We start from the raw sequence: 144,179 nt of genomic DNA on the forward strand, positions 1-144,179 counted from the left end.
TCCTCCTTCAAGATATACAATTTTAGAGATCCTTTAGGGGTCAGTTTGCACCACAATATCTTTGAGGGTCTCAGAGACCTCATATTTGATAGGATTCTTTACTATCCCTAAAGTGTGGTAATGTCAAGCTAGGCCCCACCTTAACTTTACTTGTTGCAAATGATCATCTTCCTTCCCCGCTTTGATAGTAGAAAACCTTACAGAAGATGTGGTCTTAAACTCATAAAATGCTTCAGAATATTTTTTTGGAGACACATCCTCCTTCAATCTTGAAACTTTAGGCTGCGAAATGATCTCAAGAAGGGGTTACTAGAAGCTCCACATGTTTCCTCGTGATACATTTGGTTCCAAAATTACTCCATTTCTCACATGAAGACACACGAATGGCATCCCATCTAAAGATATGTGTTCGCCTCTCAACCTGAGCACCAAGACCTGGCCCTTCGGTTTATTAAATGTATCCTTAGCCTGAAGGCCCAGCCAATTGCATAATTCTGAGTGCTTGCCCTGGCTCCAAGGGTAGCGGCTTAATCACAGGATGAGGAATGCCCAATGCCAATGGTAAACAAGAAGAAAGGATAGCGCCATTGATTATTTTTATAACGGGAAATAGGTACTGTACGCGTAACAGGCTGTGTTGCTCGCTGTATTGCTTTACCGTTACGAAAGCGTTGTTCCAACTGTCGTTTCTTCATGATCGAAGATTTGTAATTAAGGAGGCAAACAACTCCATTGCATTAAAACTTGAAACGCAACTCACAGCACATTCAAAGTCTTGAAATTGCTATTCTTCCTTGTAGCAATCCTCGAAGAGGCAAGGAATTTGAGACGATTTCCATGTGCTCCCTATGACCTCTCTACTCTTCAGAGAAAGAAAAGGATTTAGAGCCCTTGGATCATACATGCACACATGAGGCAACCGTCGTAACTAGTGCTCTCTTCCTAAGACGTGGATGGGTGTGCATGGGGAGGAAGCCGGAAGGAAGAAGGAATGGGTGGATGTTCTACTGTGTGGCTCCCTTCCAACCATTTTACAACAAGGTTCATGTTGGGCCTCAGCTTTGGATCCTCTTGAATGCACCACAACGCCACCTTGATCATTCTCTCCACTTCATCCTCTTTGAAGAGAGATTCGCCGAGACGTTTGTCCACAACCTCCGTCAGTCTCCCCTTTTCTATCATCCAACACACCCACATTGGAAAATACCATTCATCAGATTCCAGATCAGCCAGCTCGATATTCCTTCTGCCTCCTACAATCTCCAAGAGCACCATCCCGAAGCTGTACACATCACATTTTTTTGTGGCTATGGATTGCAACATCCACTCTGGTGCTATATATCCGGGCGTCCCTCTCACACCAGTCTGCACGCGGGAACGACCTCTGTCCACCTGCCTGGAAAAACCAAAATCAGACACTTTGGCTCTAAAATCTGCATCCAGCAATATATTTTGAGGCTTGATGTCAAAGTGCAATATGGGATGCGTGCACTCCTCGTGGAGATAAGCGATTGCCAGAGCAGTTCCCTTGGCCACATTTACCCGGGTGTCCCAGTCCAGGGAAGTGGTGGCATCTTCCCCGAACAGCCAATGATCCAGCGAGCTGTTGGGCATATATTCGTACACGAGCAATCGCTCAGAGCGTTCCGAACAGAAGCCGAGCAGTCGAACTATATTGAGATGATTGATTCCGCCAATGGTGGCAACTTCCGCCAGAAATTGCTTCTTTCCCCGAACGAGAACGTCCAATTTTTTCACGGCCACTCTTCTTCCTTCTGAGAGCACTCCATCGTAGACCGATCCAAACCCACCGTTTCCCAATTTTTTCGAGAAGCCAGCAGTTGCCAGCCGCAGCTCATCGAAGGTGAACCTGTGAGGTAAGGACGGCAAAGCGCTGAGGAACTCCTCATCAGCCGCTTCCGAGTCACCGTCAGAAGGTAAGGTCCGAATTCTTTTAGACACAGCCCATGCTCTTAGAGCAGTGAATACGACAAGCAAAGTGCTAGCCCCAGAAGAGAGAATCCCCACAAGGAAAGCTGGGGACATGGGAGGACTCGGAGGACTCGGAGGAGATGGCTGCAATTTTATGAAAGCAGAGTAATCAGATGCATTGGAAAAGGATTGAAAGAATGAGACATCCAGTTGGAAGATTGTAAGTGCTTTTCCCACGGGAAGACAGGCAGAGGTGCTATGCTGAAAGAAAAGGGCGTCACAAGAGCAGTTAGAGAGGCACTGCGCCTTGCATTCGTCAATTGGCACCTGTGTACCAATAACGTCCCATCCCGGCAGTAGCATGGGAATGATTGTCACATTCTTGTATTCAGCAAGAAATTGCTGGGATCTGAGGTGCGTATCATGACACGGTGCGAGAGAAACTGAACGATTGCAGCCTTGCAGCCCCGAAGGTCTTGATTCAAATGCGCGCGCTGGAGCTCCAGGACAACTGCAATTTACGCCAATATCGAAGATAGTAGCTATCGCGTATGTCCCGCAATAGCTGGGAGTAATATCATACCTTGGAGACGAAAACGCATTCTCGATGAGTGTTTCTAAAGGAACGAGACTTCCGTCAGTGAGTTGATACGCTCGAAAGTTTCCGTCGTCATCTAGCCTGATGAGATCTTGGTTTCCTGACTGAGAAGAATATGTAGAGTAGATCGGGTAAGTGCAATTTAGTGCTACACATAAACAACCGCATCTCGCAGAATAGCGTAAGCGTTGCCGTTGGGACAGGCAGGCTGCAGTGCTACACTGTAGTTGAGATGGAATTGAGTGCCGGTGGACGAAGCACCAGTGGCCGTGATGAGAAGGTATGGCAAAGGTTGTGGAACATTAACGTACAGCACGATGCCACCGGGTTGCATGACAGCAGAATACAGTGATGAATTGCTTACTAAGCGCATGCTGGGAAGGAAGAACTGGTTGGCCAAGAGGGTATCAGTGGGATGCCAGAAACTCTGCCATACGGTTTGATTCTTGCTGTTGTAAAGCACCCAGTTACCGGAGCTCTGAAGCTCGTGACGCACAGCACCGCTCACTTGCCACACCACATCCCCGGTGATATCATCTCTAAGCATCAGGCGGCTCCCTCCGCTACCAGCGAAGCTCAGCGATGCATTGAAGCTCACCGGGTGCTCTAAATTTGCGCTCCACACGGGCACGAACGGAATACCGTCCCCAGGTAGTCCGTAATTACCACTTAGAAAAATTGACAACACGAAGGTATTCCCAATCGTTCCGCTTACGCTGATTCCGTAGAATCCGAGCCAGAAAGGGGGGGATTGCAAGATCATGACTTCATTATGAGCAGAAGAGGTAAGGGTTGAGGAGGATGACCAAAGCGAGAGGTTGCTGCTGCTGGCGGAGGGGAGGGAGCTATCGAAAAACGTCAAAGGTGCGGGAGGAGAAGCTGGTAAGGTAAATTGCGATGGTGCCGGTGCTGTAAAGATAAATGGCGATGGTGCCGGTGCTGAAATTGGAGGAAAAGGAGATGGAGATGGAGCTGGCGAAGGTGGTGCTGCGAGCAACAAGGAGGCGGCTGCAGCAAGAAGGGAGGTGCATAGTAATTGTAGTCTCACAATCTCCATCTGTGTGTGAGATTTCAACAAAGCGCGCGCGTGTGTGTGTACACTATAGGGCCTATCGATGCTTGTGAAGCTCCTTGTGGTCGATTCACTTAATAAGAGTCTCACATCGATCCCTCCATAGCCTCAACCTGTGGGTGGGTGAGTTCAAAACAAAAAAAACAAGGTGAATGATATTTAATCATTCATAAGGGTTGCCCAAGATTAAAAAAGCAAGCAAAAAGGAATCCACTCCAAATGGTGTAGAGTAAGACTCCATGAGATAAAGGGGAGAGAGCGAGAGAGAGGAAGGGGGGAGGGGAGGGGTGTTGGGGGGAGGGAGAAAAGGTGGAGATGGTGTGTAGGAAGACTTGAGGAGATAAAGAAGGGGAGAGACTAGATAAAGGGGAGAGAGGGGAGGGGAGGGGTGTTCTGTGCCGTCGGACGGACAAAAGGTGGAGATGTTGTGGAGGAAGACTTGAGGAGATAAAGAAGGGGGGAGAGAGAGAGAGAGAGAGAGAGAGAGAGAGAGTCAACCACTTTAAAGTCTCCATTCAAGTCCAATGAAAAGAGAAGCCACATATCAACGTACTATCCAATACGAAAAATGCACTCCCAAAAATTCTAAAAATGCCTAATTTTTGCTTTGCCCAAATTGCATTGTTGCCAAGGCTATCCTAGGGGGCCCTCCAAAAAGTCTCACATCAGCACAAGATGGTTTCATTAATTTAATATATTTAGGACTACCACCATGCCTCTTTTCAAATCCTAGAATTTTGATTTGATGATCAAAGGTGATTTCATTAGTGGAAGATTCCATTGGAATTTTGATTTAATCTTGTGAAAGCTTTAGGTCTATGTCTTTTTGCCTTTTTTGCCTCCTCATAGTGCCCGCCTATGATGCTAGAGCCACACTGTGTGGGGACACTACTAGAGGACACATTTCACCAAGAGAAAAAGGTGGAGCTATGGATGCTGCAAGCCATCTTTACCCAAGGGGACAGGTGGACTTCATCATCATTAAATGCTCAGAGAGGCTACGCTAACCATCTAACACCTCAGATTACAGGTTTGCAAGCAATGGCTATCTGACATTTACTGTGGTCCTCAAACTGCGATTATGAAAGGTCCTTGAGCTAATGGTTCAATCTATTTTCAGCCAACCTAAACACGAAAGAAGAAATGAAACAATGGCTCGTCAACCTCCCCCTTGACTTTCACTACACCTCTCAATTAACAACTTTTTCTTTGTCCCCCTTGACCCCCAACCCATGAGCCCCACAAGTTTTTCTTTCCAATGTTTTCTTTGTCCCCCTTGACCCACAACCCATGAGCCCCACAATTTTTTCTTTCCAATGTTTTCTTTGTCCCCTTGACCAGTAAGAGAAAATCCCCATGGACAGGAGTTTCACACTATTAATACGAATGGCAATGACCTCCCTCCCTCTCCTCTCTTTTTATAAAGCAAGTCCTCCTTTGAGTTTTATTACTTTCAATATACATCTTGCAACACCTTCAATTACCAACAACTTTTTCTTTAGCCCCCTTACTTGCATATCCTTCTCTTTGTACATCTTGCAACGTCTTCCATTTTCAGATTTTCAATGTACTACTTTTAATGTATACATCGTGCAGCACCTTCAATTGTCAACAACTTTTTCTCTACCCCACTTACTTGCATTTCCTTCTCTTTGTCCATCTCAAAAGTGCCAAATAAAGTCAAAAGTGGATGTTATGAGAGGTGAGTGAGATGATGGACATACTCAAAGATCTTCATACCCCCATTACCTAAGAGCTCTCACCTAACTCCATTAGCTTGCTCATCTATATTTTACCAACTACCTATTCTAAAGTCTCTTAATCTCAACAAATTAGTCCATTGGAAAACATGATATCTAAAAAGGACTCTAGTTTTTAATAAATTTATTTCTTAAGTAAAGCATCCTAATTAAGCTAAGGTTAAAGGGATAACTTCAAAACTTCATGCAAAGGGTGGTCTTGAAATCAAGTCATCCGCTATCCACTCTCAAGGTCTCACCATTTGGATAAAGGAATATTTTTTTGAAAGAAGTAGAGTATGTCTAAGGTAAGGGGGGAGAGGACCCCGTCCCTCATAAATAGAGAGACTTCCTCATTAATCACTCGATCCCCTTGCCTTTTCACCCCTTCTTCCTCATTTTTCATTGAGATTAATGCATTTTTGAATTCTTTTCATTTTGGGGGACCTATTAGGGATGAGCGACATTGATAGGAATGCTTAAAGATCTTCCAAAGCACATCCCCCCATTGTGTGCCATGCTCATCTTGCTTTATGGCCATTGATCTAACATAGTGTTTTCATGGATGTTTTAACCCCTTGCTCCTCTCTTGGTTAGTTAAGTGTCTAGCTGCAAAATGCGGGTGGCACATGGCATCTCTTTACCTCCCTTCATTTCTACTCCTTTAACTGTGGCTACCATTCTCAACAACGTCTTCTTTACTCTCTCTCTCTCTCTCTCTCTCTCTCTCTCTCTCTCTCTCTCTTCATATAAACATGTTCAAGCTCCCCTATAGCTTTCTAAAATGTTGATACTTCCAAAGTCCTCATGCCCAAATCATGATTATGGTTGGTCTTCCCAAAGCATAATCTTAGTAGGCAAACAATCTACACAAGGACATTTTTTGGCCAATTTTTATAAATTGCCACACCTACAAAGATAAACTAATATAATTCATGCAAAATCAAACCACAAAGTTTAAAATTACATGCCACCCAAGGTGTTACTCTCCTTGAAAAGAAAATATAACAATGAACATAGTTCAAGTAGAACGATCAAAAAGCGATCTACTTATAAGAGAGGGATGGCTTGTTGTATAGACAACACCTTATGCATGTAAGAAGTGGAAGTTTCCAACAAAGAAATCATGTTATTAATGTTAACAAGGGAAAAAAGTTGCCTAGTAGCATTGCCTTATGTTTTTTTAAATTAAAAACTGGAGTAAGTGGTGATTCAAAACCCTATGTTCTACCATAAATGTCTGATATGCCAATGCATTTTAAAGTTATAAGGCACCTAAATTGAACTATTTTAAAGTTGATGCATAAGCACAAGTATGTGAATACAAAATCATTGCTATGGATAATTGTGGATACTTCATAGGTGCATATGCATGTGTCACTGCCATGAGTATATCTAAATATATATTAATACATTGTCTTTGAAATAGCATGTGCTTTCAATAGCACTTTGGGGCTACTTAACAAAGGTGTGCTATTTTGTGAGGTGCAAATCCCAAAATCATGCTCCACCATTAAAGTGCATTCATTTTCTTTCATATAGATAAGTCTATTTTTGAAAATATTGAAGATATTATAGATAGATCCGAATCATAAAAGTGCAACTTTATCCTCTAGGCCCTGAATGCAGTACTTTGATGCTGCGTACCTTGCACGAGCAAGATGTAGTGTTGTAAGAAGCTCACCAAGGGCTGTCCAAAGTGTGTCTAGAGGGAAAGTGTTACAAGTAAGTCTCTCGTGGTCAAGAATAGTCGGTTATGCTTACCGGCATGCCACATCGTATGACGTCTGTTAGAGGTTTCAAGCCCACCATGCAACATCAAATGCCACACAATCCAGTTCTCCCCCTCAAACCATTCCAGAAGTGGAGACTAGACTTTGTTGGACCCTTCAAGCTAGCCAACCACCCTACCTAAAACAAGTACATACTTGTGGCAACAATAGATTATTATACCAAGTGGGTTGAGATGTGAGTGATGCGTGACAACTCCACGGACTTAGTGGCAAAGTCCCTCTACAAGATATTTGATCATGACTAGGTTTAGGTGCCCCATAGAGTTGATCAGCAACAACCAAGGTAGCCATTTCCTTATGAAGTAATCCAAGTGCTCGCTGCCTAACACATTTTCATCCATAAGAAGTCCACAGTCTATTACCCTCAAGCAAAATTATCCAACAAAATCTTACAGACGATCATGAAGAAAGTGGTCAATGAGAATCAGATAGACTAGAACAAAAACTCTATTCTGCCTTATGAGCCTTCTGAATGGCATACAAGGTTGCCACATGAGTGAGTCCATAGGATGGAGCAACTCCAAAGATTGGGTGAGGACCGATACATCAGTTTGTATATCTCCAACTCTGTTCACCAACATGAAGAAGTGGGTTGACTAACACTTGAACACCCAGATCTTTACAGAGAAGGATGTTGTGTTACTCTTTGCATCTTGCCTTAGCCTCCACCCCAACGAGTTAAAGCTCTGATGGGATCGTTAAGAGATTTTATGATGGCACATTTTTATTGGTAAGAAGTTCAAAAACCTATCAGTGGCTATCACCTCAAGCCCTATCATGGCCTAATGCTAATGTTCTCCTTCCATGACGATGTATCTAGACTACCAACTATCACCTCGACAAATATGGGCATAGTTCACGCCAAAGAAAGATCCTTCATTAGGGTGAATGCACGCTAGGGTGTATGTACTATTGGCAAAAATGTAGTCCTATATATTAGTACTATTTCAAAAAACTTGAGTTAATGCATGCACACATTATCATGCACACATGTGAAATAGACTTAAGATACGTTCAAAAGTAAAATCTTTTTGAATGATTATGGGTTTTAGCTTTTGCTTTTGGGTGCGCATATGTTGAGGATTTTGTCCACCACCTCTTTCTCATTGTGACCTCCAGCCACATCATTCTCACTGTGACCTCCAGCCACCTCATTCTCACTGTGACCTCCAGCCACCTCATTCTCACTGTGACCTCCTCACTAGTTTAGGATTTCATCAAACACCTCTGCACATCAGCCAGTTGGTTGAACTGTTGAAGCTTTCATTTCTTTCGAACAAAGAAAAAGCACACCTATGCTAGAGAGTGCACGTCGATTGAAGGGATTCTAAACCAAAAGGTAACCTTTTTTACTCTCTCTCTCTCTCTCTCTCTCTCTCTCTCTCTCTCTCCTTCTTTTTGGACTTTTACATATGACTGAACCATTACTCTGCTTGTAAATAGCTAGTACTACATCAGTTTTAAATCATGACAAAATTAGTACTAAATCAATGACAAAACAAGTATCAAAGTGAAAATATTTGATGTTCAAGTTGCATTTCCATCTAGTTCTCTTAAAAATCATACAGACCTTACAACGAAATGTTTGCCAAGACTTCTTCATGCACCTCCGATGAGACCCGATACAGACTTCTTTGGCCTTTAACCTTGTGCTTTACTTGCAGCATCTAGAACTTGATGGTTGACACTGCATCAGCATGCACTATAGCAAGTGGTGCCTCATTGCATAGGAAATAACTGCTTCTTCTAGTAGGGAGTTTTGAATAGAAGATTCCATAGACCACCTCATCTCCAATGTTGAACACATTATCCTAGCCATCCTTGACGTGCTTTGATGGGACTATTTTGGGTTGCTTGCATAGCACCAGGTAATAATCCTCATCATCATCTTTTAGAGGGAACATGAACACTGCAAAATAGTCACCCATCTCAAGCAGATCAACAAATCCAAGAAAGAGGCCTTAAATCCTCTCTTCGGCTAAGAGAACTATAACAAAGGAAAAAGGGAAGTGCAAGGCACATCAAACCCTTTCAATTCCAACCATGGTGAAGCCTGGATGGAAGTTTCTCCTTAAAGCTAGTCTAGAGGAAGAGTGGATGTAAGACACCTAGGGCACCCGGGACAAGGCAAGCTGACGAGGCTATCACATTGGAAACCTCAAGAAAGAATCCTATGAAGACTTTATTTTTGTATATAGAAGGATATACCAGACCGACATAGTCATGAACAATGATGTGGGCACTATATTCGCTTGAGCATATGTTGCATCTATTCATGGCACTGAGGTAAATTGGGACAATTTTGACCACTGTCGAGAAACCAATGTGAGGAGTGCTAGTCATCATAGCACCTATATCAAACAAGAGCATGCTACGAGAACCCCATTGAAAGGCCTTACGAAGGAACATCCTATGAAGACGTACCTGAGTACTATGTTGTGTGAGACACTGATAATCTATTGCCAAAAGCACATACTTGTGGCAATAGATTATTATACCAAGCGGTTTGATATGCGAGTGATGCGTGACAACTCCACAAAGTTAGTGGCCAAGTCCTGCTACAAGATATCTGGTCATGACCAAGTTCGGGTGCCCCATAGAGTTGATCATCAACCCAGGCAGCCATTTCCTTAATGAAGTAATCCAAATGCTCACTGTCTGACACATGATCATCCATAAGAAGTCCACAATCTATTACCCTTAGGCAAATTCATCCAACAAAATCTTGCAGATAATCATGAAAAAGGTGGTCAATGAGAATCATGCAGACTAGACCAAAAACTCTATTCTACCTTATGGGCCTTCTGAATTGTATACAAGGTTGCCATGCAAGTCACACCGTTCAAAAGGGTGTATGGCGTAGAACAAATGGTCCCCATGGAGTTCTTGGTTTTAAGCCTCTAGATCGCAATATCCAAATGCCTTGAGAAACTCCAGAGATTGGGTGATGACCAATACATCAATTTGTATATCTCCAATCTATCCACCAACATCAAAGGAGTGGGTTGAATGATGCTTAAAGACCAAGATCTTTATAGAGAAGGATGTTGCGTTACTCTTTCCATCTTGCCTCAGGCTCCACCCCAACGAATTAAAACTCTAATGGAATTATTAATAGATTTTATGATGGCACATTTTAATTGGGCATATTGTAGGGTAATAAGTTCAAAAACCTATCAATGGCCATTGCCTCAAGCCATATCATGGTCCAATGCCAATGTCTTCCTTCCATGATGATGCATCTAGACTACCAACTATCACCTTGGCACATATGGGCATAGTTTGGCCAAAGCAAGACCCTTCATTAAATGTAGTCGTATATATTAGTACTACTTTAAAAGAACTCAAGTTAATGCATGCACATGTGCGAGACTGACTTAAGATACGTTCGAAAGTAAAATCTTTTTGAATCGTTATGGGTTCTAGATTTTGTTTTTGTGTGCACATAGGTTGAGGATTTCGTCAACCAACTCATTCTCACTATGACCTCTAGCCACCTCATTCTCACTGTGACCTCTAGCCACCTCATTCTCACTGTGACATCCTCAATCGTTCAGGATTTTGTCAAGCACCTCTTAATATCGACCAGTCACTTGAACTGTTGAAGCTTTCATTTCTTCTGGACAAAGAAGAAGCACGCCTGGGCTAGAAAGTGCACATCGATTGAAGGGATTCTAAACCAAAAGGTGACTATTTGAGTCTCTCTCTCTCTCTCTCTCTCTCTCTCTCTCTTCTTCTTTTTGGACTTCTACCTCTGCATACGACTTTTGCAAACTGAAAAAGGTGAGTGTTTGACTCTCTCTCTCTCTCTCTCTCTCTCTCCTTCCTTCTTCTTTTATGACTTTTGCCTCTGCATACGACTTTTACATATGACTGACCCATAACATTGTTTGTAAACAACCAGTAGTAAATCAGCACTAAATCATGATGAAATCAATACTAAATCCGTGATGAAATAAGTGCTAAAACAAAAGTGTTTATGCAAGTTGCCTTTGCATATAGTTCGCTTCACTATCATGCAGACCTCACAATGAAATGTTTGCCAAGATTTCTTCATGCACCTTCGAGGGGAAAGGATACACTATTCTATGGCCTTTAACCTTGTGCTTTACTTGTAGCATCCAGAACTTGATTGCCAACACTACATCAACATGCACCATAGCAAAACAACTGGTAAGTCTACTTTGCAATATGTATGTTAGAATTCCACTTTTTAAAGTAATGTTTACAATCTGGTGATATAGAAGAATACCAAGGTAGCATTAAAAATATTCTTTTATAAAGCTTAAAAAGTAGTATGTTAGCATTATAGGCTGATGAGCGTACTCTTTAGTATGCCTTCTACTAATCGTACTAACATAATGCTATGTTAGCATTATAGATTGATTGTATCATTCAATACTATATATGCTGATTGAATTCAGTAGCCTTATATTGATTATACTAGTTTTAGTACTATCCTAATGGTGATGCATTAGATCTAAATTTGGCACTAATATACTATTATTCCAGTATTCATATAGTAGACTATAATTCCTACTATTATACTACTACATTGTACTATTACAGTACTAACATAGCACTATTCGTTTCTATTCTAGTACTAATATATTTAGAGCACTAATATAATATTCATGTAGTACTATATTAATACTAATATAATACTATTTGTTTTTATTCAATACTAATATAGTAGACTATAATGCCTACTAACATAGCACTATTTGTTTCTATTCCAATACTAATAGATTAGAGCACTGATATAGTACAAATATAGTACTTTTTTTTTCTATATATTACTGATATAGTCCTAATATAACACAATTCCATTATTAATATAGTAGACTACTAATTCCTACTAATATACTACTAACACAAAACTATTACAGTATTAACATAGCACTATTTGTTTCTATTATATTAGAGCACTAATATAGTACTCATATAGTACTATATTTAATTTTAATACTAATATAGCACTATCTGTTCCTTCACAATACTAATGTAGTAGAGTGCTAATAGTACTAATCTAGTGTCTAGAGTAGAGTAGTAATGTACTATTAATATAGTGCAATCTGCTACTACTATTGTAGTACTATCTGTTTCTCTGTTACAACTAGTCTAATTGTTAGAACTAAGGTGGTGTAGCTATTTCCCTATAATATTGAAATGGAATGCAGATGGATTTCATGGTACTGAAGCTTCGGAGAAGTATAAGAATGTACCTATCCAAGATGAAATTTTTGAAACTCCTAGAAATGCAAATTTGAATCCCAACATGAAGAAAGAGCAGCATGGATCCGCATGGGACTCAATGTGGTAAACCCCACCTATGATCTCATGGTAGATGGAAATCTCATGGACTCTGGTAAAAACCCTATAGAGGATGATCCCATGGAGATGTAAATACTTTGGATACTACCTTGGTTGCTACAAGAGGGGAGAGGAGGATAGTGATGATGATGTGTTGGAAAGGGTAAGAGGGCAAAAGGAAGCAATTGAGAGAAAGCCTGCAAAGGGGGTTTGGACCCAAAAGATGGAGCGGGAGGGGATAAAGGTATGATGTTTCTTTGGCATTCTTCCTTTTTTTCAGTGCTTTTCCTATTGCATTACATATGGACTAAACGTGTTGAGTTCATTGTATTTTGTTTTTTGTTTCACAAGGAAAAATCACATCAAAAGATGCAACTACTAGTTCAATAAAGGGAGGAGCAGAACTAAAAAAAGATGCAGCTGTTGCTAGTTCAATGAAGGGAGGAGTAGAACTTTTTTAAAAAAGTGTTGTAAGATCCTTGTATAGTAGCAAGAAGATAAAAGATAACAAGGGCATGTAGTTATATTTGTATGTGCTTAATTTTAATTGTAGCCTTGATGTATGCTAACTGGATTTTAATTGACATTGCAAACATGGGAAATCAAGACTCAAATAGTTTTGAAGAGGATGTACAGAAGTTGGATGCCATTGCAGACCAAGCTGTGAAGCTTCTGGGCAAGGATGTTTTGGTAGAGGACATCCCAGAAGGGATGATGGACAACCCAAAGGACAGCTAGAAGGACATCCTAGAAGGGATAAAGGACAATGAGAAGGATAGCAGAAGCGAAAAGGTGGTAGAGGCTGCTAAAACTATTTTCGCTATTTTAGGCTCGACCTATGAAGATGAAGACATGCTAGACGACACACCACTCGATAGCTTTCTCACAGCTGGCTCAATCAAACAAAAATCTAGTTTCCTAAAGAATCTTAGAGATTGAATACCAAATTCCCAACCCCATTGTGTAGGACAAGATCCTCAAAGCACTGATACATTGTATTTGAGCTGCTTCTTCTATTTGTGAATGAAATACTCTTTGAGCTGGTTTTGCGCTTATTGTGCACATCCCATTTTTTTCTACATACCTCTCTTATTGTTTTTTGTTACTTCTCATGTATTTAGACTTGTTACCTTTCATGTATTTAAACTTGTTGATTTTCATGAATTTATTTTCACTTGTTGATTTTCATGAATCTAGACTTGTTACCTTTCATGTATTTAAACTTGTTGATTTTCATGAATTTATCTACACCACAATATATTTTTTTACAGTTTGCCATGTATTTAGCTTTATGTTTCTGTCCTTCCTTATAGGTTCTACTAAAAATGTCACCCCTCCAAAGAAGCTAATTATTTTTTATATGAATAGCATCTTGCTAAAGAGGTGGTGGAAGAATTCTTCTCTAGTGGCCGAAGGGGGTGACATTCACCAATTTGGATCACACATTGTGTCTTTGTAGCCTAGGTTGACAAAGTTTTTGGCAGGTTTGTGGACCTACTTTGAGATCACTGCATGGAGTAGCATGACCAAGAGGAATGTAGAGCCCTTAGTGGCTTTGATAGAGAGAAACATGGTGTGGGATAGTGGATTGAGTTTTTCAAGTTTAAGTTCAATTTTTGGCGAGAAAAATGCAACACTTCTGAAGAATACTGCCATCCAACACAATCACATGACTTGTTACTTGAAGCCCTTTATTGCAAGATGTAGGCATGGTATTTAGTTTGATCCACAGCACATAGTGCTCATAGATGACATGCCTCTAAAGGCAATGCTGAACCCACTTGGAGCATGCATGACTCCCTCCCAATATGATGGAGATCCTAATGATGAGGAGCTATGTAATTTCTTGTTGCCATACTTGGGGCAGATATTAGATTCCAGGGAAACTATCTTAGAGTTTATTTTAAGGTTTCCCTATGGGGCCATGTCTTTGATACCATAGCATATGATTCTGATCAGCACCCATTCTGGCTGTTCATTGGAGAATTTTCTAGAATCTATGGTGAAATTGTTGATGCTGAAAATATTTTTAGATTTATGCTGGTTGATCTAGTGCCTATAAACGGGCAGGATGTGATGCAAAGAATCACAGAGCTTCCAATAGATGTGTTGATAGAAATAATTGCACTAACCCGTTTGCTAAACACTATCCCCATTCTATGGGACTTGAAGATAGCTTGTACATGGATATATTATTACATGGTGTAATGACCTCGGTTCAATTATTCATGTTGTTTCTTGTAATCTCTCTCTCTCTCTCTCTCTCTCTCTCTCTCTCTCTCTCTCTCTCTCTCTCTCTATCTCTCTCTCTCTCTCTCTCTCTCTCTCTCTCTATCTCTCTCTCTCTCTCTCTCTCTCTCTCTCTCTCTCTCTCGACAATCTTTTTATAGTATTGCAGTATTAAGTACCTCTCTCTCCCGGCAATCTTTTTATAGTATTGCAATATTAAGTACAAGTTTTCTTCTTTATCTATTAGTATTGCAGTAGCCTCGCAGTAGCACTATTGTTTGATTCTGGTGAGAGCTTTGGACAAGGGTTGTAAATAGTTTGTGATGTGTTTGCAAAGCTCTTTAGGTGTTATGTGGGTTGTGCTTTGTTATGATGGAAATGATATCTTGTATAGCCAAACCAAACTATTTCTAAGAATGGTGAGGTTGTATATAATTTTATAGTTCTTTTAGAGTGTGCTATGTTGTTCTGCTTGTCCCTTTGGACTGAAGAAACCCAAAAAAGGAGAGAGAAAAGGAGGGGGGTCCTACGAAAACAACTACTTACATATTCAAGGGTGAAAAGAGGAACCATTAAGGCAGTATAGTGACTTCATAAGTTAAGGAAGAGAAACAATCCAAGTAGTAATGCAAAGCACCCAAGAACTTGTCATAGCCTTCAACGGAATTGATGCACAATACCTTTTTTTTGCTTACACAAAGCCATTTTCTCAAAAAACAGAGATTAAAACTGTGCAATGTTTGTCAAAAAGGGAAATTTTACTCAAGAGTCCTCATCAGTAGACAGCAGGTCCCTCTACTACCACAAGGTGCATGCACCAAAGGGCAAAGCAAAAAATATGCTTTTGCCCTGCATGCAAGCGTGGTTCAATTCCAAAGCTAGCGATAGAGAATTCCGACATTCCTTTGGTGGAACATATGATCAAGATGATGGAAGGGATGGGGGGGGTCTACCAGGTACCAACACATCTCTCATGAATGATAGTAATTGGGCTTGGATATCCCACTTGCTCTATTCACAGACCTCGTTATGTTTGCCTCTATGTTGTGTTTTCTTGCTATTCATATCATGTCTTTTGAATGATAGTAATTGAGCTCCGATCTCCCATGTGCTCTATTCCCATACCTCGTTGTGTTTGCCTCTACACCGATTTCTGGTCTTAGCATAAGAGTTTGGTTTCATTGCTCTTTAAAGGTAAATTAGTTGATGCAACTATTCGTGGTTGATGTATACAGGCCCAAAAGTTTTATATCAAAGTAGTAGATGCCTTTATTGATAAGGTCCATGACAACCTCAGGAAGGATGTTACTCTTGCGAGTGAGCATTTGGCTATTACACATAAAAATTGAAATGTGTTGCATGCTACTGTGCCCCCCTCTTAGGATGGAGCAAAGGAGGGGATGAAGAATTTGGTTTACTTACCTCGGTTTACTTACCTCGAGCTGCATGTTAATGTGTCCCCCTCTAGAATCTGGTTTATTACCCTGGTTCTATAATAAAATAGCTCTGTTTTTATCTGTTAGCCCTCTTTTTGGTTTAGAAAATCATGAGAAAATCATTGACCTTTCTAGCCATTTTCTAGAATGGAGATCTATAGATTAAAACTTTGAATTGGTGTTAGGGGACATGATATGCTTTGATACCACGTTGGGAATTGGGGAGAGTGTTGTGGTTTGCTTTCTTTTTCTAAACACGGAATGAATACCGATAATGAGCTTAGAACAAATCCTCATGATAAAAGCCTCTCTTTGCTCCTACAATTGACTAGTATCCAAATTTTGAAATGATTACACATAGATATGAATGCAGCAACTCTCTAATGGGTTAACTGAAAGGATTGCATCTTTCTCAAAATCAAGAACAGACATTGTTATAACTTGATCGCCTCTTTTGTATAAAACACTAGCAATCAACTGTAAAATGTCTGCCACCTGGTCTCTATCCATTGACTATGCTATATCATCCTCTATGGCTCTTGCATTTAGTCCATTGATGGGCTACAGCCTGTGCAAGGTCCACATACCTGCATGAGATAAATTGTTGCACTGGTCCCATGTTTCATCCATGCAGAATGAACAAAAGCATGATAACCTCTTATCATGGCTTGTGTAGGATCTTTGCGACTAAAACCCCACATGCAATGTCTTGACCCAGTTCCTTTGATGGTCTGGAAATCCCATGCTTTAGTCTTGTCAACATCACCCACCTTTAATTCCACAAAGATTCTTTTCTTTACATCATCTCCGATCTTCCAAGTCAACCAGTCCACAACCGCATGAGCATTATGAAGCTTCACACCATTTGCATCCAATTGTTCAGTGGTTAGTGCACACTTTATTACTACACCAAGAGCGTCATGTTCTCCCTTGTCATGCCCCACTACCAAAAAAGCTCCACATCATCTGAATACAAGTCAAAGAGTAGTACCTAGCATAAACAAAAGAGGAAGTAGTTTGTTATATAGCACTTCAAAATGTGCAACATCTTCACAATGATGTAGAAAACAATGGGAACCTATCGTGAATGCCTTACCTTGCAACAAAGTAAATGGGTGTGCTGCCTTGAAGTGCAATGTTGTCCCATCTAACCAATCCCAATGTCTTTTCAACTTCAGGCCTTTGGACAATAGCCATTATTAGTGGAGCATAAAGTAATGCTGCACGAATACTATGTCATGTTATTTGTCATCTAAAATGTAAAAGATGGATTGCTTTATAATCTCTCCCCATCTCCCAATAATAGCAAATATGAAACATGATGGTGCATTTGTCATTATGCCAATACATTGATTGGATTTCATTCTACACTTTAAAATATAGTTCTCTACAAAATCAAGCTAACTCCACCACATCCTCTGGAAATTTTTGATACACTTTAAATTGAGAGTTCTGCTAGTAACTACAGAAGTTGTGCGTGATAAAGACTTTTAAGTGGTGCTCTTTCTTTTGAGTCTCAATGACATACTCATGCGTCTTCCACCTTCTCAATGCACCATTTGCATCATTCGACTCATGTGGGCAAAAGAAAGATTTTGGGCATTGTTCACATTTGCGATGCAAGTAGTCAAGATTATTCCATTCAGCATCCTCTTTCTTTGGACATACTACTATCCTCCACATTTCAGATACAGAAGAGTAGGTGGTAGTGTAGGCATTGGGCAACACATGTTTCTTCTCACACTGGCCTACAAACCTTGCATAAGCAATCACACATAGGCCCATGCAAAGTCGTCGTATCTTGTCTCATGGCGTTCACTGCTACTTGCAAAAAATCTATTCTTGTATGATACATTATGTAGCATCAAGTATTTATTTCCTTTAGTTTTTTAACATAGTACGGCTTAAGATTCTGAAATGTGCAGAAACCAATGTTTACCTCTAAATCAATCTCTCTGAAATTCATGAAGAATTATGCCTATGCATTCAATCATCAAGAAAGGGTTGTGTAGTGAAGAGAACAAGTATTTATGACTCTTAAATAGTACTATATATAGTACTATTTAGTACTAGTAAAAAAACTATAGATATACATATTTAGAAGTGATACTATGTAGCTATTTAGTGGCTGGATTGCATTGGCCTTTACAAATATCACCCATTATAGTTTGGAGACATAAAATTTCTTTGAATTTCCTCTTTTTGATCGTGATCCTGTTACAATGGACGTGGTATTCTTGTATTGGGAAATATTGATAATTTTATTAAAGGCCAATGTGCACCACAAGCAAATGCCTTATATATAAAAGTGGTACTTAACTAAATAGTACTAAATAGTGGTGTGACAATACTACCTAAATATGACAGTGGTGCCCGAATAGTACTAAATAGTACAAAGTAGCATATGACAATGGTACTTTGCATCTACGAGTATGACAATATTACCTAAATAGTACTAAGTACCATATGACAATGGTACTTAGCAGCTGAGAGTATGATAGTAGTACCTAAATAGTACTGAGTAGCATATGATAGTGGTACTCAGCATTTGAGACAATATGAGAGTAGGACCTAAATAGTACTAAATAGCATATGATAGTAATACTTAGGCTTAGTGCACACGAGGCCTAAAATGCACCACTAGTGGTGAGTTTTGAAGACTGGCTCAAAATTCGAGGCAGAGTTGGAGTGCCACTGGTGCTCATTTTTGGGACCTCGAATTCGGAGGTTGCAATTTGAGCACCAAAGCTCAATTTCTCCTCCAACCAATAGGCAGCTTGCATTTTTGCTGTACACTGGGTTGAAGTTCTTTCAATGCTCTATCCCAGCTCATGAAAACCTGCCAACTACAAGCTATGCAGCTCTGTGCAGCTCTCTGGAGCTAGTCAGATGGCATTTTGTAGCTCCTTGCAGCCTCCAACAGTTTGTCAGATGCATTTAATGCTCACAACCTTTCGTTCACACGCCTATATTCTAGATGCAACGTTAGAGTCGCACCAAATCTCCCATGTGCACTAACTCTTAGCATCTCAAAAAATACATAGTACTAGATGGTACTAAATAGCATGTGAAAATGGTTGAGATTATGACAAAAGTACTTAAATAGTACTAAATCGTACCTAAATAGTACTAAATAGTATCGAGTAGCATATGACAGTGGTACATAGCATGAGAGTATGAGAATAGTACCTAGAGAGTACGAATTGTATTGAGTAGCATATGACAGTGGTACATAGCATTAGAGAGTATGAGAATAGTATTGAGTAGCATATGACAGTGCTAAATAGCATCTAAGAGTATAACCGTAGTAGTACCTGAATAGTATGAAACATTGTTGAGTAGCATATGAAAGTAGTACTCAGCATATCTGATAGAATATAACAGTAGTACCTAAATAATACTAAATAGCATATGATAGTAATACTTAGGACCAGTGCACACAGGAACCAGAATGCGTGGCTGGTTTGTGAATTTTTATGTCCACATGAATTTTGATGTCCACACGAGAAGTGCCTCCATACTCGCACTAGTGCGCTAAATGGCACCTTCATTTTTGAAGGTGCCATTTTGAGCACCGATGCATGACTCTAGCCCTTAGCCAATCATAGCTCTCTGCACTTTCCTCTGCCATATTTGAGAACCTTGAAAATCTGACAAAGACTCACAAGACCCAATCTGTAATTGCCAACTCAGGCTTCACTGAGGCAGGTACAAACTCTAAGGCTCTACTATATCCCTCTAAGGCTCCTCTGACAAGTCCTTGACTGGCAGGCAAAGTGTTGTCACATTTTTTATGTTGATTCACATGATTAATTGGCTTCATAGCACTAACTGCGCACAGATTGCACATTCTTTTCATCTTGTGCACTAGCCCTTAGCATCTTAGAGAAAATTACAATATTAACGTAAATAGTAGTAATTCGTACTAAATATCATATGACAACGGTCATTAGTACCTTAATAGAGTTAAATAGTACTAAATAAAACTAGCATATGACAATCATACTTAGCATATAACAATTGGGTATTAAACAATACTAAATAGTACTAGTACTCATCAAATGTATCAAATAGTAGTAAGTAGTGGTACTAGCATATATAATAGTGACAGTTTAACGTTGTTAGTACTAATTAGTGTTCAATAAGACTAAATAGTTAAAATAGTACTAATAGCGCTAGTACTCGTCAAGTATAGGATGATGCACCTTAGCAAAAGAAGGCTATTAGCACTATGTAAATAGTTTAAATAGTACTAATAGTGCTAGTACTCATCAAGTATAGGATGATGCACCTCAGCAAAAGAAGGCTGATGCACCTCTGTAAGCTCCAAGAATTGGGTGGGGTGTCATGCATACTGATTTGGGCTAAGCCTCCGCTTACAAACATCCTTCTTGTTAAGAGACACCCGAGTGTTGTCTCTCTAGAAGTCGATGACAAAATTAACCACCTTAGAACTCAGGCAATCTCGCTTGTGCCTTCGATTTCCATCAGCCCGTTTAAAATTTAAAGCTTTTATGCCGACACGATGCATCTTAAAAATTGTGTGGTTGAATACCAAGGGCTTTAGCCAATTTGATATCACTAAACTATTTTGTTGCTGATTTAATGGCAATCATGTGGAGAGCTTCTCTCTTTGCAACTAACTTATCAGGACTTTGCACTCCTTTGACAACACCCAGTGCTGTCTTCATGTTATCAACAATCGCCATTGATATTGACTCCTTTCAAAACTCTGTCTCATTCACAGCTTGTTTCATGTCTGGATGTCATATAATCCTAGTCAAAATGTTTACCTTTGGACTAAAGTCAAGTTTTCTGATAACTTATTTGAAATGTCGTGCAATTGTCAATGTCATGTGTCGAAGAGATGAGCAAGATTCGTCTTCACTTGGCAGAACTATATTAGATGGCCAAGCTAAGGGGATGACATCGACGATAGACTCCACTGCAATTGAAGTTGAATCATCCATCTTGCACACAATCTTTCAATGGCTACACTTCAATGATCTATCCTGGACACAATGAGGGACTCAGAGACTAATCTCGAATGAATGGTGACACCAAGTATTGATGAACTAATACAAGCATGCTTGGCCAAGAAGTATTACATATAGAAAAGAGAATATTGCGTCTGTTGAACCTTCTGGCGCTACTTTCGGATCACATCAAACAATAAGAATGAGTGTCATTTACCTGTGTGTGAGAGAGAGCTTAAGAGAGGGAGAGGATCAAGGGAGGGACCTATACAAGATAATGAGAGAGGGATTGGAAGCTTGTGAGTGAGAGAGACGAAGCTTGTGAGACAACGAGAGAGAGTGGAGTGTTGAGAGAGAGAGAGAGAGAGAGAGAGAGAGAGAGAGAGAGAGAGAGAGCTACTGGAGGGAGAGAGCGAATTCAAAAATCCTCGTTGTGCTAGGGAAGATTTGATCAGAGATCACAAAATCCTCGATGTGTGGGGAAGGATTCCTCATGTTACAAAATACTACTATACTATTTTGTACTATATGGCTTCTTAGAACTCCACCGTTTTTTGCAAAAAATAGCACTTTTTACATACACTACAGCGTGCTTTCACCCATTAATGGGAATCCAAAATTCCCAAGGTGCACTTTACTATAGTTCTTGTGGCCTCATTACCAAGCATAGTAATCATACGTGCATTTCGCAAAGCGATTACCCCAACTTCATCTACCAGCAAACACCTTTCATCCACCCTCATTTTGCAACTTGCGTCCTTACGCTCCAGCTCTTTGCGCTCGTGTTCTTGCCTTCATTATCCTCCAACGCCCATGCTTACAACTCCCTTTCTTTTGGTCTTGTGCTCCTAAAGCTTGACTTCTCGCTTTTGCTGCTCGCTTACCTTATCCCTCTCTTGCGCGCTTTGCTTTCTTTCGGCCTAGACGATGTGATGGTGGTCTATGAGCTCCTCACCTACTTCAACATCTCTTTAGTAGAAGTGCACGTCTGGCTTGTGACTTCACGACTATTGATGGCAGCGTCCCTCCCATGGAGTAGTTCACCCTTAATTTGATGGCATTGTGGTGCAGTTGCGTAACAGAAACAATGTTCAAGTTGAATGTGGATGCCATGTCCTTTCGATAGAGCTGGTCAGCCAGCGCTTGCAGTTCTCCCTTGATGGCAGAGAGAGATCTCGCCCATGTTGACAACAGAAACGGAGGGTTTGTTTGGGACAGTCCGGCACCGATGTCCTGCTCAATAATATGGTCCCCAAATACCTCACCTCTTGCTATCAATTCTTCCTGGATCCCTCCTGGATCTCAAAACAAAATTGTGAACATTTCGGCCTCTTGCAACAATAGGGTGGATGATCCATGTATATTGCGAGAAGAAGCTGGAATATGCCCACCTATTTATCCAGTTGTTGAGAGGATGGGTGGAAACATGCCTCAATGATGGCGGGAATCGATCTCCTACATGCGGGAATTCGCTCTAATGAACATCTATAGTCAACCCTTGAATACCGTTGAATGAGGCAAAAAAGTCCATCCCTAGTGGAGCAAGCCAATGTGAGAGCCATAATCTAAGAGGGCATTCCTACGAGCACTGACGTTGATTCAGTTGCCAGTTTCACGTACGTTGCTCAAATTTCCCAACAAACATGGGGCCTCACTAGAAATCGTCTTGCTAAGCGGGAAGATAGAGGTTCATGACATGTTGTTGTCTTAGAAGTAGTGATGAAGTTGCACAATCCTACTACTAATCTAAGGCCTGGTACACACCGCCTAATCTTGCTCAATGTGTGCCCAATGTAAGGGCAAGACGTGGCAGTCTTTAATGGGCATGTTGTTTACACACCGCCCAAGCAAGGATCTTCTACAATCAATGCATTGTTGATAATTTTAAATGTGGGACTGAAACTCCACTTGAATTTGATTGGTTGGTAAGTGGGTGCTCATGTTAGGGCAACCAATTGTGGTTGCCCAAGAAATTACTTATCAGCGGCACCAAACCATTGCCACCTCGACATAAGAAAGGAAAAAGGTTTGGTGATGTGTGAGAGTTTCCTTTGCCAATAAGGTTTCATAAAATTTGATTGGGCCACGTCCTTTAACAAGGATTCAAAAATTTTGATCGGGCCGCATGGTCACTGATCTTTGGGCACCTTAAAGCTTCAACACGGCAAAAATGGAGCCCTGCATACGCGAGAATAGCAAAAAGTTTGAGGGAATGCTTTGCTCATACCATGGGCACTTGACGACCATATGAGGAATTTTGGCAAGGAAATGTTGACATGTTGAATGGGAGCCTCCAAAAAGGCAAAAGGACTACAACTATATGGCAATCGCTTGCCTAGCCCATGCAAATGGACTACACAATCAAGCAACGAAAGTCCACCTCCGTATTTGCTACCACGTGTTATTCTTCTTGTCGATTCTTCTCTACTTAAATGGAGTGAATAGTGTGTAGGTAACTCTGCTAACGTTTGGCCAACTTCCTGTCGCTAATTTCAATGGCCAACGTCAAGGTTTGCGGTCGACTGGAATTTAATTCCAGTCGTCTATCGTTGGCACTTCCTACGAGGAAGTCCACATCGGTGGACTCACACGTCAAATGGGTGATAGAATTCTGCATCTGCTTCGTTGGCTGTTGAAAAATACTTTGTAGGTCGCAATCACGCAAGAAGATGACGGAGGTGAGTTTGCAGGTAGCTTTCAATGCCTCCCATGAACCCTCGACGTAAGGGAAAAGCCCAAGGTGGACTTTTCCACAAGATGTAAATGGCTCACCGCTCACCATTGAAAAGCCTCCCTTGGGCTTTCCCCTTATATTTCCTAATTTCAATTTCAATAGTTTTTTTAATTTTGGAACTCCCGTTGAGGCTATCGCCCTGCCTCTAGCCTCAAAGGGAATTGAACGAGGGCTGCCGTCCTAATTTAATGGATTGCAATCTCGGACACACGTGCCCCAAAATATAGGGAGCATTCCAAGCAAATATATGTGTCCACCGACTTAGTAATTCTTTCTAAGACCTAGGAACATTGCTTCCAACTAAGCAAGAGTGGCGTTGTGGGCGATTTACGTAAAACATTTTGGGCAACGACGTTGTCTCCTTGTTAAGATGAGCTTCACAGATTGGCTGGCGGTCGATGAATCAGCAAAGAGCCTGCTAGCACGAATCTCAGCACGTCGAATTCCGCCTCTTACATCTGTGCCTCCATTGCATCGTGTTGCTTTGCACGCTGGCCATGTGTTAGAGATTGTTGGGCCTTCTGGATCTGCAAAGTCTGAATTGCTGCTGCAGGTGAGTGACGCTGCAGCTTGTCCTTCTACCGGGTGGTGTCCTGCTTAGGTTGAATGCTTTGATCTTTCTTAGCAAGGTTCGGATTACCACTCTTGATAATATGGCATTTGTTTGTCCAGTAATTCTCCTATGGCAATCTGAAACGACAAGCTTGATTGTACAATCACATGCAGCATTGCTTGTTTGAATGGCTATTTTATCTTTTGACATCGGCTTAAAAGCTACTAGTGCTCAAAGTAAAGATGCTTTAAAATTCTTGCAGGCGGCAGTTGCCTGTATATTACCGAAGCAGGCGGATGGAATTACGTATGGTGGTTCAGAGGGTGTCGTGATGATGCTTGACTTAGACTGCCGTTTTGATATGTTACGATTACTACAGGTGCTTCAGCTTCGAATAAATGAAGCTCGTGGTGCGTAATGATGGTGCATTTATGCATGTCTTATGCAATTTAAGTACCCTAGACTATCCATCTGTGGAGCAAGTACCAAACTTTATGAAACTTGATTGATTGCCAAAGCCTATATGTTGTGCTAGTAGAGCAATGAATCACTTCGCTTGACAGTAAGGTTTTTCAAGGCTCTAGTTTCAGTTGGTTGATTTTCTGAGTGCACCACCATACATGAATTATAGAGAAGGGATTTGACCTGATGCAGTCAAGTGAGAAGAGAGAATTTTGTATGCACACAGTGCTAGGGGCAGTCTCAATTTAATTCTAGAGTACCTGGTTTGGCAGCTCTACACTGTCGCCTTCAACTAGAGTAAGTTTTAGTATGCCATCTTTGATAAGTATTGTTTTGCTGATGTTACTGAGGTCCTGTGACATCTGGTTATAGGCGCAGCTTTGCAACGAGGAGCATCAAATGCTAATCACGAGCAATTAAGAGAAGGGGATGAAGTCTTCATGGGTTGTCTTAAACGGTTCTTTTACATTCGATGTTGCAGCAGTTTTGATTTTTTGGCTTCTTTGAAGGTCAGCAGTGCATGCTCTTCAAATGTTCTTGACTTACTCTTTTACATTCGGTGTTGCGGCAGTTTTTGATTTTTTGGTTTCTTCGAAGGGCAGTCTAAAGAAAGCATTGTGTGTTCTTCCAATATTCTTGACTCACTCTTTGGACTATGAGCAGCAGTTGTGTAAAAATATTGAACTACAGGGTAAATGTGATTGGTGGAACCCGTATATGCTAAAATATACTCTTTCAACTTACGCTTTGGTACAATAAATAATAGGACTTCTAAGAGCTCATAATTTGGCCTGAGAATATAACGAAGCAATTTAACTGATTTGATTAAGGAAAATTAGACTGTCATATGCATATACTAAACATTGTGATATGGCAGGCATACCCGTATTAGATTAACTTTGTTGCCTAGGTAGATATACTAGCTCATGCTTGTTTTGATCCATAGAGGCCAACAGGTTAATCTTTTCCAAGCATAGGTAATTGGCTAAAAGCCATTTCTTATTGGTTTTGAAATTCACATTATTTTGCTCTCATGTTGAGAGGGGGGAGAATATGACATCCACCTCTTCCTCACCGCTCATGTGAGGTTCGTAATGTCCCCCCCTCATTAACATCTCCCCATTACTCCACCTCCCCCTCGCCCATTAGTTTAATTGCCCCAGCCCCCTCCTCCCCTCCCTTTTCACCCCTTTCCTCTCCCCCTTCCAAGTTGTTAAACGGAAGAAGCATTTTGTTGAGTTGGGGGCAAAGTTGAGCAAGAGCATGTTGCGATATTCCGGGCCCTTGATTGAAAATCGTTCACCATGAGCTTTATCGCTGCTGGTTCATCACTCAGTAATCTTGAACTCAGAGCGTAGTACCACTGGCAGACATGATAGAATTTTCATCTGTTTGTAACGTTATGATAACATGGACATTGATCACACAAACTATTCTTTGACACGGCTTCCACGATATGTCTCTCATGTTGACATAAGCATGCATGCAATCTATGAAAAGAAGACTTCAAGGGGATAGCCACATACTTGTTGGGCTCTCCATGATTACAGCTCGAGATTTGAGGTACCAATCATAGACTGACACTACAGCCATTTGGAAGCAAGCTTGATGAGGGTTCAAGGTCTAAAATGGCCGGATCTAACATGAGGCACAAAGTGTCCTTCAATTGTGGGAAACAAGGATACTTCGCTAGAGATTACCTAAGCAAGAAAGGGGATTGACAACAAAGTGGCTTCAAGAAAGCCACGTCAGATCCACTGAAGGTAGAATCAACAAATGTCATCATGGAGGATTTGTTCGTTATCAGGGTAACCAGAAGATGTTCAGCACTCGCGGCATCTTTAATGGATGAAGATTGCTATGCAAACAAATAAATATATGGAAGTGGTTTTAAACACTCTTCCGAGTAGAGTTTAGATTTAGTGGAGACAACCAAAGCTGCTCCATCAAGGGAATCGGAATGGGGCAATTCAACACTGCCACTAGAGAGGAGAAACTACTGAGAGATGTACTTTATGTTCTAGATCTATGCAAGAAAATGCTCTTCATGAGCCATCTTGCAAGAAATGGGATGAGTGTGGTCTTCGAGGAAGACAACGTCCTCATTCTCTTCAAAGGCATAGGGGTAGGGTCTCTTAGGATCAGTGCGCTCGTGACGGAGAACGAAGATGCCTTAAGGTTATGGCATGAGAGATTTGGTCATGTCGGATATTCGGCCAGAACCCATGCAAAGATCTAGAATGGTGGATGAGCTACCACCATTTGTAGGTAGTCAGGAAGTTTGTCGGGCTTGTATAGAAGGTGAGCAACATGGGGATTCATTCTTGATAGTGGCCACGAATCTGGCCACGGAATCATTCCAATTGGTTCATTTGGACATTTGTGAGTTGATGCCTACAAAGTCTCACGCCCAAGCTGTGTACTTCCTTGCGTTCATCATGACTCTAGTCGCATGATGTGGATCTATACTTTGTCCAGGAAGTCTCAAGCCTTTGACAAAAGGAATGGAGGGCGAAGGTAGAATGTGAGGCCCTGAAGAAACTGAAGACAATTCACATGGACAAAGTGGGCGAATTCACATCGATTGGGGATCGAGAGGCAATTGAAAACGGTAAGGAAATGGGTGGCTGAATGAGAACCGTTTGATTGTTGAGATAGGGCTGAACATGTGGAGAGGAAGAATCTTTTATGTTTGTTTTGCACAGAGGCAGTCCATGTAGTTTTTCATATTTTGAACCTAGCTTCAACGAAGGTAGTTGATGTGAAGGCACCTTTGGAGGCATCCATGGGGAGGAACCCATCATCAAACCTAATAGGGTATTCGGTTCTGATGATTGTCCATGTACATAGTGACATGAGTACAAAGCTGGGTTCAAGGAGCTGACAGTACATCTTCATTTGCTAGAATTAAGAATCCAAGTGTACAGGTTGTACGATCTAGTTACAAAGAAGTGGTCAGCTGGGATGTGGTCTTCCAAGAGACGGACACACAAGAAAGCGGAAGTATTTTTGGGATCACACCTAGACGGAGAACTGAATTCGGTTGCAGTACCAGAGCTGGATCTTAGATCAGACGATGCAAAGTAGGCTCCGGATCAGGACCTTGGGAAGATGGAAGTACCGATGAAGGACCATTTTGGTGTAAGAAGACACTTGAAGACTCTAGGAATGCCTACATTCCATAGATTAGTTTTGAAGGTGTACGAAGATGAAGGCAACTTCAAAATCTGCCAAGAGAGATCCACGATTGATGGCTCAGCTCAAACTAATCAGATTTCAATGAGCCAATGTCCTTGAGGAAGTGAAGGACAATTTGGATTGGCGATCCACAATGGAAACTCAAATGGAATCCATTGGGAGGAATTGGACTTGGGATTTGGTTCAGAGACCAGCACGAGGCAAAGATCATAGGGACAAACTGAATATACAAGTCTGATAGGACACTTGACAAGGATAAGGCGTGGCTGGGGGTAGAGGGTTTGCACAGACCAAAGGTCTCCACTATGAAGAGACATTTGCTCCCACGCTTGAATGGAAATGATCCGAACTGTGATCGCAGTGGCAGCCCATTCGCAGTGGTCCATCTTCTAGATGGATGTAAAGTCAGCATTTCTGAAGGAGGTATATGTGGAGCAGCCTCTAGGGTTCAGGATCCAGGGTGACAAGGTGTGCAAACTTCAAAAGGCATTGTACAGGCTGAAACAGAGCCCATAAGTGTGGTACCAGAGGGTTGATGATTATTTCGGAAGAATCAGTTTGATTAGGAGTTCATCAAGTACAAACTTGTTATCTCCATTTGGATGGGACATGAAAATGATGGTGATTGTGGGCATGGATGATCTGATCATAATAGGGGATCACGAAGAGTATATTGAAGATGTGAAGACTCTGTTGAAGACAAAGTTTGATATGACCAACCTCGGTCTACTTCATTACTTTCTCGGTATCAAAATTTGACAGGAGCAGGGCAGCACGTTCTTCTTGCAGAAATATTGCTAAGAGATACTGAATGTAAGAAATCCTAGATTTACTATATTTAGAAATGTGCTAAGGAACAGAAAGGAGACTGAGATAGCAGAGAACAAGGAATAACTGTATTGCTTGAATATCTGTAGGGTGGATGTGATTGTCATCCATACAATTGGGCCTCTCTTATATAGAGAGTGAAGAGTCACACATGAAAAGGTGTGTACTCCAAAGGGTATGTGCATGAAGAGGTGTGTACCCCTTGTGAAGGGTGTGACCCTTGATGAGGGGGTTCATTACAATAGGAATGTCTCTTCAATAGAATGTCTCTTGTGAAGGGTTGTGCCTCATTAGGAAGTGTCCCGTCGAAAGGGCAAGTGTCCCGTCGAAAGGTCATACCCTTCCACAAGTGTCCAGTCATTAAACCATCCATAAGTCTAGAAAGAGAAAGGAATACGTCACAGATCGTGACATCCCCTCCCACTCAAAAGAAGACCCTGGTGGAGATAATGAACTAATGTAGAAAATATCACTGTAAATTCTGAAAATACTGCTGTAAAAGATCAGGGTACTGCTGTAAGTCTTCATCAGACTGCCAAGTAGCATCGGAGTCGTCCAGATCTCGCCAAAGAACAAGGAATTCCGTGATAAGTCGATGTCGAGTCTCGCGTTGTCGATGGTCCAGAATACGCTCAGGAATAAGGAGAACATAAGCGTCTTCGATTTCTGGGACATAATCACCTGCAGGAGGAACTGCTTCATCGCCTGGAATGTACGTCTTTAGCCAAGAAATATGAAATGTTGGATGGATTTTACCCCATGATGGTGGTAATTCCAATTTATAACTTAAAGGTGAATTTTTCTTGACGATCCGGAAAGGTCCATAGTATCTTGGTTGCAACTTAGGAAACACAGACTTAACCGTCTTATAGCGATATGGGGCTACAAATAATAGCACCATGTCACCAGTGTTAAATTCCAGGTGACGTCTATGTTTGTTGGCAGACCGTTGATACCGCTCTTGCGCTTTTCGCATATGATCCCTGACTTGTAGTAGAATGTCTTGCATTTCTTGAACCAGTTGATCAGCTAGGGCCACTCGATGTTGAAGTACAAAATTTGTTGGTACAATCGGAGTGTGTCCATAAGCTGCTTGGAATGGAGTCATGCTGATGGCACTATGGAAAGAGTTAATATAAGCAAACTCAAGGAGTGGTAGATACTCTCCCAGGCTGCGAGGCGTGACTGAACATAATGTCGAAGCATTTCTTCGAGAACTTGGTTGACTCTTTCAGTCTGGCCATCTGATTCTGGGTGGTAGGTTGAACTGAACAGTAGAGTTGTACCCAAAGATTCGAACAGTGAAATCCAAAAGTGACTGGTAAACTTAGGATCTCTGTCGGATATGATATTCTTGGGCAATCCATGGTGTCGGAAGATGTGTTGTATGAAGAGTTTGGCTATGTCTGGGGCCTGTGCACTGCTTTTGCAAGCAACAAAGTGTGCCATTTTGGACAAGCGATCAACAATTACCATAATCTGAGTATTACCTCTGGAGGATCGTGGTAGTGTTGTAATGAAATCCATGGAAATACTTTCCCATCTTTCAGTTGGAACTGGAAGAGGCTGAAGAAGTCCTGTTGGAAGTCGTCGGCTTGCTTTCATTTGTTGACAAGATAAGCAAGATGTAACCATTTTGATGACATCTCTTTTCATCTGAGGCCAGTAGTATGTTGCACTGAGTAACCGATAAGTCTTATTGATGCCGGGATGGGCAGCATAAGGAACTACATGATGCTCTTTTAACAAAAGACGTCGAACATCCTTGTCATGTGGTACACAGACGCGATCTTGATAATACAGAAGGTCGTCCGTATAAGAATAGGATGAGAAAATCTTTTGTTCGGAAGTCGAAGGTTGATCTTTTGAAAGAACCTGTACTGCTGTGCCGAAGTCTTTATCATTGAAATACTTGCCTTTGAATGAATTCGGAACATCCACAGATAATGTAGAGATTACCATGGCTGATGCTAGAGGTAACCTGCTGAGAGCATCTGCAACTACATTACGTAGTCCTGGTATGTACTCAATGGTCATGTGAAAGTTGGCCAGAAACTCAACCCAGCGTGCTTGTCGAGCGTTCATGACTGGCTGAGTAAAGATGTACTTTAAAGAGTGATGGTCTGTTTTGACCATAGAGTCGGCACCCATGAGATAATGTTTCCAAGAGCGATAAGCATGTACAACAGCAAGAAACTCCTTATCATAGACTGGATATCGGGTTTGGATATCAGAATGTTTATGGCTGTCAAAAGCAATAACTCTGCCTTCTTGCATCAAGACTGCTCCTGTAGCGATGTCGGAAGCGTCGGTCATGACCTCAAATGGAAGGTTTGGGTCAGCAATAGCCATAACTGGTGTGGTAGTGAGTGCTTGCTTAAGTTGTTGGAAACTATACTCTGTTTCGGGAAGCCACTGAAAAATTGCTGTGCTTTTCAATAATTCGGACATAGGAGCTGCGATTTCGGAAAACTGATAGACCTTTGTATGGTAGAAGTTTGCCAATCCGAGAAAAGAGCGGACATCATGAACATTCTTTGGAGTAGGCCAATTTCGGATTACCTCGACCTTCTTGGGATCCATAGAGATGCCTTGAGCGGAAATAACATGTCCCAAATATTCAAGTTGGGTCTTGAAGAACTCACTCTTCTCAATGTTAATGTAGAGAGAATTTGCGCGGAGAACTTCAAAAACTTGGTGAAGATGTTGTTTGTGCTCATGTAGGGATCTGCTGAAACGAGGATGTCATCGAGGTAAACGATGACGAACTTATCGAGGAAAGGCCTGAAAATGTCGTTCATTAATGTCATGAATGTGGCCGGGGCATTGTTTAACCCAAAAGGCATGACCAAACATTCATAGTGTCCATACTTTGTTCGAAAAGCTGTCTTGTACTCATCGCCTTCTCGTATACGAATTTGATGATAACCTGAACGAAGATCAATCTTGGAGAAGTGTGTTGCATGTAGAAGTTGATCGAAAAGGTCATCAATGCGAGGCAATGGATACTTGTTTTTGATAGTGAGCTTGTTGAGGGCTCGATAGTCGATGCAGAGGCGCATAGACTTGTTCTTTTTTTCCACAAGTAGTACAGGAGATCCGAAAGGGCTGCGATTGGGCCGAATGTGACCTTTGTCGAGTAGCTCGGTGACCTGTCTTTGGATTTCTTCATTTTGAGTGTGAGAAACCCGATAAGGAGGTTTCGACAGTGGATTACTGCCGGGAATAAGTTCGATTGGGTGATCCACTGGTTGTCGAGGTGGTAACTGCTTTGGCAATTCCTGTGGAAAAAGATCCAGGTAGGGCTGGAAAAAAGGTTGGTTGAGGTATTCAGGAGGATCCTTAGTTGGTGTCTCCTCTAGTGCCATAACCAACAGAAGTGAAGTCTTTGCTTGGCGTTTACGAACCCACTTCTTTACTTGTAGGGCAGAGGCAACTGGGTTGCGAAAAACTGATTGATGGATCATAATCGTATAGCCACTGTTGTCCAAGTATGACATTGTACCGAGAAAGAGGCATTATGTCGAAGTTCAACTTGTCCGTATAATGTTGGATGCGAAAAGACAAGTTTTTGATCCTGGTGTTGCACAAGAAAGTAGTTCCATTTGCGAGTTCAATCTGATAGTCCATGAGACTAGGACTGGTGGTCAACCGAATTTTATCGACCACAGAACTGGCTAGGAAATTATGAGAACAGCCACTGTCGATGAGGATGGTGATCGTTGTTCCACGAATCGATCCTTGAACACAAAGTACTTGAGTGGCCAGGGAAGGTTCGGGGTTGTTGGCAAGGCTCAGGTGGATGGTATTTGCCATTCGAACAGCTTTGCCTTTCTTGTCTTGTGCTGAGGTAGCATCTTCTTTTTGGGAAGTGCTAGGTTCCATATTGGAATTTTGCTTTGGTCGCTTGGGACAATCGAACCATCTATGGTCGCCTGTACAGATGGTACAAAGTCCTTTTGTGCTGGAGTTGTTCTTCTTGTTAGTGGCCGCACCTTTATGTTGGGGATGTCGGTAATGACTTTGTGAAGAAGAAGAAGCGCGATCCTTGGGGGAGTGCTTCTGTTGGAATCCAGCAAATGATTTCTGAGGCTTCTGGGGATCTTGAGACTGTCGCTGACCTTGATTACCGAAGTTTTTTCGAAACCTGGTGTTATCTTGAGGGCGAGCACCTTTGGCCATAGGAGAGTTCTGTGTGCGATTAGCACTCTGCTTCCCTGTGTTTAGGAAATCTGTAATGCGCTCTGCGTAAGCAATAGCGCCATCTGTGGTGGTGATGTTTGCTTTAAGAACATCAATGCGTAACGAGGGATTTAGGCCTGAGATGAAAGCATGAAGGCGATCATCCTCAGTTAAACCATCAATCTCCAGCACCAATGTGGTGAACTGAGAGATATAGGAAGACAGGGAACCCGTTTGCTCCATTTGTCGGAGTTTTGAACGTGCTTGGAAGTCCGCATTGGTAGGTACAAACTGCTTACGGAGCACGTGTTCAAAACGTTCCCATGTTAACACACTTTTTCCGTCCTTTAAGCGTCTTTGCCACCATAGAAATGCTGTATCCTTCAGGAGGGAGGCTGCCAAGGCGATCTTTTTGCCTTCCGTGAGGTCAACAGTGTCAAAATACATGCGCATTTTAGCGAGCCATTGGTCAACTGTTCGGCGATTGCGTTGACCAGTGTAGGCTTCCGGAAGTTTGACGTCAAGTCTTTTAGTTTTGGAAGCTTGAAGTAATCGGTAGAGGGCACGTAGTTCAGTGTTTTCTACCTCTGGTGGGAAAGAGTCCGCATCATCGTCGGGTTGCGTCACGTCATCCTCTGTATGTGCTGGACTTCGAGAATCTTGAAGTTGTTGAACTTTTTGAACCAAGTCGGAGATGCTGTCCTGAAGCTGAGATATTTGAAGTTGCAATAGTGAATCACTTTGGACGTTGCCTTCAGTGGTCTTTTTGGGACTTGATTCTTTAATCTCTGGAGAGGCTTCACGCGAGCGGTGCGACATGTCGGAAATCCCTGTGAGAAAAGCACGAACTTGCGCTCTAGTTTGTACCATTCCTGGAAGAGGATTCGGGCTGCTCCCTGAGGTTGCTCATATTGGAGGGGGCAGGCGAGGCAGGATGGAACCACCCGTGGAAATCTGGTAAGGGAGGTCCTGTCGGAGGTAACACTGGAGATTCTGAAAATGGTGTTACTGCTCGTGATAAGACAGGGGTAGGTAGTAGAGTCCACGGATCTGAAAAGGGATAAGGAGCTGCTGTCGGAAGAGGAGGATATCCAGGAGAGGGAGTGCCTTCAGAGGGTAAATACTGACTTGGAGAAGGTACAACTTGTAGAGGAGGATATCTGGGAGCTGAAGGAGGTGGAGAGTACCCTGGAGATGCCGAAGGTGAAGGGTAAAATTCTCTCCAAAAATGAACAGCAAACTCCTGAGGAATATCGTGTTTCGGATATCTTCGTGTCTCGTGGAACACAACCTGTACTGTGCTGAGGAAATAATGTAACTGAGGTGCCTCACGCAGAAGGTAGAGGATGTGGTCCAAGTCACTCGGAGGGCACGTGACACAGAAGACCCAAGATGCAAAGGCTCCAAAATGGGCTGGCTGTGCAATTTGAACACGATATTGTGTAGTAGCAGATGCCTGAGGTGTCCTTGAAAGGCCAGGTGAATTACCAGGGGTTTCCATGCTTTAATGTGGATTCTTTCATTTGCTGTAATTTGTTAAAGAGAATCCTTAAAAAGCAGATTGGAAAGACTCCACCTGGCAATACTTTAATCTGCCAAGTTATTGCGTAGAAGAAGGCTGCAAATCGTTGTCCGGAGGTCCATGTTGCAGTATTTTGCGAGGAGTGCTCGAGGCTTGTCTGGTCTGGGCTGTCAACGGGCTGTCTTCATTGCGAGAATAGTTGCAACTGGTGCTGATTTGGCAAGGCAAAGATGGCGAAACAAGGGAAGGGTTGCAGGCTGTCAGGAAATGGCAGGTAACCAGGGCCGCAATGGCAAGGCTAGGGCTGCAAATAGCGAGGGGGCTGTCAGCGAAAATGGCAAGGCAAGGGCTGGCAGCAAAAATGGCGAAGCAAGGGCTGGCAGCAAACAGGGCTGGCAGCGTGAATGGCGAAACAGGGACTGGCAGCGCAGGCTGTACGGCTGTACGGCTGGCAGCGTGAATGGCTGTACGGCAGGGTTGCGCAGGCTGTACGGCAGGGCAAGGGCTGATGCAGGCTACCGGCTGGTCCGTACGGTGCAGCGGGCGCTCAACGAGGCTGAGAGCAGGAGCTGAAGGGAGCAGGGAGCACGGAGCTCTTGAACCGGCTCTGATACCAAATGTGAGTGTGAGTGGAGAGAGAGCAAGAGAATGAGCTGAGAGCTTGAAAGCTTGAGAGCTTAGTTGCAATAGAAGAGTGTAAGAGATACAACTGAAAGAGTGAGATAAGGTTTTGTCCTAGTGACAAAACCTTAGTAGTCACTAACCATAGTTAGTGGACTAACTGCGGTTAGGGGGGAAAACCTCTTAAAGAGGGAAAAGTGCCCCTAACTAGCTTATTAAATTACATTGGTCACTGCTGAATTATTCTATAATTCTAACAGAAAAGCCCCATTCGAAGTTATTTATGAAAAGGTGATTCTACCACCTATCCTCAGAAAAAGGATGAGATATTTGCAGTCAACCAGTATGTCTGAGACTTCAATACAACTTTCTCTCAAGTTCAGACATCAATTGAAAGATCTCAACAAAAGCAAAGAAGGCAGCAGACAAGCACCGGAGGGAGACGAATCTCCAAGAAAGAGACTGGGTATTACTAAAGTTTGAAAAACCACGGCTCAGAAAGATGAAAGGAAAAGAGAAAGTATACCCAAAATTGTCTCCCAGGTATTATGGACCATTTAGAGTTAGTGAGCCCATAAATGAAGTCGCTTTTCGACTAGAGCTGCTCGAGACTTGAAAGATTCACAATGCCTTTCATGTGGGTCTTTTAAATAAGTATCAAGGACCAGAACCCACAGAACCAGTTCAAGAAGAGGCACCCGAGGTGGAACAGATGGAGGAGATCCTCCAACTAGAACAACTTTAATCATACAAAGAAGAAAGGACCCAAAGGCAAGGTTATCCGTAGATACCTTGTCAAGTTTAAGAATTATTTGGCACTTGATGCCAAGTGGGTAGATGAGGAATTCTTCTTAGAGTATCCTTAAGTTCTACAGTTGTATCAAGAAGCTTTTCAGTTGAGGACACCTGTTTAGAGGCCGAGGGGATGTCACCATTTGGGACTTCTACTAAGAAAATAAAGAGTAATCTTTATTAGAATTGACTCCGGTCAAATAATGGTGAAGTTGGTTAACCAAGAATAAGTTTTATTTCTTTTACTTTTGCCTTGCATTGGTAAAAAGAGACGTGTGGGGATGCCCACAAGGGACTAGAAATAGTCCAAGAACTAGAATGCATGCATTAGAGTAATCTCTAATGGGTTATAAAGTGTTGGCATTTTGTTTGTGGTATTGTGTAGGACCAATAGGAGTGCAAGAATTAAGGAAAAAGTGCTAAGAGCAGGTCCTACAAAGCAAAAAGGACCAAGAATGTGGGCGCCTGCCACAAGTCAAAATCAGCAAGAAAATCCAGCGCACTTTTTAATAAAAGCCTCCTAAACTTGATTTTAGGGAACGCTCAGCTTTCTAAGAACAGTGTGCGTAATTTAGGCTTAGAAAAAGCTAAAAGCTAGTCCCAACTCATTAGAAAGCTCTTGCTTTCGGGTTGAAGGCCAAGTCTATAAAAGAAGAGCCTCAGAGCTCTAGATCATTAAGATGGTACTCAGTTCATGCTCTTGTGATGGCGACGGGACACTACTGGCGAGGTGTTGAAGATCATAACCTTGGCCTTTCCAAGGTTAAGTGTGAAGTCTCTCTCTTTGCAAAACATCTCCACAGCCTCTAGATGTTTCTGCAATGTCTCGGGTGAGGATGATATGAGGACTATGTCATCTACGTACAGCAATATCTGTACCATCAGGCCAGCCAGAAGTGAACCCTCTCCACCTAGATGATCTACAAAGGATGTAATTCTCATCAATATAGAGCCCAAAGAGAGTCGGTGAGAGGGGGCAGCCTTGCTTCACTCCGATAGTGCTCTCAAACCAATCCGATAGACCACCCAGGGCACATACACTGCCTCTCATATAGACTCGTGACCCCCCAAATCATGATCTTTGGGAACTGGAACTCCTGTAACCTCCTGATTAGGCGGGAGCATGGGACAGAATCAAATGCCTTACGAAAGTCTACAAAGCAATTTTGGTGCCTCGACTTTGCCTCCTTAATGATAGCCCTCAAGGTGAAGATGTGGTCTAGGGTGGAGTGCTGTCTCCGAGAACTTGCCTGCCCAAGAGCCCGCTGCCCGTGACCGTCTGTGTGGCTGCTGATCTTCCTCTCTAGTACCCATCCATATATCTTAGCCAGAGTGTGGCCAATTATGAGGGATCTCCTGCATTCAAACCAACAACAAGGCTGCTGTTGCTCCCCGCTCCTCCTGCTGCCCTCCTTCTGCTCCCCTCCTTGCTGCCCCCTCCCTCCCCTCCTTGCTTCTCCTCCCTCCCCTCCCCCCTACCTGTTGCTCCCCCCGCCTCCCCTCCCCCCTACCTGCTACTCCCCCCCGACTCCCCTCCCTCACTGCTGTAGCCCCCCCCTCGCTGCTGCAGCCCCCCCCCCCTTGCGCTGCCTCCTCCCCGCACGCTGCGTCCTCCCTCCCCTCCCCCCTACCTGCTGCTCCCCCCGCCTCCTCCCTCCCCTCCTTGCTTCTCCTCCCTCCCCTCCCCCCTACCTGCTGCTCCCCCCGCCTCCTCCCCCGACTCCCCTCCCTCGCTGCTGCAGCCCCCCCCCCCCGCGCTGTCTCCTCCCCCGCGTGCTGCCTCTTCCCTCCCCTCCCCCCTAGCTGCTACTCCCCCCGCCCTTCTCCTCCACTCCTCCTCTCCTCTATCCTCCCCTCCTCTCCTCTTGCTGCCCCCCCTCTCTCTTTGCTGACTCCTCTCCTTGCTCATTCCTCTCTCTCCCACCTTCCTTTCACCCTCTCCCTTCATCTGGAGTACCCTATTCTCCTTTAGGGGTCTCTTGGGCTTCAGGAAAGCGGACGGAGTTCTTCTTTGTGTTTGAATCGGCCTTTCCCTCCTCGATTGACGAAAGGGTTCCCACTCAATCAATCTGTTACCGCCCACACCGGCCGCGAGAACTGTCACTTTCTCACAAGATGAGCTGCAGCAGTTGCAAAAGGATTTGGAGCATGAGTGTTCCACAACTCTCTTCGCACGCATTCATGGCTCCCACCCCTCCAGGTCACAAGCTAGAGATTGGATGCTTGCAACGCTTCCCCAGGAGCTCGCCCCCCACCTTAAGGATGTTTATTTGTTGGGATGAGGTTTCCTTCAGGTGTGCCTAGATTCCCCGGATGTCATGAGAGACCTGCTACAGGCCGGGTTTCTATTTCTAGGCTACAGGAGGACTTTTTTGTTTCCCTCAAGCAGGGAGTTTCTGTTTTCATCAGATTCCCTGGTCTCCACTCAGTTTATCACCGGCTTCTTTCAGTTATTGGCGAGAGGTTTGGTGTGGTAGCAGAGATCCCCCCTCTTCCTGGCGAGCCCTCTTCGGTTGCTGAAGCGGTCAGGATGGATGGGGTACCCAGGGTTAGGATCATTGTCCAGGGCCCTAATATTTCAGATGACCACATCATGCTACAGTGACCCGATGGGTCTTCCTTCCACCAGAGATTTGAGGTTGCAGGTCGACAGGACCAGTGCAGAATTTGCAGATCCTCGGGGCACTTCGCCAGAGATTACCCAAAGAAGAGAAAGAGGCTCAGAAAGCAACCAGCTCGTACTAGCTTACAACAGAGAGTAGGAGCAGGACCTACTGCTCCACAGGCACCGCCTCAGACACGCCCCCCCCCTCCTAAGGCTACTCGAGTCCCTCCTGCACCCCGCACCACCTCTGGCCCACGGTGGGTTCCGGTCGCGGTTAGGCCCTCTACTTCAGATCACACCTCCACCGCTTCGGAGGCTACCCCCTTGCAGCCTCGGGAGGAGACTAGTGTTCAGGAGCCTTGTTCGACTCCACCCTAGGATCAGGTTGTACCTTCCTCAGCAGCCCAGGTTGTTGGCACCTCATTCGCAACACTTCTTGATTAGGACTCAGTACAGGTGCCTCTTTCTATGGATAGAGGGAAGGGGGTCTTACATTCTCTCCCTGCTTCGGTAGGAATCCTTTGACCCCCTTCCCAGGACTGGCTCAACGGAACCTTCTTTTCCGCTCTGGAGGACCTCTCTGACCTCCCAGCTGATGATTTTGTACCTTCCACTTTCGGAGAGCCAGTTATCGGCATCCCTTTTGAGAGATCTCTCTCTCTCTCACTTGTAGACTTTCCTCCCCTTGGACCTCGTGTGTATGGCAGGAGGTCAGCTCCAATGGAGGGTTCTTTTTCTGCCACCAGGTCGGTTAAGGTATTCCAACCCGCTTCCTCCCGCCGATGAGGATAGCTAGTTGGAATATACAGAAATTGGGCGGCATCCCTCATCGCCGTCGCAGACAGCTGATTAGAAATCAGCTCCATCCAGGTGTTTCAGGTGGTTCCCTAGACATTCTTTTTCTTCAGGAACACAAACTGGATGTCAGAGATTGCTCCAAGTCAGGTAAGCTGCTTTCAGGCCGGACTTTTTGGCTTCCTGCCTTGGGAACCAGAGGAGGTACATGCATATCAGTTTCAGATTCCATTCTCCCTCTGATCATTGGACACGGTACCATAACCCCCTCCAGAGCCCAGTGGGTTTTACTTCTGATTGACGGATGTAAGGTTGGTTTCCTCAACCTCTATGCTCCGAACAACAGAGGGGACCGTGTTTTGTTTTGGTAAGAGTTGCTCTTGTGGGCTGACATTGCAGATTCGTGGATTATTGGAGGTGACTTCAACATGGTTGAGGCACCTTCTGATAAGCAAGGGGGCAGAGAAGGTGGTATTCATTCCCTCGAGAGAGCAGCTTGGGATGCCTTCTTGTTCAGATTTAGTGGCAGAGATGTTTGGTCAGATGATGCATTTCATGTTCAGTCTTAGTCACTTTTGTTTTCATGGTTGAATCATAGGGTGCAGATGCCTATCCATGCTCGGATTGACAGATTCTATGTGGATGACTGGGCTCTTGATAGAGGGGGAACAGTTTGCATTGCACCTGGTGTTTCCACTTCCGACCATTTTCCGGTAGTTTTGTCCATCTCAGAGCCCCATCTGAGAGGACGGTCTCAGAGTATCAGGATCCCCGATGCCTTATACCTGGATGAGACTCTCACAGAGGCAGTCCTGGAGATCTGGGTTTCTCACATGTAGGGGGGGGTGGCCGGTCCTTCACATGTGGCCATAGCACTTGCCAGTATCAACGACTTTTATCACTCCGTTGCTAGTGCTCGACGAGGTGAGGTACTCAGGCGGGAGATTGGTATCCGTCGGCAGTTGGCAGCCTTGCAAAGGGAGGAGGAGAAACGACCATCAGATGCTTGGGTACAGGAGCGCCTTGCTACGGCAAGGGCTCACTTGCAGACATTGCTTGATCAGAGAGCAGAGTATGCCTTCCATGCATGGGAGTTCTTTTGGATACAGATGGGAGGGAGAGTCAATAAACACTTTTTCTCTACACTTGGTCCCAAACATAGTAGAGAGAGTGTCAGGTAGCTTATTGACTCTCACGGCGTTTTGGAGTCTCATCTGGATACCGTCATGCACTTAGCGATAGATTTCTATGCCTCCCTTCTTTCCGTATATCCTGACACACAGGCCAGAGATGTGGCTAGAGATGAAATTTGGCAGAGTTTACCTGTGTTGGTCATACCAGAGATGAGATGCTCACTTGATGCACGCTTTACCAACATAGAGTTCAAGACTGCTCTCTTTGCCCTTCATAAGGGCAAATGCCGTGGTTCGATGGTCTACTCCTTTTTTTATAGCCTTTTGGGATATGATAGGTGATCATATTACTTCAGTCCTGTAGGGCATTTGGGACTCAGGTGAGATGCCTGACTCACTGACCGAGGGACTCATACACCTTATCCCGAAAGGTGGCAACATGAATTTTGTATCCCTTTGGAGACTCATCACTCTTTTGGGAACTCTATACAAAATCCTTGCCAAGGCGATTAGCATCCGATTGCAGCCCCTTCTTCCAGACCTCATCCATGATACTCAAACAGGCTTCGTGCATGGCAGGAGCATATTTGATAATATCTATTCCTTTTGGGAAGCCCCAGAGTGGGCTATGGAGAGCAGGCAGAGGCTGGCAATTCTACTCCTGGACTTTGAGAAAGCCTATGATAGAGTAGATTGGGGTTTTCTTGAGGGCACTCTTCTACGATTTGGATTTTCAGATGTATGGATTAGAGGGGGTGGCCTCCCTTTACAGATCAGCCCACAGCCAGGTTTTGATTGGAGGGGTAAGGGGTGACAGGTTTCAGATTTCTAGATCAGTTTGTCAGGGATGCCCTTTAGTCCCCTTTCTCTTTCTTTTTGTGGCAGAAGCTATGAGTATCTTCCTTAGATCTTAGGCGGAGCTTTATGGGTTGAGATTGCCCTTGAGACAGGAGCAGGAGCTTCTTGATTGTGAGTTGGCTGATGACACTGCTATTTTTATTGAGGCCTCTTCGCAGTCACTTGATTCTTTCCGGACAGCCTTGGATATTTTTTGCTCAGCTGCAGGGGCACACATTAACTGGCATAAATCCTTTGGCTTTTGGATCAGTGATGAGGACACTCCAAGCTGGGAGTTGACATTGGCTTTTCCTGGATTCAGAGGGGTATTCCTGTCAGATATTTGGGATGCCAGGTAGGATTGGGCATCTTTGCAGCATAGCAGTTTGCCCCAGTACTAGAAAGTATAAGAAAAAACCTCCTTTTTTGGAGCTCAGCCAAACTCGACCTTGCCTCTAGAGTTGTGGGAGTGAACCAGGTTCTCTTGGCTGTGGTTATATGGAGGTGCACCTATCAGGTGCTTGCAGTGGGACCCAGGAGAGTGGGAGTGGATAGAGCATGGGCACCGAGAGAGGAGGATTCCCTTCTTTCGTTTGACGGTTGGTAATGCCAGGAGATTTCAGCTGAGCAGTAGAGGTTGGATTCCCTCCAGAGCCCCCCATTGGGATAGCTTCTTCATCACTGCAGATTTGCGTAGGAATTTTTGGAGGAGGCTCTAAAAATCCCTCAGAAATAGAAAGATCACTCTTTTCTTTTGGCTTTCTATTCATGGAGGGATTGCAGTGAACCTGTGGAGATCATGATTTGGGGCTGATCCCACTTGCCCTCGTTGTCATTATGCAGAGGAGTCAGTGCGACATTGCCTTTGGGACTGCAATCAAGCGAGAATTGTTTGGAAAGGAGTTACTCGGATACTCAGCATTTTTCATATTTCCCCTTTCTTCATGACTTGGGGCTTGGTCGCATGGTTATCCCTTATTGGGCCCCAGGTGTTTTATGAGGGTGAGCCTTCTTCTTGGGCACTCTCGATCTGTCGTCAGGTGATAGAGCCCTGCTCTCTTGAGGATGTACCACATATTCCTTTCAGAGCTTCACATGTTTCAGTGGACACCTCTTGGGAGATTTTGGCTAGCATTTCCTCTTGGCACATTTGGAGAGCCAGATGCACAGAGGCCTTGGATGACACCCAGATACACCCATCACAAGTGTTCACGGGTATTTGGAGTGACACAGTTCACACTTTGATAGCCATATGGGCTAGCATTCAGGGCCCTTCACGGGCAGCCTCTTCTAGGAGGACTATATTTCTTTGAGTTTGGAGGGGTTCTCCCTTTTCCTTGGAGGTTGCTACCGGATTGAGATGGCACTATCAGCCCCAATCCTTTCTTTTGGCTCTTGAGCTTTTCATGCATTGCATGGTGTATCCTGTATTCCTGTATGGAGCTTGCTCTAACGGTTTTCTTTAATACTTAATAGAAGTCTCTTTTTTGCAAAAAATAAAATAAAAATTATGAGGGATCACCTGCCTTGTGTATTAGTACTATGGTGGTAGCGCTCTTGGTAGCCAGGAAGCCATGGCATACGGCAGACAAGTCGCCTACGCGCAGCTCCAACCTATTGCAACGGCTTTCTCCAAAGCGCCAAGATGCCAAACGAGCTTCTCATCAGCAGACAACTCCGACGCCAAGAAACAAAAATGCAATCTATATAGATTTCAACGGAATCTTTTTGATTCTGGTGACCCTTATCAACATACACGTGGGACTTTGGTCACTATAGTAGGGTGAGGTCACACTCCCTTAACCGTGTGCCACGTCATCAACTAACCATGGTTAGGCTTGGTTAGTCTAGGTCTGGTCAGTGGCCCAAAGGTTGCCATGTGGCAACCTCACCTAACTCTCATGCCACATCATTGGCCATGTGTCACCTACACACTTTTTTTGGGGTGAAGTCTTTGATTGATTATATTATATGAGTAGCAACCTCAAAATAAGGTGCTACAATTACATCAACTGAAAATTTCAGTATATGCCAAAAAGACCTCATGATCTATGCAGCGGGTTTGCAAGCAATCAAGGAAAGATTGCTGCAGAGAATGCCTAAAAAAGCCAAACAGAGAGAAAGTAGGATCACTAAAGACTTTACAATTCCTATATGTCCATAAAGTCCATAGTGCCCAGTAGCGAACCCAAACGAAGAAAAGATGAAACTCCGGTCTGGATGGATGAAACCCAAATAGCCAGAAGAAGTTCCCAAACGGAACAAATGGGAATCTCGCTCGCAGGTGCTGTCGAAGTAGATAAAAAAACTCACGAGAGCACGGATAATGCCAAAACAAGTGAGGCACAGTCTCCGAAGAAGCAGAGCATCTGTGGCAAAGTGCAGGAGCAATGTGTCAATGAGCTAATAGCTGTCCAGATGGAAACACTCCCAACAGATATCACCAAAAGAAAACCTGTTGCCAAAGCGGTACTTTATAGGCCCAAAGTTGCTGTAATCTTTTCCTCCACCACTTGGCTGGGCGATGCATTCGCCAAATAGAATCACCTCTCTCTGAAACCCAAGGTTGAGGCAAAAGGAGTTTATACAATGCAGGTACAGTAATCTGAGATAGCCTCAAAGGACGAGAGGAGAGAGAGTCCACATATGATAAAGTTTATACATTAATAATTATGTATACAACATCTTATATATTTTATGTACTATGTATTTCTAGTGTATAACTAGAGTGCATTTCTCTGCAAAATTCCAATCAAAATCTCGAAAAATGTTTCCAAAGGAAACCTGCGAAACACATTTTGTGAAACGTTTCCGGTAACACTGGACTGAGTATGGTTTCCCTTGGGTGCATTGAAGGCTCTTTGAAAAGATGGCCAGATCAGTCGAGAGTAGTGGGGGAACTTGGTGAGGTGCTTTGCCTGCTCCCAAGTGGAATTAGTCGTATATGAAGAAAGGCCCTCGCTAACCCATGCATCTGCTGGTGATATTTTGTGAGGAAAGATGAAGTTGTCACTAGAAGGTTTGAGCATGATAGGCATAGTTTAGTTAATAATGCTTTGATGATCATTGACATGAGAAACGCTGTAGGAACCTTAATGTGGTGTGTATATTCCCAATAGTGAAACGCTTCAACATTTCTAAATCTTGCATCGTGATGAAAGAAACCATTTTTAAAAGGCTTATCTATGGCCTAGAAGTCCTTTCATCGCCTATACCTTGACATGTGTTTCCCTTCATAGCTTTTTCAATTCAATTAATGTGATAAGGGATTTGAGCTGACTCTAACAATACGTGACAGATATCATATGGTTTTTAGCCACTGGCTAATGGCATGAACACTTGCTCTCTCGAAAGCCTATTTTTCTAAACATTTGCCGTGTGAAAAAAATGCCACATTTCAAAGTGACTTGCAATATTACAAGATGCGCAGGAATGTAAATGAGATTTAATGGCATGTGTCAACATGTTCTCCTACATTTACTTCGTTTGGGCATTATCATTGTCTTTTTGCATGCACTGATTGCTTACTTTTGCTATCTCTTCATCCTCTAGCAGTTGCTCTTGCAAATTTGAGAAAGTTGAGATCATCGAACTCTTACCCATGACTTAATCTAATGCCTTGTTGCAGACTCTTCATGCAAAAGTCAAAAGACTTGGTGAGAGTGGTTTTAATTCACAATTGTTAATGATTGATAGGTAATATTTTTTTTGAAAAATGATCTATCTTGTTTGTAGCATGGCTGCTTCTTTATGCCGTAATAATTAGTGATAAGGATAATGGTAAATGCATACTTGGCAAGGGAAGACTTACCTTTTAAGATTTTGGATATTCTAGTCCAATGCTTTGACCTTCATAAGTGACGAGGAGGCAAAGCCAAAGAGATACAAATGCTTTCACTGTTTTCTTTGGAAAGAATGCTTTTGGTCCACAACCTGTGAAAAGCAATCCGTTCTTGACAAAAATATTTCAAACTTAGTTGAACTATATAGTTTCTTCCTCTGTAACCATATTTTTCCCTCTCTTAGACTGTTTTGTATAATAAAACTGGCTGTTCTTGTATGCTGTATCTGCTCAGTTTTCTACGGCGATGTGTCTTAGTAAGTCAAAGTCGACATAGACTCATCACTCTCTACTATGTAGTTGACCATATTTTTCCCTTGCTTAGACTGTTTTGCATAGGAAACTTGGATATTCTTGTGTGCTCTATCTGCTCAGTTTTTTCAGGCAACATTTCCTAGGTAATCAAATTTTCGGTGGACTCATAACTTTGTACTTACAATTATTGTCTGTTCTCTTTTGTAAATACCTATTGCTCAAATTATGAAACTTCAAATTTTGTTTTGTAGGCATACTCTTAGCTCTTTGGCCTAGCATGTCACAGTTGAATGTTTACAACAAATAATTTTATCAAGAATCATTAAAGTTAACACTTGATGTAGCATTTTCATATGTAGGTGGCAAGGTACCCCACTTTCAGACTCTTAATGGTTCAAATCCTTAAGGGGTAGAAATATAAATTTGGATATAGTTTAGTGTATAAATGTTGTAATGGTTATCACCTGATGCCAACCTTGTACTATCCATTTTGCTATAAAATTTTAACAAATACGCCTTGTTAAGGATTCCGAGTCAAACATGGATGAAGATGGCACAAGTCCCTAAGGTCTTTCTGGTGTCTTAATGAAAAGGGATGCAATGTACTAGACTTGGCTTTGATAGGCAGAGCACACCCCAAAGGAAGAAGCTAATATGGAAACAAGGAATAGAGAAAAGTAGGCAGAGCAGGCACCAAAGGAAGAGGCTAATATGGAAATAAGACTAAGGAATAGAGAAAGGGAGACGTTTGTGAAGCCACATCCTATGGGACAGACAAAAGAAAGGCCTTCTTGGATGGCCACCAGTCTAAAGAATGAGTTATTAGTTATGAACTTGACAAAGAGTAATCTTTTCAAGAATTGTTCGTGAACATGGAAAGTATATAATGACAGATATAATGCAGGGAAGGCATAGATAATTCTTGTATTATTTTCTTCCAAGACTTGGCATGCATGCTTACATTCCTTCTTTAAGCTTGTACGGCTACTAGGCATATGCTTGATTATTTCCATTAACATAATCTTGTAAGCACACAAGTTGCCATTTTTACATTCATGGAAGAGGTTACATGGCTTTGACTAGGACTTTAAATATAGGTATCAGAGAATAACATTTCAATAACGATCTTTATCCTTTCCACTAACTAGGATTTTTGAGAATCACCTTCTTCTCATTCTTGCCACCTTTTGATGGTGCCTCATTGATAGCTTCATTGGTGACCATCTTCTTCGTTGGGGAAAAGACCCAATGTTGTCATTAGTGGCCACTTTATCTGCTCAAATGCCAGAAAATTGCTTTATCAATAGCATATTCATTTGGTGATAAGGCGCCAAGGTTGCATCCAATCCACTGTTATAACTTGGATTGGATGTGTGACTGCATAGTCTGAATTGGCAGTGTGCACAGAGGTTTTGAGCTCTGCACTTAGGTTTTGAGCTCAGGAAACTACAGCAAGAGTAACTAGAGAGCTGTTTGCTTGCAAGACAGAGAAGACAATGGTGATATTACATAAGAGCTTGCACATACAACAAATTGTTTCACTAGGGCAAGAGATTTGACTTCATGTCCAAGAAGGTAATGTAGCTGTTTGATGTCTCCTTTTTGGAAAAACATGCCACATATATATTTTACATAAATGTACTTGATTTCTAGCACACCTTGTGGTAAGGTAGCATTCGAAGCATTCTGGAGCACTTCAAATCATTAGGTGCGCTCTTTTTTTTGCGGTGATTTTGTTAGCACTGCTAGAGGGGCAGGCTATAGCAACAATGAAAACGAGTTGCGTCTAAAGTGGAGATGATCCATGTGGTTTCTTTTTTGGTTGAGCATTGTTGGCGTTGGGTCTCCGAAACACTTTCATTCCTTGTTTTGCTCTCCTCCCTCTCTAGCCCTCCCTCCCCCTCCCTCTCCCTGTCGCTCCAATCTCGTGTTCCTTAATCCTTCTCCCTCCCTCCCTCCGTTCTTCTTCATCCTCACTCGTAACAATCTTTGAGGTAGTATCACCTCAAGTTTTCGAAACCTTACGAATCTACAAGAAAGGGCAAGCGGATCAGAAAGGGCAGTGCTCTAGGCGCATCGTGCCTCTTGCTTTTGTTTTTTGGCATTTTTTAGGTGTTTGGATTTTTGTTTTTTTGGTGGGTTTTTCCTTGAAACTCACCCAAACGGCCCTGTTGTCACGTACAACTTCTACACATAGGCCTTGGCATTTGTTTTGCTCTTGGGTTTGCCAGAGCTCTCAAGTTTTTGCTCTCTCACAACTTTGTCACCCCCTTGCCTGTCTCAGACCTTAGTCAGCACTTGCCCTCTCTCGGCTCTCACTCAGCCCCCACTCAGCTCTTCTCATCCATGAATCCTTCTCAGCCCTCTCTCATTTCCTTTTTCCTTGGTCAGCTCTCTCAGACGTCTCCCCTCCTTCATTCTCCAGCCCAACTCTAGGGGTTAGTCACAGCTGGGGGGAGCCAAAATAATACGCAGGCCACCATGGCTGGGATGCCAAGATGCCCATGGTTCTCCGCATGGTCAAGACTTTTACCTCAACTCCAACCAAAGCTTCATGCTCCTCCATCGCAGCCCTTCCATCGCCCTCCCGTACATGTATGCAATGATGGCTTCCCCATATGCAAAGAATTATCTACAACATAAGAGAATGGTGAGCATGATTGTTTTGCAGCTCTAGAGAGGAAAACAAATGCTTGGGAAGGACAAGGAAAACAAGAAATCATTCACGAAGTATTGCGGATACACAATACAGCAACACCCACACCGCAGATGGTAACTACAGTCCAAGACTTGGATAGTACTCAGCTCAAGTCAGTGAAACAGGAAATTACAGCAACATTGGACACTAAAATCAACACATTGGATGTGTATGTAGAAGTACAAGAACAGGAAAAAGGGTGGCAATGCAAGAATCATACGGATAGGGGGACTACTGGAGGGCTGCTTTGAAGGAAGTCACAAGGAAAAGCTGGATAATATCATGGAAAGAATCCCACAGATAGAATGGGAAGCTGAAGATGTATTTTCTGTCATCTAGGAGGGGACACAAGCCAAAGTATGCTTCCAGGACAAGATGAAAAGAAGCAAGATTGTCAAGCAAACTAATAAGTTAAGAGGTACTGAAATATGGATAGCAGAGGAGCTCACTTCAATTCGGCGGCCACTGAATTGAATAAAGTGAAGGATGCTCGAAAGGAAGGAAAATGGGCTGTTTACAGGGATGGAAAAGCACTAATCAGAGATTTTAAATCCAAACCTAAAGACTCCAGTCTTAAACTGATGTTATTCTGGCCACCTTTAAGATAATATTCGAATGCAGTTGTGTTATGATTATTTGGGGCTGAGCTGCTATAGGCATTCCCTCGACTCTCTCTGGGTTTTTCCAGATGATGCAAGTCTTTTTGATGTTTTGTACTTTGTTCCATAGGCCCGTGAGGCCTTCCGTGGACGTTAATACATCTTTCTTTTGTCTTTCCTTTTCAGCCCTCTCCACATCCCTCTGTCAGTCCCCTCTCACCCGCTTTGCCTCCTTAATTCTCAAAGTGGGCCCTCCTTAGCCCTCTATGCTCTAACATCTGCTTTGGCCCTGCCCTCTTTCAAGACTCAGCTTCCTTGCATTCTCAGCCCTCCCTCTCATCTCCTTTCTCAGCCCCCTTGTCCTTTTCTACATGTCATGTGATTAGTTTCCCTCCCCTTCCCCCATTTTTTACAAGCTCAAAAAATATATTTTAAGGTACTCCTCCTTAAAATTTTAGACTAAAGATTTTCCGAAGCTCGCACCTAACACGCTTTGAATGCTACGCACCTAAATACTTGTACAACCATGATCTCTATATCATCATAACTTTGCAAAGCATCAATCCTTTATGTTGTTTTATTTCCTTCAAAAAAAATTCCAAATTGAAGCTTGCCTAACAGACGTAATACTGGTCGCCCACACCTCCCAGCTGGCCCCCCGAGCTTCCCCACTAGTGAAAACACTTGCTAGATTATATGAAAGTGTACGACAACGTAGATTGGAACTTTTTCACTCGAGTACTGGAGAAATTGGAATCTAAATAATTAGATGGATTCATGCACAACCTCATGATAAAGGGTCTGTGTCGATTAGACTCTTGCACCATCCCATTCCAATGAAGGAAGACTTTAGTCCAAACATAACGATTTGTCAAGAAACCTCAACGAGATTTTGTAATGATATTGCTGAGGATAGGATTAATTTTGTTGCGAGTGCTTAGCTATATTTGTGTGAGAGACATTGAGTAAAATAATAGGCCTCAAGTATTTCATAATCTTGCTGTCACCTTTCTCGGAGATTAAAGCTATTGAATTTACACAAACTTTTTTAGAAAGGCCTCTCTCAAGACGTGTTTCATGCACCATTCTGTCCATTTTGATTCTTCATGCTTTAGTAAATTCATCAAGCCCTAGAGAGTATTGAGAGTCATTCTCACCATTTAGAACATGCTAGGAGTTGCCTCCATGAAAATGTAATAGCTTGCATTGTGTCCCTTCAGGTTAAAGTATTAGTTGCAGTATTTAGACGAACTTGAAGGATCTGTGGGGGGTATTGTTGCAGTATTTAGGCAACTTTGAAGGATCTGAGAGAGGGGCATTGTTTTTTTCCACCAACTCTCTGAGGCCTTGGATCGCTTTTTCAAGCAAAATGAATATTGAAAAAAGCATGTAGTGCTGAAGGTGCAAAGAAAGCATGGGTGCAAGCATGTATCAATTGAAAATGTTTTGAGAAACTATTTGAATCAGCTCTAAGATCATGGATGGGAAGATGTGAATTAGAAACAATTCATTTCAGTTACCTCTTAACTCTTGTCCTCCCTCACATGGTATTTTTGTGACCTCATTGTGGATTGTTTTGAGGACTTTTGTGGGAACATCCTTTTAAGAGTTTCAAGCTTTTTTCATGCGGGTTATCCGTTGAGCCGCCATATTGTAGAATGCGAAAAATGAATGTTGCTTGTCACAGACTTTAGTAACGATGTCCACGTCCACATTTTTGTGAAAAATAAATCACATTGGATGCTTCATTCGATTTCAATATGGTTAACTTAACCTCAGACAATCTTTATTGAGTGTGTGATAGAACTCTATGACCAAAACCAATTCCTTAAATTAAGGGCCTATGCAATTGTTTGGTTAACCAATGGAGAGTTTGACACGCGTAATGGTTATGATATATGCATATTGATAACATTTGACACAGTTCCATGATCCCACATGATTAGGTGACTGGCAGACTGGATTGAGAACAATATCGGAGTGAAGCAATTATGCCCTCTCACCGATACTCTTTGGGCTTTACATTGAGAAGATCTCGACCTTCATTGATCCCTTTGAGAGGTGAGGGGTTATTGCTTATGCTGATTTGATGATACAGATACCATTGTATGCAGATGCCATACTCCTCATATCCTCTTCAACAACAGGCCTACGGAGACATCTTGAAACCCTAGAGGTGTTTTGCACGGAGAGAGGCTTGACAGTCAAGCTTTGCAAGACCAAGGTTACGATTTTTAACATCTCACCTAGTACTCCATCGCCATGGCTTCGCTTATCGAGGGGAATTGGTGGAGATCATGCAATCATACATCTATCTTGAGTTAGTCTTCATGGCACTAGTTTTCACGATGATCCATGTAGCCAAGGCACGACTTACACGAGTTCAAGGAGCTCTAGCTCAGCTAGAGCGACAATGCTTCCGGGCATACTTCTAGGTTCCTCCGACGAAGGGATGGCTGCTTGATATATTAGTGAGATTGACACCCATGTGTATGCAGCACCCTTCTGGTGGAGTGATCTCTCGGCGATTAGCTGGTGGAGATTTGAGAGATTGCAGGTGATTATGGGGCCCAAGATGATTCGTAGTAAAGCTATCAGTCCCCCATCAGATTGTAGAGGTAGAATTGCCACGGTAATACTCCAGATTGATGCCATCTTTCAGACGGGGACATACTTTCACAGGTTTGGGATTTGCCTAGCTAGAGACTACTGAGGCTGGCACTAGAGTCATCCAGATGACTAGCAGAGAGGGGTTAGTAGGCATGTAATCCTTCTTCAGGTGGAGATTGGATGGGTAGCACCAAAGGGATTTTTGCTTCAGCCCCCCTCAGATCTCCTTCTCTCCTCTTATGGCAGCCATTCAGAAAGCTTGGAGTAGCTTCAGACTTGACGCATAGGCTAGCCCAGTCGCAAAGCTTCGGGGTTTCAGAGCCATGGGGCAGGCAGGCTTTCGGGTAGATCACGAGACCATGGACCATATACTCACTCAGGGGGATCATTGAGGAGGCCAGGGCACGGAGATTGAGGATGTATTTTTGCTTTATGGATTTCCGCAAGGCTTTTGACATGGTATCGAGAGCCCGGCTCATCAAACGCGATTTGGGATATGATAAGGAGATCACATTGGTGGTCATGGCACTTTATGAGAGAGTCTCGGAATGGTGCAGGATGGACAGAGGAGATCATGAGCACTATTGGGGCCAAACAAGGTTGTTTGTTATCACTGACCTTGTTTGGCCTCTACATAGATGAGCTTTAGACATTTATCGGGACCTTAGGAGGGACTGGTTGCTCTCTAGTAGGATCCTTGCTTTAGATTTCGCTATATGCAGATGATGTGGTTCTACTATGTTCCTCTACAGAGGGGCTTTAACGACATCTAGATGCATTACATTCTTTCTTGGAGACACATGACGTGAAGGTCAACCTTGGTGAAGCCAAGGTTATGATCTTCAGCACATCCTGGGCAGCCATACACAGAGAGCATTTCACTTTGGATGGGTTGTCAGTGGAGGTAGTTGCATCCTATACCTACTTGGGGGTCCTATTTTTTGCCTCAATTTTTACGATGCGACCAACACTACTGGCTCGACTGAGCAGGGGGTACGCTGCGCTGGCCAGACTCGAGTGACATGCTTTCACTCTCACTTCTAGGACCCTCAGACCAAGTCTCTCCTCTTCCACTCTCTAGTTGGACCCACAGGTATGTAGTTGGTCTGATCTATTAGCACTGGAGTGGGCTCGAGTTGAGAGACTTCAGGCTCTCATGCTTTCACAGATGATCCACAGTAATCCTTCTGTCCCACATCAGATAGTTTTGGCTGAGTTCGAGGCATCCCCACTACAGCTCGATGTGGCATTCTAGGTCGTCACATATCTGTTCCGCATTCGACAATATGGATCTTGCACCACAGGGCGACGTGGGAGACATCTCATCACACCGCTTCCATATAGAGAGTGGTCGAGTGGAGGGCATACCTAGAGGGGGCCTTATTTGTACCTTGTGTGATTTGCGGGAGATTGAGTTAGAGGAGCATTTCGCTTTCAGGTGCCCGTTTTACTACGAGATTAGAGGCCGGTACCACTGCCTCTTCAAAGGCAGCTTTGGCTCCCTACCTAGCCTCCTATCCTACCCAAACCAGCGATGTTTGGCAGCTTTCATATATGAGGTCGTATCGCATGGGGAATGGTTGCTCAGAGCACGTAGGGGAGATTATGGCACACATCTAGATGCCGCTTAGAGTATCATCATCGAGTTTTTTTTGCAAGACAGTACTGATCAACAGGACTCACAAGCGGCGGCCATGGGGACCCGAGCTAGAGACAAAGACACAGAAAACTCGTCAGTGCATTGAGGCACAAATCACGCTATGGGGCCTTTCCTCCATACTCACTAGTCTTGACGCATGACCTACATGAGTAGCTGTGGCACTTGTTCGCCACAGGGCTACGACCAGGAGACTTCAGCGGGCTGTACTTGCCGCCAGCCACCAGTGTCCTATAATGGATTTAAACCCCTGCAGCATCCTCACACATCGACGTGCCCATATTAGAGTTGACACTCTCGCCGGATTCTACTTGGAGAGTCTTTTTCCTTTTATGTACCGATGCCATTATGGGCAGGTTTGATTTTGTATACATTCTGGGTGTTGATGCCCGTTTAGTGGCTCCACTCAGCAGTTCATAGACCCTTTTTGGTCTTTCGAAGACTTTCATACACTTTATTTATTTATTTATTTATTTCTCCTCCTCTCTCCACCCTCTCTCCACCCTCTCTCGGATAATGACTTTTCCATCTTTGTAGAAATCCACTTTCCTCCTTGGGCTGCAATTACCAATACCATACCCTCTCTTCGATGCTCCTGTTGCAAGAGTGTGAGGTCGTCATCCAAATGCGTCCCAGTTCCCGAGAGAGAGAGAGAGAGAGAGAGAGAGAGAGTCTATTAACGTCCATTGGAGACCAAAAGGTCTATGGGACAGCTAGAAACCCTCTAGTACATCTACTTTAGGGAGGGCACATGGCAGCTCCCAAGGAGTGCAAAAAGCAACCCATATTATTTAGAGTACTTACATGATAATCTGGAAGAGTAAACAGCCATACATCAGTTTAAGATTGAGAGTCTTTTGATTTTGATTTAAACTCTCTGATTAGTGCTACGCCTTCATGGAAAACTGTCCATTTTCCATCCTTTCTGGCAGCCCTGACTTTAGCTAATTCAGTTGCCTTAATCTTGAGTTGAGCTTGTGTAAGCTCCTCTGCTATTCATACTTTGGTGCCCTTCAACTTGTAAGATTGTCGAAGAAGCTTGATCTACATATCTTTTGACTTCAGAGTAAGGATTGCGTGACCTCTATAGTGCAAAATAGAAGCTATCCTGGAGACTTCATCATCCTGCTCATCATCATTCACCCATTCAATGTTGGGCAAGCTTGCTTTGATCTTTGTCAATATTTCACTGTATGTGTCCTCCTCTTTGTACCAATCTTATGGGAGTCCCCCTATTCTAATCTTCAGAGCATTATCACATCTAGCTTCGTGTTCTTTAATCTTTGCTTGAATATCAGACTTACTTGCTTTGTTGTCCACTTCCACAATCACTTCCTTCTTAGAAGTTTGTACTTCAGTGCGAGCAAGATCTTTGATTGTAGAGACTAGCTGTGGGAATCCTTACAAGATTTTACAGCCTCATCAATTACTGCCTGCTTACGAGGCCCTTCCAGAATGTAAAGTCGGGCCTTTACTTCTGCCAGCTCCAATCGTAGCTCTCTCACTGCCTGCTAAAAAATCTGATCTTGTTGCCCAAGGATGGGTCGTTTTGATCCTTCTTGTTGGTAATTCCATGCATATGGAGAGGGTGTCCTGGCTGCAACTGTAGAGTATCGAGTCCTGATGGATGTTGAAGGAGTTGAGGGAGTTGAGGGGGACTTGGAGGAGAGGGTACGCCAGTCCATAATTGGCTGTATGTTGAACCCTCTAGCTTAACCTAACCCTCGGGTCGAGGGTTTAGCCCAACTCAGGGTTAGGGAGGACTAGGACTAGGTATGGACGGGCTATACGGTACGGAGAGAGGCTGAGCGATTGTATGGAGAGACTGAGCGGCTGTACGGAGAGGCTGAGCGGCTGTATGGAGAGACTGAGCGGTTGTACGAAGAGACTGAGCAGCTGGTTGTACGGAGGTACGGATGGAGAGGCTGAGCGATCCTGAGGTATGGATGTACGGACAGAGAGGCTGAGCGGTACGATGGTACGGAGGTACGGTGGTACAAAGGTACGGGGAGGGGGGGAGAGAAAGAAAGAAAGAAAGAAAGTGTATTATTGTCCACTAGAGGCCAAAATGGGCCCATGGGACATCAAGAACTCTGCATACAAGATAGCACAAAATCAACGTGCCCCAAAGAAGAGGCATCGTCGAATATCATCTAAGTGCTACGCAATATAATGCAAGTGAAAGTACATAATGTCAAATCTGAGCCTAAATACAGAGTAAACTAGATGCAAGGAAACCGCCCGGATGCCAAGTTAGCATAAATAAATAAAGAAGAACACCCAAAAGTTGACCGTAAAAGCAAGGAAGCAAACTAATCTAGGTGAACTTTGAACATCCTAACATTTAGCAATCCAGATCACCTTTTAGGTGAGGTCACCTTTTGGGTTTACTAGGCTTTATAGTAGCTAGCCTTTTGAAACATTTACTCGAGACTCCTGTCCCCTTCTATCTAATTGATGGTACTCAACTTAGGGATTGACTAGACTTATAAAGGCTCACAAACTTAAGCTAGAGGTCTCTGGTTTGCAACCAACATTTTCCCCAAGGTGCTCATAATTTTGACCAAGAGTGAGTGCCTAGCATGCGATAGCAACTAAAGTATCATGTGGTCAACCATCTCAGAGATAATGTTCTTGAAAATTCAGTTTGCCTCATAGACTTTGTATCTCCCCCATTACTGCCGAGGCTCTATTCCAAAGGCATTAGAGAATGATGGTAAAATAAGCTTGTGATTAGGCTTTACATTCTAAAATGCCATGTGCTGGGTGATTTGGGCTGTGGTCTCTGTATGACCAAAGTTGCGCCTTTTGAGCCTCTATATGGCTGTCTTACTTGGGGGACGGATCCACCTGTGCACAAGTCTATCTTACCAATGAACATTAAAATTCATTTGATTCCTGTCACTAAAAGTCGAGAGGCTTGGAACTGAAACCGGTGACTTGGGTTGTGTAGAGTCTTGTAACAAGGCAACCTTTGCACAATAAAGGTAGACATGTGCACAAAAGTATAGTATCAAATAAATGTAGCATCTAATATGCCTAGGTGAATATAAAAATGTTATTGCAATGAGATGTTACATGTATAGTCTGTAGGGAAATTGGATAACAGCCCATCATTCAAAAAATGAAAAGGCACGGCCATAAATGTTTTTTATTTGTTAGGTAAAAGAGCATATTTCTTTCTCACAGATAAACGAATTTTCCAAAAGGTCCAATGTTATGACAAATCCATACTCTGTAGAAGGGAGAATGCCTGCTTTTGAAAACAACGGTTCTATGGGATACACTCTTGTTTAGGGGTCTTTGTTCGTAGTGTTTGGATCCTACCCTTGCATTGCCATATTAATTGGATTTTATAAATTTGTTGTTATCATATCGATATATCACAGTTTTAATTGCTTTTGAAGTATCATAATCATACGCTTAATGTGACACTCTTGGGCTTCCTCCTTAAACTTAGTATTTTGAAAGCAAGAAGTTGCACGCTAAATTTTATTATGCTTTGAATTGCTGCAGTATCAATGCATTTTACTGGATGGATCGTGCAGTCTCCTCAGCATCATCATTAGGGCAAGGAGCTGGGAGGTAAATGTGCCCTCTCCTTCCCCCTCCCCCTCTTGTCTTGTCTGTGCTTTGTATTCCTAGCCTTACACTGATACTAGGGCCAATATATTTTCCAAAGATCGAGCTTGTGCTGGTAAGCAATGAGCATGCAACTCTTTGGCCAAAAATATTGGATGGAAAACATGAAGCCAAACGTCACAATGTGCAAGTCTCAAGTTCTCTTTTTGCGGCTTCTGTCATTTGTGGCAGTTGATATGTTCTTGTTTGGTTAGTTTTCAAAATTGTGCCAATATGTAAATGCCATCACAGCTGATTAGACTTTTGTGATAGGGTAATGATATTTTAAGGCTTGATAGTCACATGATGAAATTACAACATCTTTTTTGAATGGTAATATATAGGGCAAGTGCAGTGTTCAGACTTTTGCAAACACCAAGACAATGGACAACTTTGTATGGGGCTTATTATCATTCCTACCAATCAGAAATTATACATGCAGACATAATCTCACCTATCCATATTTGCCTCATATAAAGGCACAAACTATCTTCTAATTGCTAAACACACTTCATAGAGTTAAGAACACAAATGTCAGACTCTAGTGCAAAAGACACCCTGGAACCTCCCTCAATTTTAATGTCAATTGCAGCCTAGTGAGGGGTGTGCAATGAGATTGGTTGGAGGCTACAGAAGCTATGCTTCATGACAAGGAAAATCTTTCAGTTTCATGGTTCAAAGGCAGCATTGAGGCCTACTCCTCCATCGACCCTCCTGCTTTCCCTCCTCTCCTTTTCCTATCCTTTAGTTGAAATATGTTGAAAGGGCACTGTTTTCTGGTAGTAACTGAAGCTATTAGTCACACGGGCCTTGACACAATAACCTACCAAAAAAGAAATGTAAAGTTAAGCACCAAAAAAGGAACTTAAGAGTTAAGTAACCAAAACACAAACATGCAAGAGAATGTGATGAGCATAGGGCTGCTAAAGCTTCTCAATCAACCTTCTGAAAGTTGTGCTTCTTGTCATGTCTAGTCTTTTCTTGGTTTAGTGTGGAAGTATGAGATCTTTTTCTGTGATTATATCTCATTCCATGCTCAAAGGAACCTAATCAATGTTGTATCAAGGTGTGCCTATAGAACCGGTGCTCTTCAGTAGGCTGCAAATGTGGAGTGTATAAAGGCTCATATGAATTTTGAATTTCTGTCATGATCCGAATGTGGCTACATTTCCCTCCCCCCCCAAAAAAAAAGAAAAAAAAGAAAAGAAAAAACAAAAAAAGAAAGGGACTTCTATTAAGTATGAAATTCAAGGGAGAAGTCCATAATGCGAGGCATGAAAGAAACAAGTAAAAGCAAGCTCTAGTAGGACAAAAGCTAGAAATAACCAGTGCCATCTCAATCCTGTGGGGGCTTTCAAGAAGAAATGGGAGCCACTCTACTCCCTCAAGAAAGCAATCCTCTTGGTGGAGGCTGCTTGTGAAGGTCCCTACATAGTCCCCCAAATGGCTACCAAAGTGTGTATTGTGTCTGTCCAGATACTAGCCAATGTGTGTCCTGGGTGGTCACGGATGCATCCGTAGGTCTGTACAGAGATCCAAGAACATCATGCAAAGAACATGACTCAACCAAAGGTCGTCAAATTGGAAGAGCCCAAAAAGAGTCATGTCTCTTGTAAAGAGCACATAAAGATGCTCAAAAGTCTAGCGATCCCTTTCAAATGATCCTCGCCTATCAGTCCCAAAGACAATGCGGAAGACTCATCAGCAGAGAGGCAACGAGGACAAGTGGAATCTGCCCCGAACCTCAACCTCCACTAGTTAAGGCTCCTGCCGTGGCAAGAGTCCTCTGACCACCCCTTGGTATAATAAAGCTCTAGAGGCCTTGCAAGTCAGGATTCTATTATATTGAGTACACCTTCCCATTTGGGTAGAATCAGAGTCTCCCAAGCCACCCTAGCTTTGGTATCTACTCAACCATCTAGACCTTTCCAAATAAAACTCCTTATTGGTCTTTTGAGTTTAGTGATACAGTCTCTAGAATGGCACCAATAAGAGCAAACAAACCAAGCTGTGGCCAGCAATACTTGGTTGACAACCACGACCCTGGAAGCGAGGTCAAGTTTGGCTGAGCTCCAAAAAAGAAGCTTTCTCCTAACATTCTTCAATACAGGAGCAAATTGCTGCGATGTAGAGATGCCCACACCGACCTGGCAACCCAAATACTTGATAGGAACACCCCTCTAGATTCAAGTAAAACCAAAATCAGCCCCCTTGGCTGGAGTACATAGTTAGGCTAAAACGCATTTCATGGGCTATGTTGCCCTGAAATGTTTCAGCAGTAACGTTTTTGGACCCAGAAACGTTGCTCCCCCTGAAACAGCTTCTGAAATGTTTTTGAGTGGGCTTGAAATGTTTCAGCCCTCCTGAAGCAGCCCGTTTCAGACTGCGTCTCTATCCCGCTCCTCTTTGCCTCCCTTCTGTCGCCCCCCGCCTCATTCCGCCTCCATCCTCTCTCCTCTCCACCCTCACCTCGCCTCCTCTCTGCCTCTGTCCCCGCCCCGCCTGAGACCTCCGTCTCCACCTCGCCTCCCGACCATCCCCTCTACGCCTCCTCTTCGCCTTCCTCCTCTGTGAGGGCTCTCCCTCTCCATTGGCAGCCAACTGTAGGGGTGTGTAGCATTTTGCCCGCTCCCCCGCAGCTGGCCCTTGGGTTTTTTCTTCCTTCCTTTCCTCCAGGAAGTGGTGAGCGATTTGTTTGTCTTGGAAAAAGAATTTCTTGGTGGTGACCCTTGGTCTGGCCAGAGGGGCTTTATGGCAGCACCCTCGAATCCCACAACCATTAAGATTCTTCTTTCCCCAGCCGACAAGCAACAGGTGAAGCTTGCAGTGCGGTCACTTCAGGACAAGATAGTAGTGGGCAGAATAGTTGGTCTCACACACATCTAGTTTGGAGATTCCAGCTCGCCTCCATAGGGTTGGAGAAGTGGACCCCAGGGGTATTTGATGTTATGATGGGGAATCAGATCTCACACATGATGGAAGATTGGATGGGTCCTCTGGGACTAGATCTTTGGCATGCCCATGGTGTTGAAGTGAACTTCCAGTTGAGCTTCATGCGAGAGAAGCCGTTCATGGTTTGACAATAGGGGTTATCAGATTGCCGCATGAGGCAAGGATTGATCGGCACACTATTGGCCACTCCAGAAGTGTGCTGAGCTGTTTGGAGTGGACTTCATGTTGCAGTGGGCACGGAAGATTGGCATAGAACTGGTGTCCACCATGGTATGCCGTCGCACGGACACGGACTACGTGCCCTCCAAACCCTCCTCAAAGTCACAAATGGCAGTTTTTCTAGAACATGCACCCACCCACAGGCGAGCCTTGTTACATGCTTTCTTGTCCTCATGAGTTGGACCATAGTGAGTTAGAACGTGCACGGGCTCCACGACCGTGCACATAGTCAGCTGCAGTACCTGATCCTTCGGCAAGAGTTGCAAAGGGCATTGGTAGGGCGAGCAGTAGACTTTCTTTTGATACAGGAGCACTCAGACATCAGATGGCGACATCACCTTCTTCCCAGGAGAGACCCGGAGGTGTGCTCTCGTGCCATAGGACGAAGCGAATGTGTCTGCATCTCGGTCTCCCAGGCGGTGGCTCCAGAGGTCTACGATCAAGGTGAGCTTATCCCATGGCGGGTAGTCAGGATGGGAGAGTCCAGGATTGGGATCTTGAATGTGTATGCCCAAGTGTGCAGACAGCACCGTCCAGCCTTTTGGAGGAGGCTGACAGAGTGTCTACCAGATGTTGACTCGTGGGTTGTTGGAGGAGACTTCAATAACCTAGAGTTTGGTCAGGACAAGCAGGGTGGTGCCTCCTTTTCCGAGATGCCAGTAGTAGAGCGGAGCACGTGGGAGCAGTTCATCTTCAGGATGAGTGGCAGAGACCCGTGGCGAGAGCCAGAGTTCAGCAGGATACCTGGCAGCCTCCTTTTCTTAGTCGGCCAGAGGAGACATGATGGATTGCTTGAGAGGCTGGATCGCTTCTACGTTGGGGACTGGGCACTCCATAGAGGCGGCTCTACAGGGATTCTAGCAGGCACCACGATGTCAGACCACTCTCCAACAGTACTCTACCTAGAGCAGCCCCGGCGGGGTCTTCCCCAAAAGATTCTAGAGGACCTCTTGCAAGATGAGGAGGTTTTACAGGTTATGGTAGAGATTTGACAGCAGCGAGAGTCAGCACCCTGCGAGGGTTGGGCTTCGTGGGTGGCAAATGGGATCTAGAGGAGCAACGAGAAGTTGCAGTCTCACGCCCTTAGACGGAGGAGGGCTCTTCAAGAGCGGGAGTGTGCACTGCGATGAGACCTCGCCTCCATAGAGAGGCTTAGGGAGCAGGACCGAGGATCCTAGCGGCTTAGTGATAGATATGAGAGCGCACGCCTTGAGCTCTAGGACATGAAGGTTCGGTGGGGTGAGTTCTCCTACCACTCCACCCGGGCATGTTGGGTACAACAGGGGTACATGAACAGGGGTACATGACGAAGGAGTTCTTTCACACCACTAGGCCTCGATCGACATGCACACAGTTACAACGTTTACGAGATCCACAGGGCATTATGCACACCGATCCACAAGAGATTCTAGAGCTGACCACAGTTTTCTACAGCCAGCTCTTTCAGGTGGAGACAGTGACTTCAGCTTGCCTTGTGGCTCGTGAGCTAGTTTGGTGCCACCTTCCGACTGTAGTCTCGCGGGAGTTGTGCTCCTAGGAGTTTGGAGGAACCTTTCACGTATGAGGAGCTCTGGGAAGCCCTTATGGCCCTCCCGACCTAGAAGTGTCCTGGCGAAAATGGCTTCTTCCGTAACTTTTGGGAGATCATTTCCACCCCTTTTCGCTTATCCCACCAGGAGATCTTTGACATGGGCTCCCTTCCTCAGTCCCTGAGCGGGGGGTGGATTTGTTTGATACCGAAAGGGGGAGATAGGTCAGACATTCGGCAGTGGAGACTGAACCCTGCTTGACACCGCATACAAGATCCTTGCTAAGGTCTTGAGTTTGCGGTTGCGGTCTCATCTCACCGAATTCATCCATGACACAGAGACCGGCTTTGTTCAAGAGCACAGCGTCTTGGACAACATTTTCACTTTCTGGGAGTTAGTGGATTGGGCCAGAGGAGTCACAGCTTTTGGCCATCCTTCTCTTGGATTTCGAGAAGGCTTACGATAGGGTGGAGTGGTCTTTCCTGGAGGGCACTATGCAGAGGTTGGGTTTCTCAGATAGCTGGATTAGAGGAGTCTCTGCGCTTTATGCGGGGAGCTCTAGTCAGATGCTTGTTGGTGGATACACGGGCGAGGCCTTTCCTCTCTCTCGCTCTGTTCGTCAAGGCTGTCCCCTAGCTTCCTTTCTTTTCCTTTTTATGGCAGAGGCATTTGCATACTACTTGAGACTGCAGGTGATGGGCCTCACAGGGTTGAGGCTCCCAATTAGACAGGAGTTGCTAGACTCAAAGTTTGATATGACGCAGCATTGTACGTAGAGGGCATCACAGTGAGCTTGGCCTCGGGTGCATGGATCAACTGGACAAAATCCATTGGTTTTTTCATAGGTTCTGAGGAGACACAGGAGATTCAAGAGTGGGAAAGTGCCTTTGGCTTCCGTTGGATACCGCGGGGCTAGACAACGAGATACCTCGGATGCCAGGTGGTATCGATATTATAGCAGAGCAGCAGATCACCCCAGGCCTCGAGAGTGTCCAGCGCAAGCTTCTCTATTGGATCTCGACCAAACTCTCCCTAGCGGGCCGTGCCTTAGTGGCAAACCGGGTCCTTCTTGCCATGACCTAGTACATTGCCTCCTGTTGGTGTTTTCACAAAGGGTGCATCGGACATCTCTGACGTTTGGTTCATAATTTCTTTTGGGTGGGATCTGTTGGCACGAGGAATACCGGAGTCGGGTTGCTTGGCAGACGGTGATCATGCCGCATGCATTGGGAGGCTTGGGTATCATTGATTTGGAGATGTAGAGCAGAGCCCTCTTGGGCAAGTTAGTTGTGCGTGGCCTCACCCTTGGCGCAGAGCCTTGGAAGCTCCTCTTACAATGACGGCTTCTCAGGAACACCCCACGCATTGGGGGGCAGTGGTAGCATTCAAACAGATGGATCTTTCCAGAGGCCCCCCTTACGGGGAAGGGTTCCCCCATGATGAGGAGCCTCCATAGGGTTTAGCAAAGATTAGCAGGGGGACTCACCCGTGCTTAGCCCCGTTGCAGAGAGGAGTTCGAGCGTTAGCCCCTCATTTGGCCCTCGGAGATCAGGGATCAAGATGGACGTATGCTCGGGCAGCGGACTCACATTGGATGGACACAGTGGGACAGTGGCCCGGCTTGCTCCTTTGGTAAATGGAGCAAATTACCCATGGAGGCAGAGGCAAGGCTTGGAGCCTTAGTACATATGCGAGGGACAGGGCAACGGATGAGGGAGATTGACCTAGCCATCCTTGAGTCTTGGTATGAGGGACTCCGCATGTGGATGGACAACAGATGGTTGGGTCAGTTTTCCCGGACTGGGGTTCCCTTGAGGATGATGATTCAACGAGGCAGCACACAGCCTGGTTTCTTCCGTGTAGGGCCTGGAGGCCAACTTCAAGCACTCACTGAGAGAGACCTAGAGATGGATGGGAATCTGGATGGGATTCATTGGTAGATGATCAGAGTTGTGGGCCGATTGGGGAAGGAATGGCACATCGGTCCTCCCAACATCTTAGAGCAGGATGCCCCCAGATGGCGTCTTTGTCTTTGGGAAGGTAGGCCCTGGAGGGAGGTCCGGGAGAGTGGTTCTGGCCTCGAGGATTGGTCTTGCCGAGCAGGTGGATGAGGTGCCCTTCTTTTCCTATACCACTCGGATTGGTAGGAGGCTTCAGATGGACTCTTCAACTTGGACCCCTTCGAGGGAGAGGCATTGGGTGGCCCAGAGGGTGCCCCAAGAGGTCCGCCATTCCAAGTTTTGGATGCGTCTATGGTCCAGTTTGCGGTTGAGGAAGACCTCCTACTTCTTCTGGTTGGCCCCCCACCACGGAGGCTTGCCCATAGGCTCGTGGTTGGAGAAGATGCGGATGGAGGGGCAGTGTCATTGCTCTTTTGTTGGATTTCTGGAGACGAGCGTCTGGAGTTGTCATAGCGCAATGAGGATCTAGATGGGAGCCCTCAGGATTATGATCCGCATGCAGAGCCTTCAGAGGGACTACACCTAGGGGATGGTGGCCTGGGATGTCACGCGTTCCAAGTTGATGAGGTCTTTCCATCTTACTGAATACAGGGTCATAGCATTCAGAGGATAGAGCTCCATGAGGCGGTCCCTCTTGATATCCTGGATCCTCATTCCCCTCCAGAGGATAGCGTGTGGGAGGTGGTAGCCAGTATCACGGCGTGGAACATTTGGGTTGCTCGCTATAGTCTGGTGATGGGTGAGCTGGCAGGATATCATCTAACACCCTGCACTCCACCTGGGAGCATGGGACCCCAGGCTCTAGGGCGACTGTTGTGAGGTGTGCACGTTTTTGCAAGGCTTGGCCTGCAGGAGTTTTCTACATATTCACTCCGCGAGGGATTCGCTGGTTGTATAGTCCCCCACCTGGCTGTTAGCCCGTGTACTAGAGATTCCCTAGGCAGTGAGTTGGGTTTCTCTGGAACAGGCTGGGTTTTCTTCTTTCAGCCTTTATCCCGGTTTTTTTCCATACTCAGCACCTTCGAGGCTGTTGTTTTGTATGAAGTTTTTCAAGCATTAATAGAAGGTTGAGAGAATATGGAAAGGTTTGAAAGGCATCCTTTGTCCAAGCATCTCTGCCAGTGTATTGAAAGAGAAAGGCATCCCAAGCTGCTCTCTCTAGAGAGCAAATGCCACTTGCTCACCCTCCCTTTTTGTCTGAAGGCAACTCCACCACGTTGAATTCACCTCCAATAATCCAAGACTCTGTAATGGGGGCCTAAGAGAGAAGCTCCTTCTAAAATAAGACACGTTTCCCTCTGTTGTTGGGGGCATAGAGGTTGAGAAGACCAACCTTGTGTCCCAATGAAGAAATTAATGCACTATGCTCTAGAGAGCAAAATGATACCTTGTCCAACCACAAGGGGAAGAAAAGAGTCTGAAACTGAAATGCATGTTTCTCCCTTGGCGCCCAAAGTAGGATATCAAAAAGTATGACCTGAAAGTAGTTTATGACTTTGAGCAATCTCTGGCATCCAAATTGTGTTCCTGAAGAAAAAGGAGATCAATGATACCACCAGTAACACCTAGATGAAGCGGATTGCGGATTAGCTGCATGCGGTGGCGATGTGGCATACGACCTAGGCCTTGAATGTTCAAACTAGCAATCCTCATTGGCGGAAGGAAGTAGGGTGGAACATCTTACCTGACCTAGTGGCTTGAAACAAACCCTCTGTTAGGCCTCCTGGCATATGCATGAGCGAGGGGAGGGAAGTCCTCAGGCGAAAGAGCCCCAGGGGATGACCTATTGATAGGAAAGCCCATAACTGTATTCTAAGGATGGAGGGCACGTACTCCTCCTCATCATAATCTGCCAAGGCAGAAAAAGAGTTCCTGTGAAACATGCCTGGTGCTGGAGTGTTCAAAATTCCTCACTCAAATAATGTAGATAGACAAGAGCAGCCTCCTTTCCTCAAGCAATGAAGGGAGTCTGGAGAGCAGGTGAAGAAAGGGGCTGCGCGAATGTGGGGCTAGGACCATGAAGAATATTTGCAAGGGAACCATCACTGGACCTATCCAAGACAGCATCCGGTATATAGCTGGTGCCCGCGATCTGAGAAGAATCTAGAGCCTCACTAGGCATATCCAAGGCTAGATCTGGCGCAACACTGGCTGCAACTTGAGGGATCAGATTGGGGGTGCCATATGGTCTAGTAGGAGCGGGGTCCAGGGCAGTTGAGGGACCTTCTTGATCTGCAGGTGTGGAGAATCCACCCAATTCTAATTGGAACCCACCGTGGCCAGCAGCAGCAGGTATTGGACATGCAGCTAATGCCGGATGGCAAGGCAGTGCCAAAGGCGTTTCATGTCTTTTCTTCTTCTCTGAGCAATCTCTAACAAAATGCCCAAAGATCCTACAAATCTGACAGTGGTCCTGCTTGAAATGTGGCTGCATTGAAGTGGCTGCAGTGGGATCTTCAGAAGCAAGACATCCTCCAAAGCCTTTAGGTGTCACGTGCCTTGTTAACATGTGCAGTAGCAACCCCCAGTGTTACATTCAAGTTAGGATGTAGCATGACCTCGGATGGGTCGGTGACAGAAAGGCCTTAGAGAGACCAATGATAATGTCTATAAATGTAAATAGTTGATTGCTATGTTGTGTTATAAGGATTGGTCATGTTGTGTTATAAGGTTTGGTCATGGATTTAGCTGTTGAGGTCTTTGATGATCGGGGTTCGAGATGACTAGAAGGCTTTGAGGCCTCCATGCACATTTGTTTGAGTTAGTTCATTAACTAGGCACCTAGGGCTACGTGCTTGGGGGCAAGAATTATGTGATTGAATTAGTTGAAGACCCAAAAGGGCTTAATTGATTTAATGCATTGGGAGGGGAACTAAGGCTTAGCAAGCAGCTAAACATAGCAATGAGCTTTCTAGGGAGTTGGGGGCATAAGGCTATAACCCTGCACTCTGCGAATCAATATGTATGTATTTTGTGAATTGAATACCCAAGCTGGGAGTTTCGAAGGCAGCGGAGGTGTGTGAGGCTTATGCATTTGGTTGGGTGGAGAATCCTGCTCGGATGTCTGTGCTGTTTTTGAAGAGAGAAAGGACTGGAGCTTTACATATGGTATTAGAGTACAGGGAAGAGAGTGACTGAGCTGAAGGTTGTGGTGTGATGGTCAATGAACCCTTGGAGTGATCATCTAGGGCTAGAAACCTCACACTCAAAAAAACAGCAGTCGCCCTGCCTTGCAGGTCACCTAGGAGCATTTCCAAATGTTTTCCGTCATGTTGACATTAGAACCAACTGTGAATCTCTTACAAGAGCCATCGCCCAGGGATAGGATAGTTGCCTTCTCTGGAAACCTCCATGTACAGCAAAACGGACTATTCTACCTTTAAGTTCCAGGCTATATACAACTGAATAGGCTGCAAAAATAGACAGAAATCTCCTTGGGTAGTGGGCGACATCCAGAAAGAGCCAATCATGGCTACAAGGGATCTGTTAGAGCTCTTGGACAAGAGTGACCAGCCTTAAAACAAGATCCTTGCTGTCGGACATGATACCGGTACTAACTTGGAAAGCTCTCCAACGGCTAGATGAAGATGTGGGCAGTGAGAGAGCAATGAGCAGACAAGATAGCGATCTGACATGACGGCGGATTCCTAGGGGTTTGTGATTGAATGCCATCAGATTGGGTTTATGGTTGTGTTGAGCGGTAAATGTTGTGGGATGTCTGTTTGAGCGATGACCAAATGATTAAAGGATACTCCTAAGCTCAGCATTTTTACAGTTGGTCGATCCAAAGTCACATTTAAAATTGTTAGTGGGGAAGGAGCTTCTACAACACAGTGCCGGTAGAGTGTTAGCTTGTAGAAAGAGGTAGGAATCTTGATCTTCAGCTCTGGAATATTCTCTGACAGGCAGGCAGACAGGCAAGTAGTGTTTTAGAACAAATAATTATAGGAATAGATTTCAAATTAGGGAAGATTACAGGCGAATAGAAAATATATTACAACACTTACAATGAGGGAAGAGCAAAGACAACTGAGGCTGAGCAGGAGCATTTGAATAGGGAGCTTTCTATTCCCTTTCAAATCATCTTCGTTTGAGTTTTACGATTTCCTTGTTATTAAAATTACAGTTTCAATCTTCTACAGTTTAATTAGATTGTACTCTAGTATAAGGAAAGCACACTAGCTTTTGGGCTATTAAGAATTGCTGCATTTTCAGCTTTAAGAGTCTGCAGCAGTGAAGTATCCCCCTGTGGCATGTGAACCCCGTTCATTAAATGCTAGAGTTGGAAATTTAGAGGATGCTCCACATTAATGGCGCAACAGTTGCATGCTATGAATGGCAAGAAGAATTACGAAAAACCATTCACTCCCTGACTACTAGAGCCTCTAGGGAAGAAAAAGGGAAAGGGATCATGAAACCGGAGTTGTTCTGCCCATCGCATCAAAGTCTATTAGGGCTTTATTTGATTGTTTATTTTTATTCAATATATGCTGACTTGATTACAATCTTGGATATTTTCTATCTTACAAGATGCATTGCTGAGTGAATGGACAGAACAGCTCTCAGTCTACAGGTAGCTTCTGTAGCTGTCGTTCAAGAACTGAACCAGCTGTTGCAAACGCATCCTGTACTGATTTTGGCAACCAAATGTCTAATTTATGGTGTCGCTTCACAGGACAGGTAATTCCAGAGGCACATGCCTTTTTACTGGAAGATCTCTCAAACCATTTTTTTGCAAATATGCATAAATTCCTTCAGGGAAATATGCTTTTCAGTTTTGTATTGTTGTAATTGTCATGTATGTATAACGACTTTGCATTATTGCAATTGTCTCCAAACAACATATAAAATGAACGAAAATAAGATTTAAGAACTGGTTAGCATAAACACTTTCTCAGTGTTTCTTCTTGTGGTTGAAACTGCTGCATTTGTGATTGAAAGACTAATCAATCTTGTTAATCACCTTAATTTTGAGGGTTAACTTAGGCTTGTAGGAGACACCAAAATGACCTGCTGCATAGTCTGCATTGCTTTGGTAGTTTGCTTTGCCCCCAGTCCTGCAGTCGCTGCCCTTTTACCCTCTTTTCACCATGCTGAACCCTCGTCCAAATTCCTCTTCTGCCTTCCCTGATGTACTCATCCTGCTCTCCCCCTTGCAGCCCCTTCTCTTTTCTGTGCAGCCTTTCATCGAACTGTCGTGTGAAGCTACCTTACTCTCTACGCCTCTTTAAAACATATGTTCAGACATGGGATGGACTAGTATCAAAAAGGTGGGTCTAGACAACAGTAGAGACCTCAATAGCATCATACATCACAGATCAGTTGGTGGACAATGTACGTTACTTGTTTAGCTCTGGATAGACTAGCAGGTCAAGATAGAGGGAACTTCCAAAGAACACCTTGGACTAAGACCAGCAAAGAACACAAATTGCAAAGACACATCTAGGTGGAGACAGATGAATAATAGGGGCACCCTTGTTGAACAATGGCCATGCAATCTTGGTCCCTTTGTCCCTAAGGACTTCTTTGGTAAGAGGGAGAAAGCTTCTTGCTATCGAAGGCAATTGGCCTTCTCTCTTGTAGTAAAACTGCCCCTACCACATGTCCACTCGCACCAGTTTCTAGGTTGATTTTGGCCGTTTTGGTCACTCCTACCACTTTATGTAGAGTTAACTCAGTCAATGGTGAGCATATATCAAGATAAGCTTTTATGGCTTCTATAAAATTAACAAATCTGAAGAATGATTGCAAGGTTGTCACATTCTTAGGTACTGGGGAATCATGCCAAGAGTTATAACGAACTCTAAATATTCTCACTGTTGGAAAAGTGATGAAGTATGGACTTAGTTCACTAAATTATTCTTGTAGTAATCATTGAGTTTGGATTTATAAAAGGTCAAATAGAGTGGTACGTGGACCTTAGGTCCTAGGGTAGGACATCCATGATGTTATGTCATGGATAGGGGTTGGAGATTTTTAAGGGGCCACATGATGTGGCAACAAGCCCCCACATACATCCATCATGAATGAAGGGAATGGTTGCCACATGGCACCATTCTATGGGTCTATCTCACATTGCCTTGCCGCATGTCACACAGACTTTCACTCACCATCTCACTCACTCTAGGGCAGCCAATCAGATATTTATTATTGCACCTAGTGCATGTGTTTGGTGCACTTTGATTGGTTACACTCTGTCAGTGTGCCTCTTAGGATGGGGTTGAAGCTTTGGCTTCTGTGAGAAGCCACTGGGAAGCTTCACCCTCCCCACCTGCTCACCTCCACGTCTCCTCAATTGGTGTGCTTTAGTTTGACGCTCATTTTGCATTTGCAGTTTGGTTGGTGCACATTCGGTTGTATGCTCTCATTCTAGCCAGTGTGACATTTCAGTTTGCAGCAATTCACATGTGCGCATCTATTCCTACCTGTGTGTGGAGAGTATTGCAGTAGTAGGCATCCCATTTCGTGTTTTCTTTCAGTAACTTGATAATACACAGCACCATCTTTTTTGTAACAAAGAGACTAGCTTGTCTCAAATTATGGAAGTTGTTCCCTATGCTCATCAATGCTTTTGCTATAGACTAAAATATCGTCATTGAATGTACTAGAAACTTCCTAATATATGAGCATAGTAAATCATTCATCAACATGACAAATGCAGCTGGAGCATTTCTATTCCCAAGTGGCATCACAAAAAACTCATCTACTTTAGGAAGCAGTATTAATATACATCCTTAGCTCTAATTTTGATTTGATGATAGCCACACTTGAGATCAATGATTATGGTTCATATAGTACATTCTTTAGTTCATCTACTCCTACCTTCGGATATCTATGCTAATGGTGGTATTATTCAATCCTTGGTAATGAATACACAATCGGACAATATCACCTTTATTTTTATTTAATATCACTAGTAAAGCAAAAGGTGAGAAATTGGATTGAATTTGCCCCAGCTTGAGGTATTCTCCTAGTTGTCTTTGCACCTCAGTCTCTTCTGTAAAACTTAACCTATAGGGAGGTCTATTTATAGGTTCTACAAGTTCAATCTTGTGTTAAATATTCCTTTTTGGAGGTAATTCATCTTTAAGATATTTAGAAAACTCATTGAGAATCTGATTGACTAACAAGGCATCTTCCCATCTTTGGTAGCCAAAGAGTGCTAGTACATCCTCACACAACTCAATTGATATATTACAAAAAGGAATAAAACCTCACTTGAAGTCTACAAAAGGATTGTCCTTAGAATACCTTGCCATTCTAAGGATTTTTGCCAATCAACAGCAGGATTTTCCTTAAATGCCATGCCATTCTAAGAGCTAAAACTGCACCATTTTTGCATCACATTTTGAGATAACAATCTTTACCATGTGACGACCTTTATTCTTCAAACAATCCTTCCACATGTGTGGCTGAAGGCATCTAAAGCATAATCCTTCTCTTCTTCCTTTATCTTTCTGTTCTAGAGTCAAATTTTGGCTAAGCCTGCGCTGCCGTAGGGATACTTTTCTTTTTACCTCTATGGTGATATTTGGTTGGGAACCACTAAATCAGAAGAATGATCTGCTGACTCTGCACTTTATATGGCTTACAGAGGGCTTACATCAGGGCTTTACAATTTCTTTCCATTCACAGAACTAAATTTTTTTATGGAGCAGGTAAAATCTCTTAAGGTAAATTCATATGGGAGGATTCCCTGCTTTTTGATTGTTTGCTTAACAGACCTGGAGACGCCACTGAATGTTGGAAGCTCATCTAAAAAGCAGAGTGTTTCATTGTCACCTTGGAATCAGATTGAATTTTCATTGTTACGAAATGAAAAGTATTGCTTCTGTGCTATCTTTTTGTTGGTGAGAAGATAGCAGTGTTTCCTTTATGTTGATATCGCTGAGGTCAACTTTTTTCAACCAGGGGAGGTGTGTTTGTAGGTCTCTTCCAACTTCACAGAGGAAACTTTGGAAAACAGTAATTTTTGGAAAGATGTGATATCTAATGTCGAGAGCAATGTTGGCCTCGGCCATATCAACCTAAGGGAATGCCTGCTATTGCATAACCTTGGAAAACATTAACTGGGAAGATGTGACATTTATCTTTCTTTCATGATATGACTAAGTCCCAAAGGTTTTATGGCTTTGATCACACAATTTTGATATTTTTGTGTTGCAGAAAAAGTGTGGATAAATTAAAAGAGGTTTTCCCAGAGGAAACCATGGAGCAAAACTTGGAGAGAATCTCTGATAAAGTCTCCTCCAAGGTCGGAAGAGTTATGCATAGAGAATTTATGCCAGCAGTTTGGCAGGTCTGTGTTCCTTTACATTGGTACTAAAAGGCATATGTTTTCTGCTAGATATTTATTCGCTTATCTGATATCATTCTAGATAGTAAGGACTTGATGCAAGTTATTTTGCTGTTTTTTGGGGCAGGGCTTTGTATCTCATCGACTTATTCTTCAAGGTCCCTTCCAGTCAGGTTAGTCTCATGAATTATAAAGCTACAATGCACAAAATCTTGAGTGTACATGGTTACAAAATTCGAAAAGTAAAACCACAGTTGTGAACTGTTTATGGTATAAACAAGTCATTCGCCAAGCTAATGCTGGTAGAGCATCAAAAGGTTTACTTTAATATTATGTCCACTGGTTTGAAATATATGGCTTTACATTTATGATTAATCATTTAGCTTAGCAATAAAGCTTGTATGTAAACACCCCTCGAATAATCATTGCATGAATTGATTTTTTTGGTAGACTGTTGATAGATAAGTTAATTGGATTGGGAAAGGAAAGAGCAAGGAAAGTGGTACTATGTGCATTCCTACTGCATGTACTCTGGAAGCTTGCATGTTAGATTACACATGCATCCATGTGCATGCGTGTGCGTGTGCACACGTGCACTTTTTGTGGGGTGAAATCTATTTGCTCTTATATTATAGAAAGCAGTCCCCAAGAATGGGACATGCAGCTAAAACATCAGAAGATCACATTATATGACAAGAAAACAGGATAATCAAGATCCCGCACATGCAGGCAGTCGAAGAAGTGTTGCCATAGAGATGCCTGGAAGAAGTCATACTCAGCCAGGGACGGATCACCAAATAGCCTATGGTTTTGATCCTTCCATAGAGTCCATAGTGCCCAATAACGAACCCAATGGAAGAAAAGATCATACCCCTGCCTGACAAGATGAACCCCAAACAGCGAGAATGGCTTGCCAAAGCATGCAATAGGAAAATGAGCCTGAAGATGTTGCTATAGCAAAAAAAAGGAAGTCATGAGAATGAGGGCAATGCCAAAAGAGATGAGAGATAGATTCCCACACGGGCAGACATTGACGACAAACAGCAGGCGCAATATGTCGGCGAGCCAAGTTCTGTCCAAAGGGAAGAACCCAAGCAGAACTCGCCATAAGAAAATCTGTTGACAAAGGGGGAGTTTGGAAGCCCAAATAGGCTGCAACCTTTTCCTCCACCACCGCGAAACACGTGTCATGGACCAGATGCAATTCGCATTAACAGAAACCGAAGGAGGAGGTGGCAAAATCTTATATAACGATGCAATTGTGACATTAGCTGTAGCAGGGCAGCTAATAGGCCTGCAAATTTAACCCTGATCCACTAACTAGACTAGCTTAAGAGAGAGCAGCTAGGACAGAACAGCAAGTATCACCAGAATCCAAGTGTGCAACACCAAGAGAATACCTGGAAACCATGAAGGTATCCATAGGCTTGTGATGGGCTACACAACAGTCTAGGAGGAAGGTTCCTAGTTCAGCATAGAGCAAATAGGGCTAAGCTGTAGTGGCTGTTATTAAATGTCATTCAAAGATATGAGTACAAGGTACAATAGGACCCTTTTATAGGTAGAGGCCTGCACAGATCAATTACCACTTTGCTTATGGGATGGCTGTCCTAAGGTGCCATGTGGCAGCAGGAGACCATTCTGCTAAAATTAATACTATGCACAAAGCCAATTAAAGGCTGATTAGACCAAATTAAGCAATCAGCCTTTGTTACAGTTTACCCTGCCCAAAGCAAATTTGTCCTCAAATTTGCATTTGCAATGGTGCTGTAACAGGGAGTTACAACAATGGAATGAATAAATAAAGCTCATATCTGGCCATAAGATGCATGTAACTGTGAATCCAATTATTTTTCTCTGCTGTAGCTATCAATAGTCCCAACTAGTGCAGGTTGAACTGCAACAACAATGATGTGAGCGCAGTAGGTAGAATAGATGAAGTTCCAACATCATACAGTTGAACAATGGCCATATCTGTCCGAGGCATCAACTGAGCAAATGGGGATATTGGTCTACAATTGAAGATGGCTGCCAAGATGATTCATCATCAGGTAGACCTCGCCACTTGATATAATACTCAACGTATGACTTATTTTAAGAATATGATCTCGAAAGCCAATAATCCTCTCTGGTATATATTGTATATGACCTTCATCCATGGGAGGAAGCTCTTCTGAAACGTGATCTGTAGGCGCCAAATACGTCTTCAAAAGATAGACATGGAACACATCATGAATCCTTGATGATGGGGATATAGCTCCAACCTATAGGCCACATTCCCGATTTTCTGCAACATCTTATAAGGTCCATAATACATGTGGGCCAACGTACTATTGGTGTTCCCTTTCAATGAAGCATACCTAGATTTATGGAGCCTGAGGAAAATGTAATCTCCTCCTTCAAATGAAAGCTCTCTACGATGACATCTGCATGTGCTTTCAAACGTGCTTGAGCTTTCACCATGTGATTCGTACATTGCTGAAGTAAGGCTGTCATATGTGCCAAGTCAACAAGTGCTTGCTGGTTAGACATAGCTCCATCAAAAACAGTAGAGCGAACATGAACTTTATAACCATACATGGCCTCAAATGGGCTCAGCCCTATAGAGGTGTGCTTGGAGTTATTGTAGCGGAACTCCGCCAAATGCAACCAGTTGTCCCATGTGGTCTGGGTATTGAAACAAAAATGCCTAAGGTACTCCTCCAACCACCTATTGACCGTCTCACACTGGCCATCAGTTTGGGGGTGCTCAGCTGTACTCGGAGTGAGACCGGTACCCATTGCCTTGAATAGCTCTTGCCAAAACAGGCCCATGAACTTGGCGTCTCGGTCACTTACTATCTCCTGTGGCATTCCATGTAGCTCAAACACATTCTCCATGAATTGTGAAGCAACCATAGAGGCTGAATATTGTGTCCTAGTGGGGAAAAATGTCTTGCCTTAGTAAGCCTATCCACATTAACAAAAATCTATTCCAGCCCTTAGCTGTAAAAGGCAGACCAAGTATGAAATCCATTGAGATATGGGTCCACTTAACCTCTGGAATAGGCAAAGGCTAAAGTAAACCTGCTGGTCTAAGATTTAGTTCTCTATTTAAAAGGGTTCTGATAGTGAATAACAATTATCTGCAGCATGATGCATACAAGGACATGGTATGTGATGCCATTGCACCTCTTTGGGCACAGATCTTCATTGATGTCGATTATGCATGGATTGTCGTTACCACTCGTATGCAGTATGTAATTTGTGAGTAATGAGAAGAATTGCATGCGTGACTTACGGAGGCTATTGTTAAGGCCAAAAACACCTTTTTCAGAGTTTGACAGACATGTGTGATTTATCTCGGAATGAGAGTGCATGTCTATATTAGGCTAGGCATTTCTTACAGTGTAATAACCACAGAAAATTTGAAAAGTTGGAGCTAGGGCCAGGCAAATGGCCTTCTTGGATAAGGGGTTGTTCGTCTAAGGACCTTTTTAAAATCTTGCATTATAAGAGACAATCTGAAAATATACGCAAGGTTAAAGTCGAGGGTGCTGCCATGTGAGCCCCTCTGGTCGGACCAATGGTCACCACCAAGATTCGGTTTCTAGAAGACAATACACGACTGCTGCTCTATGAGAAGAGGAGGAAAAGGAAAAAGGAGGCTGAAAGAGGAAAGGCCCCCTGAAGGCTGATGAAACAGGCCAGCAAAAAGGAAGGCTTCTAGTGAGGATAAGGTCCTCCGAAACCCTGTCAAGAACTCTCCAAATGCAAAAAAACCTGCCGGCTTGAAAGGTAAAGCTAGCTAGGGCAAGTCCTTAACGGCCGAAGTGCCACCAAAGAGCACACCAAAAAAACTTGGATCCTCTGAGCAACTGCCAAAGAAAAGCAAGCGCTTTGTAGTGGGAAGCGCCCACAAAGAGAACTCGAATAGAAAAGCACCGACCTGTGAGGGCTACCTATCGAAATAGGCCCTCCACACGAATGCTTGAGATGGCCTCGGGCAGCAAAGTGCTGCACCTACCCACCCCTAGCCCAAAGGGGACTGAGGCGCCATGCTATTGCCTAAGAGCAGCCATGGGCTTCTTGGGAGCAGCACGGGCTGCTTGCCAGCAGCCGCATCTGCTTTGGCCGCTCCAAAGACCGCGCCAAGGGCGGGGAGGGGATGGGGGGCAAGGACCTGCTCTTGCTGCTATGAACAGCCACAGCCAGGAATGGCTTCATCAAGTGGGAGGGGAGGTCGTTGGGTGCCCAAGGAGCTTAGGCGAAGGGAGCGGAGGAAGCGAGAGGGAGGAAGGAGGCGGGAGAGAGGAGGGGCAGTAGGGGGGGGGGGGGAGCTGAAGTAAGGGGGAGAGAGACGAGGGGGAGGGTAGCAGTAGCAACAGAAGAGAGCCTCATCTTCCCCCTCCCCTTCCTTTTACCCCCATCCCCCTCTCAGGTGCTCTCCATAATCCACCTTGGTGTAGCTCTGGCTGCCCCTCTCAGTCACCCGATCCCCTTCCTTTCAATTGCTCTCCACTCTAGCCCCTCTTGGTGCTTCTCCCATGGCATTCACACCCCCACACTCCACTCAATCTTTCCATCCTCTATAATGCCTCTTGACCTCCTCTTATAGCATGTTACACCTCCTCCCTCACTGTTCATCTCCTTTCCCATAGTCTCTCCATCCTCATGACACGTGGTAGTGTATTAAACTAACAAATGTCATTTCATTAGTGACATGTGGCAATACAAGACTGACAAGTGGCAGCTGGGAGCCCCACCCTTAAGCCACAATGCCATGATCCCTTTGAAGTATGGCTGTGGCTTATGTTTATAATTTATAAATTGGAGCCAAGGTTGAAATTGTGGTGCAAAAAGTCATGTATTCAGACAACATGTTCAAATTTGTGGGAGTTGATCTAAGAACCGGGCACAATTTGAGGGATTTGTAGTTCAAAGGTGCCTCCTCGACAACATCTTCGGGGAATAATAATGAATTCTGAAATTCTAGAATTTTTGGTGGAAATGTAGGATGCAAGCACTGTCAAAAGGAGCCATGTTCATCCTTTGAAACTCTTCAACTCTGTGGGAGCAGATCTTGCAATCAAGTGTGATCTGTCGCTATGCCAATTGAAAATAAGCTTCTCGATTACAGCTTAAGGATAGAGGCTAGAAGTAACTTCAAGGAGTAGTTTAACAGTCGAGTGATTGAGTACAAGTAGGACCTCCCTTCATGAACAAAAGCCAATCCAATAATTATGTTATATGAAAGGTTGTCGATTTTCTCTGATTGTATAAACTTTTTTTTTAACATTAGCACATATGCTGTTCTACTATGTACTTTAAGTGGCTTCACAGAGCTAAATAATACGGTTTTGGGAAACCAAAGATTCCAGCACTAAAACTGTCATGAGGGCATGAGTTTGAACTTGCATGTGGGCAGAATTCTGGAAAACTGAGTGGGCAAGGTCATAGGATGTGGGTATGAAAAGTTCCTTCTAGGGATTGGTGCCTTGGGGGTAACTTTGGGGATTGGTCCAAAGAAGGGGAAAAGGACCCTTAGAAATAAATTTGGGCTATTGATTGGGTCCTAATTAAACACCTAATTTACATTTGATGTTCCAAGCTATGGCTTGTCAAGCTGTAGATATTCCTGGAATGCTTGGATATTATCCAATGGGTTCTCAGTCTGGTATGTAGGGTATGCAAGGGAATATGTCTGTGGGTATGCAGCCTGGAATGTGTAACATAATGTATGGGAATATTGGCATGCAGCCAGGAATGCAACGTGGACTGCATTGGAATTTTGGAGCTCCCACGGGGTATGTTTGGAATGCTAGGTACTGGTTTGGCAAACCCTCCAATGGGTAGTGGCAGTGCAGGACAGGCTGGAGGTAATGCTATGCATCCTCTAGTTTTGCAGTCACCTTTTTATGACAATCAGACACCCAAAGGTAAAGTAAAGGATTACAAGGAAGGTGGGGCAGTAGTGAAGTTTTGAGACCCATTGGGTAGGTTGAAGGCCTTAGCTTTTGTGCAAGAGTTTGATGCAGCCTCTTAGGAGGACACTTCATTGAGTCCTTTAAAATGCATAAGGCAACCACCTTTCTAAAGGGAAATGGTTTACAGTGGTGGACCAATTTGTTGCTACAGAACAAAGCACCGACGTGGAATGTGTATCTCTCTGCTCCACTGAGATGGCCCCCAAAAGTGTGGATCTGTAAAGAACTGCGACTCCTCCTGACCCTCGAACCCCTCTTGTATCCCTCGTCTCATCTCTGTAGGCGGATTCCCATGTATACCCATTGAAGTTTTGAGACCTTCAATGGGGCTCAAGGTAGGTTGAAGGCCTTTTTGTGCAAGAGTTTGATGCAGCCTTCTCAGGAGGACACTTCACTGAGTCTTTAAAATGCATTAGGAAGCCACCTTTCTAAAGGGAAATGGTTTACAATGGTGGACCAATTTGTTGCTATAGAACAAAGCACCGATTTGGAATGTGTATCTCTCTGCTCCACTGAGATGGCCCCCAAAAGCGTGGATCTGTAAAGGACTATGACTCCTCTTGACCCTCGAACCCCTCCTGTATCCCTCGTCTCATCTCTGTAGGCAAACTCCCATGTATACCCGCTGACTATTGGTAGTGGGCGCTCTAGACTCCGACGTGTCTCTGTATAAAAGACTATGTCGTGACCTGTATAGGATTTCGAGAAGTTCCTTGGTTCTGACTATAAGGTACCATTACAGTTCCAGATGGTACATGATAGGGTCTCGGATGTTTGAGTCTCATAGACCCCGCCTCCCTATGCGGGAGGAGAGGTGGGTGTCCGACGGGGGCCTGTAAGCAGTCGTCCATCTCGTACTACTGCCCACTTCCCCTCCTTGTCGGCCTGATCCCGCTGCTGCAACAGAAAGCGCCTCTCCTCATATAGTGGAGTGAGGTTTTCATCCATGGAGATCGTTGGCTCTCTCTCTCTCTCTCTCTCTCTCTCTCTCTCTCTCTCTCTCTCATCAAAATCATCGCCCCTCTCATGCAATCACATCTAGAATAAGGCCCTAGCAAGCTATTGTCGGGTGATAGCTTGGCGGGGGTCTATTGTTTGCTTGTTTTTTGTCAATTTTTTTGTCCAAAAACTGCCCAAGGAAGCTATTGATAGCTTCCCAGGGCTCAGCCTCATGCAAATTTTTGGTGAAACATTGGTCCAAACGCTGCTCGGGCACATACCATGCTTCTTTTGGGGGCAAAAATCCATCAAAAATTGCTGTAGTGAAGCTATCGCATGGCAATAGCTGTAGAGGGCTCTGCCTCTTGCAACTTCCAGGCAAAAACTTTGACCTAAAAACTATCCCTGGGCAGTTGGGTTCAGTTCAAACAAGTATTATTTGCTACTTGGCTGGCCACTACATTTGAGGTGGATGTTATGACAGCATGGCACAAGTTGGATGTAGCTAACTGTCATAACTTGGAAGAGTATAATAAGAAGTTTTGGGAAGCCCTATTGCCGGTTAGCTCTTATCGGCATGTGCCTTTGTCAGGGCAAATTGAAAAAGTTTGATGTGGGCTGCCCAAGGAAATCAGAGATTACTGCACAAAGACAATGGTAACCAACATGTCTCAGCTAATTGGAAATGCTACCATAGCTGATGCATTGTCGCTTGGAAAGACCAGTGGGTACAAGAGCAGTAAAGTCGATAGCTCTAACAAAGCAGGGAAGCCAGGATATGCTTTCAAGGCTCCATTCAATAAAGGGAAGAAGCGTGATAGGCCATGCTCTAATTTGGCTGTCACCTGAGGAAAGGAAAGCTTTGATGGAGGCTAATAAATGCTTTCAATGCAAGGAAGAGGGGCACGTGCCATGGGAATGCCCAAAGTGCAAGCTTAAAGGAAAAATGCATAACAGGGATGAGCAGAAAGGCAAGAAGCCTAAACCTTATGCAGGATTGATGCCTGATGTGATTAGTACGCAGCCCAATGGGGATGCTACGGAGTTATACAAGGCATGGGGCAAAGTAAGAGATCAGATTTCATCGAGGGAAAAGTGAGAGATTAGGTGTCATTAATCTTCTTTGGCACAGGGGCTCGTGCAAACTCTCTCTCCGGAGTTGGCAGGCAAACTTGGAATTCGTGCAAAGGAGATCGAGTCTATGAGCGAGGCGGGCCGGGCTTGTTCTGGGTTTAGCACTCCAGTCACACTTATCATTGGAAATTCGTGCAAAGGAGGTCGAGTCTATGAGCGAGGCGGGCCGGGCTTGTTCTGTGTTTAGCACTCTAGTCACACTTATCATTGGAAATCTCCACTTGCACATTCAGAGCTTTGTGGACAACAATGAATTTAATATTATGCTTCTTGAAGGCTGTGATGTTTTGCTGGGTATGCCCTTGTGTGACAGTGTTCATGCTTTAGTGGATACATATAATCAAAAAATTACTCTGGAGCATAGGGGGAAGACACCTGTACGTGATGTCAAACTTAAGGGATAGTCAGTCCCTATTGTATCTGCTTCAGCTATATGATCAGTAATGAAACATCATATTTCTGCGTATTTAGTTTTTGCAAAGGATACTAAGTCTGAAGATCCACAATTTGTAATCTCTAAGCTTGATAAAGAGCGGACAAATTTTCTTAATCAGTTTGGAGAGTGTTTTTCTGACTCATTGCCAAGGGAACATCCATTTGAGAGGCGTGAAGATCATGGGATTGATATAGTGCCAGGAAGTAGTCCACCAAACAGGCCACCATATAGGGTGAGCGCAGCCTAGCAGGAAGAGATCACGAGCCAATTAAGGGATCTTTTAGTGAAGGGGCTGATTCAGCTCAGTTGATCCCCTTACTGTTCACCAATGTTGTTAGTGCAAAAAAATGATGTTTCATGGAGAATATGCATTGACTATCGTGCAATGATTAAGATAACCAGCAAAAATAGATTCCCTGAATAGATGATATATTGGATAGATTAGAGGGATCAGCTACCTTCAGCCCATTTGGGCTTACGAATGCTCTTGCCACCTTTAACCAGATGATGGACAAAATCTTCTGGGAGCACAGATCTTTTGTGGGCACTTTCTTTGATGATATGATAGTGTACTCAAAAGATGAGATAGAGCATAAGAAGCATCTGGCAATAGTATTTGCAAAACTTAGCAATCATAGGCTGATCATAAATGCAAAGAAGAGTGAATTCTTTATGTCCGAGATTCACTTTCTGGGACACATTGTCTCCAAGGATGGAGTGTCCATGGACCCCGCTAAGATTGAAGCAATCTGCACTTGGCCACAATTGAAAAGCTTACATGAAGTACAAAGCTTTTTTGGGCTTATGCTCATACTTTAGGCGGTTCATATGCCACTTTGCTGAAATTGCTTCACCCCTCTATGCGATGTAGAAGAAGGGAGCATCTTTTATATGGGCTGAAAATCAAATTGCAGCATCTAAGATGCTGAAGGAAAAGCTTACTTAGGATCTAGTATTAATCCTACGAGATCTTCAAAAATATTTTGCTGTCCAAGCAAATGCATATGGAAAGAGCAGTCATTATGCAGGCCGGACAGGTAGTGGCCTATGAGAGTAGGATTTTGCAGGATGATGAAATACATCTGAGCATTTATGAGAAGCAATTGCTGGCTGTAATTCATGCCTTGTTACATGGAAGCACTATTTACTTGGGGCTGATTTCAGAGTTCAGTCGGATCATCAGTCTTTGAGATATTTCCTCACTCAGACAAAGTTATCTGAGAAGCATATGTGTTGGGCCAATTTCTTTTCCATATTTGACTTTCAGATGAGTTGGAGGCAATGAAGGACGAGTATGCTCAGGATGAGGATTTCTCAAGGGTTTATGACCAGCTGTCTAATATCAGCGTCATAAGCATTATACTCTCAGATATGGCTTTCTTATGATGCATGGTCACCTTTGTGTCACAACGCAGTTGAGGTCAAAAGTTATGATAGAAGGTCATGCTCCACCGTATACATGGCATAGAGGCATTGATGCCACTGTGAAGGCAGTGGAGCACTTTCTCTATTGGCCAACTTTGACATGGGATGTGGATTCCTTTGTCATAACATGCATCATCTGTTCGAAGGTCAAGTTTGACCAACAGAAGACACCTAGATCTATCGTTAGTGGCAGAGATCCGTGCTTAACGAGTCTGTTTCGGAGAGGGCTCTTTGAGAATATGGGCAGTACATTGAAGTTTTCATCTTCTTTTCATTCTCAGACAGATGGGAAATCTGAAGAGGCTGATTCCACTGCCCTTGACTTGCTGAAATGGTATGTGTCAAAGCATAAGACACAATGGAAACAGTATATGCCCTTAGTGGAGTTTGCTCACAACAATATTGTGCATACTTCCACCGGGAAAGCTCCATTTGAAATAGTGGAAGGAGGGAGGAAAGTCCTGTCTATCTTGCATATTAAAGATAAGCTTTTTCAGGCTGGTAAGTAGAGAGCATGGATGTGGCATATCAGAAGTTGAAGCAAGCTCTCCAAAGGACTCAGGCAAAGCAAAAGAAGGCAGTTGATCGTCACCACCGTGAACTAGTGTTTAAAGAAGGGGATTGGGTTCTTTTGCATTTTGAAAAGGCAGGGCTGAAAAGAAGAGGTGCAAAGACCGGTTGTTCCCCAAGCTGAGTAAAAGACGCGATGGGCCTTTTCAAATTTTAGAAAAGATCAGCGATGTAGCTTACAAATTGAAGCTACCAGATCACTGGAGGATTCACAATGCTTTCCATGTGAGTTACCTTAAGCCTTTCAAGGGAGATGTGCCAGAGGATATGCCTTTTGAGATGCAACCAAAGGTTGAGGAGCTGGATGAGATCCTAGATCTAGAGCAGATTTTGGCACATAAGGAAAGGAAAATCAAAGGTAGGGTTTCCTCGCTAATTGGTCAAATTTTGGAATTATCCACCATTGCATGCAAATTGAAATTGGCTGGAAGAGGAGGATCTAACAGATACACCTCTGTTGTTGTGGTATGGCAGGCTGCAGAAATGTACGGCCAGAGAAGGGTGCAAGGACAACAGATTAGCATGGCAGATTTGCAGATGTGTACGGCCAAGGTAAGTGCAGGACAACAGATTGGCATGACTAATTGCAGGATGGCATGTCTATTTGCAGGGGTGGTGCTTGCTGGTGTATGTGGATTTGTAGGGGAGGGGATTCACTGTTTTACAGGCGAAATGGTGCTGCTAGGCACGGATTCGCAAGAGGGTTTGCGTCTGATTTGCAGATGGGGGAATTTTGCTACTGGTCGCAAATCTAGGGGGGGGAGTTGTGTAGGGTTGCTGGATAGAACCAAGGCTGAGGATGCGTCTTTGGGATGCATTAGCCTTGGGTAAAGGGTCGGTGCCCTTTGGTGAAGGCTTGAGTGCCATTATGACCCTTCATATAGGGTAGATGCTTGGTACCCTTTTGGTCACAAAGGGGTGTGACCTATTACTGAAGGGGTAGGTCCCTTTGTGAAATGTTGCCTATAGACATGAAGGGGTGTGTCTGAGCACCTTTCGCGTGCTTGACGTGAAAGGGCGGGTTCATTCAAACTGATGTCTCTCTTGGAATGGATGTGTCTTTTAGCAAAGGGATGTTACCTTTGGTATAAGGGGATGCGTCTCTTCACATGAGAGAAGTATAAAAAACGAAGGGGTGTGACCTTCATAAAAAGGTACCTTCTTTGGTGAAATGTGTGACCGTTCATGATGGGTATGCCCCTTGAGCGAAGAGGTAGGAATCTTCATGACAAGGGCATCTGTTTGGGGAAAACATGCATGCCGTGGTCTGGGACAGTCTAAGCACACGGAAGGGCATGAGGCTGTCGTGCCCATTCACGTCATCTTGTGACGTGAGGCCACTATGGCATCATGGGGGGCAGTGGGTGAAAAAAATTTCATTGCATCTCTCCATCTCTTCCATGCATAAACGCATGGAGCACCTTCTAGCGTAAGTTGGTATCAGGGATTTCCTACAGACAAGAGTGAGTTTTGCTTTGATACCATTGTAAGAAGTCATAGTAATATATTATCATTAGTAAGATAAGGATTTGAGAGAAGACTATAATGATAGCAGAGAACAAGAATATCTGTATTGCTTATGATCCATACAAAGAGGCCTCTCTTATATAGAGAGTGAAGAGCCACACATGAAAAGGCGTGTGCTCCAAAGGGTATGTACATGAAGAGGTGTGTACCCTCTTGTGAAGGGTGTAACCTTTAATGAGGTACACTACAATGCTACAAATTTAATTCTCCTCTTCATAAGTGTACGCCTCTTTGGAAGAGTTGTTGCTCTTCGTTGTAGCTCTGGTAACGGTTTTGTGCCTCATGGGAAGTGTCTTGTCAAAATGGCATACCCTTCCACAAGTGGAGCCATTCATCCATCCACTGTAAGTATAAGCTCTTAGAAAAGGAATACGTCATAGACCGTGATACTGCTATGCTGCTCTGCTGCCATGCTAGGGTTCAATGGGTCAAGATGATACTTGCTTTCTTGGAGGAACTGCCAAAGTCCAATTCTAGAAGCAAGCAGGAGGATTATGCAAAGTTTGTCATTGCTGACGGCAACTCTTTGGGATCATCTTGGCCAGGAGAAGACGTGTGTGTATCTTCAGGTGGTGCAGTAAGGCTGAAGCAAGACATATAACATGTTGATATGTGGATCGATTAGCTATCTTATGGAGAGCCTTAATGAACACAGAGTGACAATGAAGGTTTTTCTCTGGAATGGCTCAGTATGTACTGAGCGAGATGACCAATGGAGATACTGATAGCTAAAGTTGAGGGAAGGCACCCACCGCTATGGAGTAGGCAAGGGTTATTACCAAGAAGTTTGATAGGATCTTAGAAGACTATGTATTTAGACCTCTTCCTCTTTCCCCTCTGTATTTTGACGCAGCACAGTTTGGACCTACCATGGCACAACCTCTTTCCCCTCTGTCTATTCTATCCCACAATGTGTTTCTTTCTCCCACTCACGTGATACTTTGGTTCCAGATCTTGCAAAGGTGATCAGTGAGTTTTGATGGGAGCTGATGGATTTGAAGACCAAGGGTGCAAGAGCACCACATGATAAATCCAGAATAACTTGTCATGGTTACAATTAAAAAGTGCATTACCACTAAGAGTGCCCTAATGCCCCGCATATACAACTGTTGGAAAAATCTGACATTGATACGGATGATCAAAAGTTCAGATGATGTTTGTTAAAGACCCCTCACTTAGAAGAGCTAGAAGAAGAAATGCCAGAAAATATGGCTCTCCTCCCCCTGTGCAACCCATTACATCTTCAAATCTGGACTGACGCTGATCCTTCCATAGGTGCTCCGGTCCCTGAGTCTCATGGTTCCAAAGAAATGCCTTGTGAAGTGAAAGTCCGCTCTATATAGAGGTATTGGAGATGTTTGTGGAAGATGCCATGCTGGACATTCAAGATTAATGGAACAAGAAATATGGGTAGACCTCACCGATCAGTCATTGAGATAGATGATAGGATATGCATAAAGCTTGATGCTGAGACGAAGGAGCTGAAAATGCTCCATCCACTGGAAACACATTTTTCTAAGCATAGTGTTGCCATCCATGAAATCACAGTTTTTTTGCAGCCTAAATATTTTTGTCGCATGTCTCAAGATTCTGTAACTTTTGGTTTGAGGCATGCTCGATGGACTATGTTGAGAGCAAGAGGCACCTTGCAGTTAAGAAAACAAGATATGCTTTCTCAAATCTAGCTCTAAGTGACATACAAGACAAAGAAGGGGGTGGGGGTGGGAGGAGCAGTTTTCGGAAAGGGGGGTATTTATGGGAGACGTACGTACATTAGCACTTCCAAGTGACATACAACTACAAGAAAAACTCCGATACGATGCATATATACTTGTATTTGATGTCATGTGAGCAGAAGGGAGGATAGTGCAGCCAAATGGACAATAATATGATGTGTGTGTGTCTGTGTGTGTGTGTGTGTGTGCGTGAATTTCACACCCACAAAAAAAAGTGTGCGCGCGCGTGCGCACAACCGCATGCACATGTGCATTGTATTATGGAGTTGTTCACTAGCATGCCCAAACATGTTTCCATAATACATATTCAGAAATCCTGTTCCTTTTCTTGTCGTGCTTTGTATATGAGGACCTAGTATGCCATCTTTTGCAGTATTTTTGTTTCAAAATATATTCACGCATCCACAAGTATGTATCAGGCAACCTTGATCATATTTTTTGAACCTGTAGGAGGAAGCCACAAATTATGTGGAGAGGAATTACCCTTCTTTACTGCTGAATGGGAAAATCCTTCTTTAAATCAGGTGGACAAGCTCATTATTGAGGATGTGAGTATAGCTAGAGCTTTGAAGCATGACTGTAAAACAAAACCTTTCCTCTTCTAATATTAAGTAACACTTTTGTGGAGCTATAAGAGCTAGCACAGAAATGCTGAGTGTTCCCATTTTGATTTTTCATATGCATTCTAGACTTGAGTCAATTTTTGCATCTCGGTCTGACAATGGGATGTGAATCTTGTTGCAGAGGGGATTCAAACTGAAAGATTGATAGGAGAGGAGAACTTGAAATATACAGGTCAAATTATCATCCAGGCCAATCTGGGTGTTGTAATTTTTTCGATAGATCACAGGATCCATGCTTTCCTTTCGAATCTTGTTGGTTTCATTACTTGCTGCGTATATAATAGATCAGACAACAATAAAGCCCAAGAATGCCATGGGAAGAATGTCATAAAGTGTTTTTAAAAAAAGCATACATTACAGTACCTAGCCAGTGTCCTAGTCTGTATTTAGGGGTAGTTGTCCTTGATGTTTCTTTAATTTCACAGTGAGCTGTTTTTCATGTGAAGTCTGTAAGCTTGTGTTGCTATTGCTGATCATGAATGGTCCTTGCATTTGCATATGTACCACTCTCTTGAGTGAAAAGGGCAATGATATACACGGTGACAGTAGGATTATCAATTACAAAATTGCTACACACTGTAAGATGATCATGAAATTTTGAACATTTGTACAATCATATTTTGTGTGTACAACTGGACATATATTCCTGCAGTTTTTGGTGGACGATAATCTATTGATATACAGGTTTTCTGGTATTTGTGAATATTTAGTTTCATGCAACATGGGCAGCACTTAACGTTTCCTTGTCTTTGTTTGCTGATCATTATGACTATATTTATGATGGAATAGTCCAAAAGATTTGAGGGCTATTTTAGATCTTTATCTCGGGCCAAAATCTATAAGGCCTCAGGGTAGCAAGTGTCAGAAATGAACCCAAATAACAATGTTTGCTGGAACCTTGCTTAGGCTGAACTTCTATTTCACCACGGCATGCTTGGATTCGGGGATCCCTTAAGGTTCTGATGGTTCTGAGAAAGCGGTTAGGCACATGCTAACAAGAATTTGCACGCCATCTGTAAGTTTCATATGTGTAGAGTCCCCAAGCGCTCAACTGGAATTGTCAAGTGCAGCCAAACACTTTTAATGGAATCAGTCGGAATCACCGGTGTACTGTCATCCCCCCCAAATAAAACCCCTATGTGACAATGCTGGAGTCTTAAAACCATTAAATTGCAAGAAATGAGTGCACAAGATTTGACAAATTGTTAACTTTTAGGAACACAAATTAGTGACTGGTCTCTCAAAAAGTGGAAGACAGATAGCAAACCTTGACAAGGGAGTCACTTCTCAAATGCATGTGAACCTGCCCTGGAGGAATGTACTCCTACACATTCAATTGGAGGTCAAAAGAAAACAAATGGAAATAATACGAAAGAAAGCAGGGGGATGACGAATTGAGAGAGGTATACCAAGAACAATTGATGGAACCACATATCATGGATGGAATTGATAGGTGCGATGCCCAAATGCTAATTAGAGAGAGTGACCGAGGCAGCTCCCAAAAGCCCGAGGAAGAAGGAAAACCAAAATAGAGATGGGTAGATAAGATGTCGGCACAATCAATGCAGGAAGCACTCCCTTGATTTTCAAGATTCCATGAGTCCATATTCTCCATGAGAGATTGAGAATATGCCTAGATCAAGGGAGTTTTTAAAGCTATTTAGCTACTTATATAATAGGAACTGAAACACTTTTCATCCTATCTTATGTCTGTTGATGTGTCCAAAAAAATTGCACTCATTCTAAACCCTCCGAATGCATGCAATAATAGCCCTTGGGTTTAGCCATGGTTAAGACTGTTGCCATCACCTCGAGTCCATAGCACTGCAGATGATGCCTGCTTATTGTGTAACAAATATGCAGATCAGACGCTTCATAAATGCATACCCAAGTTTCTTTTGTGGTATGGATGAGGTTAATTCAGGACTAAGTCTGCCCTTCACATCTGGAGAGCTGACAGAAACTCAGTACAAAACCTTTATAAATGGATGCTCAAGTATGTGGGTGCACGGATATGTATGTGTGAGAGTATATGTATATACTATTGTCTACAAGCACCATTGGGCACTGATGACATTAGTGCAGATGTCATAGTAGCTAGTCCCTACTGTACGTGATGGAGATTATGGTTTTCAACCTTGTGAGTGATTGTCATGAGATTGAAACTGCGGTTTTCAACCTTGTGAGTGACTATCATGAGATTGAAACTGCACTATATGTTGTGTATTCAGAGGATGAGTTTGCATGTTCTGGATTCATCTAGATATATAGAGATTAATTCGGGCTGTGCTAAGACTGTTTTCCTACAAAGGTTGGATCCTACAGAAGGTCTAACAAGGTGGCAAACCTTGGCTCTTCAATGCCCAGGCTACTATACACCCAAAAGATCGATCAACCTTTGCATTAGTTTGAAAATTATTTTTCTTTTTTGGCTAGTTGGCGGGCACCTACAAGGGAGTCACTGGCTTTTTGTTTTTTTACTTCCCTTTGGTGCAATATTAAGGGATTTATAGAGCCTAACAAGGCCTTGTGATCATAGTTACTAGGGAACGCTGTTCTCGCTTTCGAAACGTCTAGAACGTTGTTCCTGTTTTGGAAGGCAACTCGGAATGCATTCCTTGGCGTTCTGGATTCTGTACGTGCATGGCGCTCGTCGACTGTCTTCAAATTCTCGAAACAGTGCGTGTTTGGCACTGCTTCTTGTCGCTCTTGCTGCTTCAGTCCTCCTCTTTACCTTGCAATCCTCTCAGCCTCTCTCAGGCCACCCTGGATCCTTAACTCCTTTCAGCCCGCTCCTCTCAGCTCACCCTTACTCCTCCTAGCCCCTCCTCTCATCCCCCTCCTTTTCTCAGTCCCAAGGCCTATCCCCCCACTCTTCTAAGTTCACTGCTCAGCTTCTTCCCCCTTTGTCTACAAATTTTACACCTCTATGGATTATGCACATTGCAAACAGCTTCAACAAGGTACAATTCAGTTTTCTATGGATTTGGTTCTAACCTTAGTTGTTGGACACGGAGTCATTATCTCCTCTAGGGCTCAGTGGATTATTCTCTTGATTGGAGGACGTAAGGTTGGTTTCCTTAACCTATGTGCCTTCAACATTAGAGGGAAATGTGTCATTATGTGGAAGGATTTGCTCTCCTGGACCCCCATTGCAGATTCATGGGAGATTGGAGGTGACTTCAACATGGTTGAGTTACCGTTAGACAAAAAAGGGGTAGAGAAGGAGGACTTCACTCTTTGGAGAGAGCAGCTTGGGATGCCTTCCTTTTTCACTACTGTGGCAGAGATACTTGGTTGGATGATGCCTTTCTTATTCAGCCACAGTCCCTCCTATTCTCTTGGTCGAACAATAGATGCCTATTCATGCACGCATTGAAAGATTCTATGTAGATGATTGGGCACTAGACAGAGGTGGATCGGTATGCATTGTTGCTAGGGTTTTCACTTTAGACCATTTTCCGGTTGTGTTGGCTATTTCAGAGCCTCACTTGAGAGGCCGGTCTACCAGCATCGGGATTTTGGATGCCTTGTATATAGAGGAGGACCTTACTGAGGTAGCCTTGTAGATTTGGGTTTCTCATTTCCAAGGTGGGAAGCCATCTCCATCACATGTAGCTGCTACCCTTTCTGGTATTAGTGACTTTTATCACTTAGTTGCTAGTACCAGGAGACGAGATATTCTCAGACGTGAGATTGGTATTCGTTAGTAGAGGAAAGAGTAGAAACGGCCTTCAGATGCTTGGATTTAGGAGTGCCTTGCTACAGCAAGGGCTCATCAGCAAACATTGCTTGATCAGAGATGCTTGATCAGAGAGTAGAGTATGCCTTTCATGCACAGGAGTCCTTCTGGATTCAGATGGCTGGCAGAGTCAATAAACACTTTTTCTCTACTCTTGGCCCTAGACATAGTAGAGAGTGTATCCCAGCTTATTGACTCACACAAGGTTTTATAGACAGATCCAGATGACGTCATGCGCATAGCTTCAGATTTCTATGCCGCCCTTCTTACTGCAGATCCTGACACACAGGATAGAGAGGATGCTAGATAGGTTATTTGACAGAGCATCCCTATGTTGGTGAAACCGGATATGCATGTTTTGCTTGATGCACCTTTCACCAACACAGAGTTCAGGACTGCACTTTCAGCTCTTCACAAGGGCAAGTGCCCAGGTTCAGATGGCCTCACTCCTTCTTTCTTCATTGCATTTTGGGCTATGATTGGAGACTACATTACATCAGCCCTGCAGGGCATTTGGGACTCTAGCGAGATGCCCATATCTCGCTCACAGAGGGTCTCATCCACCTTATCCCAAAAGGGGGTTGCAGAAAGTTAGTGTCACAGTGGAGGCCTATCACACTTTTAGGGGCATGTTACAAGATTCTGGCCAAGGCAACCAGCCTCCGATTGCAGCCCCTTCTCCCGGATCTTATTCATGACACTCAGATGGGATTTGTGCATGGCAGAAGCATTTTTTATAACATTTTCTCCTTTTGGGAAGCTTCAGAGTGGGCCATGCAGAGCGGCCAGAATCTAGCCATTCTACTCTTGGATTTTGAGAAAGCTTACGACAGAGTAGATTGGGGTTTTTTGGAGGGCACCCTTCTACGTTTTGGCTTTACATATGCTTGGATGGTGTTTCCTCTTTGTACAGATCAGCCCACAGCGAGCTACTTATTGATGGGGTAAGGGGTGAGAGATTTCAGATTTCCAGATCAGCCTATCAAAGATGCCCGAAAGCTATGAGTATCTATATTAGATCTCAAGCTAACATCTTTGGACTGAGACTTCCCATCAGACGGGAAGAGGAGCTACTTGACAGTGACTTGGTAGATGATACGGCAGTTTACTTGGATGCCACACCACAGACACTCACTTCTTTCAGGACAGCATTGGATTTATTTTGCTTGGCGGCGGGGGCGCAGATAAATTGGCATAAATCCAATGGATTTTAGATCAGTGACGAGGACACTCCAGATTGGGGGCTTGACATAAGTTTCACTTGGGTTCAGAGGGGTGTGCCAGTTAGGTATTTGGGCTGCTAGGTCGGCTTGGATATTTCCTCCATGCAGCAGTTTGCTCCCGTGTTGGAGAGCATCAGGAGGAAGCTCCTTTTTTGAGGCTCAACCAAGTTGGACCTTGCCTCTAGAGTTATGGTAGTCAACCAGGTCCTCTTGGCCACAGCGTGGTTTGTTTGTTCTTGTTGGTGCCGTTCTAGGGATTGCATCATTCAACTCAGGAGACCGATCATAAATTTTCTTTGGAGTGGGCTTGATGGCACAGTAGATGTTTTAGCCAGGGTGGCTTGGGAGACCCTCATCCTCCGTACACAGGAAGGGGGTCTCGATATTATTGATCCAGATTTACAGTGCAGAGCTTTACTCTAAAAGATGGTGGTGCGGGGACTTATGCAGGGTAGGAGCCGTGAAAGGCATTTTTTATTAGCAGCATATAAACGTGCACACCTTCTTCAAGAGGAGACTAGATGGGCAGTATTAGATGGATCTTCACTGCAGCACACCTCAGGTCTCCTTCGTCCCCTCTCATGGTTGCCATCCCGAAATCATGGGCCAGCTTCAGGAGCACTCTTCGAAGGATTCCCCCTTCCCCTCATGAAGAGATTGATATGCAACCAGTCATGTGGAATGACATTATATTGGGTGATCTTGGCAGACCACTTAGTGCTTCACTCTACATGCAGTGGTCCCGATGGGAGAGGGGACCTGCCTCATCTCTGGGGTGATGGAAAGCTTTCCGGAGGCTTCCATAGGAGACTAAATCTCAGTTGACAAGACATCTCAGAGGGAGTGCAGGGAGGATCTTGCAGATTGAGGTAGCCCTTCCAGTGGATTGGGTAGACACAGAGGATGTGCCTCTCACTTGCTCCACTTGGGTAGGTACTTTTATGAGAGGGGATGTTCCTCTTCAAGTTTTGTCCTTTCGAGATGCACATGGGGACGCCTTGGTTTTTGATGTGCATGATGGTGGCAGATTGTTCAGGTCCACAAAGGACATCTTGCTTGAGTCTGCCTTTCAGCCTATCAGGGTTGTAGGTCTTTTGGTGCAGGGATCAGATTCAGAGTGGTTCCTTGACCCAGACCCTTGGCTTCTCTCCACTGGATCTTGGAGACTTTGGCTCTATGGGGGAGTTCCCATTAGGTATTTGCAGTGGGACCCTAGAGAGTGGGAGTGGATTGATGCAGGGCATTGAGAGAAGAGCATCCCCTTCTTTCGCTACATGATCAGTAATGCCAGGAGATTCCAGCTCAGTAGTAGAGGTTGGAGACCTTCTAGAGTTCCTCATTGGGAGGCATTTGATATCACTATTGATTTGCAGAGGTGCTTCTAGAGGAGACTCTGGAAATCCCACAGGAATAGAAAGATCACTCTTTTCTTTTGGCTTTCTATCCATGGTAGGATTGTAGTGAACCTTTGGAGATCTAGATTTGGAGCCAACCCTACTTGCCCTCATTGCCTCTCTGCTTTGGAGATGATTCAACATTGCTTATGGGATTGCAGATAGGCGAGGATGATTTGGATGGGGGTAGCCACGATTTTCAGTCACTTTGTGCACTCCCCATTCTTTATGACATGGGGCTTAGTGGCTTGCCTTTCTCTTCCTGGGCCTCAGGTCTTTTATGAGAGACATGACTCTTATCGGGCCATTTCAATTTGACATCTCATCAGGTTGAGTCTTGTTCTTTGGATGTGGTACGACACCTTCCTTTTGCAGCTAGCTGTACATGCCTTTGTGGATAGCTCTTGGGAGATACTGGCAAGCATAGCAGCCTGGCATATCTGGAGAGCCAAATGCACAAAGGCATTGGAGGGAACTCAGGTTCATCCCTTACACACATTGGCTAGTATCTAAACATACATATCTAAACATACACCATACATACTTTGATGGCCGTATGGATGAGTATGCAGGGAGACTCCCATGCAGCCTCAGCTAGGAGGGCTTCTTTCTTCAGGGAATGGAAGGATTCTCCTTTCTTCTCTAAGACTCTTACAGGCTTGAGGTGGCACTTTTAGCCTCAGCCTTGGTTGTTTTCCACCTCATTTTGAGGGGGTTTATTTATCCTCATGGTTTCATGATGTATTCCGCTTTGAGCTTGCTCTCGTGGGTCTTTTCTCTTACTTAATAGAAGTCTCTTTCTTGAAATAAAAATAAAAATTCATTGTGTATATCCAAAATTGGTCTAGATCTGAATGCCAACAACTGAAAGAACTGATCATACTTTCTCATGGCACCACAGCACTTTGTCTCATCAAAAACTAAACTAGTTTCTTGGCAGTTGTTATTATGAACTATAAAGTAACCCTTGCATTGGTCCTCAAGAAATCCAAATACTCAGTATGAAAAAATTGGACCCTTCGAATAAATGGCATACCTTGACAATAGTCATGTTATTGTGATCCCATGCTAACAGGGTGCCGCCCTCGCTTGCATATATCTTGCATTTTGCAATCTTGAAATGCACAGAGCTAGGATAATTTATGCACAATTTCCTCTTGGCCTCTGCACTACGGCGCCCACCAATAACAAAATAATCATATGTATTTTCTCTTGAATATACAAAATTGCTCTTGTTTGGATGTTGAGCAGGCCCCACCATAACCAGAAAAGGTACCACATTGAAAAATGGATTAATTTTCATTTTGGACATCCACCATATGTAGATATTGAGGTGGTATAACCTCTAGAGGTCTCTTTCCAGTTTTTGGATCCGAAGGTGGCCTATGGAGCTACCATACTTGCAATACAAAAGATCTAGAATCAACAAGCTTGGTTTGCTTAATCCACTCTCTAAGTACTCTCTAAGTATATTCTACTGAGTATTCATAATCCCAAAAGATTGTTGCATTTATTTTAACTTTTCAGCTGGTATTGTCATTTGCATCTTACCATAATCATCAATAACACATGCTCAAACTTTTGGGTTTAGTGCAATATCATGTGGGTTCCACTTCTTGATGTATTATCTTCACCTATCCAACATGATATGATGGAATTCAACTTGGGCTTTTGGTGCAATATAATGTGGGTTTGTATAGTTTTCATGCATTCTCTTTTTTTGAACCACAAGTAGTCCATGTGCCTCCAATCTATTGTCAATAGGGACATGTAGTTTCCTAATGTGGTTACTAGATAATGACCAGAGGATCTTCAAGAACTCCCCCTTCTATGAGCAAGATACCTTGCTCAATGGTCCTTCTTTTGTTGGTGGTGATTTTCACATGCACAAGTATATTGTGAGTGGTGTGGATACACTTTAAAGCCTTGCCCATATGAGAACCCATGCATGGAGTGAAGGACAAATTGATGTAATGTGATCATACCTATAGTCCTAAGGTCTGAGGTTGTGAGTGTGTGAACACATGGTGTGCCTGGATAGGTGTCAGTAGGTGTGATTGAGTGAATCTGGGTGTGTGGTATGTGATTGAGAGATTCTAGGAGACATTGGTGGTCTTCCTAATCGAGATGATTTGTGGTTCTAGATGCTCTATTGAGCTCACATATGATGTCATTACTGAATGTAACTGGTGCCTATATATTGGGCCTATCTCTCTTGAATAAACTCTCTCTTTTTGCTTCACTTGTTGAATCCTTCTTGCTACTCCAACATGTGGTATCAGAGCATTGGTTCACCCTCCTTGAGACCTCCTTGAGTGCCATGTCATCATCTTCTTCACAATGAAGGATTTTGAAGCTTTTCTTCCCTTTCTTTCCATGAAATTTCCTTCAACTTGTTCTCCTTCATCTCTAAACCATTCCCCGTGCCCTTTTAGCTCAAGTATCTTCTTGATGAGGCAAACCTCTGGCTAGGAGGAATTAGAAGATAGAGGCTTCTACAGCCCATGCCTCCTCCTTCTTCAGCCCATGCCATTTTGTGAAATTAAGCCTGATGGAGCCACCATTGCTCAAATGCTCTGAGCTGTTGTTGGGTGACCTTATTAGGAAGCTGTTGATGAATTTTTAAGGCCAATGGTCGACTATCTGAGGCATACTGATGGAAAAACCAGTTGGGATTGAAGCTCTTGGCTATGGCGGCCTGATGCATTTCTTTGCCCAAGCTTGGTTGTAGGTCTTCTCTATCAATAGACCTTTTATTGCACACCAAATGCCCTAAGAGAGTTGCTCTCTATCACCTCAATTTTGGCCTCCAATATCTCTGTATGAAGCTTGACCATTTTTGGCAGATTTGACTAAGTTTGACTATTTGTGTTTCCTAAAGCAGTTGTTCACTGATTGATGCATAACAAGTCTAGCATCTTCATTATTTTCAAGATACTTCTACTCAAAACTTGATAAGTTTGAGAGAGGGACACTTGTAGATTGGCAAACTAGAATCAAGTTTGTCCTCATGGTCAACTATTTGACTATCTTTGATGAATGTTTGTTTTGATCATCTTCCATTGTTTCTTGAAATGAATGTCATATATTTGGATGACATAATCATGGCATTTGTGCCACTTGTGCAGGGAGTAGACACTGCCTACAAAGGTAAGACCTTCCCTATGAATGGTGGAGGTAATCCATTAAAGGGCAGGATATGCCATCAAAGGGGGGAATCTCCCCACATCTTCAATTTAGAATTTTTGTGTGTGTGGTCAATAAGGGTTCTCTACCTTGGGATGTCCCCCTCAAATGATTGTTAGTCTTATATTTTATCTTGCTGGATCTAAGGGTATTCCCATGCATAGTCATTGTCTATCTCCCAATTGTAAACCAAAAGACCAAAGTCAGAATGAGATCATGTTGGGATGAGGATGCCCAAATGAGTCTACTGCTGATACAACTAGAGTGAGTACCAGGTTGTGGATCATGTGTGTTGCCACTAGAGGTGGGCAAGCCATGAAGTTTCCCATGGACTACTGCTAGGGTTGAGGTCATCAATTTGTGGGGGGGAATGGACAAATTGATGTAATAGGATCATACCTAGAGTCCTAAGGTCTAAGGTTGTGAGTGTGTGAACACATGGTGTGCCGGATAGGTGCTAGTCGGTGTGATTGAGTGAATCTAAGTGTGTGGTGTGTGATTGAGAGAATCATGGAATTGATTGAGAGATTTGTGGATCTAGATGCTCTATTGAGCTCACATATGATGTCACTACTGGATGTAACTAGTGCCTATATATTGGGCCTATCTCTCTTGAATAAACTCTCTTTTTGCTTCACTTGCTGAATCTTCTTGCTACTCCAACATGGAGTTTCATTGCCAATTCAATTGCAAGGTCTCCTCTACCCGCATTGTAGTGGAGCAAGCATTTGGTTCAAGTGACAACCTTTAAATTTTAGTATTCTCAATTATATCTTTAACGTAAAGTGATTTCTTGTTGATGGTCTTTTTCTCCGATTTCAAGTTGACTGACTAGACACCCTTGGTCAAGCTTGGTGCATGTGAGCTCACAAATGAATATGCTCTCTCTCTTGCAGTCCATGGGTTGTTATGTAGGGTTGTGAGTTGATATGGAAATAAACATAAAAAGGCGTAAGTAACTAACACAGGGTGACACACTAAGTAGACAAACTATATGAAGATAGACATGGACTGCTCAAGCAGAAAGAAACAGACATTCTAGGAGACCAATACCTATTGTGTTATAAAGGTAGTCTCCTTGTTATAAGGTCGTGTGTCTACACAATCTCTCAAAAGTTCCACTTAGGGCTTGAACTCCCCTTCCCTTTGCCTCGACTGGATTAAAAGCTTTCTAGTCTAACAATAGTTTGCTACTACTTTTGGACTTGAAAATAAATAAGAGCTTCACCAACTACACAAGGGCAATCTCACTAACTTCTAAATCTATTCCCAGCCAACTTGGTGGACCACGTTCCATTGTTGCTAAATCTACACAAGGGCAATCTCACTGACTTCTAAATCTATTCCTAACCAACTTGGTGGACCGTGTTCCACAATTAGTCATTGTTGTTGGATCTATGCTCCCATCTGGGCTATGTGGAGCTCTTCACCACCTCGTTTGTTGGCACCATTTGAATCCATGCCGCTTCCACTTAAGCTCGCTAAGCCAAGTCCTTCATTGTCAAGTCAGCTACCCCCAAGCCTCCTATTAAGCAAAGGTTATTAACACTCACCTTCACTGATTGCGAGCTATGTCCTCACGACTCATCTTGGGCAACACGCTCTAGCCCCACTAAAAAAAAGAGAGAGTACCACCAATTGTGCTTCTTTGGCTCTAGAAATATGGCATTGGTGTTTTTTGGGAGGGACTCTACATTCATCCTATGCAGGAAGTAAGTTTTTCCCCTATTAGGGCATTACCAAGCAACTAATCGATGAGTCGAGGAACCTGTGCAAAATAAGAGGGCATCTGGGGCATGCTATGGGGCAAGTTGTTTATGTGTAATAGCTCTCCATTGATGAGCTGCAAAAGCCTCTTATTGTTTATAAGCCACAACTAACACCTCATCGTCGAACACACTGGTCATAGTGTGTAGCTTCTCGGACCAAATCACAATTGGGATCTAGGAATGCCACTTGGAAAAAGAAGGGCAGAGGGGGAGTCACGCCTGTCAAAACTTGGATACGTTAATGGAGTACCCATGTGTACTCATATTAATCAGCTTCTACTGCAAAATATGACTTATCCCTATAGGCAAAATTTTGGATGGGCATTATCTGTCGAAGAGGAGACGTCTGGATACTGGCAATAGAGCATGTTGCCTCAACCACCTGGGACTCGAGATCTAACAATGATAGAGTTTGTGTTATAGAATAGTCCTACAACAAGTTTTAGTGTTCCCTTCACAAAACTTGTTGCAACCATCGTAACAGGTATCGTAGTGGCTGTGCTTGCATTTTCACCTATTGTATCAACTCGGACTATTGTTGTGGCATTCGGGGTTTGAGATTGACCACCCAACCTAGTACCATCTCCTTCATCATCGTGCTTCTATCTCGTAGAAGGTACTCTGAGGTCTTTCATGGTCTAAACAGAGCTTGGATCTATCGGAGTTTGGCTACTCACTGCCTCAAGATTGCATTCTCCTCATGTCTCTAGTGTAACTCATCTTCGACTCATTTTAAGGTCTTTATTTTCTCCTTTTGATGGACCAGGAGTTGGATTTGTGAAATATTGGTGTCATGGTTGACCTAGAGCTATTTGTGTGCTATTTGAAGCCGAGTGTATTTTTCATCCATCTCTCTCTCTCTCTCTCTCTCTCTCTCTCTCTCTCTCTCTCTCTCTCTCTCTCTCTCTCTCTCTCTCATGAGTTCGTTTAGATCGCGATACCATCCCCGCATTTCTTGAACATGTTGTGCATGTTCGTGACATTCCAAAAACAAATCTTGCAGTGTTACCCATGTCTGTGCCACATGGTGGGCAGTCCGAGCCGCTTCTATTAGTAGCTATTGTTGTCACCTGTTGGCCACCAACTATGATGAGTCGAAGAGAGGGTTAATGCCCTCACTTGGCAATACAATTCAAGGGGGAGGGAGATGAGATGCTAATGGGGATGAGCCTAAGACTCGCTGAGTTGGCGGTTGTTCTCTGTCTTCCTCCTCATCTAGAAATTGAATTACCTTCCCCTTGTCAGTCCTTTGCTACTCTGGTACAATGTTTGGCGTGACTAGAGCTTATGAAGTAGTTGTACCCTGAGGCATAATTATCTGATCCAGTGGCTTGTGAGTGTGTTGATATTATGGAGCTGAATGGCCAAATGGTCGACTCGGGCGACCACTGTCACTACATCCATAGGAGCCATGGTGACTTGTATTGGCACTTGATTTGTTAGAAGTATTGGTGTTTCCTTATTGAACTTCTATGGCTGACTTCAACTACTATCTGTCTAACCTCCATTGCAGCTTCATCCAAGCTCATAAGTGCAACCACTATAGTTGTTGGATTAGACTCTACTATGGGCTCGAGGTTGGGCCTAGTATGTTCTTCCTCATCCTGGGCAGATGGTGGCACCTTTATCTCGTGATTCATCTCATTAGACTAGTCTTTTGTTGTGTTATAGGCTCTAGAAGTAGATTGCTTCTCTTTCTACTCTCCCTTGCCTATATCTCCCGAGTTTGTTGCACCTTTGTTGGTCTTCTCCCCTGTTGTGATCTTATTTTGATCTGGTGAAGTTGGTATATGTGGGGGAGAAGGTTGAACCTCAAGAATTTTGAGAGAAGACGGGGGGGTGAGCACAACTTGCTTGGAGTCACTCTTAAGGGCTAATACAATGATAGTGGTGAAAGGAGGGTTCTCCAGAATTGGCAGCAATGTCTATCGATGGAGGCAGCGAGTCTCGCATAGGAAACTCAAGACTAGGGAAGGTGGAGGCCTTGAACGAGTTTTAGTAATGGTGACTTCAGACTCCTTTGTTTTAGAGCCAACCTCTGATGTTTTACTCAATCCTCTTGCTTCCCTTGTTGCTACTTCTCTCTCCATTCCTATAGAGGCATCTCTCGATCCACTCAGTGCACATGTGATCATCAATGTTGGATTTGTTTCTTTAAGTCGGGGATACCTGGCCATCCCACTACTCTAGACTCCAATCGATGCCTAATCATGCAAAGGTGTGGGCCAAGCTTGCAATGATCTTGGTGTGTCACACATACCCCCTTCACCCATTATCAAACATATCGATGCAGATGTTGAGCCAGACAATTTAAACTTTATCTTCATAGGTGCCTTGGCCATGAACTTTCTTGGAATGTAAGGGTCTTTACAAACCGCCCAAGTCCCCACCCGCAAGCTTTGTTGTAGGGGCGTGCTGCCACATTTAAAAAGCTTATTGGATCCTTAAAAAAAGGAGGGTGGATAGAGTTGGGCAGCCAAGATGCCCCGCCCAAGAGCATGGGCGGGGGTTTACGTTGTTGAAAGCATTTATTGCTTAATAAAAAAAGTGTCCATATCACCAACCTACCTTGATTAACACTTTTGTTGATAAGATATAATAAATACTGATGATCAACATAGAAAATCACTATTTTTCCAACAAATAATGTCAATTTTTTAAAACATTGTAGACCATACCCAAGGCTTCTCATTCAGTTGTTCTATAATATTGCCTTCACGCTCGGTCATCAATCTACTAGCATAGTAAACAAGATAATCCATCTTACCATTTGGTTGAGCTAAAATAGTCCGAGTCACATATCCAAAAACATCCACATGCACATGATATATGACATCCCATCTTGGATTTCTAAGAATGGGTGTTTAAAAAACTTGTGCTTGAGTGCATCGAACACTTAAGCCAACTCAGGTGTCCATTGGAACTTTACATCCTTCTTGGTGAGCTCATACAATGCAGTAGCTATCTTGGCAAAATCTTGAATAAAATGCATGTAGAAGACGATGAACCCAACAAAAGATCTTATTTGAGTCAAACTAGTTGGATCAGACATAGATTCTATAGCTTTAATCTTGCCAGGCTCAAGATTGATTCTATCTTGAGATATTACATGACTAAGTAGTTCATGTAATCCACAGAAACTTGGAGCTTCCTATTTTTCTTAGGTACCCATTTTTCTTAGGTACTAACACAATAGGAAAGAGCCAATCACTTCTGTCAATAGAATAAATGAATGTTAGCCCCCGGGTTAGGCTCACATGGATCCATGTATGGTCACTGAGTGCCGACCTCGAATGGAAGCGCTGGTCTTATTTGAGCACCAAATTTGTAGCAGAGGTGTAGAAGATCATGGTGTCACCACCAATAAACAAATGGAGGTTGGGGCACCGAGCATATATCTTTTTGGAAGGCAATTCCTTAGGTAGTGATATGGTTGCCTATTCAACTCTGTTGCTATTTGTACTCCTATTCTCCCATCATCACACGATTCTCCAGTGATTGCCAACCCCGACCTCCAAGTTTATATATGTTGGCATCTGTTTTGCACCTTAGCACATTTGCCTTATGACAAGAGTGAGCATCTTCACCAAGTGAGGGAACTGGAGTGTCATGATTTGGTGATCCTATTTGGGAGGGATCAATTGAATTTTGAGTTGATGAGCTACTAGGATAAGAGATTTAGAGAACCGAGTTAGTAAGATCAGTGTTAAGGTAAAAGAGAAGAGAGTTTATGTTAACTAGCAACAAAGTAAAACAGTTGTTGGGAACCATGTTGTACTACAAAAAGTTTATTCAAGTGACTTCATATGAGTGGCATCGACTGGTAGTGTGCTTGAAGATCGGTGTGTGGAATACAGAGAGTACTCGAATTATTATTGAATACTTTTTGCCTTAACCAATGGCCAACACATGCTCAAAAAGACGAAGAAGATATGCGGCCAGACATGAAGAGTATTTGAGCCAATGGTATTGATTACATTTGACTATGAGAACTGAAGCAGTCTCAAAATAAGAGCTCAATGCTCAAAGGAGGCTGGCAGAAGCAATTGTCCAATAGGAGCGACGAGCATGGGAACAAAGACTTGACTACGCTACCCCAAGGGTATCCTCAAAATCTAAGTACAAAGAAGAAGAATCAAGCACTTCACAAGAAACTAGCATAGAGCTAGCCCACGCATGGAAAAATATGCAAGTCAGTTTGGTATTTGCTAAGCTAATGCGAATAGCTCCATACTATCATGATTTCTTTGCTCAGTATGTCAAGAAGTCATCCAAGCAACCAAAGGAATTCCATTCCTTAGCCACTATACCTATGATTGATACTCTGGTAGTTGATGAAGAAGTTCCAGTGATCACTATCAAGGTTAAGAAACAAACCATACCGGTGAGTATAATAGTGGATGGGGGATCAAGAGTGAATGTCATTTTTGAAGACATTGCACAAAGGATGATGTTCAAGTCATATAAGTCATCACCTTTCTTAGTGTATATGGTGGACCAACTACCAATTTACCCCAAATGTATGTTGCAAGATGTGGTCATTTCTATAGGCATCATCTATTACACAGTTAGTTTCATTGTGATTGTTTTGGAATAGCATGCCTACCCAATCCTATTGGGAAGACCTTGGCTAAAGAGTGCAAAAGTACTCCTGGGGTGCCAACTTAATTTGTAATATGTTACTACCCTCGTCCAAAATCCAGGATATGGGGGGACAAGGTCCATATATAATATGCATGGATTTCTTTAAAAAATTTCAAATATGCAAGGGAAAAATATGAAATTTTCATGGTCCTCCTCCCACAAAATATAAGGTATATACCTTGAAAAATATGCAAGATTTTAAGATTTGTACATATTTTTCATAATATGTGAGGCCCAAGGGGAGGGGTCTTTTGGATTGGGGGGGTAAAACAAAATTACACTAAAATATGAAAACCCATCTCCTTTCAAATTAATGTAACTTTTTCATGTGTTGCCCAAATTTTAAGGTGTAAAGTTATTTGAAGCTCTTTTAGTGTAGAACACAACCATGTTAATTTGAATAATTTCTACTCATGGCATATTTTTAAATTCATCTCATACTCAAGATTTTGATAGGTTTTCTTACTAAAGGGAGTTGGCGCCCCAAGTGACTATGTTGCTAAGTGGGCAAAAGCTAAGGCACTCTGAGACAACTCGGCTCGGAGTAGTACTAAGTTCATCTTTGAAAATATCATATGCAAGTATGGATGCCCTTTCCAAGCTTGTCAGTGGCCAATGGACACATTTCCTCAATGATGTGATGCAATCACTCAAAAAGGAATTCAAAATCATGCATATAGTCTCCACTACTTGCTATCCCCATGGCAATGGTTAAGCTGATTCAACCAATAAGACATTTAAAACTCATCCACACTAAGACAGTACAATCTAAATAGGGTAAATGGGATACAGAGCTACACTCTACTTTGTGGGCTTATAGAACTGCTTACAAGGTGATCACCAATCTTACACCCTTTTGTATGGCCTTCGGTTTCCTTTAGAATTTATTGTTTTGAGTCTTTGAATTGCTATCGAGCATCACTTAGGTGAGTCAAAAGCAATCAAGGTTCAACTGTATCAGCTAAGTTATCTGGATGAGTTGCGTCTTCAAGTAGTCTGGTCACAGTAGACAACTGGTGATACAGTAAGAAGAAATGCCTGGCACGATAGACACATTATCCTAAGCATTTATTAAGGGTATGCTCATGTTACTCTACAATGCTAAGCTTGGGCCTATCGAAACCAATTTTAAGTTGGGTTGGAATGGACCCTACTAGTTGGTGGAAGTCTTTGACAGTGGGACAGTTCAACTCGAAGATTTAGAGGACAATATGTTCTCTGAGTTGTACAATGGAAGCAAAGTAAAGCCATACCGAGCAGCAAATTCTTTGAAAAAATAGAACTCAGAAATAGACTACTTGGATGACATACCAGTTAGGTGTTTGGTCACGATGGAGCAAATGCATCGTATACCATCGCCTGGCAGTTAGGTGTTTGGTGAATTCTTAAAAGATGACATACCAGTTAGGTGTTTGGTCACGATGGAGCAAATGCATCGTATACCATCGCCTGGCAGGATTAACATTGAAAGCCCATTAAAGAAAAACCAGCATGCTAAAGCAAGGGAGGCTCATACAAGCATCTATTTAATAGGACCCCTAGTTGTAGATTTGGGTTGACTACATTTGGTCAGGGACTCTACTATTAAACCTCACTTGTAGTTCAGTATACCGTTGTCTCTACTTCTTTGTCATTGTCGTCTTCATCGTCTACAACAGTCCTTTCTCTGTTCTTACTTATTGCAACCCTCAGATATCCGTTGCCCTTTCTAAGCCATCTGTTTCTATTGTGTCAATCTACTCCTCTTACTACCTAGCCTTTTCACCAGCCACCTTCCTCTTCACTGTGTACTTACGCTATCTTCGTCATCATGGAGAAAGAAGAGAACCCTGATCAACAGAAGCAAAAGACAAGCTGTTGCATTTCACCCCCACACCCTATTGAGGACTTCTCCAGTGATTTCCTCACAGGAATTCTAGAGGCCAACCATCTGTTGAAGTTTGCCAAGCTACCATGGAAGGAGGTATGGGATGAGGAGCTTGCAGAGGAGATTTTAGACTCCTATGATGATGAATATTATAGCCTCATCATCAACGAGACTCATGTCAAGATCAGATCAGACCTGCTAAAGAAAGCTTTCAGGTTGAAGTAGCGTATTAACCCTGTCAAGTTAGTGGATGCCAAGAGGTGTGATGCCTACTTTGACAACAATAGCTATTCTTCCTCACAGGGTTATTTTGATCAACAAGGCTAGTGACAAAATCCTAAAGACCACCTACAGGTCCCTATCCGAGCTCATCAGATTGAAGAAGAGTGTCGGGTATGTTTCGAGGCAGTATGTAGCTCGAGTGGTCTCTATAATGGAGGATTGGCTGATGGTAGACTGGTTTACCATCTTCAAAAAGGTCTTTGAGACCCAGCTATAGGTAAATAGCTGAGAACAAACTCATTGTAAGCTTGGTCCCCATCTCTTCATGCTGCAACACCATCTGGTGTCGAGATGGGTACCTTTGCCGAATGCATTGCCCCTTTCAAGAAAGGCAAGGCCATCTAGGACAAACAATGATGAAAAGTATGAGCCAGGCAGCAAGGATGAGTAGGGTCATTACGGGCAAGGACCGAGCGACCAAGGAGTTGAAGCAGACCAACATGTTGACCAAGGTGCCGAGTAGAAAACACAGAAGGCACATGCTAGACAAGAGCAAGAAGAGCAGGTCACTGAGAAGAATGAGGGTGAGAAGACCCAAGTGCTGGATGGGATGCAGAGCCGTTTCCCTTAGGTCCCTTAGATCCGTTCTTACGAAGAACAACCATCAAGATCAAGCTGCCACCAAAGGTCAGTGGGTGGTAGGTGTTAAAGGAGAACATGGTGCATGAGGCACAGGCCTCAAACTTTTTGGCCAACCACTGGATCCCTCCCCAGGTATTGGAACACATCCTATTCCTTCAAATGAAGTATTGGGAGGAGGTGACATGGTTCTTTGAAGAACAAATGTCTAGCCTATGCCGAGCCGAGGCAGATTTATCAACGGAATGCAAGTCACTACAGGAGTAGCTAGAGGGTAGGAACGCGGTCTATGAAGAGATGCTTCAAAACTACTCACAACAACTACAGTAGTCTCACACCGAATTGAAGACAGACTATGATAACCTAAAGTGCGAGGTAGAAAGATTGAAGACACTCTCAGCAAATGCCAAGGGAGATGTATTGACCCTCACCAAAAAGAACATGAAGCTGTAGCATGCATGCCTTGCAGTGCTTGCGACAGAAAACCTCAGAGGCTCGATAGCAACAACAGGGGATTCAGACCCAACTTGAGGTCCCAGAACAAAAGAATGTGCATCTAAGGCAAGCCACTATAGAAAACCAGGCCTTGAAGGAGGAGAATGCATAGCTACAAGCCAAGCTAGATAGGTACATCCAGCTCTAAAAATTGGTCTGCCTCCTCCAACGAACATTCAGACAAACTGCCGTGCCGACAGCCACCAGGCCTCCAGACCCGTGGCTTCAATCTAGGAGCCTTAACATTTGAGCAATGGCTAGTCCCTACTAGTCTGTGAGGACACGGCCAAGGGTAGCCGAGGGGAGATGTTAGCCCTTGGTTAGACTAACATGGAGCCGTGTATGGTCACCAAGTGTTGACCTCGGATGGAAGTGGTGGTCTTAGCTGAGCACCAGTTTTGTAGCAAAGATGTAGAAGATCGTAGTCTTTTGGAAGGCAGTCCTTAGGTGATGATATGGTTGTAACATGCAGAGGAAAGAACAAGAGAGTAGTGTGTCGAGTTCTCTTTTTCTGACCTGAGCTTGCTAGGATAGGGAGTACACTGCAAGCTGAGGTGGTTTTGTTGTAATCAAGCTAGTTTGATTCAATATGAGCATTGGTTGCCTATTCAACTCTGTTGCTATTTGTACTCCATATTCTAAGTATTTGAAGTGTGTACATGACTCAGTATTCTCCCATCATCACATGGTTGTCCGATGAAAGATAACCCCAACCTCCGAGTGTATATATATTGGCATCTATTTTGCACCCAAGCACATCTGCCTTAGGACTGCTAGAGTGATCATCTTCACCGAGCATAGCATCGGTTTGGTTTGTCATCGAGTACCCTTTGGAGTTAGTCGGGTGAGGCAACTAGAGAGTCAACTATGAAACCTACTTGGATGAGCTTATCTAGCTCGGCTTTGACTTGCTTAGCATAATTTGGGTTCATTCTATACCTCTTCTACTTGCAAAATTTTCTAGGAATTCCCTTCAAATTTATATAGCTTCATGTGAAGACATCATTGTACTACGTGAAGAGATTCTTAACTTCATTCAAATAATCATCAGCCACATAAGTGCTAATGACCACTCTTTTGGGCTCCTGATCTGATCTCAAATTTAGTCCTTGAGTTGGCTCTGGAAGTAGCTTTCTAGAACCTAGCTGAGTGCGAGTTGAGGTTCAGCAATTTCTTTTCCCTAACCACATCTTCAGTGAAATTTTTGGGATACAAGTGTGGTTATGTAGTAATCTTTTGTTCCGTGATCTTCTACTTTAGATCAGCATCTGTTTGGAAGATATCAAGTTCTCCCACAGGTAAGATCTAAAGCTCGATAATCCAAGTTTTAACATCTTGTGGAAACTAATCTTTGACTTCCAGATCTTGAGGTGTGCAACTTTTAGGTACCATGCTCAGATTGGTCGGAATCTGCATTTCCTTCTCTACTTTTTATTATCATCAACTCGGCTCCCCAATCATGCATGACCTTTGGAACTTTTCAACCAAGGTCTTCCTAGCAATAAGGGATATTCATTTTCTTCCATGGGAATAACCAACAGACTCACTGTATAGTAGTGAATACCACCAATAGTAAGAACAACATCAGAAAACATATGTATATGTTCCCTATTAGTCTTGGATTAGCCATTCAAACTCGAAATGGGGATGGCTTCATGTTCTTTAACTACAACATTCACCATAGCTATAGAAATTATGTTGACTCCAAAATATTCATCCACAATAACTCCTAAAAACTTTTTCTTTTTATTTTAATAGTAATCACCAGAACTTAGTCATCTATCATCGAAGTATCAATGACAAGAATAGTAACAAGTGAATCCATAGTCTTGGCAATGAGTTCTTTAGCTTGAAGTTGTTGTTACAAGAAGACTTGTCAATAAGGTGCAATTTTGACACCAACTCTGCTATAGTAAGGTTGACCTTAATTTGTTGGAAAATTTCCCATGCTTTTGTTATTTTAGGACTCGAGTCCCCTTCAAAACTCAAGAATTTTTTGAGACAGACTTATAGAAGACTCTGCCGAGTTGTTTGCGAGTGGCACCTTACTCAAATTAGAAGGTAGGTCCAGTGTTGAAGCCTTACCTTTTAATTCTCGAGTGATTAGGAAGGAAATATGAGTCTATGCCCTCCTATTGAGATCACCCATAGGTGAAGCTGATCCATTTTCATTAGTGTCCTACTATTGTGAATGAGTTACTACATGAGCATGAGTTATTAATCCATTTTCATCAGTGTACTACTATTGTGATCGAGTTACTGCATGAGCATCAATTGAACTCAGAAGTTTGGCTAAGTTTTCTTGGCATTCAAGGTCAACCTCTCTCCTTTCCCTGTTGCTTTGAAGCAACTTCGAATGCTCCTACCACAAAGGGCATTTAGCCTTCATGTGGTTACCATTATACAAAAGTAACATCAAATGTGTGAAGCCCTTGTTTCTTGTCTTTCCCATTTTTGCCTTTATCCTTGCTTTACTTGGGTTTTGGTGGTCATGCTTCCTTATTCTTAGACTAGGGCTCTACTTGATTCACTTCTAGCATCTTCTTTTTAGCATACTAGCAAGCAGACTCATCATGCCTATATTTGGGATGAATCCCACAATATTTTGTCATGTAGTCATCTTTTGTATGTCTCTTCCTAAAGCATTTGTTACACCATTTCTCTTCCTAACTCGATTTTTCTCGGTAGCTCATTTCCTTCAAGGCCTTTTTCAAATTTGACTTCATCTTATCAAGCTTAGTCAAAGCATCTGCAGCATCACTTGCTTCAATCTCCTTTTTGGTCTTCTTCTTGAAAGGTGCGCTCTTCTCTAGTGCAATATCTCTGTTCAATAAGCCTTCATATGTCTCTCTATCTGAGCACAAATCCTGAATGGACTCATGTCCCTTCTACTTTAGTTCATTGATTTTGGTGCATACATCCTCCTCGTTGATCTCTTGTTGGAACCTCTTAAGGAAAGCGTTAGACATTCGCTACCAATCATTGAAGTAACCAATAGGAAATTGGTTGAACCAGCACTGAGCTATTTTAACAAGTGTGCACGAGAAGTAGTTCATGTACTCCTCCTTTGTCATTGCACCATTGATATGATAAACTCACAAGAAACTCTACAAAGTGACTGTAAAGATCTTTGTCTTTAGCCCCTGTGAAATCCTAGACTTTGACTTTGATTGGAGTAGCTAGTTTGATATTCATAGTAGGCAACTCAGGCTTTCCTAGTACTTTCTCAGCTTGGGTGTCATCGTATGGTGACACTCCTCAGTATGGATGTGCTCAGGATGACATCCCTTTGTCACACTAAAGAAGTTGGCATCCGCCTACTAGCCACTAGAACTTTTGGTATTGCCAGCCTTGGTCTTTGATTATATGTATGGTTGCATCCCTGTAATGGTCTAGGACTCGGTATTGGATTCCTTTACAATGGGGCTGGACTAACTGTCCGTCATCCCAACAGTGGCTGATGTCATGATGCCCCACTTTTATGACTATGCTTTGAATCTTGGTTAGAAGCTTGGCTGTGATGACAATTTTGAGTCTTGGTTAGAAGCTTGGTTGTGATGACTATTTTGAGTCTCCAATTCTCCCACCTCTTACATGTGTATGTACTATGGACCTCTGCTGTTGTTCCCTACTAGAAATATGGTTCTAGCTTTAGAACTAGATTTATAATGTCAGCTTGGAGAACCGTGCTCATAGCCCAATTTGCATCGTGACCTGTCTAACTCTTCAGAATGCAAACTCTCTATGGATGACTGCTCAAAGTCTACTTGGCACTATCTGAAATCTTCCTCTCTATTGGAGGGTTTAGGTAATCTTGGATGTATATTCAGAATTGAATCACTTCTAGTGTTTGTATGGTATCTTCAAACAACTTCTTTCTACATGCAATCGAGTCTTTGTCTATATCCCTAGCTCATCGTCACATGCGGTTCCATGGATCCTCTTCCCAATTACATTGGCCATCTTGTACTAGCTTCAAATTCATGGAAGCTTCCTGGTCTTCCATATTCCTCCGCCAACCGTACAGCCTCTTCGCATGTGATTCTCTCATCCTGATGTGTACCTTTCTCTCCTTCTCGACATACATTCTTACAACAACTGAATGATATGAAGAGCTTCTTAGGAGCACTCCTCAATCTAGACACTAGTTGTTAAGCAAGTTTGCAATATGCTAAGAGCCCTAGATTGTCCTGAGAGAAACTTTTTGTAGTAATTTGTGAAACTGAGTAGCTATTGTATCTCATCTTGGTTCAACATAGATTGTTGCTGCTGGTGAAAACTGTGCACTCAATCCTATGGACTTTTATGCTGAATCCACTCAATACCCTACTCAACGCATCACTCCCCAATAGGATTTCCAAATGTTGATGCTCATTTTCTCTAAGTCTAAGTTTAGACACCCTTGGCTAAGCTTGGTGCATGTGAGCTCAGAGACGAAGATGCTCTCCTTCCTTGTTTAGTGCTTTTTGGGATATGATTGAGGATCATTTGACCTCATCCCTATAGGGCATATGGCCTAAATCAGTCATAGCGGGTCTCATTCATCAGCTCCCTGAGAAGCTGGAGGCCTACTAGAGTGTCTCATTGGGAGGACTTTCACATTTTGTGTCAACTTGAAGAAATACTTTTGGAAGCAACACTCAAAATCCCACAGGAATAGAAAGGTTAGTCTTTTCTTTTGTCTTTCTATACATGGAGGGATTGTAGTGAACCATTGGAGGTCGTGGTTTGGTGTAGATTCTACTTGTACTCATTGCCTCTCGATACTGAGGAGTCCATTCAGCATTGCCTATGGGATTGCAGTAGACAAGCACAGATTTTTGGAAAGGGATGCTATTGAGCACCTTTACACACTCTCATTTCTATATCGCTTGGGGATTGGTAGCTTGGCTTTCCCTTTATGAGCCTCAGGTGCTATATGACATGACCTCTCTTGGGCTCTAGTAATTCGACGACATGTAGTTGAGTCATGTTCCTTGGATGATTTTTGGTAATTCCACCCGGACCTTCCTATGCTTTAGTCGATATGTCTTAGGAGATTCTAGTGAGCATATCAACTTGGCACATTTGGAGGTCTACATGTACAGAGACCTTGGATGGCTCCTAGGCTCACATCCTACTCACACTTTGGCCAGCATCTAGAAAAACACAGTACATACTTTGATGGCCATATCGGTAAGTATGCAGGATTCTTTGCGGGCATCCTATACGAGGAGGGTTGTATTTCCCAGGGAACGAAATGGCTCCCCTTTCTTCTCGGACTCACCTATAAAGTTGAGATGGCATTTTTAGCCTCAACATTGGTTTTTTCATTGCTTCACTTAGGACTTTATCTTTTTCTCCTTCCAAGGTGTATACTGCATGATGATTTTCTCCTTTGAGTTTTCTTGAGGAGGTTCTCTCATGCTTGATAGAAGTCCTTTTAGTGCTAGAACACTTGGTATTGTTTCAATTAATAGTTATAATACTATTCGTATAAAGTGGGTAACATTACACACAAACGAGAACTAAATAGAATATTCCTTTTTAAACATGCAAAAAAAAGACTTAAATGTAAGAGTATTTCCCATTGAATTTTAAAAATTATCAAATTTGCATAATTCTAAAGAACAAAATACATAGTTCTTATGGTTTGCTAGCTTCATCAAAGATATTGAAATTTTGGGAATTTTTTTGTACAGTGATATTCCAAAAAAGATGAATTTTTGGATATTGCTACAAAACCTAAAAGTTTACATGCACTCTCTCACTATACAAGTGCATCCTCTTCTATACCTACAAGAGCATCATCAAGGTCATTGTCATGATTTGATGATGATTCTGAAGTGGATGATCCATCCTTCTCGACAATATCAACAAGAACATTCTCTTTGTCTCTATGAAGACCTAATGATCCTTCCATTTGCAACTGTTTGAGTCTAGAGGAGGATCAACAAGATGTGTCGCATAGGATGAACCTTTTAAAAAAGGACGTCAGTTGTCTTCTTCCTTAGGCATCCATCATTTGTATCCAATCGTAGCTAGTCTTTTTTGGCCCTTCTTGCCCTTTTCCTCTTTGGACATGCAATTGATTTAGGAACATATTTTCCTTTCAATGAATCAGCACTCATAGTCCTAAACCATTGTACAACAATGGAAGTCACCTGCCCTTGCATAGACTTTTGCATTTCATTGACTTTTGAATTTTCGCCACTTCTGCAATCCAGGGTGGATGTCCTAGAGGGTCCTCTTGAGCAAGAGTTGCAATCATGGATCCAACATTCAAATATTTGTATGCAACTTGCCCACATTTCAGTGAGCTCCTCTCCTCTTTGACAAGATTAACATGTACCAAGGTACATCTCTCATGTAGGTACATTGATTAAAGCTTCTACCTGAAGTGCCAGACTCTCACACCATACAACCTATCTTGAAGGAGGAGGAGATTTTGGCCATACAAAATCATTGCACAAAGTTGTAGTGTTTCTCTTGAACCAATCAAGGATGAGGTCTTGGTCTTCAAAGAAAGTATTCCATCACATTTCACTATCTCCACTTGTAGAGTATGGTTTTGCCTTCTCAATCAAACTTTTCTTAGGCATGCACCTTTCATAGTCAACATTCCTTCCTTGAGCTTGTGCTTGCTTCACCCCACTATCAATCACTAAAGGTTCTTGCACTAAAACATGAATTTACCGATCCAGAATGAAGGACAAAAACTATAAGCCATCTATGGGCACCTCAATCTGGAGAAGAGGCATATTGCTTACCAAATAGATATGTTCTTTGATATGTTTTTTTCTTTGTAAGAAATTAATGTTGAAAACTCATGTGATTCAATCTCTTGGTAAAACATTTGTCACTTTCTCCACCTTGAATAAATCTCCTAAAATTGTAAGTCTCTTTTGAGTGACAAACGTTAGGCCTTGGAGCATATGATTCTTTCACAAGATCCATCATCTCTAACAAAGTGAATGCATCATTTCTTATGAGCTTCTTGGAGAATGTACTAAACATTGGATCTATTTGATCGTGAGTATGACCAACTAGGAGAAATCCAACTTTGATTAGTGACCATTGTTTCGTCTGTATCACACTTGCACAAGGAAACAATAAAAGCTCCTTTCTCTAGTAGATTGCCCTCTTGCCAAAAGTACTTTTCAATAAAGTAGCATCACTTCTCAAACCTCTAACCCATGCATAGGGAATCAATCTCTAACCCATGCATAGGGAATCAACCTACGTAGAGGAATTTGAGGACACTTTTTAGAGCTCAACTATTTGCACCTAGAATCACCTCTATTCACAATCTGGATGTCAATGTTTTCTTAATGAAGATCCACTTCTTATTTTTCAATGTTTGACATCACCTCTGTTGATAGTTTGGATGCCAACGCGTGGCAATTCAAGGTCCACTTCTTCTTATTCAATGTTAATCTCGATAATGTTATCATCAACAACAAGAATATTTTTTGGTTCTAGAATACTAGAATCCACATTCTCACTAGAATGGGCCTTAGAGCATCCATTCTTTCCACCTCTCTACATGCAAAACCCTTAATACAAGTCCACAACTAGAGATGAGAGATTATAGCAAGAGAAATATTATGTATAACCTAGCAACAAAATACATAAGGAAAGAGCTTATAATAAGAGAAATATTATGTAAAATCTAGCAACAAAATACATAAGGGAAGAGGAAAAGGACATAAGAGCACAATCCAACATGCATAATTCATTTCCTGGCATGTAGATGCATGGTTCTTTGCTCCATTGCTTTCCCATGTAACAACGTGAGAAAGTTTGAGTCCTATAAAATCAACAAAGTGAGAACACACACGTTCAATTGTATGGCTTTGAGGTAGTTGGACTTTGGAATGTCCCATGGCATGCCAAAAAATATGGATATGCAATTGAAACTTAGTGCATGTTAACATCAAGAACTTTGTGATGCACATGTATAAGTATGGTTTAGGGGGAGTCTTATTGTCCTTATTTACCTCATATTAGCATGTGAAAATGAAACATTATATTTGCAACAATAAATAACCTTACTAAATTATGAAGGAAAAATAGCCTTATTAAATTAATGCCACAAACCCAACATAAATTTATGGCATGAGTTATACAAACTACTAAAACATCATTTAAAAATTTAAGGTATCTAGGTTGAGACTCCAATGGTATTACCTTTGTAAGACTAGAATACATCCATTCGTATAGATTTAGATTTTTGTTGTTCTAAAGTCGAAATTTCTACAAAGAAAATAAAAGATAAAAAAGAGGAGAAAAATAAATGCCAAAAATATGGCTATGTACACAAAAATGTAGTGTATGTAAAAATGCACTACTTTCACACCATACACTTGAATAAAATGTTGTTCTTCATAGCGGTATAGTTTGTCTAGCCACATATATACCTTTGTAAGACTAGAATATGTCCAATCATACAAATTTAGATTTGTTGTTGCTCTAAAGTCAAAAATCTATACAAAAAAAAAAAGAGAGAACAAAAGAGAAGAAAAAAGAGACAGCCAAAAGATTTGTGAAAAACAAACAAGTACTCGTGAGCACTACCCTTAAAGGGACGAGTTGATTTGGGAAGAGAGGGTGTGTGTGTGTGTGTGTGTGTGTGTGTGTGTGTGTGTGTGTGAGAGAGAGAGAGAACTCACGAGAATAGAAAGTGACCAAACGTGGCCTAAAACAAGTGAAGGGACACTTTTTAAAGAAAGTGGAGGGAGAGCACTGCCTTGCAAAAGGAAGACACACTTAGCAAGCAAGGCAACCCTTATGTCATCATCAGTGCAGCAACTATACTAGGTTTCAAAAGACCTGCGGAGTCTCTTGGGCAAACCAGCTGCTTACTAAAATACGTTAAATAAACAAAACAGAAAGAAACCAGAAAGGAAGAAGGAAGAAGGTGACGGGCTTAGCACATGGAAAGAAATAGGATGGGAATGGGAAAAGGTGGTCCCAAGCATATTTCTATCCTATTCCCATCCCACCATGTGCTAACAAAAAAAGAACTAGGGATGGGTTTAGGAGGAAGAGGACACATGGCATCATTTCATCATTTCATGTGTTTAAGAGGTAGGATGTTTTTAAATCCCTAAAAAAGGGGAACCCATTCTGGCTGCCAGGGTCTAAAGGCCATGGTCTAGGATGGGAGAAAAAGTGGCTACTCCCATTCTAAATCCATCCTAGACCACTTGGTGTAGGATGGGAGTAATGATGACAAAAATATTCCCATCCTAAACCCATGCTAGCCCCATCCATGTGCTAAGGCCCTAAGCAAAAATAAACAAGCAAATCAAGAAACAAAATCTTCCCAAAAACAGGAATAAATCTCTCTCTCTCTCTCTCTCATTCAAAACACACAAAACTAAATGGATGTTTGAAGCTGACCTGTGACACCCTAAATTTCACATTTAAGCATGCCAAAAATATAGCTTTGTATATGGAATGTAGTGCATATGAAACACACTATTTCGTGCTATGGACATGAAAATGTAGTGCACATTAGCAGCTACAGGGATGGGACAATTTGCTCCTCCCTTTATGATCTCCTGCTCCTGTCAGCCGATCTAGGACCAGGCCTATAAATGGCCTCAGCCCCCCCATAATCTGCTACTTCTTGTGCTGGCCCTTCCCCAACCCTGCAGACGCATGCACAGCCCTAACTGTGAACAAACAATCAGCTAATGATGCTGACAAAGGGTGGCCCATGTGGCTGCCTAAAATAAATACTACATGTACATAAGTGTGCTGCTCATGTGGCAGACAGATTGTTGTCCACCTGGCAGCTTTATCTCTTCCTCTTTTTCCCATCCCATCCTACATGTCAACCTCCCCCCTGTCCTCATCCTGTGGTGTCTCACACGTGGGGACTGTAACACCCCATGAGTTGGTGGACTCAAAATTATGCTGGGATAGAATTTGAGTCCAACTTGGCTAGGTGTGTTAATGTCAGTTGGAAATTAGCCGTGCTATTGCTTTACATCCAAGCCATGTGTCTGTGCTAGGTGCCCACGAAGTTCAGCCACTTTATTACACTCTTGTAACTCTGTACCATTGCAACACTTGATGTCTCCAAGCCCACCATGCCACAAACGTCAAATCACTCGCCTCAACTAGTACCGACTGCTATCCTCCAATGTCACTGTTGAACCTAAATCCCAAAGTTCACCAGACGTGCATGGAAGCACCACTGGTTGCAATCTACTTGTCTGGACACATGTGCGGCATCCTCATTACAAGGTATAAGCACAAGACCCCCAGGATATCCTTTATCTGATGTTGAACTAATCTCTTTTGGGCTCGTCCTCTTCCTTTCCTAATCCCAAATAAATGATATGAAACCTCCCCCCCCCCCCGCCCCCCAAAAAAAAGGCATGTCAGTTCAGGAGTTATTTTGGATTAAGAAAATATATACCTTTGTAAGACTAGAATACAATTAGATTTTGGATTAAGAAAATGCATCCTTGCAATTCAATAAAACAGGAGACATCTTCATGGCTCCAAAAACACGCCTGGACATCACACTTTTCAGAACAACATTCTCTCCTTCCAAATTCCAATCCCATGCTCTAAATTCAATTTCTCAAGATAAACCACAACAGAGTGATACTATCTATTAAGAACCCTGCTCCAAAAAAGAAAACTCTACATCAAATTTTTACTAATCTTGATTGGGGTTAAATATGTTCCGAGAGGGCAGTATTGCAACCACTTGATCTTCATAAAGGAGAATTACATGAGAGAATCCCAGACAGATCACCAGCAAATACAGCAAACTCTTGATCATATTTGGAACTTGGGCTCTTTGTCTTGAGCCAGTCTTAGACCAAATATAACAGTAGCACTACAACTACAAGATCCATTCTCTCTATCATCCAAGCTCCGCATGTCCTTCTGGAATGTTTTCTAAATTGCCCTATGGTAATATGCAATGCAGCATTACTGCATGCACTCCCACTCTTAAGCAAGAACAATCTTATTCTTTTCAACTCCTTGACAGTACCTAAGAAGCAGTTCCGCACGGTCAGAGCTTGCACCTTGGCCTATGTCCCAGGTTTGCTCTGAAGCAATGTGTTTCCAATCAATAGAGTGGCTAAATTGGCAACAGAAAATCCATAGACCAGTTGGAACTTGGCCAGGTTAAAGAAGTCATGTTCCTAGACAGGTGGTTGAAGGAGGGATCGGAGGAGAAAATTTTGGTACTTCCTGCCGGCATTGTAATCCTCGAGTGAACATGCCCTTGTCCATGCATCATATTGATGCAGCAACCTAAGAGGCCGCGGAAAAACAACCGCATCAGTAAGCAATAACTCATAATGGAAAATGCTGACCACTTTAAAAATAGTGTCAACCACAGTTGCAAACGGACAAGTTTACATGTTGAAGCAAACGTTGTCAAAGATTTTCCAAAGTCGCATTTCAAACGTCAAGTTTGTTTTGCTCTGCCAACCTTTGGTTTTTTGGAATTTTATCCTTGGATTTTGGGAATCGTTGCCTGTTAGGTAATGTCGCTTTCTGCTCTGCCACCTCCAAACTCCCTGCCACCTCCAAGCATGTTTATACACAATCTTGAGTACAAAGCAAATGTAGCTCATCTTGCAAAACAAAAAACCGCAAACATCATATATGTATGCGGTTTCATATATTTATGATAAGCATTGAGCATGTCTGAATACTTGCAGCCTTCGATTGAGCAGATAATTTGATGGTTTCAAATTGGCATTGCTACGACTTGAAAGTATGCTGTCCATTTCATCTTCATTGTTCGGTTTTAAATGTTTGCTGTCCATTTCACATTCACTGTTTTATCATCTCAATGCTACCTGTAATATGTATGCTGTCCATTACACGTTCCGTGTTGAGTTTTATCCTTTCAATGTTAACTGTTATGTATGCTGCCTTTCAACAAAAATGAACAGCACATATTTCATGTTCAAATGTTACCTGTAATATTAACTGTAATATCACATATGCATGCTGCCTTGACAACAAAAACAGCAACAGTACATGCCTCAAGCTGCAAAACGACGTAAGCTAACTTTTCTTCTGAGAAAAGGTAGTTGACAGCAATTTTGCAGGCTGCAGTTCGTACGGTTGCATTTGTTTCACATGATCTCCCTGCCCACATTTGCAAACTGCAAAGGTTTGCAGTTTGCTGACGTTGCTTGTAACTAAGGTGTCAACTGCTAGGTTGCATGCTTTAATAGGAAAAACCACAAGCATCAATGCAAACATTTAACAAACGTCTTTCAAAAGGTCATATTTCATCTCACTTGTAGATAGCATGTAAACTTGAAAATAAAAAGTGCTAAACATTATCATGCTGATGCCATGCTGACTGACTGGCAAGTGTCACCTTCAGTACAACAATTGGAATTTGATGCTGAAAAGGTTAGACACATTGCCCAGTCCTTCACCTCATATAATTCTGTTCCTGATGTCTTCAAGCTTCTTCAAGATCTCTCCAGGGGTGCGATCAAGCTCATCTGCAATTTTCTTCTGCAAATCTGGATGAAGGGTTGGATATTGCTCACACAGATCACCATCGATCACATCCTGTAACAAGAGCAAACCAAAATAAGTCCCCTGAAGCTAAATATTGCTATATGCTTACCTAGCAAAGGAGGCAGAACATTTTAAGGTAGTCAATACTATCATACAGCATCCAAAGCCTTTTTCAACTAAGTGGATATAAACCGTTTAAAACATATCACTCTTACCTTGACTGGAAAGTAGGCAGACCTGTATGCCATATGATCCCTTCCGCATAAAGGAGGATGCTCTTGCCGAAGATGCATCTCGAGATGTGAAAAAAAATCCACATCCTCTCTGGAAGAAAATGGCAGAAGTGCACCAATACTACCCATCACTGTGCCGTAGAGCACTGATTCTCCCCCTCCAGGAATCAAAGAGGCCTTTTGAAGGCATGTCACTACGTCACCCACATGGAACTGTATGATCTCTTCTACCTTGTTGGGAGCCCCATTTAACTTTCCCTGTTCCCACTTGATTTTACCTCCAGTAGGATCATCTTCAATTTCCTCCGATACATCGTGTGCTAGCCGCACGAAGTAGACATTCCCAAATTTGTCAGCACCTGCCATTGTGTCAAAATCTATGTGCAATGTTGCTGTCAACCAACGTGAGCAGCTATCGTCTGCGAATGCATACAGTTGATTTTCATCCCGCCGGTACTTGACATAGTGAAATGACTGCAGTTAGATGGGTTAAATCAGTTCAAATTTTCATCAACGCTACACTTGACAACTATAAAGAATTTAGATGTCTATTAGACGACATTTGATATTCTCATATTGTTAACTATAAAGAATTTAGATGTTTATTAGACGACATTCAACATTCTCAAATTGCTGACCAAAATCTGTTCTTGAACCAATAAAATGTTTAAGGCCAGTGTCAGGGAACAATCAACTATGGTTGTAAAAAGCTGCAGCTCTCCCACCATTAGTAAACACAACACTTCACGGTCAGTCATCTGACTTCGAGCAATGAACAAAAATAAGGACAAAAAAGGGCATACCTCTTGGATGTCACCCACGTAAATGCGATCCCCATAGGCATGTATGGACATAATGGTGTTTGGGAAGTTCTTATTCTCACACTTGCGTAGCAATTTCTTTTTTCCAAGATCATAGATTCGCAGAACCTGCCCAATTCCCACAAGAAGGCGACCTTGGAATTGACATAGAGCTGTGGGAATCCCATCAATTGGTGTCTTATGAAGCAACTCTAAACTCTTCCCCTCATCTACAATCTTAAATATATGTATAAACCCTGCAGAGCATTGCTTCTTGGGCCAAAATTGCAAGTCCTTTGCCGTACCTATGGCTATCAGAGTACCATGATCCTTATCATGAAAATTAATAGTACAAATGCTGAACGCTGCTTCGTTGTCCTGTAATGCCAGCAAGCATGTTGTCTCTGCAGCTTTGGGATCTACAATCCTGATGCATGATACCCACCTCTTTGCCTCTGCCTTCGGATAGCCATATTGCTCATCTGGCAGAGGATCCTCTTTATTCTCATCCTGTTCAACCTCCATCTTTCCATTCTCCCTCTCCCCAGCAGCCTCTACACACTCTTCCTTGGCCATCTCACGCTCTTCTGCTGGAAATGCACCTTGATCGCTTTCAAGCATGATCAGAAACTTCTTGTTGGGATGCAAAATAAACTTGCGAGGTGTGTATCTCAAGGGCATGATGGTTTGATTGAATGTCTCCCCCAGTCTCTCAATAGTAAATACACGCAAAGCATCACCCGCAACAGCCACCACACCTTCTGCACACTGATCAGAAGAGAAGGATGCTGCATATTCTAGTGTCTCATAAGACAATGGAGTTAACAGGAAATGGCCTTGATGAATGTATCCTAGCCAAGGCCTACTTGAGAGGCACAACATGGCTCGTCTGCCTCTAACCAAGGCTGAAAAAAGCTTGGGTGCTCGTAAACCTAAGAATCTTGTCCTTGTATCAGAGAGCTGGCCTGTCACCATGTCAACTTCAGTCCTCAAAAGAACCCCATTTTGCAAGCCAGCATTCAAAAATACGCTGGCTGGGTGGTCTGCTCCATCCTCACCTCCAACAGAAGCCTGGACCTCAAGAAGAAGAAGAGATTCTGGAGGTGATGATACCACTTGTACACTCAGAATCTGCATACAGTCATCGGGATCCAAGGACAAGATACGAATGACACTGTCATAAGAGCCCACTGCCAAGAACCTAGACCGCTGCCTTCCTTCTGGAACTGGAGCTATGTCCAAACAAGCCACGTCACCTAACATGTCACGTTTCTCCACTTCCATCAACTGGCCCGTCAGGTCCATCTCAAAATAAATTAGTTCTCCTCCACTGAGAGCAATAACAACTTGCGTCCTGTTGCAACCCACCTTCACAATAGTTTTCTTGCCAGGAGTCTTCCATTCATTGATGCGTCCATCTGCCCTGATGTGCCTTATTCCGTTAGGGTGAACCTGCATTAAAGAATCGTCCCCAAGAAGTGAAACAGCTAGTGAGGGGGTCGTGTCAAGGAAACCACTGTCACTCACTTCCTCTACTGTCTCACCAATGGAAAGAACTAGAGTGGCATTTGCAAAAGACACAACAATGTATGCATCAAACTCATCATTCACACTCTTTTTCACAGTCCACACTGCACTGGGGACACCAGGGAGCTGAGAAACAGCCATTTCAGTAACAGCCAGTCCAGGTCGAAGTATTCGCAGGGATGATCTTGGGCCTCTTCCACACAAGGTAAAGATTTGAGGGGTCTCCTCCTCAAACAGATTGACAACTTTCATGTCCAAAATGGGCATCAAGCTCTCAATTTCGTCCAGCTGGATTAAGTTCTTCAGCTTGCGAGGTTGGAAGTACACTGGCTGAAAGCCCTCTTCAGTTTCCATCAGGGTGGCAGAAGAGGATTCTACATCTTCGTCATCTCCCACTCCTTGAAACTGGTAAAGGCCATGATTTCCAAACTCTGAGGCGGTGAAAAGAAAGCCTGACTTGAGCACGCACATAGCAGACGTGACGGGAACGGTATCAAAGTACTTGATCTTCAGCTCGCTCACTTTGTCATCTTTGTACACCAGGGTCACTTTGAAGATGTCTCCATACTCGGTTTGGAGAAGGAAAAAGAACATTGTTTTCTGCCTAAGTGTCGCTGCTGATACGATCAATACGCCTCTTTCAGCAGGCAAATCCGCTCTCCTAGGTATGACAGCACGGACATCAGGATGATGCTGATTCTTGAATATAACAAAATTCTCCGCGCAAACAAGAACTCCACTAGGCCCATCACCGCCTCCAGGAACCGTGACAAGAAGATTCGCACCGTTATCGATGGGTTCGGTCCATTTCCGAACAACGTGGTTAAGACCTAAGTCTAGTTCGTAGAAGGTAAGGTGCTTCTGGGCTTCAGCTGCGGCCGCGCCAGTAGAATCCTGGTCCGCCTCCGAATAATCAAGCTCGATAGCAGCAAAAATAGGGTTGTCAAAACCACAATCCACGCCGGTGATGGAATAGACGATGGTATGAGATTTGTGAGCTTCTAGGGGAGACGAAATGGTGAGCCTGGCCGCGTTGTCCCGATTGAGGACATAGACGAGTTTCTGCTTCTCGCAAGCTCCAATCATGACAGCACGCCCTTTGGGATCCACAGCCAGATACTGCCCCGGAACAATCCGTCGACACCCCGATTTCCCGAAGGTTTCCTGGTGGATCTTCTCGAATATATTCTTCTCTTTGTTGTACTCCAGGATCACGATGCGACCAGAATCGGAGCCAACGACGATGTAATCCTTCTGCGAGCCGGTGAGGCGGAACTGGGCCAAGGAGCGAAGCTCACCGAAGCACTCGACAGAGAGCAGGGTCTGAAGCTTACCGTTGTCGTCGGGGCGGAGGAGTTCGAGCACCTTACCGCGAGCGACGATGATTTCCTGCGATTTACCTCCCATGAAGTTGCCATGGATGGCACAGACAACACCTGTGGCGCGCTGGAGGGTCAAATTGTAGAGGTACATGGCGATGGAGAGGGCAAGGACGAGAGCAAGAGCAGAGCAGAGCAGCTATGGCGCTCTTCTGGGCTTGCAAATTCTGCTACAAATACTCATCTGTTTGCCCTGATTTTGTATCTTGCATTTTCTGTCTGTCTTCGTCTTCTCTTCTTGTTTTTGAATGGAGTCAATCAACTCCATACTTTAACATGGCCCTGGTCTAACCCTCGTTACAACCCAACCTACGTGTCGAGCACACCCTGCGTTCAAGTCCCACCTGTAGCTCTCTTGGTGGTCACCTGTCTCTTGGCTCTTATAACACCCCCAAAAAAAAAAAAAAAGATTGCATTCACACCGCACGGTAGTCACGGCTTATAGGTTGCCTGTCCGCACCTTGATTTGCTACAAATGGTGTCTCGCACCTACAAAGCTTGCCCAGCACCACCGGGGCACCCCGCCCAAGCTCTAGCCAACCCGTCCAAGTAGACGATCCACGAATCGATGCTTTTCGCCAGACGGCAAATGTATGAATCTTCCAATGAAAATCTTAGTCACATTTATGAGTGTTGGACTCATGACTCTAATTTTGAGAGGCTAGACAAGCGGGTGGTCTGAACTCACCCTTAACCTCTCGTTACCCCTTGCCCCTTTTTTGACCCTATTAAGGATCCATAGGATTTAGGAATGGTCATAAGTACTTGATTCATTTATTTATCTTTGTTTATGGACGTAAAATGAAATATAGGTCAAGTCAATGTAGAGGTATAGATCATGTGTATTTCTTATCAATCAAGCTAACTTCATTAGTGGATGCAACTGTAGTTAGAGTGCTCATTAAGTTTAGTTAGTTCTTAGTTAGATTGTTTTTTGGGCTAGTGCTAGCGTAGGTTTTATATGTTTTGTCTATTAATATGTTAGTAGCCACCTCCGCCTTCCCTTCTCTCATCTTCCCCCACATTGTCATGGTATCCATCATGCGCTTCATGTTCTCTGTTGTTCTCCAATTTGGCCATGGTATGTGAAGGGCCAATGAAGATTCTTGCATTTAGTGACATTCTCCTGCGAGATGTCTATGTTTTTCTCTTTTCTCTTTCCATTCTTTGAGGTGAACCTCCTGAGAAAAACATAGCTGCTCTCGCACATAGTTTTTCCATACTACTCTCACACAACTACTTTGCCCAAATCCTACCTAGCCACATCCTCACTTATAGTAGGTATGTTTTTGTCCATCATATAAAGGTTATTTGAAAATTCATCAGCTAATTTTAACAAACCGTATTGCCATCCAACGGCAAATTCTGACACTGGAAGAACTTCAGCCAGTCTTACTTGGTGAAGAACTCAGGACTCAAGCCATCCAAGCATGAAAAGGTCATTATAATGATCAGGCATTCACAACTTCAGATAGAGGCAGAGGCAGAGGTAGATCATATCAGAAAAGTGATCATCATCAACAAAGCCAGAATCAACATCAGCATCAGCATCATCCTCAGCAGCATCAAAATCAGCAAAGAGGAAATCATTCCAACCGAGGAAGATTTCAAGGACGAGGGAATGCATCCACCAATGTGTCAAACATCTAGTGCAACTACTGTCACAAGTTTGGACACTATGAAAGAGATTGCTGCAAGAGGAAGTATGACTAAGGTGGTCAATCTAGCAATAATTGAGGGAATTTCCGAGGTAGAGGAAATCATCATGGTGGACATTCTAGCCACAGTCATTTTGCAAATGAACATGGAAATATGTTTCTTGCAAGCGAGGAAATGCATGAGACTGATATAGTGTATCTAGACTCTGATTTCAATCCTAAAGAGGATTACAGCTATCAAGTCAACCAAGTGGAATAGGATCCTTGGTATAACGACAGTGGTGCATCATCTTAGATGACAAATCATCAGGAATGGTTCACAGAAATGAAGCCATTAGAAGGTCAGAAAAACGTCATCTACATAGCAGACAATACATCGAATCCAATTCAAGAGGCAGGTGTTATCCCTATGAACAATTTCACTGGCACGAAGGGATTGGTGAAAGATATGATTTATGTTCCGAAGCTCAGCAAGAACCTCTTGTCAATAGGTCAAATGATGGAACACAATTACAAAGTCATCTTCGACGGTGATGAATGCATTATCAGAGACAAATCCAAAAGATGTCAGCTAGTAGCAAAAGGTATCAAGGAAGGACGCTTATATAGAATGCTAGCTACAGTACCAGAAAAGCATGCCATGTCAGCTCAACCGCACCAGATGCCACTATCTGCAAAGATATGGTCATGTCAACTTCAAGTACTTGTTAGATCTTAGAAATCAGAATATGGCAATTGGGATTCCGAAGCTACAGTTTCTTGGAAAAGTTTCCGAAGCACGGTGCTTCGACAAACAAAAGCGAACCAACTTTGTCAGAAGTACCTCTTGTGCATAAGGTATTCTTGATTTAATTCATACAGATGTATGGGGTTATGCCCAGACCCACAATATCAATGGTTCACTTTACTACTTGACTTTCATCGACGACTACAGCAGATATTGTTGGGTCTACTTTCTGAAAGAGAAATCTGAAGTGTTTTCTAGATTTCAAGAATTCAAAGCCATGGTAGAAAACCAAACAGGCAGAAAGATCAAGGTCATGAGATCAGATAGAGGAGGTGAATACATGTCTTCAGCATTCATGAACTTTTGCAAAAATCACGGCATATGAAGACAATTCACATGTGTAGATACTCCTCAACAATATGCAAGAGCTGAAAGGAAGAATGGGACTTTAGCAGACAGTGCTAGAGCAATGCTTAGTGAAAAGCATCTTTCTAATCAGTATTGGGCAGAAGCAATAGCTGCAGCAAACTACTTGCTTAATCGGCTTCCTACCGAACCGATACAGGGTTTGACTCCTTATGAAGCATTCACTCGACACAAGCCACACATTGGGCATCTCCACATATTTGGTTGCATAGCATATGCCCACATACATGATGATCATTGTCGTAGGAAATTGGATGCGAAGTCACGCAAATGCATCATGGTTGGCTACAGTGAAGAAAGCAAAGCATATAAATTGTATGATCCCATCAACCGCAAGGTCATTATCTCCAAAGATGTAATCTTTGATGAGGAATCAGAATGGAAAACCTCACCTACACAGGAGATAGAAGCATCGACTTCATAGTCATCTACAGAATAGGTTGATGAAGAAGAGCAAGAATTGCCACCAGCAACACCCCAAGCAGAGCCACAACAGCTCAGACGGTCTACTAGGGAAAGCAAACCTCTAGCCAGATTAACATATGCTCAAAAAGGCAAAGCAATTCAAGTGGAAACCACCAACTATGCTCTTATGACTACCATCATGGCTACAGAAGAGCCAGTGTACTTTGAAGAAGCAGTACACAAGCCAAAATGGCAAACTGCTATGAATGAAGAAATGGGTGCTTTGTATAAGAATAATACTTGGGAATTATGGGACCTTCCACCAGGAAAGAAGGCCATAGCAAACAAATGGGTATACAAAGTGAAGTACAATCTAGATGGAAGTATTCAAAGATACAAAGCCAGACTAGTTGCAAAAGGATTTGCACAACAATATGGTCAGGACTATGATGAGACTTATGCTCCAGTAGGAGCAAAGATGGATTCCATAAGGTTCTTGATATCACTAGCGACACTCAGCAGATGGAATGTGTATCAACTCGATGTCAAGAATGCATTTCTCAATGGTTACCTAGATGAGGAAGTCTACATGTGACAACCAGCAAGTTATGTTGAACCAGGAAAGGAGAATAAGGTTTGCCATCTCAAGAAAAGTCTATATCATGGTTGTCAAACAAACAACCAACTGTTTCTTTATCTTCGACTGTGAAGCAGAATATAGAGCACTCACTACAGGTGTATGTGAGGCTTTATGGCTGAGAAGACTATTGTCAGAAACAGATTACTTTGATGAGTCAAAGCCAACAACAATATACTGTGATAATCAATCGGCTCAAGCATTGGCCAAGAATCTAGCATATCACTCCAGGACAAAGCACATTGATGTCAGAGAGCACTTCATCAGAGAAAGAGTGTTACTTGGTGACATCACACTGCAGCATTGTGATAGCAAATAGAATGTTGCAGACCTCTTTACCAAACCACTCAGTAAAAAGCTTTTCGAGAAACACCAATTAGCTCTTGGTTTGACGCAGAGGAAGGACATTCCCATTGAAGGGGTGTGATGGAATGTAATGCTCATTCCTTCTTCGATTCCCCAGAATCATCATCTTGAGGGAAGGCCTACTTCATGATGTTGATCTTGAGGGAAGGTGTTGAGAGTTCACGCTCAACATCATGTGATCACGTGTGCGTAGCACCATCATGTGATCATATGTGCATAGCACTAACCTTATAGAGTGCTATAAAGGAAAGGGTTAGATCCCCTAACCTAACACATTCACATAAGATGTTGCAAATATCTATCAACAACTTATCTTGTACTAGAAATATTGCAACAAGTCAAAGATACATAGGTGGAATTCATTGTAGAATGATGTTGGCTGGATTCCATCGACCATATCTCAGGGTTCTCAAGTATTTCCGATGGTACATGGGATAATGGACTCAAATAATGGTACATGGGTTGGATTTCGTCCACCATATCTCAAGGTTCTCAAGTATTTCCCATGGTACATGGGATAATGGGCTCAAATATGACAAGCCCTTTGATTTAGACCTTTATGGCATATTAGCATGGTACTGTGGATGACAGAAGGTGTACCAGTGGTTCTTAGGTTAGTGCCTTGTCATGGCAAAGCCAATAGTAGCTTTATGATCTACTAAAGTGACATATAAAGGAATTACCAATGCTGCATGTGAAGCAATTTGGTTTATAAGGTTACCTTTAGAGCTTGAAATTTTATCACATGATGTGACTGCACTCCACACAAAAAACACTTACAGTACTACTGCACTCTACACAGACAACATGACCAATATTAATTCAACAAAGTATCTAGAGTTCTATGGATGAAAGCATATAAAAGTGCACTAACATTTCATTTGTGAGAAAGTCCTCAAGGGTGAGATTGAGCATGTTCATGTTTCAACACATGAACCCTTCATCAAGCTGCCCTCCTTGAATAAATTTACCTACTTTTGACATCATCTTGGTATTCTCTAGAACTAAGTATAAATTAAGAGGGAAGTGACGATGAAGTTGTACACATTGCACCACATAGTTTTTCCACAACGCGCTTTGCACTATGTGCACATTTGTAAACTTTTATTCTCTATCACCTTCGTTGCCATAGTGAAGCCTTTTAATTTTAGAAAATCCAAAAACTAACTTCTTTACCCTTTGCTTATCCACTAGTGCAATTTAAGAGGTTCTATTGAGAATGACAATGTAGGTTGCACCATCCAAAGAGGACTACAAAGTTATGGGACAAACCCTAAGCCTAACCCCAGGGGTGAAGATGCATATATGTGTGTTCATCTTCATTTCCATACGTATGCTGTCAACACTCATCGACTAGCATATTGAATGGAGTCCTCTTTCAACAATTTATGTGCCTTATCCTAAAATTGTCCTATTTAAATTCTTGTTCATTGGAATTATCCAACAAACAAGCTCGATCTTTAAAGTTTAGCCTCCATCCCACAACCTTTAACTCATCCATGGGAACTACTAAAACAACTCATCCTTTTGCTTGAAAAAGTAGCATTGTTGAAAACAATAAATAAAATGTATGAGATACATGTATGAGAAGCACAATATGAGTGTGTATATAGTACGACTATGCATCATGATTGGTCACTGAAATTGATAAATTAAAACCAAATTAATACGCCAAATCATACTTCTTAAAAGAAGCACAATTGTGCCACAATATTATTATTTTTAATAAGTTTACTGACTACAAGGTCATGAACAACTCAATGTTTTATTCGTCATCCAGTCAATGGTAGGGGAGATTTGGACTAAAAAGGGATGCTTTGGTTAAGGATTCAAATATCGAGCTAATTCATAGTTTAAGGTCTTGACCAATGGGGAAGCCTTGGCATTTGAAATGTGGAGGGAAAACATGGTGACAAGCCATTGTCATAGCTAATGGAGAAAGAGGTGGATTCAAATATCACTGGTCTAAATCCATAGTGGAGGTTGATTTGCCTTTTGTGGCCAGTGATAGGCCCCTTAAGAGGCCTAGTGCAAGAAGGAGGACCCCTCTAGGAGCCATAGGAACCTTGGAGGATCTAAGGGCCATGATGCCCCAATATTATGAGCCATTGGATATACACCTAATCTAAAGGCCACTTCTGAGGTGATACATTGCCATGGCCCACTACAGAATGCATGTGTGCCCATGTTTAATCCTATTAGATGGGATTTTGATCTCAAGGTCCATAAATTGTGCAGCTCATGAGCCATTGGATATCCACTATGATTTGATGGGAGATAATAAGTGCCTCTTTTGGGCCCCAGGATGGATCTTTTGATCCAATGAATCTAATTGGGTGGCTATAATGTGTTGTTTGAGATGCAACACATCCATCCACAATATGCCCAACCAACAAGGGCATTGCAAAATTGCCATGCTATGTTGAAGGTTATTTCACAATATTTCCACTCTTGCCTTTTTCAGACATCGCTTTCATGCGTGTGATAAGGGTATCCTTTGCAGGTCTAGTAAAATGAGTGAGTTGATGAGCCCTTCTAACGTGCAATGATATGAGATAATGTCCTAATCCACTGTGGAGGGTGGAGGATTAAGCACATGTTACATGGTAACATGATGTTAGGCATGTGATGAGTACCTGCCAAAACTTACCTTTAAGGTATATTTTATCGATGGTAAGCAATCTTGTTTTGCCTTTCTAAATTTATGACATTTAAGGCATAGTAAAGGGCAACAAGAACCCTTTGCGTCAATGTCTTGATCAGCTACCTCGATGAGAGGGCGTCATTGTCCACCATTACTTCTATGTAAGAGTAAGCTCCCATGCGAGGGAAACCAATGCTGGCATGGAAAATTAGATCAAACACTACCATTGCATCGCATAGGTGATTTAGGAGCATAATGAATCGTCAGTAGAGTGGGGATTTCTTCATAGCCTTGCTAGCCATTAAAATAAGAGATCTGTTGATATAGGAATCCCTTGGTTGGTGCCTCCAACCACTTTGCTTCAATCATATCATTACATTGGAAGGATGTGACTTGAGCAACTGCTAATAGTCGGTGTTATTATCGATGTGAGATGGGGGAACAACCCCAAACTACTTTTAACCTCAAGGTAACAATCTACTTGTGGGGATTTCTACATTGTCTTGCTAGCCATTGAAATAGGGGATCCGTTGATGTAGGAATCCCCTAGGTGGTGCCTCCAATCACTTTGCTTCAATCATATCATTATATTAGAAGGATGTGACTCGAGCAACTGGTCATAGCCAATGCTGTTATCCGTGTGAGATGGGGGAACAACACAAAACTACTTTTGACCTCAAGGTGACAATTTTGCTCTCATCTAGAGGCCTGCCTTGGATGCATGGGAAGATAAAGTACAATTTTCCTTGACATCCTCCTGCGGTGTCACCAATGGCAAAAGTACCTTGCAAGGCATTTCGACTTTCAATTGATATGTGCCTTGGTACTTTTCCCAATCGTGAGACCTGACAAGCTATTGAGGGACATCACACTAAATATCGTTGATGGAAAAAGAATCTTGCAACCTTACCCTTCAAGTGGCCCTAGTCGGTTGGACATCAAATTTCCAAGGCTCAAGTCATGGGTTCAAAACCTGGAGGGCTTCCATACTTGTTCTATTAAGAACTTATAGTTGTACTTGGGGTCTCGAGAGGTTCACCTCAAAGAATGCTTGTGTACCACATGCATTCAAAAGGAGGGGGTTTTCCATGCAACTTTAGGCAAGCATTTAACATGATTACAATAATAGGAGATTCAACTTTAGAAAAAAATCCGCTACTTCATAAGTAAAGAGGGATTGTTTTATTGGGAGGAAAATTTTAGTTGAGGGCCTATTTAAATACCCCTTGAATGCACGTTATACATACGATGTCTTAGTAGTGCATTTGCTGAGCTTGGGGCCCAGTACTAGGACAAAAGGGTAAACTCTCTCGAGTTCTTAGGAGAGGTATGCTTATTGTCTCTTGGGAGGCCTCAAGCTTGAGATTCGATCGATTCCATTCAGAATGACTTGAACCATTTCTGCAGGGTTCATAGTCTCTCTTGCTGCTGCAAGTTGATTGTTGTAGTCTTTTATGTAGAGTACATGGTTTCACTGATGTTGCGAAAACTCTGGTTGATTTGGTTTCGCAGTGTAAGAATCCTGAATGTGTTCTTGGACTCGTAAAGAGCTAAGAACATATCCCATGCTTCTTTCGATGTCTTGATTGTGTTGAGCTGTCCTAGCATGACATCTTGCACATTCTACTTGATCAGATGATAGGCGTACTTGTCTTTCTTATCCCATTTTGCCTGAGCTCGGGCGATGGCAAGATCTGCTACTGGTGCAAAAATTATTTGTGTAGCTGTAGATGCTGTTGTAGATCCTGTTGTTGGTGCTATGATGATAGGTGGAGTGGAGCTACTGGTGGCTGGATCATCCAATGGTCTAGGTGTAGACCCATCGACATACTCCCATTTGTCCCGAAGTACAAGAATGGTCTCCATTCGGTATTTCCATGTACCGTAATTGGAGTTGTCTAACTTAGCAAATGCCTCCACATTGAGGACTGAGGTTGCTAGTCGTAGACATGGTGCAAGAAATGTACTCAAAAGTGTCGTGAAAATATTTGTATGAATCAACTGCAAATACACTGACTATGCCAAGTGAAATCTCTAAACTGTGAATGAAGATAGAACTACAATATATAAAATCTGATTTACAAGGCTTGTGGCAATGATGCCGGGAATAGCCAAGAGGCTTTACAAGGTTGAAATGATCTGCACGATGCCGTGAGATAGCCAAATAGGCTTTACAATGATGGCATGTGTGTGTGAAATCAAGTGCTATCTGCCCAATGAAACAATCTGCAATGCCTCAGTACTCTCTCAAGTCATCTCACTGAATTGATGAAGGTAAGGTGTCAGAGGTAATGTAATGATGTGAAACCGTATGTGAGCGTATGGACTCAAGTAGGTACTAGTCAAGAATTTCGAGCATGGCTTAGATTGGAAACTTGGGGAAATTCAAAGCATCCCCTCTATGGCCATCAAGTCTACTCTGATCTAGATCTATACCAACCGTCGTGAAGGAAGTATTTTTATCGGGTGAGGCTCACATGTGAGTGTAACTTGTGCTAAAATGTGCGCATGATGTGACGAGCACGTAGAGCACAAAAAAACGAGCGACTTTTCTTTTTGGAGCGCCCTCAAATTCTTCCTGGATCAAGAGATACAACTTGATCTAGGTGGAGGGGCAAAAGGAGTGCAAATGGTGGTCAATGATGATGTGTCACTGTGGGTCACATGCAGTGTGATGTGGCACTGTGCCTAGCAAGAGGTGTGCCATTGGAGCCCTATGCTGAGGTGGCAGAAGTGGTCACATGAAGTGACTGTGGAGCATTGTGTGTGCCTACAGAGGTCAGTGCTGACTGGACAACTGAGGTGGCACTGCTGAGGTGGCACAGATGATGATGTCAACAGATGACATGGTAATGATGATGTGGCACTGATGACATGGTAGATGATATGGCATAGGTGATGTGGCAAGTGATGTGTCCCTTATGACATGGTAGTGGTGACATGGCACTTGATGACGTGGCCAGTTAATGTGGCAGAGTGCTAGGTCACTGATGACATGGCATGTGGATAAGATGTTCCACGTGGCACATTGTAGACCTAACCTAGGTGTTACATTATCCTACCACGTGTCGATTATTGGGAAGCTGGAATCTTGATAGAATCTTCGCTATTGGATGGAATCTTGAGGATTCCGTCACTTAGCCTTCATTTTTGTTGCAAGGAGTCATGAGTCTATGGTGAACTCTAATGCTAAGCCAATGTAGGAGACGCCCGTGCAGTTAACTGGCGAAGGCACTAGTTGGATCCTTATTCAAATGGCCAACTAGGAAGATCGTTAGAGGCTGTCGTTGCTCATGACCTATTTTGCTGCGTGATGGTCGGCTCATCTCAACAGTAATGACCACGCCTCCTCTCTACTCCATGCACATGGCCTTTGGTTGCTCGTTTGCTGGCTGAGCGTTGGCTGTGTGTTGAGCACTGGCTCATCTGGTTGGAGCGTAGGAGCTTGGAACCCAGGAGATAGCACAGCTGCATTGAAGTACCGCCTCAGATGTAGAAGCGTTGAGGGCATTGGAGCCTATAGTCGAGACTCTTTAGAGCTTGGCGTTGGTGCGGGAGCCTTAGTTGCAGCTACGTAAGGGCTATGGAGTTGGGCTTGCGAGCAGGAGCAGCTAGTGGATAGGTTGCTTGTTGGAGTAGTCAAGTCGTAGGCTATGGCACGGAAGTGTGAGCTTCGTTGAAGCTAGCAGAAGGTCGCTGGCGCGGTTGGAGGCGTGGAGGCTACGCTTGGGAGCATAGCTCGTTGAGGCTAGCTGTGGAAATCCCCGTTGTCACTGGCGATATGCAAAGTGGTGTGTAGTAGTCCGCAAGGATGGCACTTAGCATACAGGGTCGTTTTGCCGTAGCGGGCTTGGAGCCTGTAGATGTGCCTGTTTGTGGTTGAAAGTCATCTTGCTATAGACTCCTCAAGTGACAGAAATCCACAGTGTAGTAGATCTGTTGTAGTAGATCTACTATGTAGGAGACGTAGTTGCTCTCTCTCACACAACAGATCTATCTAAATCTCTCTCTCAATATTTCTCTCAGAATGAATAGGTACTCTCTTTCTCACACGGAAGAAAAGAACAAAATTTTATGAAGGAATCACTCTCTTTCTCTCAAGCAAGAAGAAGACACTCCCTATCAACGGAAGTCTCTCTCTCTCACATGGACGGAATTGTATGATGGAAATTCTATGAAAGTAGATGGGATTCTCTCACCGGAAGTGAAGTCTCACGGAGAACACTCAAGAGAACTCACAATTACTCAATCTCTCTTACAATGATCTCAATGCCTTAGCGGAAGGCAAGGGAGTTTTGATACCATGAAAAAATATGAAGAGGGGAGAGGAGAAGAGTGGAGATGAGGAGAGAGAGCACAGCTAGAGAGGACACCACAAATGACTAACTATACACTCGATTTAGTTGAAAAAATAGAATATATACAAACCCATTTAGGGTTAGGGTTAGGGGATCTAACCCTTTCCTTTATAGCACTCTATAAGGTTAGTGCTATGCACATATGATCACATGATGGTGCTATGCACACGTGATCACATGATGTTGAGCATGAACTCTCAAAAGAGGGGTGAAGGCATACATCAACTTGTATGGTAGTTCAAGCATGTTTTATTTATTATAGCCTGAATTCAAAGATGTTTGACACATATTTTATATTTCTTGCCTCTTGCACTCCTCACATCTTTGCAATCTTAGCTTCGCACTTGCATTCCCTCTCTCATCAAGTTGTGGTGCATTTATAAGCATACTAGGATTCATGAAAGGAGTTGTTACATTATCTAGCTTGATAATGTGTTCAACATCTTCAGCATGCATTATATTGTCCATATTGATGGTAGGCATACACGATCTCTTTTAGTTTCCTTTGCCTTCCAACCTAGCATAAATCCTCATTATTGAACTTTCACCTCTGCAAGTGAATTAGCGCAATGCTCCATCAACTCATTACCCACATAGGTGGTTTTCAATCCATGTCACACTTCTAATTATATGATATCCACAATGTTTACATTGCACCATTGACAACTTGTGCAACCGTTCACTAAAGTAGCTAATACTAGATTTAGTAGATCATAAAGCTAGTGTTGGCTTTGCCAGGCTTTGCCATGATAAGGTTGCATCACTGGTATACCTTTTATTATCCACAGTGCCAAGCTAATTTGCATGTATAAAATCATGAAGGTCTAAATCGAAGGATTTGTAATCTTTGAGTCCATTATCCCATGTATCATGGGAAATAATTGAGAATCTTGATATATGGAGGATGGAATCCAACCCATCCACTCCAACATCAACCTACAATGAATTTCACCTATGTGCCTTTGACTCACTGTAATCTTTTTAAGTATAAGATATTTTGTTAATAAAATATTTGAAACACCTTATATAAATTTATAAATATTTTTATGTGATTAAGTAGTCTTTCATTCTATGCATTGTTGGCAATTACATTGTGAGACCCTCCCACTCTTGCAATAGCTTGTTCATAAATCTTCATAATGTACTCTAAATTCTTTACTTTCCAGGATGATTAATTGCTTCCAGAAAGGCTTACATATTTGGACACGTGCATATCACATTCACCAAGGGCCTTATTTGACATCTCATCCATCCATCAATAACAATGGTATGTACATATGCAGGCACAAAGTCAAAGACTGTTTTCCAAAGCATTTTTGAATTTATCCATATACTTAGTCCTTGTCTTATTGTACTCAATCCAACTAAATCTTGGTCTTGCAGTTGGTTGTATAGCATCTACACCAATAAGATTTCTAATTTCATTTGATTATAAACCACAAGCATTGAAGGCACACATCAACTTGTAGTGTAGTTCAAGCATGCTTTATTTATTATAGCCTAAATTCAAAGATGTTTGACACATACTTTTATATTTCTTGACTCTTGCACCCCTCAGTTCTATGTGATCTTAGATTCATGCTTGCATTCCCTTTCCCTTCAAGTTGAAGCATTTATAGTCATACTAGGATCCACGAAAGGAGTTGTCACATCATTTAGTTGGATACTACCTTCAACGGACTCATCATCATGCACTATATTGTCCATATTGATGGAAGGCATGCTCAATCTTCTTTTAGTTGCTCTTGCCTTCCAACCTAGCATAAACCCTCAAAAATTAACTTTCACATTTGCAAGTGGATTAGTTTAATGCTCGATCAACTCATAATCCATGTCACACCTCTAATGATCTGATGCCCACAATGTTTGTGTTGCACCATTGACAGCTCGTGCAAGCTTTCACTAAAAAAAAAGTAGCCAATACTAAATTTTGTAGATCATAAAGTTAGTGTTGGCTTTGCAAGTGACAAGGCTACTCCAAGGCTGTTGAGCCAAGACTGAAGGAGAAACCACTCATACAACATCTATCATCCACAATGCGAGGCTAATCGGCATGTAAAAGCCATAAAGGTCTAAATCAAAGGATTTGCAACTATCAAATGTACCATGGGTAATGAATATGCTTCATAGCAAAGCTCTCGGGTGCTCTACAGAGTTTCTTATGTGTTTTCCTAACCTTGTCTACTCTCTTTTTCTTCATGCAGTAACATGGAAACCTTACTTGTATTTTTTTAATCATTGGTTGATATAGAGAAAAAAAGATTTTTAAAACTTCTATCCTTGTCCCTAAGCCTTTCCAAGTCTATCCTATTGCGGTATTTCCTGGAGACCTAAAATTGTAGAAATTCCTGGATAGCTACTTTGCTGCTTGAATATCTCTCAATCCTTGAGGATTTCAGTCTGAGTCCAACTAACAAGCTATAGATCTATGAACAAGCTACAACTTTTCTTTTAGAAGCAAACCCATATGAGATTTATAATAAAAGTTATGGTACTATCAAAATAGTCAAAAGTTGTTCTTGCTACAGTCATAAAAATGCCTTGAAATTGAATATATTTCTGGATAGCCAGTTTGTAGCTTGAATATCTCTCAATCTTTGAGGATTTGTAGTATGAGTCCAACTGAGAAGTTGTAGATCTACGAATAAGCTACAACTTTGCTTTCGGAAGCAAACCTGTTTGACATTTGTAACAAAAGTTATGATTCTGCCAAAATAGCAAAATGTTGTTTTTGCTATAGCCAGAAAAATTCCTCACAAGCTATGCATTATGTTATAAATTCCATATGTCATAGATTAAGCTATAGAGACATTCTACTCATGTTAAATACAATGGATATGTTTAGGATTGCAATTTAAACATGGGCTATAATTCATAAGGTCAAGCTATAAGTCATTGTTAGAGTTCTTTAATAAGTTTTATGTGAAAGGAGATTTTTTATATGTTTGAAGGAAATAATATGGTACAAGAGACTTGTACTTTTTACCTTTTTATGGTGTCTATTTATTCTACTAGCTTCTCATTGATTTGGCTAGGTAGGCCTAGTCATGATATTGCATCATGATAGGCCTGCAAACAAGAACCATTGGTTGAGAAGTGATCAAAGGACAACGGGGCCTTTGATTTTGTTTATATACTCCTCTGGCAATTGCACTGACATTTTAGAAGCATTTTATTAAATTGTCTAAATGCCAACCTTTGATTATTTCCAAATATTTAAATGCCAAGATTTGATAATTCTAGTCTAGATAGAGTGACATGGATAACAACTGTTGAAGCCTGGTTGCCACCACAGCTTGAATGAATTGTTCTAACTTTCATTTGGTTATGATGGTGCTAGGTGAGTCGGCATACCTCTCCATTGGATTGGCATTATAAAATATTTGGCATGATTCGATGGACATAAAATATGGCATTGGCAACTTCGAGAATAACTTTGAGGCCATCAATTGTAATATGGGAATGAATTATTTGTTGGAGATTACTTTTGACTCTTTTTGTATGTTAGACATTTTATTAATATGAACGTGAGTATTTATGATGACTCCCACTTTGATCCTCTATTTGAAGGGGTTGAATTTTAACGGATTACTCTCACTTGTTCTTTGGAAAAAGGGCAATGGCAATTTGTTTGCATTTGGTTTACTCAAACATTGAAGACTGGTCTAGTAGTGTAGTAGGCTAGATTTTTTAATAGGAAACACACACACACATAGGCATTTCTCTTCCACCAGCACCTATGCATGCTTCCACTCATCTTTGCATATTTCTCCTTCTTTTTGATAGACTGTTGAGGGGAACAAATGCTCTTTCATAATAGCTTCATTAGTTGGTGAATGGTAATCACCACCTATGTGATTACTCGAGGGGTACACTACTGAGCAATCATAGGTATCACGTGCATTCATAGGGTATTAAAAAAACCCCCTCAACTAAAAATAAAACCACTCCTCTTTCCTTATAAATTAACGGAAATTTTTTGTAAGATTTAATTAAAAGACCCCTCCTGTTATTGTAATCCTGTTAAATTTTTTCCAAATGTGGCATTAAAATACCCCTCCTTTTGAATGCACGTGGTATACTAAAATGTTTGGAGGTGAGTCTCCCGAGAGAGAGAGAGAGAGAGAGAGAGAGAGAGAGTTTGCATGATGTAATCCCTCTCTCTCTCTCTCTCTCTCACCTTAGTTGGATGCAAGAGACATGAATTCACAATTGTTAAACCCAAGCACATGTTTTCCTTTCTGTGTATTTGCATGATGTAATCTCTCTCTCTCTCTCTCTCTCTGTTACATCTATAGAATAAGAGGGCTCTCTGATTCACCACCCAGCCATGATTTCCCAGTGCTCTCGTACCTGAATCCCCCTTTTAGTTCCCTTCTTTTTCTTTGGAGCCTGTCTCTAGAAATCTCCCCTGAACCTAGTGCTTGCCACTTGGAGCCCAATTGAGTGCCACATGTCCATAAAGGACCTTAGAAACTTAATGCCCTTTAAAACTTAATATTGCACTTCATATTGATGCAAGCACTATCGAGCCCCCTAGTTTCCCACTTCACTGTAACCACACTAGACAATATCGGGATTATGGCTTACGTAACATTCCCTTCCCCTTAAGAATGGTTCACATCCTCGAAAACAAAATTGGGAAACCTCCTCTGGATATTGCTTACCCTTTCCCATGTTGAACTCTCTTCAGGTCTATCTTTCTACTTAACCAGACATTCTTGCCATATTGTGTGTCGTATTCTTTATTCTTGTCTATCTAAAATTATTTCTGGTTCATGTGGTAAAGATGTGGGTTCAATGAGTTCAACTAGGACTTCATTTCCAATGAGATTATCATCATCTCCTAATTTTCTTTTTAGCCTACTAACATGAAAAACTGATGTACTCTACATCCCTCAAGTAAGGCTAATTTGTAAGCAAGTTCTCCAATCCTCTTAAGTATTGTGAATGGTCCACAATACCTAGGAGACAACTTCGGACATTTACCTGTCTTTAGAGATTCTGAAGATTTAGGTACCTCTTTCTCATTTACTTCAAACTCCAACTTTCTATGGTGGGGGTTTGCATAACTTCATGCTCTATCTTGAGCTCTTCTTATGCTTTCTTTAGCTAACTTAAGCATTTGATTCATATCCTCAAGAAAGTCTTTGGCTACTTGAACCTTCTCTTTTTCAAGTCCCACTGTCATTGGGGCTCTAGGTTGAAATCCATACATCATCATGAATGGACTAAAACTTATAGCTGAATGTTTGGCACTATTATATGCAAATTCTAATATGGGCAGATACTCTTCCCAATTAGTTTGCCATTTACTTACATATGCTTGAAGCATATCCTCAATGATCTGATTGACCCTTTGAGCTTGACCATCACTCTGTGGATAATCCGTGGTGCTCATATTCAATGAAGTTTCCAACCTCTTAAACACAGCTGTCCAAAAATGGCTATTAAATTTGCTATCCCAATCGCTAACAATACCGGTTGGTAGCCCATACAGTCTATAGATATGCTCCACAAATAGCCTAGCTAATTAACATCTTCATTGACAAGAATAAAATGAGCCATCTTGGTCAACCGATCCACAATTACCCACACAGAGTTGTACCCCCTGCGTGTCCTAGGTAACCCCACAATGAAATCCATGGAGATGCTTTCCCATTTGCTAGATGGAATCTCCAATGGGTGCAAGAGACCTCCTACCTTAAAGGCGTTCAGCCTTATTAACCTGGCATTTTTGGCACTTCAATACATAATCTTGGACGTCCCTACCTATTCCAGGCCAAAAGAATTGTCTTTTCAGAAACACATATGTCTTTTGAATTCCCGGGTGTCGAGCACTCGGAGTATCATGACATTAAAAAAGGATTTGGTGCCTAATGTCATTATCATCCGAGACACATACTCTAGCCTTGTAGAGTAGGTAGCCATCTTCAATAGTATATTTTTTCCACTTGAGTCCTTTATCACCAATCTGTGATGTGTTGCCATTTCCATGCGACTCCTTAGTGAAAGCCTCTCGATTAGTTGGGTCCTTATTTTTAATTGCTTTCCATATTTCAGAGAAGTGAGGATCAAACTCACATTTCCCCTTTAAGGACTCTAGGAAATCATTTTGAAATTGAGTAAAACTCAATTCCTTAACAATTGGCATTCGGCTAAGAGAGTCTGCTACCATATTGAACTTCCCTTTCCTATATGTCAATTGTATATCAAACTCTTGCATTAACTCAGCCCATCTAGCTTTTCTATCTTTAAGCTCTAGCTGATTACAAATCCACTTAATGCTCTCATGATCAAAGATGATCTCAAATTTTGCACCATATAAATAGTGCCTCCACTTTTTTAAAGCATAGACTATAGCATATAGTTCCTTCTCATATGCTGAGTAATTCCATTGGGCACGATCTAACTTTTGGCTTTCAAAAGCCAATGGTTGACCTTTTTGTATAAGTACCGCCCCAACAGCAAAATCACTGGCATCTGTCTCAATGACGAATGGTTCATTGGGATCCACTACTTTTAAGATAGGAGCTGCTACTATAGCTACCTTTAAATTTTCAAAACTTCTCTTTTGAGGTTCATCCCATATGAAGGTACTCCCCTTCCCCTTAAGCTGGTCCATCATTGAACAACAATCCTAGCGTAATCTTGGATGAATCTCCTATAGAATCCTAACAAACCTAAGACTATTTGTAATTCTTCTAGATTTGTAGGATGTGGCCATTCCAATATGGCCCTTACTTTGTCAGGGTTCATACGTACCCCTTCTTGGGATATTATATGTCCCAAGTATTTCACTTCTTTTGCAAAGAATTCACATTTGGATTCTTTAGCAAAGAGTGAATTATCCCTAAGCAGCTGGAACACTTTCTGCAAATGTTCCAAATGTTTTTTCTTGGTTTTACTATAAATAAGAATATCGTCTAGAAATACTACAACAAATTTCCCTAGATATGGCCTTAAGATACTATTCATAAGTGTCATGAAAGTTGCTGGAGCATTTGTTAATCCAGATGGCATTACTTTAAGTTGATAATGCCCATATCTAGTACGAAATGATGTCTTAGGGACATCCTCCCCTAATTTGTACTTGGTGATATCTTGATCTTAAATCAATTTTAATAAAGTATTTTGCCCCTTGCAATTGATCAAAGAGCTCATCAATGCAAGGCATAGGATATTTATTTTTTATGGTGATTTTATTTAATGCTCGGTAATCTATGCATAAATAGTACCATCCTTTTTCTTTACCAAGTAAAATTGGTGCAGACTAGGGTGAGCTACTTGTTTGGATTTGGCCCTTCCTAAGATATTCTGTTAACTGTCTTTCAACCTCACGTTCCTCCATTTGACTAAGCCTATACAGGCATTTACAAATAGGCGTAGATCCAGGAATTAAATCTATTTTATGATCTACTTCTCTCTCAGGAGGTAAACCATCAAGTAAATCAGACAGAAAAACATCTTTAAATTCAAACATTAAATCATTGAAAGAAGATTTATACCTCGGGGGGGTCACTTAGTGTAATATGTCTATATCACGTGCGTTCAAGGGTTCTTTTCTAAATCCCTATGTAACCTATTTCTAGTATTTCCTAGTATCCCCTCTGTAAATTTTGGGAAAATTTATAAATCCCCTTCTGTAAGTATATTTATTTTCCTAGAGGAATTTTAAAAGTCCTTATGTAAGTCATACACTACTACTTTTGGAGTCCCTTTAGGTAGGATGAGATATTTAGAATGCAAGATCTCTACATCACCTGCATTATTTGAATCTACACACAAAAAATTAAGGTACCAACTGCAATAATGGGCAATGCATAAGTTTAAGATGGGTTTGTGTCTTGATGATGCCATAAGGCAAGAGAAACAAAGAATAAAGACATATGTGCAAAAATTAAGAGGAACAAATATCAAACAAGACAAATCATGTGTGCCATACACCAAGAGCAAAGAATTGTGCAAAGTCACTTGAAACACGTAAAGAGCTCAAGAAACAACCTTTATAAAAATACTACATGAAAGATTGGAAGCTTTTATAAATGCTTTATATCTTTCAATTTTTTACAAAACTATATGTATGGGCGTTTCAGCTAGGAGAAGGAATGATACATTAGCCAATTTTACAAAGCATTCAATGACGATATATAATGTTTATTTCTTGCCAAATACAAACATCTAAAGCATTCTTATGTGAAAGATTAGAAACTTGTTTAAACAATGTATATCTGAGACTTAGTAATTTCTTCCATGTCTTTATTGTTAGAGAAGGAGTAGAGAAGAAAAAACTAAAACACCATGCTTTTGGCCACATTCACGATTGGCCTTGCCACTTTTTCCATGTCTTGATTGTTAGAGAAGCAAAAGATGAAAATATCATTCTTCTTTGTCACATTTATAGGAGACCTTTCCACTTTTTTTCTTCCATGAAAACCCTTACTAAGTCATATCAAACCATGGTATTAAAACCATAGAGGCTACATTCATACAACATCTTGTTGTACCCGATGCCAAAATAGCATTTTCAAACTTGCTTTATGGCATTCATATAAACAAAAGTACCCAGGCAGTTGCAAATCATCCACTTCTGTGATTCAAGATCCTGCAAAAAAATAATTTAAAAAATCCATTAAGACAAATCAGACTAAACTCAGCGCATAGTAATAATCATAATAAATCTTTTATCATATTAGAAAGATTACAAAGAAGCCCCTACCAAGTGCGTTTAATGCCCCTTAACAAAGTCATTGAATACATTCCAATCATTCTCATCTAAAGTATACTTATTGCTATTACACTCATAGGTGAGGTTTGCCAATGCAATTACGCTCTCAATATTTATCATGTCAAGGTCTGTAAGGTCCACAAAATTTGCTAAGAAAGCTTCCTTAGTTATGAAGTTTCTATTCAACGTATAGTTGGCATGATGAACAATCCAAGACCTCCAAATTTGAAAGAAAAAGGACTTTGCCTGCAAGATAGACTCGATCCACAAGATTCAAATGTGGAGATAAGAAGATGTCGATGTAGTCTCTAGCAATTTCAAGATAAGCTTGTGTTCCTAGCATGCTCCTCTCTTTTCTATGAATTCCATTGTTTGCCAATTCTCCCAAGCACCATTGCACTTGTCTACTGCATATTCTTTGAGCTCTAGCCCAATTTTGGCAGTCATCTCGCCTAATGTCTCCCTCCCTTAGCATATGCTTGTCGATAGAAAAAGCATCATACACAATAATGACATGATTTAAGGTGATCCAAACATTGCCAATAGCCAATTGACACTTAGGCTTGTCAAGAACATTGACTAACTTTTTTCCATTATGTACAAAATCTTGATCATGCAGCCCAAAAACTTGATTTTCTGAAACTTTTGCTGAGAGGCCATCCATCCCATTTTATCCCAAATCTACTACCTCTTTTATCTAGATAATCGGAGATCATCAATGTTCTTCGCCGACTATCACCATCAGATAATCGAAGATTATCAATGTTCTTCGCCGACTATGATTCTTGGTAAAATCTAGCATGACATTGAAAGGGTGTAGATCACAATGTATAATGCCTTCTTGGTGTACAGTTGCTAATGCATCAACCAATGCGTGTATGATGTCTAGGGTAGCTTCCACAAATGCCTTTAATCTCGTAAGCTGTACATCACTTCGTATTGGATTTGGTTCTCTCCTAGTGACTCCATTGCCTTTCAAGCATAACACTTGCTTTCTGAAAGTCCCTTTCTCAAAGGGTAGCTGCATCATCATGTCTCCAATACTCCCTCCATTGAAGTATGGAAAAATGTTGATCCAAGGTAAGCTTCTAGTAAATCCTATGCATCTGACAATCCCTGGATGTAATATTTGCATTCCATACTCTTTGTCAAATGACTTTAAGGTGTGAGGTATGTTCCCTTTGTAGCGCTTCGCCGCATAAGTAATACTTCGAGGAAAGAAAGAGATGCCATTAAAAGTGACTTTAAAGCATACTCCAAATGAGCCAGCACCAAGATTCTCACCCTCCTCTATAGCCTCATGGGGAATACCTAACAAAATTGAACAATCACCATTCCTAAATGAATGTGCTTTGTGAGAAGCATCCCTGCGACTACCCTCAATAGCTAACCATGCCTCAGAAGTTGGATCACATGAATGTTTTGATTGCTCATATCGCACTCTCTTCGAAATAGTGAAATGTGAATCTATGTCTTTTACCCTCTTGCTTCTACCCTTCTCCTCTTTCCACTTCAAATCCCAAAAACCTAATTTTTCCATGTCAATATTAGGAGGCAAGTCATCTCGCAAGTCTTCTGCACATTTCTTCATATTTCCTATGATGCTATTGATCATGTGACGTACTCCACCTTCATTCATTTCACTCTTGGGCAACGTCTCTCCCATTGTGTTGGCTATGACCTCATTGTAGAAACACTCTGTCCGTATTGCATTGCTAGTTATGTCTATTATTTGCTCCTTGCTCATCTTACTTATCCCTATACAAAGATGCCGCCTAATGACTTTGAGCCAATTTTTCCTTTGCTCTGCTTGCATCTTTTCACAAAAGGATTTCTGGCAAAACATGCATTAAAAAACCAAGTTTTGAGAGAGAATCTAAAATATATTCATAGATTAAATAATCAATGAACACAAAGTTAATTACAATAAAGAACACAACGAACTCCATTCTTATGAAATTTGCATCCTTATACATAAGCAACTTTCAAAGACCCCATGGATAGGCTATAGAGAAACGATAGGGTTTGCAGTGGAGCGATAAAAAATAGACGATACTCAGACACAACTGAAGAACAGAACTCAGAAAACATAGTGCCTGTCGGTAATATGAAAAACTGAATACAAGAACCTCAAGCCGCCATGTCTCAAGGATCGTGGCTGAGGCTTATCTGAAAGATGATTCCATGTAGAGAAACGGTAGAAAAGATAGCAGCAGAGGGAGCGAAACTCAATCCTCCGTGTAGCTCGATCATGACGAAGATGATGAAGGGCTGGAGTGTTGGGGTAAAGGGCAGTGTGCCCACCCACTTGTACAATGCCCATGTATACTCATATATATATATGATAGAGGAATAAGCTGGAGTAGCTTTTGCTCCACCACTTTTGGTGTCTCCTATCCCGTTGTGTGCTCTCCTCTCCCACAACTGGTATCAGAGCTAAGGAGAGCTTGGTGAGTGTGGCCAGCAAGGTTAGAGAGGAGCAGCCTGGTATGAAAGCGACGAGCTCGACGTCGGAGACGTAATATGGAGACTCGGCTCACTGGGAAGTGACGCTAGGAGGTGGCTTTGGTTTTGCCAGTCTCCACGACGATGGGCGCAGTGATGAGGAGCTCTTGGCTGCAGGTTGTTGGAGTTGCTGTGCGTGGAGGATAAGATCCGCTCTGAC

At 42.7% G+C, this 144,179-nt stretch overlaps 3 protein-coding genes and 1 long non-coding RNA gene across 8 annotated transcripts in view; 1 reads left to right on the plus strand and 3 right to left on the minus strand.

Moving 5' to 3' along the window:
- Positions 1–919: 919 nt before the first annotated feature.
- On the minus strand, positions 920–3,587 carry LOC147895473 (G-type lectin S-receptor-like serine/threonine-protein kinase SD2-5). The gene is made up of 2 exons (XM_087383471.1): positions 2,694–3,587; positions 920–2,634 (listed from the first exon to the last, which is right to left on the minus strand). The coding sequence occupies exons 1-2, from the start codon at positions 3,585–3,587 to the stop codon at positions 943–945; spliced, it is 2,586 nt and encodes an 861-aa protein (XP_087239597.1). The 3' UTR covers positions 920–942.
- Positions 3,588–24,053: 20,466 nt separating this feature from the next.
- On the plus strand, positions 24,054–86,540 carry XRCC2 (homolog of X-ray repair cross complementing 2 (XRCC2)). Of its 2 annotated transcripts, XM_087384000.1 has the most exons (10): positions 24,055–24,375; positions 24,638–24,785; positions 25,210–25,346; positions 44,979–45,046; positions 56,527–56,595; positions 67,847–67,972; positions 71,459–71,591; positions 71,716–71,761; positions 85,772–85,869; positions 86,066–86,539. In XM_087384000.1, the coding sequence occupies exons 1-10, from the start codon at positions 24,193–24,195 to the stop codon at positions 86,087–86,089; spliced, it is 1,032 nt and encodes a 343-aa protein (XP_087240126.1). In that variant the 5' UTR covers positions 24,055–24,192; the 3' UTR covers positions 86,090–86,539. The 2 variants fall into 2 exon arrangements, with proteins under 2 accessions (XP_087240127.1, XP_087240126.1); XM_087384001.1 differs by lacking the exon at positions 67,847–67,972 and having other exon boundaries at positions 24,054–24,375; positions 86,066–86,540.
- A 29,221-nt stretch (positions 86,541–115,761) lies between these two features.
- On the minus strand, positions 115,762–121,791 carry LOC147895475 (spliceosome-associated protein 130 A-like). 4 transcript variants are annotated; one of them, XR_015541947.1, is made up of 5 exons: positions 118,663–121,791; positions 117,842–118,333; positions 117,066–117,677; positions 116,572–116,659; positions 115,762–116,390 (listed from the first exon to the last, which is right to left on the minus strand). XR_015541947.1 is itself a non-coding variant. In XM_087383295.1 (3 exons), the coding sequence occupies exons 1-3, from the start codon at positions 121,657–121,659 to the stop codon at positions 117,540–117,542; spliced, it is 3,627 nt and encodes a 1,208-aa protein (XP_087239421.1). In that variant the 5' UTR covers positions 121,660–121,791; the 3' UTR covers positions 116,676–117,539. The 4 variants fall into 4 exon arrangements, 1 of the variants encoding a protein (XP_087239421.1); XR_015541949.1 differs by having other exon boundaries at positions 115,763–116,390; positions 117,539–117,677; XR_015541948.1 differs by having other exon boundaries at positions 115,763–116,390; positions 117,478–117,677.
- A 19,392-nt stretch (positions 121,792–141,183) lies between these two features.
- The window catches only part of LOC147895476 (uncharacterized), an 11,376-nt gene continuing 8,380 nt past the window's right edge, over positions 141,184–144,179 (minus strand). Inside the window, exon 4 of the long non-coding RNA XR_015541944.1 lies at positions 141,184–141,391. This is a non-coding gene — a long non-coding RNA (uncharacterized LOC147895476). The remainder of the gene's footprint in view (positions 141,392–144,179) is intronic.

The sequence above is a fragment of the Dipteris shenzhenensis genome, chromosome 13 (genome assembly GCF_047967505.1).
Source record: "Dipteris shenzhenensis isolate YYH24624 ecotype China chromosome 13, Dip_SZ_1.0, whole genome shotgun sequence".
In the NCBI taxonomy this organism is placed as follows: Eukaryota; Viridiplantae; Streptophyta; class Polypodiopsida; order Gleicheniales; family Dipteridaceae; genus Dipteris; species Dipteris shenzhenensis.

Coding starts and splice junctions, on each gene's coding strand:
- LOC147895473 (XM_087383471.1), bottom strand. CDS start 3,587: ATGGAGATTGTGAGACTACAATTACTATGCACCTCCCTTCTTGCTGCA. Junction 2,635..2,693: donor ACGCTATTCTGCGAGATGCG/GTTGTTTATGTG, acceptor TATTCTTCTCAG/TCAGGAAACCAAGATCTCAT.
- XRCC2 (XM_087384000.1), top strand. CDS start 24,193: ATGAGCTTCACAGATTGGCTGGCGGTCGATGAATCAGCAAAGAGCCTG. Junction 24,376..24,637: donor AGTCTGAATTGCTGCTGCAG/GTGAGTGACGCT, acceptor AAATTCTTGCAG/GCGGCAGTTGCCTGTATATT. Junction 25,347..44,978: donor ATTTTTTGGCTTCTTTGAAG/GTCAGCAGTGCA, acceptor GCCTTGTTGCAG/ACTCTTCATGCAAAAGTCAA.
- LOC147895475 (XM_087383295.1), bottom strand. CDS start 121,659: ATGTACCTCTACAATTTGACCCTCCAGCGCGCCACAGGTGTTGTCTGT. Junction 118,334..118,662: donor ACGTGGGTGACATCCAAGAG/GTATGCCCTTTT, acceptor ATCTAACTGCAG/TCATTTCACTATGTCAAGTA. Junction 117,678..117,841: donor CTGCCTACTTTCCAGTCAAG/GTAAGAGTGATA, acceptor CTCTTGTTACAG/GATGTGATCGATGGTGATCT.